The 144,179-nt window shown below is 49.6% G+C and overlaps 1 protein-coding gene across 1 annotated transcript; it reads left to right on the forward strand.

The window, feature by feature from the left end:
• The first annotated feature begins 21,167 nt into the window (after nt 1–21,167).
• On the forward strand, nt 21,168–99,143 carry LOC142292241 (stromelysin-1-like). Its single transcript, XM_075337459.1, has 10 exons — nt 21,168–21,376; nt 32,664–32,893; nt 44,267–44,415; nt 44,495–44,620; nt 45,273–45,443; nt 47,245–47,725; nt 48,804–48,934; nt 62,334–62,493; nt 74,223–74,326; nt 98,949–99,143. The coding sequence occupies exons 1-10, from the start codon at nt 21,254–21,256 to the stop codon at nt 99,050–99,052; spliced, it is 1,779 nt and encodes a 592-aa protein (XP_075193574.1). The 5' UTR covers nt 21,168–21,253; the 3' UTR covers nt 99,053–99,143.
• Nucleotides 99,144–144,179: the final 45,036 nt, after the last annotated feature.

Below are 144,179 nucleotides of genomic sequence, written 5' to 3' on the forward strand. Positions count from 1 at the left end.
GGGGAACTCTGGCCACGGTTTCCCGGGACCATCTAAAGAGGTGCCCACCAGCATTGAGGGTGGCAGCTGAAGCTCCGGTTCCCAGACCGGCGGAGAAGGCAAAAGAGGTAATCCACACCATGATTGGTGATTTTCCAGCAGACTGGCCTACACAGAACGGCGCGGTGATTCTTCCAGTGATACTGTTCCCACAACTCGTGGATGAGGAAGTGATGGAAGTAGTCAACCATGAGCCAGTGCCCAGGGATGAACCTGTACACGGCTCCCCTATGCCTCCGCCTGCCCCACACGATAGCAGGGAGGAGGAACTGATGGTTTCCTCTGCCACACTGCCTGTCACCACTGACACCTGGCCCCGGAGGTCCACTCGTCCCAACCTAGGTAGACCCCCACTTAGGTATAGGGAAACTACTCTTTAGGGGGGGGGGAATTTGTGTGTGTTGAAAGTACCGTTTGAAAGTGTTAACCAATGATAAGTAAATAATTACCGAGAAGTTACCTGATTGAAACCTGATTGGAACCGGTCGTTGCCGGCAGCTATTGTCCCCGTGGGGACTGTTTGCAAGTTTATGCGTAGAAACTACTACGGACAAGCCCGAGAACTGGCAGGGCAACCACGAACTTGTGGTCTGTAAATAAATGTAAAATGTTGGCTTGATACCGTTACCGCCTCCGGAGAGGCTGATTTGGAGGATGGGCCTGGAGGGAAGAGATGGCCCAGGCCCGCCACTACTGCAACCGGTGGCAATCCTCTGGGGGTTTCAGGGGTTCCCCATGGACGTGGGTCCCCTGAAAAAGGACAGAACCCGCTCGGGTAACTTGTGCTGGACTGGGGTCAAGGGGTGCTGCCCATTTGCTTAGGGGCAGCATCAGGGCCAGGTTTCTTGGGTGGGAGAGAGCCGAAGCCGAAACTGTTTAGTAACGTTGAAGTACACATGCCTCCCGATGTGGGAAGAAGTTAATATACTTGTAATATGTTTACCGTTTATCTTTTTCAGTTTGTGAAAATAAAACCGGTGATGGACGGGCAGCCCACGGATGGTCTGCATTTTACTAAGGGGGAATGTGGCGCCCTGGGCAAGCCAGGACGTCACAAGCACTACACCAACACACCCCACACTCCCGGTCAGGCACACCGAAGTAAGACAAAAACCCTTGTTGCCTTCCTCCAGGGGCTGATGTCCACACCAGGGGGTGGGCCAGGCGGTTGGTCCCGCCCACCGAGGAGTTCACAGTCCTGGAGGCGGGAAAAGCAGGCAGGTAGAGTTTTGGAAGTGAAAGTGAGAGGAAGGAAAGTGGTAGAGGAGCAGAGAGAAGTGGTCCGGGTGTGTGGCCCGGACGGATCAGCAAGGTTGGCAGACGGTGGTGACCGTCTGCAGGAGAGGCCTATTGGAGCTAGCTGTAAGGACTGTGGATGGGCGGTGGCCTGGCGGTACCGGACCGGTATGCAAAGAGAAGCTAGCACCATCCGGCAGGGGCTTACGGACCCCGACAAGGCTAGGAGTCGCCATGAATTTGTCAAATCCGTTAGCGAAGGGAACCTCCTGGGTTTCCCAGCAGTCAAGTCCCGACAGAAGGCAACCGTCCAACCGAGAGAGGGAAACACAGTCACCGCCAAGGCTAAAGTTCCCAGGGCCAGAGCCTGCGGGCAAAAGGGGCTCCTTCAGCATCCTTCAAGCTGGGGAGCGGGTTACCGGTGGGAACCCATTGGAACTGTACACACTACACAGGTGCAGGGAAAGGCAGTCACCATCAACCTGCTGGGAGGAGAAACACCGCAGCCGTCTGCGGGACCCGTCCATCCAGCTGTTTGTTTTACCGGAGACTCTGTGTACATCATTGGCTGAGTGAGTACCACCGTGCCGTGCGGCACAGCGCTGCCCCCGCGACCCTGCACCTCACCAGGCCCCGTAGTGCGCCTGCAATCCATCCCTACCCCATCACCGGGGCCCCGGGACAACCAACCCCCTACCCACGGAGGGGAGAACAAACATCCAGGCTGCTCCCTGTTATCGCTCCCGGGATCCCCGTCTAGAGCAGCGGTGGTGTCACCAATCTCACCACAACCGTGAGTGGCGTCACGGACAATATCAAATCCCCACAATCAATCCCCACCCTTTTCACTCACGGGCGAGGAACACTGCTCGAGTCCCCGGGATCCAGCCCACTGCTCGAGCCACCACCGAGCAGCAGCCGCAGCAGCCGGACCCGAGCAGTGGGAGAGCGCAGCGTCCCCTCCTCCGCCCGCGACACAGGAGCGAGGAACTTCACCTTACCTGCCGCCGGCGGCTCTACGGAAGGAAGGAGGTGGGCGGGATGTTTACATCCTGCTCATCTCCGCCCCTCCGCCGCTATTGGCCGCCTGCCATGTGACGTCGCTATGATGCCGCACGACCCGCCACCTTAGGAAGGAGGCGGGTCGCCGGCCAGAGCGACATCTACTTTCACACATCCGGCTGTAGCAGTGCGGCACAATCCGGCGCTCTGCTGAAAAAACGAAACCGTTTTATTTGCCGCCGGTTTCGTTTTTTCCAGCATTGGCGCCGCATTGTGCCACATGGGCTTGCGTTCCGTCCGTTTTTTGACGCATGCGGCAGATTTAGCCGAAGCGGCGGCCGGATGGAACGTTCCCTTGCAAGTTTTTTGCTCTGGCAAAAAAAACCGCATCGCGCCGCATCCGGCCGCTGCGGCGCATTTTTCAATGCATGTCTATGGACGCCGGATTCGGCGCGATGCGGCAAAAATCGCATCCGGACGCTGCATGCGGTTTCTTCCACTGCGCATGCTCAGTAGCGTGCCGCAACCGAAAAAAAACGGACGGGCCGCATGTAAAAACTTATGCAAAGGATGCGGTGTTTTCGCCGCATCCGTTGCATAAGTTTCACAGCCGGATTGAGCGGCAGTGCTCAAACCGGATGTGTAAAAGTAGCCTTACCGCTCTGACCGCTCATTCATTGTATCCTTTGCCGGCTCCTCTTCCTCTCCTCTTCCCCTTACGGTCGGGATTCCTCAGGGTTCAGTCCTAGGCCCCCTCCTGTTCTCTCTATACACAGCCCCTATTGGACAAACTATCAGCAGATTTTGTTTCCAGTACCATCTCTATGCTGATGACACCCAACTGTACACATCTTGTCCGGACATCACCCCTGCACTATTACAAAATACTACCGATTATCTGTCCGTTGTCTCCAACATCATGTCCTCCCTCTGTCTAAAACTGAACCTATCAAAAACTGAACTTCTTCTGTTTCCTCCCTCTCCCAACCTTCCCAAACCCAATATTACCATTTCTGTGTGTGGCTCAATCATTACGCCCCAGCAGCACGCCCGCTGTCTTGGGGTTATATTTGACTCCGATCTCTCCTTCACTCACCACATTCGTTCACTTGCTTGTTCTTCTCAATTCCACCTCAAAAACATCTCTAGAATTTGACCTTTTCTTACCGTTGACTCTGCAAAAACTCTTACTGTCGCTCTCATTCATTCTCGCCTGGATTATTGTAATTCTTTACTAATTGGTCTCCTTGTTACTAAACTCTCCCCTCTCCAATGCATCCTGAATGCCGCAGCTAGGATCATTTTCCTCTTCAACCGCTTCACTGATGCCTCTGCTCTGTGCCAGTCATTGCACTGGTTGCCTATCCGCTACAGAATCCAACATAAACTTATCACTCTCACTCACAAAGCTCTCCACGGTTCCGCACCACCCTACATCTCCTCCCTCATCTCTGTCTATCACCCCACCCATGCCCTCTGCTCTGCTAATGACCTAAGACTGACATCCTCAACAATTCGAACCTCTCACTCCCGTCTTCAAGATTTCTCACGAGCTGCGCCTATGCTCTGGAACACACTACCAAGAGCAATCCGAATTATTCCCAACATGAACACCTTTAAAAGGAACCTGTCATCAGAAATTTTGCACTAAACCTAAAAGATTCCCCCTCTGCAGCTCCTGGGCTGCATTCTAGCAATATTCCTGTTGTTTATGTGCCCCCTTTCTGACCAAAATAAAGACTTTGTAAAGTGGTACCTTTTTGTATTCAGATCTTGATAATGGTACACGGGAGCGGGCTCTCTGGTGTCCATTAGTCGGCCTCCCTGTCGCTCTAGGCCATCCCCCATCGCGCAATTTCAAAGAGGTGACGTGAGGTAAGCAGGCCAGCGCTTGCGCAGAACGGTGGAGGCGGCGGTGAAAGCGCGACCACGAGATTATGGGCGGGTACTTGCTGATGAAAGTCACAGCGCCGCCCATAATCTCGCGCATGCGCAACACATCACCAGCGGTCACACTGTGCACAATGCACAGTCCCGTGAGAGTGGCACGGCGCATGCGCGAGATTATGGCCGCCCATAATCTCGCGCATGACCCGTGCCACTCTCGCGGGACTGTGCAATGTGCACAGTGTGACCGCTGGTGACGTGTTGCGCATGCGCGAGATTATGGGCGGCGCTGTGACTTTAATCAGCAAGTACCCGCCCATAATCTCGTAGTCACGCTTTCACCGCCGCCGCCTCCACCGTTCTGCGCAAGCGCTGGTCAGCTTACGTCACGTCACCTCTTTGAAATTGCGCGATGGGCAACGGCCTAAAGCGACAGGGAGGCCGACTAACGGACACCAGAGAGCCCGCCCCCGTGTACCATTATCAAGATCTGAATACAAAAAGGTACCACTTTACAAAGTCTTTATTTTGGTCAGAAAGGGGGCACATAAACAACAGGAACATTGCTAGAATGCAGCCCAGGAGCTGCAGAAGGGGAATCTTTTAGGTTTAGTGCAAAATTTCTGATGACAGGTTCCGTTTAAGCGGGCCCTAAAAATGCATTTCTTTAGACTAGCCTATCACCTTACTGCCCTGATCTAATCTAGACCCTTTCTGCCCTTCATAACAAATAATGTACTTCTAAATTCTTGTGCCCTGTACCTGTATAAATTCTGGACAATGACGGGTTCATGCAGCTGGTTTTGAAAACCCGATTAAATCGATGGCTGGACTATATATGACAAGCTTTTTTCCCCCCATTCACCTTTTGTGTCTCCCCTATTTCCTCATAGAATGTAAGCTTACGAGCAGAGCCCTCACTCCTCCTGGTATCTTAATTTTGATATTTTGTATTGTCTCAAATTGTCTGTACATGTCCCCTCTGAATTGTAAAGCGCTGCAGAATATGTTGGCGCTATAGAAATATAACTTTATTATTATTATACTCAATAAAAACTATGTTTTATTTTACTTTATTGGTTATTTGAGCACATATTTTCATCTTTTGAATCCTTGTATATGTAGTGCATAACCGCTTTTGTAGTCCAGTGACTAAGCGCAAATTTATTATTCTTAATTTGACGATATTCATGTCTGTTGTAGTTAAAAAGTAAAGCGGGCTTTACACGCTACGACATCACTAGCATTTGCTGGCAATGTCGAGCGCGAAAGCACCCGCCCCCGTCGTGCATGCGATATCGTGTGATCACTGCCGTAGTGAACATTATCGCTACGGCAGCGTCACACACACTTACCTGGTCGGCGGTGTCGCTGTGACTGCCGAACAATCCCTCTTTCAAGGGGGAGGTGCATTCGGCGTCACCGCGATGTCACCGCGACGTGACTAAGCGGCCAGCCAATCATAGCGGAGGGGCGGAGATGAGCGGGACGTAACATCCCGCCCACCTCCTTCCTTCCACATTGCGGCCGGCGGCAGGTAAGGAGACGTTCATCGCTTCTGCGGTGTCACACACAGCGATGTGTGCTGCCGCAGGAACGAGGAACAACATCGATAATAAACAATTAACGATTTTTTGTTTTAGGACGACCTCTCCATGGTGAACGATTTTCACCACTTTTGCGGTTGCTTAAGGTCGCACATAAGTGTCTCACGCTGCAATATTGTTAATGACGCCGGATGTGCATCACAAACAACGTGACCCCGACGATAATTCATTAACGATATCGTAGCGTGTAAAGCCCGCTTTATTCTCAGATATAAAGTTATCCCCTGAAGACAAAATCGACAGCATCTTCTGGGTGAAAAACTTTTTGTTGTCTTTATTCCGTCAGTGCATAGAAAAAGAAGCAACATTTCGACCAAAGTCTTTATCAACCAAGCAAATTTCTGATAGCTGGAGACCCCCAGAAATCCCAACATCAGTGTAACGCTCACAGACGATGTAGTGCCAGCGAGTGGGATTAGTGGACCCACTGGACCAGAGGGGGACCCGGGCTTACCCTTTAGTGGGAGGAAGATGGCAGGGACAGGTAAGTATGGGAGGGCAGGCTCAGGTATAGGTAACGGACACAGGGATAACGGGACCTGCCACCTAGCTAGACAGACAAGCCACTGACTAACACAAGGTGTTGTGCAGGCACCTCCTCTAAAGGGAGGGTGCCTTAAATACACAGTGCCTCTCAGCCATAGGCTAAGAGGCATTTCTGGGAAATGGCGCACTGGTGTGGCGCCCCTGACGCTCAGTCGCCACAGGGAATTGCATCTGGTTTAAGTTGTAATTCTTTCCCGGGTTAGAAGAGGTTAATCACTGGTTTCTGCCTCTCACACAAAACATCTAGCATGAGTCACCACATACAGGAAGCTAGACTACAGGTGGGCACCATAGCAAGGGTAATTCCCCAGCACTGCTGAGTCATTCCACAGCATGGGGGCTGCTGTCAGTGAGTGAGTAGAAAGAGGCAAACAATTTCACTTTAGTTGAGAACAGTCTGAGACAGCGAAGAGAGAGCAGGTCCCCTGGGCGGAGTGTTACACCCAGCTCCCCTCAGGGGGACCACCCGGGATGCATGCCTGGGAGCTATCTCGGGAAAGAGGAAAGAGTGCCAAAACATCATGGGACTTGTAGTACTATACATACTTATAGCTACTATAGAAAGTGCTTCACAGAACTTCTATAGCTATGACCGGCCAGACTGGAAGCGAGCGAGAGACAGAGGCGACCGGTGGAGATGGTGAGACACAGGAGACATGGCAGCTGGGGGGCGGAGCTTAACCGCTTCCACAGTGCCAGCGCAGTCGGGAAGCAGAACCCTCGGTTGGGGAAACCTTCATGGGCTCTAATAAATCTGCAGGGTTTGGGGATTTCATGTCCTATCGCCCACCACCCACTTTCCTGGAGCACAGTGACATATAGGATCCAGGGTCGGGTTTACAGACAGGCCCCACGGCGAGGACCCGTTTCACCTGCATACGGGACGGGACACTTATGGCTGCTTTCACACATCCGGCTTGAGCTCTGCGGCTCAATCCGCCTGTGCAAGCTATGCAACGGATGCGGTGAACACACCGCATCCTTTGCATAAGTTTTTCCTTTGCGGCCAGTCCGGTTTTTGCCGCTTGCGGCATGCTACTGAGCATGTGCAGTGGCAAAAACCGCATGCGGCGGCCGGATGCGGTTATTGCCGCATCGCGCCGCATCCGGCCACCATAGGCATGCATTAAAAAATGCGCCGCATCGGCCGAATGCGGCGCGATGCGGTTTTTTTTGCCGCACGAAAAAACGTGCCAGGCAACGTTCCATCCGGCCGCCGCATCGGCTAAATCTGCCACATGCGGCAAAAACCGGATGGAACGCAAGGCCATGTGGCACAATGCGGCACTAATTAAAGTCTATGCAGGAAAATCGCAACCGGCAGCAAAAAAAAACCGGTTGCGATTTTCCTGCAAAGTGCCGGATTGTACCGCATTGCAGAAACCGGAGGTGTGAAAGCAGCCTAACACAGACAGTGGAGTCCCCGAGTTGCTTCAGGCCATGGAGAGCCGCGAGTCAGTGCAAGGAGGAAGGTCTCACACATTTCTGAAGACACCGGTGATTTTCTCCGAACCACCTGGGACCGGCTGGAGTCCATCCATGGTGGTGGAAAGCGGCACCTCCGGGGAGCTTTAAGAACTGTGAGTAAACGGAATTTTGAACTGCAGCCCCCTGTGTCATCCTTGTCATTGCTGGAGCTGCCGCCCCGCGCTTCGGCGCCTTCAGCTGTCCCCATCGTCCTCATCCTCCCTGGGGCTCGCTGCACCTGTTTGGAGCTGGATTTTCTGTGCTGTGTTAACATCAGCCCCGGATGAGAGCAACATCTTAAAGCGGCGGCTAAATTCCCCCATTTTCATCCAACACCGCCCCCGGGAAAGGAAAAGTTGTAGGAGGGGTCGGCGGCCGAGACCCCAGTCACCGCTGCAACTAGTGACACCTTCCAGGGACCCTTCGCCCTCCTTCCACCCCCTTTACACCGGACACCCTTGCACCTGTCTTTATATGTAGCCGACGGGGTCATGTAGCCGGGTCAGGCCAGTCACATCAACCCCACGAAACCACTGACCCGGTGATGAGTAACCCCTGAGGCCCTGTGAGGCACTACACTGGCCCTTCAAGGGGAAGGCCATTGTGCATGCGCGCATCTTAGGTGCAGTACCCTGTGTTTCATGTACAGAACCCGAGAGAGAATGTAGGCAGCAGCACACGTGGATGGCCGGGGGAATGTACCGCCCTGAGAGGGGCCCGGCTGCTTCCTCCGCTTGCTCGGGCCGAGCCGCTCGAGGTCCGGGCTCGGGTTTGTCGGTGGCAAGAGCGCCTCCGGACTGGGGGCCACGTCACTCTTGTTAAAGGGGAAGTAGGCAGTGGGAGGTTGGTGGTCGTGTAACGGGTCGTGACGCCACCCACGGGTCGTGGTGACGGGGGAAGCACCACCGCTGCGGCTGAAGTAATGGCGGGCTCGTCCGGGATCGGTGTTGCGGCTGCAGCCAAAATGTTAGCCCCTCCGTGGGTAGGGGCGGTGTGTCCCGTGGCCCGGTGAGGGACTGTAGGAGTTGGTGGTTGTTGAAGTCGGGGTGCAGGGCGCCGTGCCGCGGTGTAGTGTGTCGTGCCCGGATGGCACTGGTGTACTCACGATTAATGCACACTGAGTCACTCGTAAACCAAAGTTTGGTAGTGGTCGGTCCCCGCGGCCGGCTGCTTTTGTCCCCTGTGAGGTTGATGGTGGCCCCTTTTCCCGTGCACCTCTGAATGTTTTTGTTTCGGCCCCCTGCCTGAGCAGTGGGAGCCCGCTCCCCGGCGTTGAGCTGCCGGAGGAGCGCTTGGTTGCCCGCAGGCGCTGGCCCGTCGGGTGTTTGGCCCTTGGCGGTGGCGCTCACCCGGTCTCGGTGGGCTTTTGCCTTCTTTTGGGACTTGGGTTGTGGATGAACCCCTGAGGTCCGGCCAGCAATCAGTCAATTTGCCTATACTCAGTGGCTTCTAAGCTAGGACGGGGTGTGAGTACCCTTCTTCTGTTTGGTGCTCCGGTACACGTTTGGCTCCCCGGTTCGGGACCGGCGGGCTCCAACCCAAGCCCGGTCCATACGGTTCCGCCGATTGCTGTACCGGTACTCCTGCAGATGGCCACCACCGCCTGCCTGCCTGACGTTTTCCAAGGGGCCCAGGCTCCAACCTGGGCCCCTGACAGTCTCTCTCCACTTTCACCTCCTGTCACTGTCAACTCTAAACTTTTTCTGTTTGAACTTCCTGCCCCAGGACAGTAGTCTCCTCAGTGGGCGTGTCTTTCCGCCTGGCTCCGCCCACCTGGTGTGCTCTACTTGCCCTGGGGGAGGCATCAGGTCTCCCTATCGGGTGACATGTATGTGGCCTCACAGGGGATGGGGGGTGTGTGTGTTTGTGGCTGGTGTTATTACCTGTGACCCCTGGGTTCCAGGGTGTCACATACCCCCTTGGTTTAATGCAGACCGTCCGTGGGCTGCCCGACCAACTACGGTTTATTTTTATTTTTCAAACTGCAAAACGGGAAAGAAAAATGGGAAAACACTTACAATTATAATAACATTTGTACAAACTATGGTTACTGCAGGTCTTCCCTTAACGGGAGGCATTTTACTTTAACATTGTTGTGTCCCATGAATGGGAACAACCTGTTGTATGTAATTCTTGCATTGCATATTTTTCCTCCTATCAAGAAATTCCTTTATTGTTACTAGGTAGATTAGACTGTATGAAGTTTGTCCCTATGTACCTCCCTTAGTTGGCTTCTGTATAGAATGCTCCTCCCTTCTCCTTCAGTTTAGTCTAGAGGAACCATTGCTGAAGAGACATGTCTAAAACCCTGTACAGATTATTCCTTTTCACCTGCCTTTACTTTGTACTTAATACAAGATTCTAGAAGAAAACTACAGCGTTTCTCTTTGTCTTCCTACAAGTCATCGTTGGGCTGAGTTGAACTATCTGTGGAAGCCGGTAGAGTGAGTAAACCATACAGTTATCTAAGGGACTGATAATTAGAGCGGTTGGATTCATTGCTACCAGGAAGAGACAGAATAGTGAAAAGGATTAGCTGTGACCGGGATTAATATACATATATCAGTAAAGAACCTGTTTCCAGGAGTGCTATACTGCATACAATCCAGAGAAAGGATTACCCCAAGGGGCTGATAACAAGCCACAGCATAAAACTTTATAGCAGCTTCAGAAAAAGTGCCCTGTAAAGTATTAACCTGTTATCAGAACTGTGCAGCTATAAACCAAGAATCCCCCATAAGCTAATTGTAAATTGCAGCCAGAGACTCTGCAAATACTTCCTGCAAAACAGACTGCTGGCTGCAGAGATTGCAACATTGTATCGATCTCCATGACAACCAGTGCAGAGCAGTATTCACCCTTCCTGATGGAGTCAAAGAGAACAATTTCCCTACCTGCTTTAAAGCAACAAGAGGAAGACATGGACTCACACTCAAATTACAGTGAAAGATATAAGCGGTTGACAAAACCAACATGGAAGGTTAAAGAGAACCTAGAAACAGCCAGAAGTGAACTGCACACCCAGGCAGCATTATTGTGGCAAAGTGTGCAAAAACAAGTGACTGTTTTATCTGCACCCGGTGCTCATGAGCTACCACCAGAGGGAGCCCTGGAACAACTGTACTCAGCATACCGGTCTTACAAAGAGATTTGTAAAAAATATTCCTCTACCCTGCTGAGAGCAAATACGTCTGAGTCTCATAAAGAACTACAGGACTTCCAACAGCTTAATGCTGAACGAGACCGCACCGTGCACGACATTGTGAGCAAGACTGAAGCAAAAATTGCGCAAATGTCAGGAGCGGCATCTTACAAATCCAGGTCCATTAAGAGCTCAAGGCACTCACTCAAATCAGGCTCATCAAGGTACTCAACCCTCAGCGAACAGCTCATAAAGGCGCGCGCTGAAGCAGAAACAACAAAAGTACACGCCATCTTCGCCCAGAGAGAAGCAGAGATGAAAGCAGAATCTGCACGCAAGGAAGCAGAAATTGAAGCCCTTCAGAAAAAAAAAATGTGAACATGTGGCGGCCATGGCAAGGCTAAAGGTCTTTGAGCAAGCTCTGGGTGGGAGCCAAGAAGGCAGCGCCAGTTTGTGTGATCTCGATACAGAAGACTCACTTAAGCGTACAAGAGATTACGTGCTGAGCCAAGCCGACGAACTTCCAACTACCATCAACATTCCCGTTAGCACTAACACTTCTCCAGAGCTTCAAGACACTGATCCACCTACAGCTTCCAGCCTTCCATGTCAGTCCAATGCACCTCAGACTTTCAAGACTGAACCTGCTTCATATTCCAATGCACAGCCACACCCTGCGCATCAGCAACCTCCGTAATATGCAACCTACATGCAACCTAACATGCCGGCAAGGCGCTACACTCCCAACAACTATGTAGTTCCAGCCCCGTATACAACAGAGATTGTACACACCAAACCGATCACTGGTCTAAATGCCTACACCACTCCATACTTTCCCATGTTCCCGAACCACGAAGCTACGAATCACGCAACCAGCACCACGCAGTCAACAAATGTGCCCCCAACGTCGGAAAGATCAGACATGTCCAACTTTGCGAGGTACATGCTCCGCCGAGAACTCACCAACACCGGTCTCACAAAGTTTGACGACCAGCCCGAAAACTACAGAGGGTGGAAGTGTGCCTTCAAAACCGCAACGCGTGACCTCGGCATTACGGCTTCTGAAGAGCTGGACTTGCTAATCAGGTGGCTAGGGCCACGGTCTACTGAAAGAATCAAGAGACTCAGATCCGTCTACATCAGCGACCCAACAACTGGTCTCGCCACCCCATGGTACAGACTAGAGAAAGGCTTCGGCAGTCCTGAAGCAATTGAAGATGCATTGCTGAAACAACTATACGACCTTCCCAAAATATCTGGCAAGGATGCTTCAAAGTACCAGGAACTCAGCGACCTGCTGTCCGAGCTCCAGCTGGCCAAAACAGACACACACCTACGTGGCCTCAGCTACCTGGACACCGGTCATGGGGTGAAACCCATAGTCGCCAAGTTACCTTACAACGTGCAGGAAAGGTGGACCACGGTAGGAACAAACTATAAAAAGGAGCACCAAGTGTCCTTCCCTCCATTCTCCTACTTCTGCGAGTTCATCAATGGCATCGTGGAACGTAAGGCAGACCCCAGCTTCACCTGTGGAGAACCCACCGACTCCACTTCACCAGCTCCTAGGTATGAGAGCCCTCATCAAAATGACATAAAACGTAGGGGCCCAGTATCAGTCAAGAAGACCGACGTTCTACCACCTACACCGTCAGCACCAGACAATGGCACTGAAGGCGGGAAGGCGGAAAATCCGAACCGCCAATGTCCTATTCACAAACTGCCACACCCCCTGAAGAAGTGCATTGGCTTCAGGAAGAAACCCCTTCAAGAACGAAAGGAACTCTTGAAAAGGTTTGGGGTATGTTTCAGGTGTTGTGCCTCTACAGAACACCTCGCCAAGGACTGTAATGTTACAATTAAGTGCATGGAGTGTGACAGCACAGATCACGTACAAGCGCTGCACCCATCTCAGCCTGATCCTGCACCTACAACTTCTACCACAAGTCATGGCGGGGAGAGTACAGGCCAAGCTGCAAACCACCTCACAGTATCCTCCTCGTGCACCGCAGTCTGCGGAGAAGATCTCTGGGACAAGTCTTGCGCAAAAATATGCCTAGTAAGGGTATATCCCAAAGGTCACCCAGAAAGGGCCATGAAGGTGTAAAGCATCCTGGACGACCAGAGTAACAGGTCACTTGCCAGGTCTGAACTCTTCGACTTGTTCGGCTTAAAAGGAAATGCCTACCCTTATACACTAGGTACTTGCAGCGGCATCTCAGAAGCTTGCGGAAGAAGAGCCAGTGGTCTCGTGGTAACATCTCTTGAAAATACCGTAGAGATACCTCTACCGACACTCGTCGAGTGCAACCAGATACCGGCTAACCGGGAAGAGATCCCAACACCAGAGGCAGCTCTTCACCACCCTCACCTGAGAACTATCGCCAGCAAGATCCCACCTCTTGATCATAGTGCAAAAATCCTGATTCTGATTGGAAGGGACATCCTCCGGCTACACAAAGTACGCCAACACATCAATGGGCCACACGATGCGCCATTCGCTCAGCGCTACGACTTAGGCTGGGTGATCATAGGAAACGTCTGTGTAGGCAAAATGAAGAGTCCCAACGCGATCTCCTCCTACAAGACGCACATCCTCCCAAACGGTTGTGGCACTCACTTTCAACCATGTCCGCATCACTACGGGGTGAAAGAGAGGCTGAGTGACACCAGGTGGCGACAGCAGCCTCCCGACTGCGCGGACGCATATCATCTCTGGGATGATGACTTCGGGTCAACAACGTTCGAGTCTACAAACGAAGACAACAAATTGGCTCCGATGAGAGAAGACAAAGAATTCATAAAGATTATGGATAAAGAGTTCTCTCAAAACGACTCTAACAGTTGGGTAGCCCCATTACCCTTTCGGTCTCCAAGTCCAAGGTTGCCAAACAACTCCCAGCAAGCAACCGCAAGGTCCTCCTCTCTAAAACGCACTTTGGAAAGACAACCAGAGATGGAGAAATGCTTTGTCGAGATTACGCAAAATATCCTCGGCAGAGATCATGCGGAACAGTGGCACCACATTCCCACCGAACAAAACCCAGCCGACAGAGGAACGAGACTCACTGCTGCATCCAAACTCGGCGACAACATGTGGCTGACACCTCCAAGTATCTTATACAAGGAGACCTGCGATAACTACGCCGACAACATGTACGTGCTGGTGGAACCAGAATCCGACAAGGAAATTAGACCGGTCGTCTCCGCTCGCTACACTTCAGTGACATCAAAACAGAAGTTGAGACCTCATCGCTTCGAGCGCTTCTCAAGTTGGTCATCTGAGGTACGAGTCGTAACTTGTCTTATTCACATTGCTCACTGTTTCACCGACTACAAGTTTTCAACGTGCCACGGCTGGCACATGTGTGTGATTCGTCCAGTCACCGAACTCGTGCTACCTTTACCAAAGGAGGACGTTACATGAACTAACTTTGTTGTTGGACACTGCCACGGCGGGGAGCGTACCTTCTCTTACCCCTGCTGTACTGAGACACAACTGTCCGTGTCCAATTGAATCTTGAACTTTTCCTTTGGATTAAAACCTTACCGTTGGATTATTGGGTTGGAGGAAGAGTTGGCATGTTTGCGGCTTCCCCAATCTGAAGATGGGTTGTTGAACTTGGATTCATTTTTTACATTTTTCTACTTTTACATTTTTTACGCAAGTACAATGCGTCATCAACAAAGCATGGACTTGAATTCAGTGCATTACGGTTGCATTTTTTGTGTTTGTCTCTTTTCTCGTTACAGGTTTCGTGACATCGAGGGACAGGATCGACTCCTTACGTCGTAGAAGGACTTATGAAATCATATGATTTCAGACGGGGAGTGTTGCGTCCCATGAATGGGAACAACCTGTTGTATGTAATTCTTGCATTGCATATTTTTCCTCCTATTAAGAAATTCCTTTATTGTTACTAGGTAGATTAGACTGTATGAAGTTTGTCCCTATGTACCTCCCTTAGTTGGCTTCTGTATAGAATGCTCCTCCCTTCTCCTTCAGTTTAGTCTAGAGGAACCATTGCTGAAGAGACATGTCTAAAACCCTGTACAGATTATTCCTTTTCACCTGCCTTTACTTTGTACTTAATACAAGATTCTAGAAGAAAACTACAGCGTTTCTCTTTGTCTTCCTACAAGTCATCGTTGGGCTGAGTTGAACTATCTGTGGAAGCCGGTAGAGTGAGTAAACCATACAGTTATCTAAGGGACTGATAATTAGAGCGGTTGGATTCATTGCTACCAGGAAGAGACAGAATAAACATTTCAAACTTTATTAAACGGGAACGGGTCCATGTCCTTCCGCCTTTCCCACCCAATCAACCTAGCCTTGATGCTGCCCCTAAGAAATGGTCAGCACCCCTTTTCCCCAGTCCGGAAACAGGAACATGGTAGGTCTCCCAGGCGGGAACGGGTACAGTGCAGCGCACCCGGCAGTTGTTAAAGGGCTCCCCGGAGGATGGTCATCGGTCCCGGTGGTGACCGGACCCCAGCCTGCTGCGGGTCCTACCTCCAATCTGCCTCTCCAGGGGCCAACGGAACAGGAAGGCATGATAAAGGGGCAGGATAGGGCAATATTTACAAGCCCAAAAGTTTTTGGGTGGCCGGCAAGTCCACGGCCTTGTCCATGAGCAGTCACTCACGCAACAGGGGTTTTAACATCACACAAGTCCCAACGGGGACGGGTCCTTTTTAGCTGCAACGGGAAATCCGCTGCTTACTTCTCTTCGTGGGCCGGTGGTGTGGAAGCTGGGACGTGCAACGGAGCACCCACACGGGGTTCACGGGCCTCACCACAGCCGGGCCTGGCACCTTGTCTGGCCGGTGGGTCGGGGGAGGCTGGATCCTGCCGGGGTGCATTCTGCAAGACAGGCTCCTCATTCGCTCGCACCACGGCTGCCATCTCTTGTATTCCCTGCATCCAACCCATAGCCTGTTGCATTGACTCGACCCACACCTGAATGTAGAACTGTGCCAACCGGTTCGCCAGCCACACCACCGTCCCGGGCGGCCACAGGTCCTGGGCAGTCCCCGCCTCTACGTCTTGGGCAGGCGCCGTTCCGGGGTCCCCCGCGGGAACTGTAACTGCCTCTTGTCTGCGGGCGGTCTTCTCTGCGGGCAGATCTCCTTGTGCCGGGACCACGGCCCCCGTTGCTGGTGTAGACGCCAGCGGGCCAGGTGGAGGGAGGCCAGCAGCCGGCGCACGCAGCAGGGGAGAGTCGATAGGAGCCGGGGGCAGACCGGGTCTCTCAGCCGCAGCGGACGGTCCCTCAGGGACATAGGGGCGTGGGTCACCTACCCGCTCCTCCAAGATAGCCTCCACCTCATACAACCACGCGGCTGTAACCAGATCCTCCACCTCGGCCGTCCATCAGGCCATCAGGCGGCGTAATTACACTTGGCTGCGGCGACATGTCAGCATCGTCTGGGCCTCCAGCCACGCCGATGTTCCAGGCGCGGGCCCCAAACCCTCGGGCTGCGCGGATGGGGCGGACATGTTGCCTCTTCACCGCTGGGGTCCAGGAACAGAGCGGATGCAGGGTCGTGGAGTCCCTGCCTTTTTATCTGCTCGGTTACATCAGGCAGCCTTCTCGCCTGCCTCCCCCTTGATATTCTCTTAACACTCCTCCTTCGGGGGCGGGGCCTCGCTGTTTGCACCTTCACTGCTCGGGGAAGACGACTTGAGCGGGAAATTTTCACGCCAAGATGGCGGGGCTTCAACTTTTTCGGCAGGACGCCGCTGACGGAAACTTCTAAGGCGCACTTTCCACAGGTAAGTGGACTGTCCGAATCCTGTTCATGACGCCAGAAAGAGTATACGTGTACCGCCCTGAGAGGGGCCCGGTCGCTTCCTCCGCTTGCTTGGGCCGAGCCGCTCGAGGTCCGGGCTCGGGTTTGTCGGTGGCACGAGCGCCTCCGGACTGGGGGCCACGTCACTCTTGTTAAAGGGGAAGTAGGTGGTGGGAGGATGGTGGTCGGGTAACGGCACGTGACGCCACCCACGGGTCGTAGTGACGGGGGAAGCACCACCACTGCGGCTGAAGTAATGGCGGGCTCGTCCGGGATCGGTGTTGCGGCCGCAGCAAAATGTTAGCCCCTCCGTGGGTAGGGGCGGTGTGTCCCGGGGCCCGGTGGGGGACTGTAGGAGTTGGTGGTTGTTGTAGTCGGGGTGCAGGGCGCCGTGCCACGGTGTAATGTGTCGTGCCCGGATGGCACTGGTGTACTCACGATTAATGCACACTGAGTCACTGGTAAACCAAATTTCCGAAGTGGTCGGTCCCCGCAGCTGGCTGCTATTGTCCCCTGTGGGGTTGATGGTGGCCCCTTTTCCCGTGCACCTCTGAATGTTTTTGTTTCGGCCCCCCCTGCCTGAGCAGTGGGAGCCCGCTCCCCGGCTTTGAGCTGCCGGAGGAGCCCTCGGTTGCCCGCAGGCGCTGGCCTGTCGGGTGTTTGGCCCTTGGCGGTGGCGCTCACCCGGTCTCGGTGGGCTTTTGCCTTCTTTCAGGACTTGGGTTGTGAATGAACCCCTGAGGTCCGGCCAGCAATCAGTCAATTTGCCTATACTCAGTGGCTTCTAAGCTAGGACGGGGTGTGAGTACCCTTCTTCTGTTTGGTGCTCCGGTACACGTTTGGCTCCCCGGTTCGGGACCGGCGGGCTCCAACCCAAGCCCAGTCTGTACGGTTCCGCCAGTTGCTGTACCGGTACTCCTGCAGACGGCCACCACCGCCTGCCTGCCTGACGTTTTCCAAGGGACTTAGGCTCCAACCTGGGTCCCTGACAGTCTCTCTCCACTTTCACCTCCTGTCACTGTCAACTCTAAACTTTTTCTGTTTGAACTTCCTGCCCCAGGACAGTAGTCTCCTCGGTGGGCGTGTCTTTCTGCCTGACTCCGCCCACCTGGTGTGCTCTATTTGCCCTGGGGGAGGCATCAGGTCTCCCTATCGGGTGACATGTATGTGACCTCACAGGGGATGGGGGGGTGCGTGTTTGTGGCTGGTGTTATTACCTGTGACCCCTGGGTTCCAGGGCGTCACAGGAATGTCGGGGAGGACGCGACCTGGCCGGGGCAGTAAGTAAAGGCTCTGTCACACACACAGATAAATCTTTGGCAGATCTGTGGTTGCAGTGAAATCATGGACATATTGTTCCATTTGTACACAGCCACAAACCTGGCACTGATTGTCCACAATTTCACTGCAGCCACAGATTTATCTCTGTGTGTGACAGGGCCTTAAGTCGGTATCTCTGCAAAGACGCCGGTACTACAATCAGGACTTTGAAACCCTGAGAACAAAGCCCTGGACCATCCTTCTGAATGTAGCAGAGGTGTGCCCAGTAGTTGGACCTCCAGCAAGTCTCCATTACAAAACAAAAGCTGTGTGTGCTGTGCTATTTATTTCCCTAGTGCTCGTAAAAAAAATTCTTAACAATTTGGAGTTCAAAAGCTATCAAAGGAGTGTATTTTGCTCAAATCCTTATCTTGATTTTTTAGAATAACCCTTTAATAGGAGATATCAAAACAGCTAAAAACATTACAACTCAATATGATGGAGAAGACTGGCTGGATCCATACCTACCTCTCCTCCTTGTCTCTGTAGCACTAAATCTATCAAGCATTTATGGTACATGATGGTGTCTAAATAAAGAAGCACGCTGAATAAAACTAATATACTGTGTTATGCTAAGGTACGGACCAGGGAAAAAAGTGTAAATCATGGTCTGCATTAGGCATCACAAAGCAAGAATTCTGCCAACAGGGCTCTTGTAGTAGGCCACTCTGGGTGGGTGTTCTGCGGCTTCCCACTGGTCTCTCACTAGCTATTCAGTGGTCTCACAATATAACAGTACCAATACTCCTACTCTACTGCCCTCTTGCAAATTCACCAAGTTTAACAGTTTTTTTCTTTTGTGAGGGGTGGGATGTTCAAGAGTTATGTCTGGTATCACAGATGATCCTATTTTAAGGAAATAGGGATGAGCTACAATACCAGAAACCACTCACATTATCCCAGTCATTAAGATATGGTCAAAATCAATCAGTGCGGAACCCAACATTCACTTTCTCTCTACCATCATTCTCTGTGGCACTCTGATAACTCAGCACAGCGGAGCGCGATGACATCACTACTGCGCACCGCTGTGCTGAGATGTCCAGAGCAGCAAAACAGTGGACGCATTGAGGAGACCGGAGCAGTGGAGGAAAGAGGAGAAGCGAATATGTATGGAATCACAGTGGGCAGAGGAGTATGGGGCTGCATTGAACGATATGGGGGCCACATAATACCATATGTGGGCTACATAGTACTATATGAGGCTGCATAATGCTATGTAGGAGCTGCATAGTGCTATATAGGGGCTGCATAATACTATATGGGGACTGCATAATACTATATGGAGGAATAAGGGGCTCCATAACACTATATGGAGGAATATGAGGCTGCATTATATTATGTAGAGCAATATAAAGTGTATTATATTATATGGAGGAATATTGGGTGCATTATACTATATGGGGAATTATGGGGGCTTCATAACACTATATGGAGGAATATGGGGGCTGCATACTACTATGTGGAGTAATATGAGGCTGCATTATATTATGTGGAGCAATATGGGGTGCATTATACTATTATATGGAGGAATATTGAGTGCATTATACTATATGGAGGAATATGTGGGCTGCATAACACTATATGGAGGAATATGTGGGCTGCATACTACTAGCCCCCCAGACCTGTATGTCCACTTTATCCCAGGGCTGTATACCCCCCAGAATTGTATGTCCCTTCCACCCCAGTGCTGTATACCCCCCAGAGCTGTATATCCCATCCACCACAGTGTTGAATTTCCGCCCACTCCGGTGCTGTATATCCCCTACCCTAGTGCTGTATACCCCCAGAGCTTTATGGTCCTCCCACCCAAGAGCCTAATGCCCCCCTTTAGAGCCATATGCCTCCTTTTGGAGCTGTATCCCCCTATGCTCAGCAATATGTATGCCCCCCAGTAATGAGTATGTCCTCAGCCTCTCCTGTGATGTATATACAGCACTGTCAGTGTGCTCTGTGTGCGGCCATGTCTATTAGTGATGGGCATCAATCAACGCAGCACAGACACATGCCTGGGAGCAGCTGGATGGGAGATAAGCAGGGGAGGTGAGTGAGGCTTTTGCTGGCTTCCCCATCTTAAAAATACCTCTGATGTGTCTATGTGTGCATGTAGGATGTGTGTATCTATGTATATCCTAGAGGTGGGGAAACAAAAGGCGCAATAGGGTCTTACCTGGTATAACGTGGGATAATAAGAAGTAGGTATACTCACTTGATGGGGTTGTGCCAGTCACAACTCCTTAAAATGCATGTGAGTGTCCGTGTGGTTCAAGCAGCAGCCCCGTGAAATCGTGGTAAATATATAATCAAAGGGAAAACGGGTATATGCCGCGCTTAAAAACCACTGATGCAGAACTGATGTAAAAATTTCTTTAGGAATGCTGTAATAAAAAAGAAATTTTTACATCAGTTCTGCATCAGTGTTTTTTAAGCGCGGCATATACCTGTATCTATGTATGTCAGTGTATATGACTGTGTATAGATTTATGTATATTAATATCCGTTTTTCTGAATTTCTCTTTAAATATATATTTGTATGTATGCCTGCATGTGTATGTATCTGTGCATGTCTATGTGTGGATGGGGCCCACTAAGACTCTTTCGCCCGGGGCCCACAAAAACCTGGGGTCGGCCCTGATTTTCAGGATAGGACATCACTAAAGGATCAACATGGATAATAGGGGGGAAGAAAGGGATCAGTGAATGGTCATCTACTGTAGACACAACAAGGTGTCCACATGGGCCCTTGTGCTTGGTATGGATATGGCTCAGTTATATGACCATGATCCAAACTATTTGAGAATTTTGCCAAATGTATTTTTTTTTGGTCTTTTAAATTTGAAGAAAACATTTCCTGGAAAACGTTCATTATTTACATTAAAACCACCATACACAAGTCAGCTCATGCCCTGAGTAATACCGTAACCTGTCATGTCTTACAATTAACCTGCATGGTCCTCTGGTTTAATAAGGTCCATGTACAAGAATGTTTGCCTTTGGGGCCTCTACAGTTCGGAGACAAAAGAGCACAAAAATGTAGCCTGCAGGCTTGTGTCGTTGCAACATGTCATTCCGACAGGAAGAGAATTGTGTAAGCCATTTCTTAATGTTTACATTGGACCTGAAGGATGACACATTCACAGTATGCTAGGAATTAAAAAAAAAAAAGCAAAAAAGAAAAGTTAATACAAAAATAGGACATTAGTGAGAAGGCAGCATGGTTCTTCCGTGGTTCTTCATATGTTTTCTAGTCAAGTTCTGCATTGTTGAGGTGATACCTGTTAATGGAGGTGTCCAAGAAGCTGCAGGTATCACTAAGGAGGACTTGATAAAGGCTCAGGTAAGTGTTTTTGTTGAATTATTCATATTTATTAATAGTTATCATAGCCTATTACATAGGATTGTTATGGTTTTCTCCTGAATACAACCCATAACTTTGGTCCTCACCTAAGAAAGTTCTCTACAGTGCTGCACTGCCTTATACCCTCATGGTATAACTGTCTCCATTAGTTCCTTTTTGCTCTCCATCGTTCACCCCCTAGGCTAAGAATACACGTAACATAACTGTGAGCATCACATTTGCCTGAAGAGTTGGAAGTATTTTGAGAGGGACACGTGCTCCTCTTGTAAATAGAGGAATGGTCAGAACTTGCGAGTAAATGTTGAGAAACCTCAAGGTGAATTGATTCGGTGGAGGTAGTAATAGGAATGACACTGTATGTGCTAGTGAACGAGAGTATGTCAAACAATAGGAATAATTTATAAACTTACCTTCCAGAGGCATACAGAAGTGCCGTTACTTCAATTATCACTGGCTTTGGTGGAGTCCAGGAAGGGATGAGACCGAGAAAAGGTTCAACCTAAAAGTGAAGGGAGACAATGCTGCAGCTATAGGTAGCTGGAAATGGCATGTAATAAATTAATGATATTATGACCAAGTGTGTATAGGACTTGCCAGAAAGAGGTGTGAACAGTGACTTTGTAGATGTTTCCTCCAGTTGAAGTTTTGTGATAAGGACTGCTTGTGTGACATGTGGCTGTCAACTAGAGCAGGGGTCGAGAACCTTTTTGGCTGAGAGAGCCATGAATGCCACATATTTTAAAATGTAATTCTGTGAGAGCCAAACTCACCAGGGGGAACAGCGATGGTGGAGCGGCTCATAAGGTCCCAGGAGGCAGTGTAAGCGATGCTGCGGGCACATAGGAGGGTGTGTCACGGCCCAAGAGGGTCAGTATGCAGAGAGTCGGCGATACTGATGTGGGGTGTCACGGAGGTGGGCGCCATTGATCTGAAGGCAGGCTGACACGACACCCCACGAGTTCGCAGTATCGCCGACCCTGCGCCACCACTGCTTCCCCAGTAAGCCATATGTGGTTCTTAAGACGCACCTCCATTTTTCCCCCAGTTTTGCGGGAAAAAAAGTGTTTCTCACAAACTGGAAAATACGGTATTTTTTTTTAAAGATTTGTCTGCGAGATGCAGCCATTAAAAGAGACACATCTGGCTTGCGTGCCATAGGTTCCCGACCCCTGGACTAGAGTCACTGTGTAACAAGGTAGAGGTATTTCAAATATGACTGCAAGGTAGAGTGCAGAAAGAATAATGTAATTGGTATTGGCCTATGTATTATTAAAGTAGGCAGGATGCTGGTAGCACAGCTGGATGCTGTTCTGGTCAGGAGCCCTGTGATAGGTGATATTTACTAGAAATTGGGCATAATTTCATACAAACCCCTGAAAATGACAAAATTGTTGGCCTCATTCCAAAATTGAGAGTAAACAACTTTGTTTCAAGTATCAGTGGCAAGTAACACGTGTGGGCAATATGAAAATCACAGTTGAACCGGATAAAAAGGGGAGAAGTTGACTGAATCTTTGCATTGTGTCTGTGTGTGTCACACCAAATATGGAGAATAAAAAGAGAAGAGAACTGTACAAGCACTTGAGAACAAAAAATGTTTAAAAAATATCAACAATCTCAAGGTGACAGAGATATTGATGTTCCTTTGTCTATGATGTGCAAGATAATCAAGAAACTTACAACCCATGGCACTGTAGCTAATCTTCCTGGACATGGACGGCAGAGAAAAATTGATCAAAGGTTGCTATGCAGGATATACTGGACGGTGGATAAGCAATCCAATCAAATTCCAAAGAAATTCAAGCTGTCATGCAGTCTCAGAGTGCATCAGTGTCAGTGCAAACTATCTGTTCACATTTTAATTAAATTAAACGCTATGAAGGAGACCCAGGAGGACCCCACTGCTGACACAGAGACATAAAAAAGCTAGACTGCAGGTTGCCAAAATGTACGTGAGTAACCAAAATCCTTCTGGTAAAGAGTCTAGTGGGCTGATGAGCCCAAGATACAGCTTTTTGGTAAAGCACATCATTCAACTGTTTATCGAAAACGGAATGAAGCCTACAAAGAACACAGCACCTACAGTCACATATGGTGGAGGTGCAAATTTGATTTGGGGTTGTTTTGCTGCCTCTGGCACTGGGGACCTTGGTTGTGTACAAGGCATCATGAAATCTGAAGGTTACCAAACAATTTTGGGTGGCAATGTAGTGTCCAGTGTCAGAAAGCTGGGTGGGCATCTGTCAGGGCCAGGTGGACGGGCAGACCCAGGAGGTGGATCCACTGGGCCGAACTCCTAGATGGTGGTAAGGGGTCCGGTAGCTGGAGCACTATAGGCAGCAGAACAGTCCGTGCACAGGAGTATAACGGAGAAGTCCCTGGGACTACGGAGTCACTGGTGGTAGTCCGGGTGACGCAGCTCAGGTTCGGAAGCCGAGAAGATGTCAGGCGGGGTCCGGAACCTTTGGAGCGAGATGACAGGTCACCGCAGGGATCCGAGATGGTACGGACTGTCAGGATGGCAGATGGACTGCGTTCGGGGTTCGGGATTCGGTCTGGACCAGATGGCAAGGCAGGCACGGCTCTACAAGAGAGATAGGTGAGTATATCATATAGACACCAGGAGACCTGACTCCTAGCTTGGGAAACACGAAAATCAGGCCCCGCCCCCTTGGACATAAACCCCCTTTATACCCTGTACCTGTTTAGCATCATTTCCTGTTAATGGACGCTGGCCCTTTAAGAAAGGGTCAATGACCGCGCGCGCGCCCTAATGCGCATGCGCGCTGCCCGAGTGCCAGAAGCCAGAGCAGGAAGCTGCGAGGAGGAAGCAGCAGGGCCAGGATGGGGCTGAGAAGCCGACGGACGCCGGGTGCGGGGACCAGGACGCTGGGGACGCGCTGGCAAGGGGTGCTGGAGAGCGGGGAGCGTGACAAGTGAGCCGGGGGGCAGCACAGGGGACCCGGGGAGCGTGACAGTACCCCCCCCCACGCCCCCCTCCCCGCAACCGGGACAGGAAGGCACGGATCAGCGGAGTACCCACATTCTCCCGGGGCTCCCAGGATCTATCCTCAGGACCATACCCTGCCCAGTCCACCAGGAAGAACTATCGACCCCGTACGGTCTTCATGGCCACGATATCCCTTACCGCATAAATGTCGTCATCGGCAATAGGTGGAGGAGCCGAACTGGCAGCAGCGGAGAAGGGACCCAGGACAACCGGCTTGAGCAGGGAGACGTGGAATGAGTTGGGTATCCTCATCGTGGCCGGGAGCTGTAGCTTGTAGGAGACCTCATTGATCTTGTTGAGGACTTTAAACGGCCCGATGTAGCGAGGACCCAGCTTGTAGGATGGTATCTTCAATCGGACGTACTTGGATGCAAGCCAGACTAGATCACCAGGAGAGAAACACGGAGGGTCCAGACGTCTCTTGTCTGCGTGTCTTTTCATCCGCAGGGAAGCACGCCCAAGGGACGCCGTGACAGAGTCCCAAATGGTTGCAAAGTCACGGGCTACAGTATCAGCAGCAGGGACATCCGAAGAAGGGGATACAGGCAATGGGACGGAGGGCTGAAGTCCGTAAACGACATGGAAGGGAGAGCTGGAGGACGACTCACTGATGTGGTGGTTATGGGAGAATTCAGCCCAAGGAAGAAGCGTGGACCAGTCGTCGTGATGGGCGTTGACATAGTGACGTAAGAAAGAGGTCAATATTTGGTTGACCCTCTCCACTTGGCCATTAGACTGAGGATGGTATGCAGATGAAAAGTCCAGAGTTACTCCCAGATGGTTGCAGAGAGCCCTCCAGAAGCGGGAGGTGAACTGAGTTCCTCTATCGGATACGATGTGAGATGGAAAGCCATGCAAGCGGAAGATGTGATGTATGTAGGCGTCCGCGAGTTCCTGAGCAGAGGGCAATCCAGCCATAGGGACGAAATGGGCCATTTTAGAGAATCGATCCACCACGACCCATATGACTGTGTGTCCGGAGGACAATGGCAAGTCTGTAATAAAGTCCATCGCTATGTGTTGCCACGGAACTGAAGGTATCGGCAGAGGCAGAAGACGGCCATATGGCAGGTGTTTGGGCGTCTTGTTCCTGGCACAAGAGGAGCAGGCAGAGACAAAAGCAGCGACGTCCGTGCGAAGGGATGGCCACCAGTAATGGCGTACAATCGCACCCCATGTTCTCTTCTGACCAGCATGACCGGCTGTTTTCGAGGCATGACCCCAGTGTAACACTTTTTGCCTGTCTGTCTCAGAGACATAGGTCTTCCCGGGCGGTATCTGGGCCAGGGTGACAGGGGCCACCGGAATGATTTTGCTAGGACAGATGATGGGTTGGGTAGTCTCCTCCTCCTGCTCTATGGGCATGAAAGACCTGGACAAGGCATCAGCGCGTACATTCTTGTCCACGGGTCGGAAATGGAGCTGGAAATCAAACCTGGCAAAGAATAAGGACCACCTGGCTTGCCGTGGGTTCAGTCGCTGAGCAGACCGCAGGTATTCCAGGTTCTTGTGGTCCGTGTAAATAATAACGGGGTACACTGCTCCTTCCAGAAGGTAGCGCCATTCCTCCAGAGCCAGTTTGACTGCCAAGAGCTCTCGGTCACCGATGGTGTAGTTGCGTTCAGGCGCTGAGAAGCTCTTGGAGAAGAATCCGCAAGTCACCATCTTCCCGGAGGAGGATTTCTGCATGAGCACTGCTCCGGCTCCTGAGGAGGAGGCATCCACCTCCAAGGTGAACTGGCGGTTTAACTCCGGACGGTGAAGTACAGGAGAGGAGGCAAATGCCCGCTTCAGCGAGCCAAACGCGGCGTTGGCCGCAGGTGACCAGTCCTTTGGATTAGCCTCTTTCTTGGTCAAAGCGGAGAGAGGAGCAGTCAGAGCCGAGAAGTGAGGGATGAACTGGCGGTAGTAGTTGGCGAATCCCAGGAAACGTTGGATTGCCTTCAGTCCAGAAGGAGGAGGCCAGTTGAGAATGGAGGAGACCTTCTTTGGATCCATCTGCAGTCCGGTATCAGAGATGATGTACCCCAGGAAGGGGAGAGAAGACTGCTCAAAGACACACTTCTCATACTTCGCGTACAGACGATTCTCTCTCAGTCTTTGTAGAACCAGCTGCACGTTCTCTCTGTGGGTCTGGAGGTCCGGAGAGAAGACAAGGATGTCATCCAAATATACTACCACACAGACGTAAAGAAGGTCCCGGAAGACGTCGTTCACCAGTTCTTGAAAGACGGCTGGGGCGTTACACAGGCCGAAGGGCATCACGCAGTATTCATAGTGCCCATCGCGAGTGTTGAACGCGGTCTTCCATTCGTCCCCAGAGCGGATGCGGACCAGATTGTAAGCACCCCGAAGATCCAGCTTGGTGAACACACGAGCTCCTCTAAGCCGGTCAAACAATTCAGGGATGAGCGGCAGAGGGTACTTGTTTTTTACGGTGATTTGATTCAAACCCCGGTAGTCTATGCATGGGCGTAAGTCGCCCTCTTTCTTCTTGACAAAGAAGAAACCTGCTCCAGCAGGAGAGGAGGATCTCCGGATGAATCCCCTTGCCAGGCTCTCTGTGATGTAAGTAGACATGGCCCTTGTTTCGGCTGGAGACAATGGATATATCCGTCCTCGAGGTGGTGTAGTTCGAGGGAGCAGGTCGATGGCACAATCGTAGGGACGATGTGGCGGAAGTACCTCGGATTCCTTTTTATCAAAGACGTCTGCAAAGGACCAATAGGCCGAGGGCAGCCCCGGTAGGTTCTCTGGAACCGGAGGTCGTCGGATGGGTTGTATGGTCTTCAGGCACTTCTCATGGCACGAAGAGCCCCATCGGGTGATTTCGCCAGTGCCCCAGCTGACTGATGGTTCGTGTGTCCGCAACCAGGGAAGTCCCAGCAGGATTTGATGGGACATGTGTGGGAGGACATAGAGAGCGATGTTCTCGGTGTGCAGGGCACCGATACGCAGTTCCACCGGCTTGGTGATCCAGGAGATGGTGTCAGAGAGGGGTCTCCCATCCACAGAGGCAATCACGAGGGGCTTGTCAAGTGGAGTAACAGGCACCTGGTACTTGTCCACCGTGGCCTGCTGGATGAAATTGCCTGCTGCCCCGGAATCGAGGTATGCCTCAGCCGTGAACCGCGTCTCTCCCGTTGTCACTTGCACAGTCCATGTAACCGGGTCTGAGAGAGTCCCAGCACCTAGGGTGGCCTCTCCTACCAACCCTAGGCTTTGGAGTTTCCCGGCCTCTCAGGACAGGAGCGTAGCAGGTGTGTGTCCTCTCCGCAGTAAAAGCAGAGGCCCTTGGCGAGCCGCTCAGCTCTACGTTGTTCAGACTGCCGCACTCTGTCAATCTGCATGGGCTCGTGGACGGGGACCCCAGCTGTTGATGACTGAAGTACGGAGGACTTCTGCGGAGGAGAGGAATGCCGTACCGGACGTCTCTCACGGGACACTTCCTTGGATCGCTCCTGAAAGCGGATGTCCACTCGAGTCGCTAGGGTAATCAGGGCATCCAGGGTGGTCGGTACGTCACGACCCGCCAGCTCATCTTTAATTCGCCCCGAGAGTCCTTCCCAGAAGGCGGCGGTTAAGGCCTCGTTGTTCCACCCGAGTTCCGAAGCCAAGGTGCGGAACCGGATTGCGTATTGGCCCACCGTCAGAGTCCCCTGACGCAACCGGAGAAGAGACGAAGCAGACGCGGAGGCGCGTCCGGGCTCATCAAAGGTGCCACGGAATGCCTGCAGGAAGTCCTGGATGTTCGTGGTCACAGGATCCCCCTTCTCCCACAAGGGGTTCATCCACGCCAGTGCCTCACCCTCTAGATGGGACATGATGAAGGCGACCTTGGCTTGATCAGAGGCAAACAAATGCGGCAGCTGCGTGAAATGGAGGGAGCATTGGTTTATGAATCCCCTGCAGGTCTTGGGGTCTCCGGCGTACCGGGGTGGTGAGGCCAAACGAAGTCCGGAAGTATCTGACGAAGTCGCCACGGGAGCTGGAACCATGGCTTGACTAGTGGAGGCCCGGGATGCTGAAATCGTGACTGCCGCTTGTAGCGTGTTCAGGCGGGCGTCCACAGAAGACATAAATTGCAGCATGCGGGTCTGAGTCTCTCGCTGGCGTTGGAGTTCCTCCTGTACGGCTGCTAGTGCTGCAGCGGGATCCATGGCCTGATCTTACTGTCAGGGCCAGGTGGACGGGCAGACCCAGGAGGTGGATCCACTGGGCCGAACTCCTAGATGGTGGTAAGGGGTCCGGTAGCTGGAGCACTATAGGCAGCAGAACAGTCCGTGCACAGGAGTATAACGGAGAAGTCCCTGGGACTACGGAGTCACTGGTGGTAGTCCGGGTGACGCAGCTCAGGTTCGGAAGCCGAGAAGATGTCAGGCGGGGTCCGGAACCTTTGGAGCGAGATGACAGGTCACCGCAGGGATCCGAGATGGTACGGACTGTCAGGATGGCAGATGGACTGCGTTCGGGGTTCGGGATTCGGTCTGGACCGGATGGCAAGGCAGGCACGGCTCTACAAGAGAGATAGGTGAGTATATCATATAGACACCAGGAGACCTGACTCCTAGCTTGGGAAACACGAAGATAAGGCCCCGCCCCCTTGGACATAAACCCCCTTTATACCCTGTACCTGTTTAGCATCATTTCCTGTTAATGGACGCTGGCCCTTTAAGAAAGGGTCAATGACCGCGCGCGCGCCCTAATGCGCATGCGCGCTGCCCGAGTGCCAGAAGCCAGAGCAGGAAGCTGCGAGGAGGAAGCAGCAGGGCCAGGATGGGGCTGAGAAGCCGACGGACGCCGGGTGCGGGGACCAGGATGCTGGGGACGCGCTGGCAAGGGGTGCTGGAGAGCGGGGAGCGTGACAGGTGAGCCGGGGGGCAGCACAGGGGACCCGGGGAGCGTGACAGCATCCTAGGTCATGAGTCTTCCAGCAGGACAATGACCACAAACATACTTCAAGAAGCCCCCAGAAATGGATGGAAACCAAAGCTCTGGAGAGTTCTGAAATGGCAGCAACGAGTCCGGATCTAAATCCCATTGACACCTGGGAAGAGAACTTAATATTGCGGTTGGGAGAAGACGCCTTCACATATTAGAGACCTGGAGCAGATTATAAAGAAGGGTCCAAAATTCCAGGTGAGAGGAGTAAGAAACTTGTGGACGGTTATAGGAAACGACTGATAGTAGTGATTTATTCCAAAGAGTGTGCAACCAAATATTAAGTTGAGGGGGCCAACAATTTTGTCCGGACAATTTTTGAGGGTTTTGGGAAATTACGTCTGGATTATTATTATGGATTATGGATTATTTCTGGAACAATTTCAAGGGTGAAAACACTTTCGGCCATGGCTGTATAATGTAATTTTCATTTCATAATTTTCATTATTCATTACTTATTGGAGATGGAGGAATTAAAAAGCAACCGTACTTTGTTTTTTTTTCTGCATTTATTTTTCCAGCTTTCATCATGTGGTATAAATAATGTTTCCTTTATTTAATGAACCATTATGATTAGAGTGATATACAGGGGTTTTTTTACATATATTTTCTATAATTCCAGAATAATAACACATTTATTTTTGTGTTGCTGCATTCTTTAGACTTATCAGGTCTTTTTCGTTACTTTTGTTTCATTCCTTTTTTTTGGAAGGCGACCTAAACAAAAGCAACTGTTCTGAAACTATTTGCAGCACTTTTACTTTCTTTCTGTCGTTATTCTTCAAAAATGAAACATTAAAAAAAGGGAATATGTCATTTTTGAGATTTTTTTTCAATTTTCCATATTAATATTTCTGTTAAAAAAACTCAAAGAACTTCCATTCTTCACAATGGCCCCTAGGCTTTACACTACAGTATATTCACATTGCCTGTTCAGTAAAGAATACTTTATAGCAGTCTCATTATCATTACATACAGGATTATAATGACAGATAACACAATAGATAACCCAGGATCCACCATTCATAATAGGTGATATCACAGCTCACCTCCTCCTCCTCCTGTACAATGACTGATAACACCGCTATATACAGTAGTTAACACAGGATCCACCATTCACAATAGATGTCAAAGCTCCCCTCCTCCAAAAGTTTGGACACACCTTCTCATTCAAAGAGTTTTCTTTATTTTCATGACTCTAAAAATTGTAGATTCACATTGAAAACATCAAAACTATGAATGAAAACATGTGGAATGAAATACTTAAAAAAGTGTGAAACAACTGAAAATATGTGTTATATTCTAGGTTCTTCAAAGTAGCCACCTTTTGCTTTGATTACTGCTTTGCACACTCTTGCCATTCTCTTGATGAGCTTCAAGAGGTAGTCACCGGAAATGGTTTTCCAACAGTCTTGAAGGAGTTCCCAGAGATGCTTAGCACTTGTTGGCCCTTTTGCCTTCACTCTGCGGTCCAGCTCACCCCAAACCATCTCGATTGGGTTCAGGTCTGGTGACTGTGAAGGCCAGGTCATCTGGCGTAGCACCCCATCACTCTCCTTCTTAGTCAAATAGCCCTTACACAACCTGGAGGTGTGTTTGGGGTCATTGTCCTGTTGAAAAATAAATGATGGTCCAACTAAACGCAAACCGGATGGAATAGCATGCCGCTGCAAGATGCTGTGGTAGCCATGCTGGTTCTGTATGCCTTCAATTTTGAAAAAATCCCCAATAGTGTCACCAGCAAATCACCCCCACACCATCACACCTCCTCCTCCATGCTTCACGGTGGGAATCAGGCATGTAGAGTCCATCCATTCACCTTTTCTACAAAGAAACGGTGGTTGGATCCAAAGATCTCAAATTTGGACTCATCAGACCAAAGCACAGATTTCCACTAGTCTAATGTCCATTCCTTGTGTTCTTTAGCCCAAACAAGTCTCTTCTGCTTGTTGCCTGTCCTTATCAGTGGTTTTGTGCCGCCTCCGTGCCAGCAGCCGACGCTGTTCGGATCCGGGCCTTCAGGGGTGGGGAACGAGGGTCTCCAGACCCGCCGAATAAAATGGGGGGATGTAGATGTATGGGCTAGGCCGTAGTAAGCTTGTAACGCCACCCACGGTATGTGGTGAGGTGGAACACCACGGGGCACCCGCGGGAGATGTTGTGCAGCAAGTTGTTAACCCCTCCGTGGGCAGGGATGGTGGCCCGGGGACCCAGTGGCTCTGGTGCAGGGGAGATGACGACCACAGGGGGTACTGGTGTACTCACTGTTAGTAAAACACACAAGTCTCTGGTAAACCAAGGTAGTGGTGACCAGTGCCGCGGCCGGTTGCATTCGGGATCCCCCACCCGGCTGGTGGTCTCTGTCCTTTTCTTGCACCATTTTGTAAGGTGGACTTTCCCAGTATAAAACTTAGGAGTCCGCTCCCGGCTGGATGTGGCCTAAGGAGCCGTGCCCGCAGACGCTGGCCCGTGGGATCTATGGGCCTTGGCGGTGACCTCTTATCCCTAATCGGTGGGCTGTTGTCTTCTATGAGGGACTTTGGGTGGGACAGGACCTCTAGTCCTGGCCTCAATCGGTTAATTAACCAGTTTCACTTGTTTCTGGTTCCTGGCTTCAGGGTCCGAGTACCCCCCTTTGTGCTATGGTTTCCGGGTCGGTTCCCAGTGTCGGTACCGGTGGGCTACGACCCTGTCCCAGTCCAGCTCGGTTCCACCAAGCCATCTTCCCGTCTCCTGCTGACGGAGACCACCGTCTGCCTCCTAGCCAGTGGCACCAAGGCTCCTACCCTGGTACCGTTCAACTTGGACTTCACTGCTGGAGCTACCCTTAGCTCCAGCCCACACTCCTCTCCAAACTGAACTATAAGCTTAGACTGCTCTTTTTTCCACCCCAGGCTGTCTAGACCCCTGGGTGGACGTGTTCCAACCGCCTGGTCACGCCCACTGGTCTATCTGTCTGTCCCTAAGGAGGGTGGCTAGGGTTTATGGTCGGCTGTGTGTTTCCTGGTGAGGGAACGGTGTTATGCAGGGGCCTACCTGTGACTACCTGGTTTTGCCAGGGCGTCACAGTTTCCTAGCAGCTATTTTACCATGAAGGCCTGCTGCACAAAGTCTCCTCTTCATAGTTGTTCTAGAGATGAGAAGGTGTGTCCAAACTTTTGGTCTGTACTGTATATATATATATATTTATTTGACATAAAACCATACTCACTTTTTTCTTTTTAGTTTTATCAGAGAACGTGACCCTACAATGCACTAATGGCTTAGATCACTGTAATATTGTTGTATAACGGCATTTATCTATTACTCTATCAGGAATACATAGATCGATTCTACAATGCAGTTTCTGTGTCAAGAAGACTGACCGATCCAAAGGAAGAGAAAATTAAAGCCATGCAAACTTTTTTTGGTCTTAATATCACTGGGAAAATAAACAAGGAAACTCTACAAGTTATGAATAAACCCAGATGTGGAGTCCCTGACGTCCAGAGATTCAGCCATTTTCCTGGGAAACCTAAATGGGAAAAAACATCTTTGACCTACAGGTAGATGACATGTATTTCAGTGCAGAAAAAGACACTTTATATTTTTATATATACAGTATATATATATTTAAATCTTAATAATGTATAGCATTTCTGTTTTTCATGCTCAGCTTTCATTTAGTGCAGTTTTCATGATTTACTCGGTTTTATAAACTCAACATGTACCGGCATAAAAAGAGATTTTAGAAAATTATACTAGCTGTCAAATGTTACCCGGTGTCTGGTTCAAAACTCACCGAGTGTCAGAACTACTTCTGTCTCTGTTCACACAGCAGAGTCAGACAGTCCACATACTGCTGCTTCTGAGTTGCACACACGTGCTCGGGCATCGACCAGCTGTGCTCTTGTAATTGAGATTGCAGGGGTTAATTTCTGCTAGCCTGTGGATTACTGGTTGAGTCACATGTTGCAAGAGACCTAGCACAGTTGTCTCCACCCTTTTTAGGATGGTGGAGCCTGTTCTCCCTTGCCGATGATAGCTTTATGCAATCCCAGTCCTTGTGGTTTGATATCCTGTTGCTGGTTAACGTCTGTGTGCTGTTATATAAATACTCTTGTTGTCTAATTATTTCCTTCCTTCCTTTAGTTTCCTCCTGATCACGTAATGTCTATACCTCTCTGTGTTTGAATTTTGTTTTTTCTCTCATCTGTCTATTTGTGTGAGATTAACCACTCTTTTTCCGGCCCTCTCCTGGGTGGAAGGAGGGGGCCACTAGACCAGAGATGTTCAGGAACTAGGATAAGGAAGGTGACCAAAACATTGCCAACATCAGGCATATCTATGGGATTAGGGTCCGTGAGGGTTCCCTAACCATAGGGCCAGTTTAGGCTCCCCTGTTCCTAGTTATCCGTCACACCCTGTGACATCGAAACCACTTTTTGGTCCCACCGTTGGTCCTCTGAACTCCGGTGTGATGAACATGTTACCACATAAAAAGTGAACAGTTTACTCTCATTTTAGTCCTGCTGCTCCCCTGAGTATTCTATTTTCTTTTATTTTTTATAAATCCACTATATGGTTGCATAGAACCAAGAAAAAAGAGTCTTTCAGTTTGCCAAGTAGCAAATATACCCACACAAGCCATATTATGAAAATATATATAAATATTTATTATAGAGGCTGTAGGGGAAAAACAGTACATAGGCATACATATATGAACATAGGACCAAGGGAATTAGTGCTGGAGGGGAAAACCCCACGTGTCCCAAGCATTCATTCAGGAGAACAAGTCTCTACTGAGTAACGGCAGACATACCATAGTAGAGTCACACCAGGCAGGCACAGCTCAAAGAGAGTAGAAATGGCCAAAATGGCACAACCAGTTGTTAGCAAAAGCCGAGCAAACCTACCAGGAGGATATGACGCCGAGGGCCCGGGTAACACGTGGGGACCAAACGTCCCAACACGTGTTTCGCTCCGTGTGCTTCGTCGGGGGACGATGGTTGCATAGGTATGGTATATAGTGCTAATTTTTATGGTCTTTACAAAGGGCCTGTGGCTGATTGGTTCCTCTGTGGCGTGTCTTTAGGCTGCTGCTACCATGTGAGCTAAGCCCTCTTGCTTAAGACCATAGACATTAGCTCTGAATAAAAAGGACCACATCTGTTGGACCATATGTCAGATTTTGAAAATTCAAAAAAGTGACTATTCAAGGGAGCAGTAGGAATTAAATGCAAAAAATGCCAGTTTTAACCTGGTGACAGATCCCCTTTAAATTCAAGTTTTATTTATTTATATATATATATATATATATATATATATATATATATATACTAGAAGGTTGCCCGATTCTAAAGCATCGGGTATTCTAGAATTTATTGTGTAGTTAATGTATAATTTTTGTTATATATATTAGATGTTGTTGTGTGTAGTTGCCAAGTGTTTGTGTAGGGGCTGTACATTTTCTGGGTGTTGTCTGGGTGTGGCGGGAGGTGAGAGCGGTGTTGTATGTGTGTTGCGTTGTTTGTGGAGCGTTGTGTGTGTGTTGCGCGGTTTGTGTGTGTGTGGTGTGTTTTGGGGTGAGGTATGTTTTGTGCAATGTGTGTGTTGCGTGGTATGTGCGTATATTTATGTATGCCGCGGTGTTTGTGTGTTGAGTGTTGTGTGTGTGCGGCGTTGTCTGTGTGTGTGGGTGTCTGTGTAGGGCGGTGTTTGTGGTTCCCAGTGTGTGTGTGTGGTGTGTTGTGCAGTGCGCGTGTGTGTGTGTGTGTTGGGGGGAGGTGTGCACCTCCCATCGTGCTCCATCCCCCATGCTGCGCACCCCCCATCGTGCTCCATCCCCCATGCTGCGCACTCCCCATCGTGCTCCATCCCCTATGCTGCGCACCCCCATCGTGCTCCATCCGCCATGCTGCGCACTCCCAAACGTGCTCCATCCGCCATACTGCGCACTCCCCATCGTGCTGCATCCCCCATGCTGCGCACTCCCAAACGTGCTCCATCCGCCATGCTGCGCACTCCCAAACGTGCTCCATCCGCCATGCTGCGCACTCCCAAACGTGCTCCATCCGCCATGCTGCGCACTCCCAAACGTGCTCCATCCGCCATGCTGCGCACTCCCAAACGTGCTCCATCCGCCATGCTGCGCACTCCCAAACGTGCTCCGTCCGCCATGCTGCGCACTCCCAAACGTGCTCCATCCGCCATGCTGCGCACTCCCAAACATAGAGAGAGGGGAGCCAGCACGATCTGAAATTGGCATGCATCATATAAAAAGTGAAAATTCACAGATTTATTCCAACTGTACTACAATAAAAAAATGAGATTTTTAGCAAATAATTGATCAATTTTTTGAGCCACCCCTGCCAACGTCACGGCAAATCTCAATAGGGGGGTCCTACTCTACATTCTGTATTTCATGTGCCATGCGGCCTCCTAGATAAAGTTAAAAGCAGAACCATAATAGAGCACACATACCTGTAACCTGTATATAACCGCTTCTATGTTGCAAAAAAGGCACTTGTGGATAGAGACCAGCCCAGGTCCCAGCATGTGGAGCAAGCCCTACACATCCCAGGACTATATCAGAACTGATCCTCCCAGTGCCAAACAGCAACCATTGATAAAGGCGAACCAGATCCAAGATGGTGCTTAATTAGCATTGCCTGTGGAAAGGGGTGAGGTAACTGAATCTGAACAGCTACCAACAGGAGGAATACATAGCAAACCAAAATCAGGCATGCATGGCATGGTGGTGACCGGCCACCAGAATTTGTAGCATAACTACGACCAAACAGAGAGAGAGGGGAGCCAGCACGATCTGAAATTGGCATGCATCATATAAAAAGTGAAAATTCACAGATTTATTCCAACTGTACTACAATAAAAAAATGAGATTTTTAGCAAATAATTGATCAATTTTTTGAGCCACCCCTGCCAACGTCACAGCAAATCTCAATAGGGGGGTCCTACTCTACATTCTGTATTTCATGTGCCATGCGGCCTCCTAGATAAAGTTAAAAGCAGAACCATAATAGAGCACACATACCTGTAACCTGTATATAACCGCTTCTATGTTGCAAAAAAGGCACTTGTGGATAGAGACCAGCCCAGGTCCCAGCATGTGGAGCAAGCTCTGCACCATACCAGGACTATATCAGAACTGATCCTCCCAGTGCCAAACAGCAACCATTGATAAAGGCGGACCAGATCCAAGATGGTGCTTAATTAGCATTGCCTGTGGAAAGGGGTCCCAAACATGCTCCATCCGCAATGCTGCGCACTCCCAAGCGTGGTCCATCCGCCATGCTGCACACTCCCAAACGTGGTCCATCCGCCATGCTGCGCACTCCCAAACGTGGTCCATCCGCCATGCTGCGCACTCCCACACGTGGTCCATCCGCCATGCTGCGCACTCCCAAACATGCTCCATCCGCCATGCTGCGCACTCCCAAACGTGGTCCATCCGCCATGCTGCGCACTCCCAAACGTGCTCCATCCGCCATGCTGCGCACTCCCAAATGTGGTCCATCCGCCATGCTGCGCACTCCCAAACGTACTCCATCCGCCATGCTGCGCACTCCCAAACGTACTCCATCCGCCATGCTGCGCACTCCCAAACGTACTCCATCCGCCATGCTGCGCACTCCCCATCGTGCTACATCCCCTATGCTGCGCACCCCCATCGTGCTCCATCCGCCATGCTGCGCACTCCCAAACGTGCTCCATCCGCCATACTGCGCACTCGCCATCGTGCTGCATCCCCCATGCTGCGCACTCCCCATCGTGCTCCATCCCCTATGCTGCGCACCCCCATCATGCTCCATCCGCCATGCTGCGCACTCCCAAACGTGCTCCATCCGCCATACTGCGCACTCCCCATCGTGCTGCATCCCCCATGCTGCGCACTCCCAAACGTGCTCCATCCGCCATGCTGCGCACTCCCAAACGTGCTCCATCTGCCATGCTGCGCACTCCCAAACGTGGTCCATCCGCCATGCTGCGCACTCCCAAACGTGCTCCATCCGTCATGCTGCGCACTCCCAAACGTGGTCCATCCTCCATGCTGCGCACTCCCAAACGTACTCCATCCGCCATGCTGCGCACGCCCAAACGTACTCCATCCGCCATGCTGCACACTCCCAAACGTGGTTCATCCGCCATGCTGCGCACTCCCAAGTGTGCTCCATCCCCCATGCTGCGCACTCCCAAACGTGGTCCATCCGCCATGCTGCGCACTCCCAAATGTGCTCCATGCCCCATGCTGCGCACTCCCAAACGTGGTCCATCCCCCATGCTGCGCACTCCCCATCGTGCTCCATCCCCCATGCTGCGCACCCCCCATCATGCTCCATCCCCCATGCTGCGCACCCCCCATCGTGCTCCATCCCCCATGCTGTGCACCCATCGTGCTCCATCCCCCATGCTGCGCACCCCCCATCGTGCTCCATCCCCCATGCTGCACCAGCATCAGCCTCTCTGCCCGCAGCATCAGCCTCTCTGCCTGCAGCATCAGCCTCTCTCCTCCCAGCATCAGCCTCTCTCCTCCCAGCATCAGCCTCTCTCCTCCCAGCATCAGCCTCTCTCCTCCCAGCATCAGCCTCTCTCCTCCCAGCATCAGCCTTTTCTGTCCCCAGCATCAGCCTCTCTCCTTCCAGCCTCCCCCAGCCTCAGCCTCCCCCAGCCTCTCTTCTCTCAGCCTCCCCCTCCCAGCCTTCCCCAGGATCAGCCTAGCCTACCCCAGCATCAGCCTCTCTTCTCTCAGCCTCCCCCCTCCCACTCCCCGCCTTTCCCAGGATCAGCCTAGCCTACCCCAGCATCAGCCTCTCTTCTCTCAGCCTCCCCCCTCCCCCTCCCAGCCTTCCCTAGGATCAGCCTCCCTCCTCCCAGCATCAGCCTTTTCTGTCCCCAGCATCAGCCTCTCTCTTTCCAGCCTACCCCAGCCTCAGCCTCCCCCAGCCTCTTTTCTCTCATCCTCCCCCCTCCCAGCCTTCCCCAGGATCAGCCTAGCCTACCCCAGCCTCAGCCTCCCCCAGCATCAGCCTCTCTTCTCTCAGCCTCCCCCCTCCCCCTCCCACTCCCAGCCTTCCCCAGGATCAGCCTCTCTCCTCCCAGTCTCCTCCAGCACGCCGTGCTCCTCTGCCGACACTCACAGATCCGATCGCATACACTCACACACACACCCGATCGCATACACACCCGATCGCATACACTCACACACACCCGATCGCATACACGCACACACACGATCGCATACACTCACGCACACACACATTGACGATATTGCACATACGCGCTCACACTCACAACATCCGGAGATACCACATGCTTCTGGCCATGTGATCCTCCGGCAGGTCCTAGAAGCTCACAGCACAGTATCGCCGCCGAGAAGCAAGCGATATCCCAGGATGTTGTGAGTATGTGGATGCGATGTGATGTGTGTGTGATGTGTGTGTGAGAGTGAGTGTGATCTGATGTGTGTGTGCTGTTATGTGCGTGCGTGTGTGTATGTTACGCCGCTGCAGGACCTTGATGCGCTGGTAACTATGCTACCATGGTTACCAGCGCATCACGTCCCCCACTCGCACGGGAGCCCACACCAGCATACGCCGTCCAGCCCCAGCAATGCGAGGGTATGTGTCGGCTGTGTTTGCGGCGTATGCTGATGTGGGCTCCCGGGGGTACAGTACTCACCTGTGAGTCATGGCTCCGTGACCGTGTCGCTTCGGGGAATGCGTGGGGGGCGGGGCCAGAGCTAGCGTGCATTGCGTGAGGGGGGCGTGGCGTGGCCGAGTTGCCAATGTCTGCAGGGTGCCGGGGCTAGAGGCCAATCTGTGGGGGGGCGGAGCCTGGGCGAGCGGCCGGCCAATCTGTGTGGGGGCGTAGCCTGGGCGAGCGGCCAATCCGTGTGGGGGGGCGGGGCCATGGCGAGCCCAGCGGCCAATCAGCTTTGTGTCACCGTAAGGACACAATTTTGGAGCATGACAGACAGACAGACAGACAGACAGAATAAGGCAATTATATATATAGATAATGTGCAAGAATCAGTGACGAAGTTGAAGTTACGCAGGGGATGGATATTTCTGCAAGACAAAACACCGCTCCAAATTTACTCAGGCATTCATGCAGTGGAACAATTACAATGTTCTGGAATGGCCATCTCAGTCCCCAGACCTGAATATCATTGAACATCTGTGGGATGATTTGAAGCGTGCTGTCCATGCTCGGCGACCATCAAACTTAACTGAACTGGAATTGTTTTGTGAACAGGAATGGTCAAATATACCTTCATCCAGGATCCAGGAACTCATTAAAAGCTACAGGAAGCAACTAGAGGCTGTTATTGTTGCAAAAGGAGGATCTACAAAATATTAATGTCACTTTTATGTTGAGGTGCCCATACTTTTGCACCGGTCAAATTTTGTTTAAATGCAGATTGCACATTTTCTGTTAGTACAATAAACTTCATTTCAATCCAGAAATATTACTGAGTCCATCAGTTATTAGATATATGAAACTGAAATAGCTGTTGCAAAAACCTTACATTCTTATAAAGAAAAAAAGTTAACATTAATAGGGGTGCCCAAAAGTTTTTCATATGACACATATATATATATATATATATATATATATATATATATATACAAACATAGAGGGACATATCTCTTACTGTTATGGTAATTCTGTGATAGCAGGGAACCGGGCCTCTAAGCTGTCCCTTAAGCTAGGGGGCCCTATTCTATCTCTATTCTCAGGAATACTCCTAATAGTGGAGATGCCTGAGTTTCATTCCTAGGCCTGCTCCTGACCACTACTGATCTGTTCCCCCTCCCCCCAGGGAGGGATGCAGCAGGTGTGTAATGAAAGTCACAGATATAGACAGAGAAGGGAAAACCATAACTCTGTTACTTAGCATGCGCACACATAGGAAAAGACAATAAGAGATTCAGTAGGAAACACAAGAGTTGGAAGGAAGCTACAAAACAAAAGGAGTAAATTTCCACAACTACTCCAAGCAAAAAGCACAATTTTCACCAGAGAATCTGGGATACCACATCACACAGACCAAGATAAAATAAACTATAGCTGGCATGGGTAGAAGATTTCATCCAGCTTAAACAGACGGGGAGCAGATGTGAGTGGCCTCCCCAACACATGTGATCAAAGGAAACCAACAAGTAGACTAGCAATGATTAACTCCCTCTAGCCTGACTATGAAACAGCACACAGCAGGTCAATGCCAGAGTCTGCCTGTGTTGATCCTAGACACCAGAGAAACCACTGGGTGGAGTATCAGCATCTGCAATGTGAACAGAGCCCGAAGCCAACACTGGGGTTAAAAAGACTGCTGTGAGAATAGGGTAATGTTTTTGGCTTTCTTTGTCAGTACCATAGTCATTGAATGGAGCGATAGGGTGTAGACTCAAAATGTGGAAAACCCTCCCGAGCCCAGGACCAGGCTCCTTATCATTTGATCCCTACTTACTCCTGTGACGGGGTGTACAGCAGAGCAAGGAGAGACAACAGGCCGAGGATGATCCAACAGGTTTATTCACAAGAACACTGGAACAGCACACGATAAGTCCACATAAAACAGATTCGGGGGCCCTTCCCGACAATCCTCGGACCGGATTACAAAGCAATCGTCCTTACAGTAGTCCAAAGAGTTCCACACAATCCCACGGGCCGCCACACAGGCCTAGCTCCGTCCGTGTCCACAGCCACACAGGCTGGAGCTCCTGCTCCCTTCAAGTTTCAGCTCACTCTGAAGTTACAAAAAAAGGAAATGCATTGTCTGTGCTCCCTGACCAGCCCACCATGTTTGTTCAGGGGGTGGGGGTCACACATCCTATCATCAATGGTTTGGTCCATCACAGGGCTCTGATATGTCTGCCAGCCACAGTAGATGAAGGGATCCCCTGCTGTGCAGAACAATGACTATTCCTTCACTGGCCAATTCAATTACAGATTAGATACACAACTCTGGAAAGAAGAGGACAGGCTATTTACATAATCACATTAGATGCCCAGACTACAATTGTATGAGAGAGACACATTGAGACCAGTAGCTCCCCCAAGGAAATACATGAATTACAACTAATACAACCAGGGAAATATGCATATCATGACATAGTATCACATCATATACAGTGAGAGGGTAAATTACATCTTCACAATCCCTCCCCCTCCCAACTTGTGTACGTACTAGGGACCTCTACAGGTCACTGGTTAAGTACACACAGGCAGAGCGTTACTTACATGTGGCTTCATGCAGCCACGAATTGGCATCGTAGCTCTCCCACATCATTGCCCAGGAGAACAGCTGCAGGCAGACCACCCATCACCCCAACCACACATCGCTTGACCCCAAAACCAAAGTTTAGATCCACAGTGGCTGTGGGAATAGTCCTCCATTGTCCACCAGCCAGTTCAATAACAATCCCAGGTCCTCTATGGATTGCCTCAGGCCGAACCACTCGGGGATCAGCCAGTGTGAGGAAAGCACCCGAGTCACAAAATCCAACAAGTCTCTGTCCATCCAGCACAACCTCCTGCAAGTGCTTACCTCGATGAGCAGAAGTCGTCATAACTGCGGGTCGCACCCCGTAAACTCCTGGTGGTGCAACATGGGGGGCTGAGTCACTAGGCCAGTCCTCACATAACGGTGCCACATCTTCCTCCATGGCACTGGGCTGTAAGTAATTAATCCGATTGGGTGCAGGATCAGTCCTCATTTGAACAGCTGGGCAGGAGACTTGCCGATGCCCTGGCTGTCCACATTGATAGCATCTGAGCTGGGTCTCCCTACATCCAAGGCGTCCTCTTGGGTAAGGGGTAGGGGAACTTGGAGGCCGGCTCCCACCTGAAGGTGCTGTAGGGGTTTGAGGATGATTCCTCCATGGCCTGGCTGGGCATGAGGCCTGCAAATGCCCGGGATGCCTACAAACATAACACCTGCGCTCTGTTACTTCCTCTCCCCGGCGTATTCCAGAAAGTGCAGTAGAAGCAACTGGAGGCACATTAACACGGGTATCAACATGTGGTGGCTTAGAGAAACGGGGAACAATGGGGACAGAATAACTGGGGGCATCCGGTGTTGTGGAGCTGTTAGGCGTCTCTCCATCCTCCAACAGAACCCTCCACTGAGGCTTGATGGTGAGCACCTCATCAGCTAGAGCAGCAGCTTCCTCCACTGTCGCTGGTTTTCTCTCACGCACCCATTCCCGGATCTCAGCGGGGCACTGGGCAAAGAATTGTTCTTTTAGGATGACCTGCAGGAAGGTCTCCCAAGATAAGGCCTCCTCTGCCTCCAGCCAGCGATTACATATTTGTTTGAGTCTATGAGCATATATCTTAAAAGACACTTCCCCATCACAGGCTAAAGCACGGAACTGAGTCCTGTAAGTGTCTGGGGTCACGGCATAATGTTCTAGAATAGTCTGTTTAATATCCGCATACTCACAGTTCCACCGAGGGTCCATAGCTCTATAGGCTTCAGCAGCTCCCCCCTCTAGGAGCCCAACCAGATGCCGGACGCGCTCCCTTTCTGGGACTTCCATTAATCGACACTGATGCTCAAAGTCCTGGAAGAAGCCCTCAATGTCGCCTGCAGCCTCATTAAACTGCTTGAAGTCTTTGCGGGACACCCTGGGAAGTTCCCTCATGATGGGTGCTGGGGTTACAGTCTGTCTGGAACCTCTCGCGGCTTCCACAGCGAGCTGCTTATCCAGCAATGCCATCTCCTCCATCCTGCGCTCCTTCTCTTCAGCTCCACGCATGGCCTCCCTCTTATCTTCTATGGTGGCCTCATCTCCAAGCAAGGCCATCTTTTCCTTGTACCACACAATCCATTGACTTTTTTGGGTATTTACCTCCAGCTCCCGTCTTTCCTCCCTTTGCTGTGAGGATCCTTCCTCCACGTCATTTTTCGAGCAGACTCCTTCTAGCGCCTCAATCAGCTGCTCCTTGGAGAGTCCTTTGAAACGAACTCCTACTTCACGGGCCTTTGATTGCAGGCTCCCCAAAGTCCAGGTCTTGTACTCTGCAGTGCTGGTTCCTGATGTTGAGCCATTGTCCTCCATTCCTTCTGCTCTGATCCCAGCGCTGCCACCAGTTTGTGACGGGGTGTACAGCAGAGCAAGGAGAGACAACAGGCCGAGGATGATCCAACAGGTTTATTCACAAGAACACTGGAACAGCACACGATAAGTCCACATAAAACAGATTCGGGGGCCCTTCCCGACAATCCTCGGACCGGATTACAAAGCAATCGTCCTTACAGTAGTCCAAAGAGTTCCACACAATCCCACGGGCCGCCACACAGGCCTAGCTCCGTCCGTGTCCACAGCCACACAGGCTGGAGCTCCTGCTCCCTTCAAGTTTCAGCTCACTCTGAAGTTACAAAAAAAGGAAATGCATTGTCTGTGCTCCCTGACCAGCCCACCATGTTTGTTCAGGGGGTGGGGGTCACACATCCTATCATCAATGGTTTGGTCCATCACAGGGCTCTGATATGTCTGCCAGCCACAGTAGATGAAGGGATCCCCTGCTGTGCAGAACAATGACTATTCCTTCACTGGCCAATTCAATTACAGATTAGATACACAACTCTGGAAAGAAGAGGACAGGCTATTTACATAATCACATTAGATGCCCAGACTACAATTGTATGAGAGAGACACATTGAGACCAGTAGCTCCCCCAAGGAAATACATGAATTACAACTAATACAACCAGGGAAATATGCATATCATGACATAGTATCACATCATATACAGTGAGAGGGTAAATTACATCTTCACAACTCCCTCATATCTAACATAGAAAATGGAGTAGATGCGTAATTTACAACCATGGTAAAATAAAGGTCTGTATAGGAGCTGCATACAGAAAACAGGGCAACATTTTTAATCAGGTTGTACCCCTTTTTACAGGGTTGTCAACTACACTCCGGATATCACTGACTCAGAAGTGGATTACGCCATTGCACAAGCTCTCAGGCTCTGGAGTGAGGTTACACCTTTGAAATTTCGTCAAATTTATAGCGGTGAAGCCGATATCATGATTTCTTTTGGATATAGAGGTAAGTATATATGCAAATTGCAATCATTGTGTGGAAATTGGAACTAAGTTTTTAAACAGGGATTGTATTTCTTCTGCAGACCATGGCGATTTCTCTCCATTTGATGGACCACTTGGAATTTTGGCACATGCCTTCTCACCAAGTAATGGAATAGGTGGAGATGCTCACTTTGATGAAGATGAAACATGGACATTGGGACGTCAAGGTAAGATCAGCACTGCAATAATCCTAAAAAAAAGTACCATTTTTCCGAATTATAAGACTCACTTTATTCCCCCAAAACTGGTGGGAAAATGGGGGTGCGGCTCCTTATCTGAATGTGGCTTACCAGGAAGGCAGGGTTGGCGATACTGAGGGTTCAGAGGAGGGGTATCACTGCAGTGAAGCAATATATTTTTATACAGGATGCAGCCAGGTCCTTTAATGTAGGCCTTGTAAACTGGGGTCTCCATTCCTGTGTGGTGCACATACTGTATATAGTGCTGGGCAGCCCGTCTAGTTTAATAGTATGGGCGCCATCAATAGGCTGTAAGCCAGACACTGTGCACCTACATGTGTGAACGGTGCCCTATAAGGCCATTTGAGTACAATTTTAATGCTAAACAGTCACCCCCTCCATAGACTGGTAGTATGTGAGTGGTTGTTCCATCAGTGTTTTGCCCCTGTTGCCTCCATCTTTATTGGGGGGCTTTGCTGCATCCTGTCAGTGCATTAGTTACTTTGGCCTGGGCAGTAAGACTGATGCCCTCTTGTTGCTGTAATTGTTGAATTTGGGGGGGAAATTATATTACTCTTTTTGTTTATTTTTTTTATTTGTCACGAGAGCTCCAAGCATTTTTTCTTTGTCTTCTTTTCAGGTACAAACATTTTCTTAGTTGCTCTTCATGAACTCGGCCATTCCCTGGGGCTGGAGCACTCGAAATATGAGCAAGCAATAATGTACCCAACTCTATTAGACCATTCATTTGTGGACCCAACCAAGTTTAAACTATTTAAAGATGATGTTGACGGCATCCAAGCTCTGTACGGTAAAACTATATTTATTTACTGGTTCCGTAATGAAAAAGAATCCATAGGGACTCCCAAGGTGATGGACCTTCTCCAGTTATGAACATTTTTCAAGTGCCCTAAGAAGCTTGAATGCGTCCTCAAGACCACAGTTAACTCTCTTCATGGGTCAATCCACTTGAGATATTGCACATGGACTACACCGGCAGCCTCTTACAACCTAGACTACTAGGACTATTACTACCCTATATCACCTGTGATATTAGTATAAACCACTAGCCATAAGGAAATTAGGAATTAAGTCCTAGAGCACCAGGGATGTTTACCCACAGAGTAATAAACTGCTCTAGATACCATATTATACTCTCTGGCGTATTAAAGGGGCCATCCTGACTTGTGAGAATATCAGATTGGTGGGGATTCAACACCCCCACTGAGCAGCTTTTTCTTTTTTTCAGCTTCAGTGAATGGAGCAGGAACAATGTGACTCACTTGCCTTTGTGGTGGCCATTGCTAAAAACGACTAAATGGTGGAGGTGATGGACGTCCACCAATCTGATATTGATGACCCATCCTAAGGATAGATCGTCAATATCACAAAGCTAGACAACACTTGTAAAACCAAAGGAATGTGTTTTTTGTTTAGAGGAGGTAAAAAGACAATATATAAAATGTTTGTCCTTGGTAACAAAAACAGCTTTTCTTTTGGACAAATACTGTAGGCACTATAATAATGTAAATGTGATAGAGATTAATATAAATCAATAGCAAATTAGTAACTATTGGATTTTAGACAGCAGCAACCTATAGTGTCACACTCGAAGTGGGAGAAGTCCAAATACACGGGATGACAGTTGCGCTCAGATCTACGGTTGTCTGGCGCACTACAAAAAACACCACAACCAAAGGGGGAACACCGGGGACACTTTAACAATGGTGGGCCCCGGCGCTAGGGAGAGGGAAAATGGGACACCTCCTGCACTCATCTGCAGCTGTACCCTGCACGCCTAGCCAGCATTATACAGGTTCTGCACTTGTCGCCGAACAGAATACCTTAATCCCTAAGCAAACCCTGCAATAACCCTGGCTAGTGAGCTGGCAGGTGAGGATCACTAATCTGACTGCTCCACTAATACAACACAAGAGAAAGGTAGACTTACAGGGGGAAAGGGATACAACACAAACTGCACGGCTGCAGCCAGACTCCGATGCAGCAGACGGATTGTCTAAGGTCAGAACCCCAGCAGCTCCTTCCACCTGGGTGGTCCGGACAGAATGGATTCTATCAACAGCAATGGTTTCTGGGAATTGCCACTACTTAAAGGTAAGCAAGCAGCTACACCTAACAAGGACTGCTAGAAAGCTGCTGACAACAAAACTGACATTAACCCCTAATACACCAAATGAAAGGAAAATACATTTAATCACCAGAGTCTCACAATGCTAAGTGAGACTCAGGGCCCAAACCTGTCAAAAATCTTCTAATATTGGAAGATGTCCGTGACATATAGGCTAAAAAGATCATGTCCACATATTAAAAAAAATAGTTAAATGCTTAATGATGAAAGACTATATATACTGCTTTGAAGTCATTAATCATCCTGTAATTGTGAGATGGATGTGAGTGAATGTGTCTCTCATGGGGATGCCACTGTAAATATGCACAATGCACTGTTTTTCCACATAGGTCCTATGGTGTCTATATCTTTGTTGTAAATTATTTATTCTTTATTAGTGATGTATTGCTCAGTTCACTTCCATACATTCATATAACTTTAAAGCAGAACAGAAAATCTTGTAACACATCTATTTCATAAACAGGACCAAGAATTCCTAACGGGCCAAAACCAACAATAAAACCTCAACCTAAACCACCAAAGGAGCCTCAGCCTAAACCACCAATAGGACCTCAGCCTAAACCACCAAAGGAGCCTCAGCCTAAACCACCTAAAGAACCTCAACCTAAACCACCTAAGGAACCTCAGCCAAAACCACCTAATGAACCTCAGCCTAAACCACCTAAAGAACCTCCACATAAACCACCAAAAGAACCTCCACATAAACCACCAAAGGAACCTCAGCCAAAACCAACAAAGAAACCTCAACCAATACCACCAAAGAAACCTGAACCTAAACCAACAAAGAAACCTGAATCTAAACCAACATGGAGGCCAGAGACAAAGCCAAAACCAAATCCAGCAGATGATCCAAAAAACCCAACAGTTCCAAGAAAATGTGACCGAGAGTTAAAGTTTGATGCAATAACTAGCATGAGAGGAGATTTACTATTCTTTAAAGAAGGGTACTTCTAAACTAATACATTACTTTTTATTTTAATATAGATTTGTAGTAAGACAGCATTAGCTCAACGGTAGATTTTCCATTTTTTAACTGAGACTCTAGTGCAGGGGTCCCCAACTTGTGGCTCGGGAGGCACATGTGACTTGTAGGTCCATGATGTGTGGCTCGCGGCTGTCTTCCAGCTTGGTACATTAACATTTGGTCTAGCAAAAATCTTTGAAAAGCAGGTCTCCAGACAGTGACTTTTGTGAGTAGCCCCACATAGAGCAGATCTGAATGGGGGTAACATAGGAACCCCTGGATCTTGGTATATTGCTTTGGTGCGATGTCTGTGGAGAAGCTTTGGCTGTCATTATACCTGTAACGGGGGATCTGGGTGTCACTACTGTGAGGGAAGTGGGAGCTGGATGTGGCTTACGACCCTCTCTGAGAGCTGACTGTGGCTCTCGAGGTTGGAAAGGTTGGAGACCATTGCTCTAGTGGTTAGCTGATCACTATGAATCTGGCATAAAAAAAGTTAACAAGTTGAGCCCAGAATGGAATACAAATATCTGTGACCAGGTGAGGTTGGGTATGGGTTTTAGTTGGGTGAAATAGGTAGGCCTCCTTTGAGAAATATATTGGCAAATCACACGACTTAAAAATGGATGTGCTGGTGTGATAATCCGAGCTGTGATTTCCACAAATGTGTATTGCACGGGAGAAGTTCTAAAAGCCAGAGGGTATGTGTTATCTAGCTGTAGATGCGCCTATAGGTGTACAAGAGTGTAGCCTGTAAGTGTATACCAGTGTTAAATTTACAAAAGTCTTAGTAATGAGCGAAATAGAGCAGGGGTATTAGTATAAGTCCTATGTAGACATATGAGCCTGGTTACTGTATTCATGATGGCCCGAAAGTGTAGTGGAAAATAATTAGGAGTAAATTCCAGAATTGAGCATGTCCTGGATTAGTATTTTGAGAGTGTCAGTGTTTGGACAGGAACATTTATAATGGATGTATTTTAAGTGAAAGCGTCAATGTAAATGAGCAAATTATTAAGACTATTTACTAAAATTATTCTACATCTTGTCTTCCTAAGGATATTCTGGAGGAAAAGTGGAACAAAAAACAATGTTGATACCATCTTAATTAATGCTACTTGGCCCAGACTTCAAAGCATTGATGCAGCCTATGAAGTTCCACAGAGAGACATTGTCTACCTGTTCAAAGGTTAGTAATAAAATAAAATATGCTCATCAATTATAGGATTAAAGAGTAATTAAACTTTTTTTATTTAATTATTGATCAGCTCCCTGACGGGCACAGATACAAAAGAGCCCTTGTGCAATAACAATATATGCAGCCCAAGAGCTCATCGAAATGCACAATTCCACCTTCTTCGGAAGTAGAAATGGGACTCCTAAACTCTTGGGCTCCAATATGTGTATCCCCACCAGCAGCTGATCAATAATTATATAAAGGCAGGACTGAAGAGTTAACACCGGCACTCAGCAAAAACATTTCCACCATGCACTTGAGTGTTGGTCATCAAATATCCATAGAGTCCAATTGTAGGTACAAGTAAAAAAGAAGGAAAAGCAGCACTCACTCATGTGTAAAAGTACAGCAGACTTTATTCCAAAATTCTAAAATCCATCATGGTATCAGTGAATGAACAAGAGCCGTTTCATGCCAAGCGAGAGCTTCTTTCTAGTCTCCAAGGACCCTTTTGTTGCCTCAAAAAAACACACAATGAATGCTATGAGTTTTAGAAATTATCCGAAGTCCATTCCTCTGCACCACAACCCCTTTAGTTTGGGAAGGAGTCCTAAGACTGAGTAGAAGGAGATCCAGAGTCCCACCAGAAGAAGCAGGTGTCTACGGAGCCAATGTATTGAGTGTTTTTTGTGAAATGTATTTCACATTTTATACAAAAAATAGAAATCTCATAATTTTCCACTTGATCTAATATTATCCAAAAGAAACCAGAATGGTGGTGTGGTTGCCTCTGCGCTGCTGGAAATGATGAAATAGCCAATGCGTAGATTTAAAGGTGGATTATTCAAAGCATTTCAAAGTGCTCCTCACTTCTTCATCAGGAAAGTCACCAAGTCTTCTTGACTTTCCTGATGAAGAAGTGAGGAACACATCGAAACTTGTTGAATAAACCCCCCTTTATACAGTATCTACCTATTGGCTATTTCATCATTTCCAGCAGCATAGAAGCAACCACATCACCTTTCTGGTTCCTTTTGGATTTCTCTCAGCCTTACGGCTTGTGGAATCTGCAGCAGCTAGTTTTAGACTTTATTTAGGGTTATAAACGCAGAAAGAAGAAATGGCACTTCCTTGTAGGGATATCAAGAGAAATAGGGGTGCTCTTCCACTTCCAAAGCCGTACAATGTAATTAAACAAGGCACTCCCGAACTTGAAAGTGATGCAAGTTTATTTAATGTGCATGAAATAACGTTTTTGGTTCACTATAGACCTTCCTCAGTTGCACATTAGTGGAGTGGACTAGAGGCATAGGATGGCATGAGGCGCGGTATCCACCGCTGCATGGGGGCTGTCATGGCGGGAGTGCCTTGTTTAATTACTTTATTCAGGGTTATGTGATGCACAATCACCCAAGGGGAGCGACCATTCTACTGTAATATCCCCCCAAACAAAACCGGGTATAACCCTATTTACGCTCATTTATCCACAGTTTTTTCCACTTGGTCTAATATTAGACTCATATTTCTTGTTCTGTACAAATGACTTTTCCGCAGTCTTGTTATCATAACAGACAGGATTGAAATTACTTGTAGTACCTCTATATACAGTGCCTACAAGTAGCATTCAACTCCCTGCAGATTTAGCAGGTTTACACATTCGGAATTAACTTGGCATTGTGACATTTGGACTGTAGATCAGCCTGGAAGTGTGAAATGCACTGCAGCAAAAAAGAATGTTATTTCTTTTTTTTTTTTTTTTTTTTTAAATTGTGAAAAGTTTATTCAGAGTGTCATTTATTATTCAACCCCTCAATCCACCAGAATTCTGTTTGGTTCCCCTAAAGTATTAAGAAGTATTTCAGGCACAAAGAACAATGAGCTTCACATGTTTGGATTAATTATCTCTTTTTCCAGCCTTTTCTGACTAATTAAGACCCTCCCCAAACTTGTGAACAGCACTCATACTTGGTCAACATGGGAAAGACAAAGGAGCATTCCAAGGCCATCAGAGACAAGATCGTGGAGGGTCACAAGTCTGCAAAGGGGTACAAAACCCTTTCCAAGGAGTTGGGCCTACCTGACTCCACTGTTGGGAGCATCATCCGGAAGTGGAAGGCTTATGGAACTACTGTTAGCCTTCCACGGCCTGGATAGCCTTTGAAAGTTTCCACCCGTGCCGAGGCCAGGCTTGTCCGAAGAGTCAAGGCTAACCCAAGAACAACAAGGAAGGAGCTCCGGGAAGATCTCATGGCAGTGGGGACATTGGTTTCAGTCAATACCATAAGTAACGTACTCCACCGCAATGGTCTCCGTTCCAGACGAGCCCGTAAGGTACCTTTACTTTCAAAGCGTCATGTCAAGGCTCGTCTACAGTTTGCTCATGATCACTTGGAGGACTCTGAGACAGACTGGTTCAAGGTTCTCTGGTCTGATGAGACCAAGATCGAGATCTTTGGTGCCAACCACACACGTGACGTTTGGAGACTGGATGGCACTGCATACGACCCCAAGAATACCATCCCTACAGTCAAGCATGGTGGTGGCAGCATCATGCTGTGGGGCTGTTTCTCAGCCAAGGGGCCTGGCCATCTTGTCCGCATCCATGGGAAGATGGATAGCACGGCCTACCTGGAGATTTTGGCCAAGAACCTCCGCTCCTCCATCAAGGATCTTAAGATGGGTCGTCATTTCATCTTCCAACAAGACAATGACCCAAAGCACACAGCCAAGAAAACCAAGGCCTGGTTCAAGAGGGAAAAAATCAAGGTGTTGCAGTGGCCTAGTCAGTCTCCTGACCTTAACCCAATTGAAAACTTGTGGAAGGAGCTCAAGATTAAAGTCCACATGAGACACCCAAAGAACCTAGATAACTTGGAGAAGATCTGCATGGAGGAGTGGGCCAAGATAACTCCAGAGACCTGTGCCGGCCTGATCAGGTCTTATAAAAAATGATTATTAGCTGTAATTGCAAACAAGGGTTATTCCACAAAATATTAAACCTAGGGGTTGAATAATAATTGACCCACACTTTTATGTTGAAAATTTATTAAAATTTAACTGAGCAACATAACTTGATTTATGCATCTGTTATGCACTTTGATTTATGCATCTGTTAATAAATCCTGCTCTTGTTTGAAGTTTGCAGGCTCTAACTTATTTGCATCTTATCAAACCTGCTAAATCTGCAGGGGGTTGAATACTACTTGTAGGCACTGTATACTGGATGACATAGTATCCACTATTTAAAATAGGTGGAATCAAAGCTCACCTTCTTATCCTTCTTTCACAATTAAGCCAAAATAGGAAATAGAACTCCATATCAAACCACCATAAATTATGGCAACCTCACCATATCAAAACCTAAGAACCAAAAATTTGAGTTTGCACAACCATCATATAAATCATCAACAGAAATTCTGCATATATTAGATATCTTTATTACATCATAAGTACAAAAATAAAGTGCTGGTACCCACAGACATTAAAATTCCCTACCCCATAAAAACATCCTAAAACAAAAACTGGTGCAGTGTGGAACAATATTTGTAATTATTCAATGAAAGGGTTAAATATTGCACATTTGAGAGCTCTGGGTATAACCATAATCAAACATATAGCGTATCTGCTGGTCCAAATCACTCCATAAATAGTATAAAGTGCATAATGCAAGGGAGGTATAGGATGGCTGACTCGGTATAGTTAAGGGCACAAGGGGAACAGTATCATCACCTGTCCTAAACACACATAATATGCATATATACCTCTTCAATGAAATTTATGAAGGGAACACCGAGGTCAGTTTTTACAATCAGCCACCTATGATCCAGCAGGTGAAATTGGAACCAAAACCCAGAGATCAGACCACACTGCCCAGCACCTCGACGCGTTTCGCTTCCGCTTCGTCAGGAGGTGCTGGGGCAGTCTAATGGTCATTCTTATATAGTGCAAAGCCCATCTGATGTTCTCCATGGCGCGCGCCGCAGGCCGGAAGCCGCGTCATCCACCGCAGCCGGCGTCCCGGAAGACGCTGTGCGCATGCACAGTAAGCGTCTCTCAATTGGGCGCCGGCCAGGGAGGGGAGGCGGCCACCACCATGCAACGCGCGCACTGACGTCAGTCCGGCCAGCAGCCATGTTAGAAGAGGGCACAAGTAATGGCAGAATACATAGTATGATTTCAAACAGCCTGGTATACAAATTAATAAGGCGGACATATGTTATATATAAATGGATCCTGAATACATCATGGTAAAGATATATTAAATATAAATCCATGCATAACGCAGTATGCCATCCCATATATGGGCGGACAATTACTCAATGCTGACCTCTAGAGGATAATTCCTCATAAATACCATTAGTGAATACAAGATCCAGCACTGATTTCATTAGAATATATAACATATTTAATATCATCATGTCAGACAATAAGATGGTTATTTAGATGTTATCTTCATCCCAAGTGAGGAACTCCCAAATTATTGTTCATGATCCGTACGACAATTCATACAGTAAAAGATCCATTTCATCCGCCAGAATTCATTTAATGTATTATGCAGCCAGGAACTCTATGTTGAAGTGAATGATTAAAAGAATGACCTAAAATCACAAAAAGGTGAGTAAGTCGGTTGGCAGCTAAATCATATGTCCAAGCAAAAGCTAACACAGTCCTCAATACATCTCAACAAACCCTGAGTTACAAATCTTGATCAATCAAAAGGCTCATCCATAGAAACGGAGAGAAGGTGGCGGAACAATCCCCCCAGAGAACAACACAGGAAAATCAAGAGGATCATCAACAGGATTCACAGAAAGGGTTTGAAGGAAATAAGGTCATTCAAACCCTTTGGTTTCTCTGTCTCTAACGTGGTGATCCACCTGACCTCCTTTTGGGCCAAAATCTTTTAAGGGTCACCACCCCTAGGACTCAGGTATACCCTATCTATACCTCGAAATTTGAGCAGGCGCCAATTACAATTGTGTCTATCTCGAAAGTGCCTTGGAATGTTCTTCATTAAATCCAATTCCTCAGTCTTCACAGTCCTAGCCGCCTTCTTGATATCTCTGATGTGTTCGAGAATTCTTACTCTGAACTCACGGGAGGTCAGGCCTACGTAAATGAGCCCACATGGGCATATAGCCCAATAAACCACATGAGTTGTTCTACAATTGATATTGTGAACGATTTTAAATTCTTTGTCATGACCTGAATTATGAAAAGTGAATACTCTTTCCATCTGTGAGCAGGCCCCACAATCCCCACAATAGGAGGAACCCCACCTTGGTCCTCGTGATTTCTCCAAGAAATTAGAGGGAGGTGGTGTGTAGTGGCTTCTCACCATCATTTCTTTTAAAGTTTTCGACCTCCGTGGTGTTATGGAGGGCCTATCTGTAAGAGCAGATCTAAGATCACTATCCGATAATAATATAGGCCAATAACGGCCAATCACCTCCCTCATTTCACGCCATTGAGAATGATAAGGCGTGATGAGCCTCACTTGGTCATCAGATGTCTTAACAGCCGACCTCAGAAGATTTTCTCTAGGTGTGGCCCTGGCCCTATCGTAACCACGCTGAATTACATCATCTGCATAGTGTCTATTCTTAAATCTCCTTTTTAGTTCTAAAGCCTGTTCCTCAAAAAGATTAATGTCTGAACATATCCGTCGGGCCCTGAGGAACTGACCTGTTGGGACTGATTTTATGACCTGTGGTGGATGGGATGATTTGGCACACAACAGAGAATTGACGGCAGTGTTTTTTCTATAGATGTCTGTCTTGATGGAACCGCACTCGCTCCTCACGACCTTGATGTCCAAAAACTCAATAATGTCCGTGCTGCAATGATAGGTCAGATGGATATTAGAGGCATTATTATTCAAAGATGACAAAAACAGATCAAGTCTCTCCCGCTCACCCTGCCAGATCGCAAAGATGACATCTTTGCGATCTGGCAGGGTGAGCGGGAGAGACTTGATCTGTTTTTGTCATCTTTGAATAATAATGCCTCTAATATCCATCTGACCTATCATTGCAGCACGGACATTATTGAGTTTTTGGACATCAAGGTCGTGAGGAGCGAGTGCGGTTCCATCAAGACAGACATCTATAGAAAAAACACTGCCGTCAATTCTCTGTTGTGTGCCAAATCATCCCATCCACCACAGGTCATAAAATCAGTCCCAACAGGTCAGTTCCTCAGGGCCCGACGGATATGTTCAGACATTAATCTTTTTGAGGAACAGGCTTTAGAACTAAAAAGGAGATTTAAGAATAGACACTATGCAGATGATGTAATTCAGCGTGGTTACGATAGGGCCAGGGCCACACCTAGAGAAAATCTTCTGAGGTCGGCTGTTAAGACATCTGATGACCAAGTGAGGCTCATCACGCCTTATCATTCTCAATGGCGTGAAATGAGGGAGGTGATTGGCCGTTATTGGCCTATATTATTATCGGATAGTGATCTTAGATCAGCTCTTACAGATAGGCCCTCCATAACACCACGGAGGTCGAAAACTTTAAAAGAAATGATGGTGAGAAGCCACTACACACCACCTCCCTCTAATTTCTTGGAGAAATCACGAGGACCAAGGTGGGGTTCCTCCTATTGTGGGGATTGTGGGGCCTGCTCACAGATGGAAAGAGTATTCACTTTTCATAATTCAGGTCATGACAAAGAATTTAAAATCGTTCACAATATCAATTGTAGAACAACTCATGTGGTTTATTGGGCTATATGCCCATGTGGGCTCATTTACGTAGGCCTGACCTCCCGTGAGTTCAGAGTAAGAATTCTCGAACACATCAGAGATATCAAGAAGGCGGCTAGGACTGTGAAGACTGAGGAATTGGATTTAATGAAGAACATTCCAAGGCACTTTCGAGATAGACACAATTGTAATTGGCGCCTGCTCAAATTTCGAGGTATAGATAGGGTATACCTGAGTCCCAGGGGTGGTGACCCTAAAAAGATTTTGGCCCAAAAGGAGGTCAGGTGGATCACCACGTTAGAGACAGAGAAACCAAAGGGTTTGAATGACCTTATTTCCTTCAAACCCTTTCTGTGAATCCTGTTGATGATCCTCTTGATTTTCCTGTGTTGTTCTCTGGGGGGATTGTTCCGCCACCTTCTCTCCGTTTCTATGGATGAGCCTTTTGATTGATCAAGATTTGTAACTCAGGGTTTGTTGAGATGTATTGAGGACTGTGTTAGCTTTTGCTTGGACATATGATTTAGCTGCCAACCGACTTACTCACCTTTTTGTGATTTTAGGTCATTCTTTTAATCATTCACTTCAACATAGAGTTCCTGGCTGCATAATACATTAAATGAATTCTGGCGGATGAAATGGATCTTTTACTGTATGAATTGTCGTACGGATCATGAACAATAATTTGGGAGTTCCTCACTTGGGATGAAGATAACATCTAAATAACCATCTTATTGTCTGACATGATGATATTAAATATGTTATATATTCTAATGAAATCAGTGCTGGATCTTGTATTCACTAATGGTATTTATGAGGAATTATCCTCTAGAGGTCAGCATTGAGTAATTGTCCGCCCATATATGGGATGGCATACTGCGTTATGCATGGATTTATATTTAATATATCTTTACCATGATGTATTCAGGATCCATTTATATATAACATATGTCCGCCTTATTAATTTGTATACCAGGCTGTTTGAAATCATACTATGTATTCTGCCATTACTTGTGCCCTCTTCTAACATGGCTGCTGGCCGGACTGACGTCAGTGCGCGCGTTGCATGGTGGTGGCCGCCTCCCCTCCCTGGCCGGCGCCCAATTGAGAGACGCTTACTGTGCATTCGCACAGCGTCTTCCGGGACGCCGGCTGCGGTGGATGACGCGGCTTCCGGCCTGCGGCGCGCGTCATGGAGAACATCAGGTGGGCTTTGCACTATATAAGAATGACCATTAGACTGCCCCAGCACCTCCTGACGAAGCGGAAGCGAAACGCGTCGAGGTGCTGGGCAGTGTGGTCTGATCTCTGGGTTTTGGTTCCAATTTCACCTGCTGGATCATAGGTGGCTGATTGTAAAAACTGACCTCGGTGTTCCCTTCATAAATTTCATTGAAGAGGTATATATGCATATTATGTGTGCTTAGGACAGGTGATGATACTGTTCCCCTTGTGCCCTTAACTATACCGAGTCAGCCATCCTATACCTCCCTTGCATTATGCACTTTATACTATTTATGGAGTGATTTGGACCAGCAGATACGCTATATGTTTGATTATGGTTATACCCAGAGCTCTCAAATGTGCAATATTTAACCCTTTCATTGAATAATTACAAATATTGTTCCACACTGCACCAGTTTTTGTTTTAGGATGTTTTTATGGGGTAGGGAATTTTAATGTCTGTGGGTACCAGCACTTTATTTTTGTACTTATGATGTAATAAAGATATCTAATATATGCAGAATTTCTGTTGATGATTTATATGATGGTTGTGCAAACTCAAATTTTTGGTTCTTTTTTTTTTTTCTTCTTTCACAATTGTCTATTGCCTGGATTAGCACATACGCATATAATGCTTATATACAATCAAATAGGGTCTGGGTTCAGTCTATTGCTGATAATGTCCATATGAAGAAATGGAAGTGAAGTTTAATATTAGGTCTAGTGGCCAATATTTAGGTTACGGGATTTTAGATACTTATTATAAACTAGAAGGTGGCCCGATTCTACGTATCGGGTATTCTAGAATTTACGTATTGTGTAGTTCATGTATGATTTTTGTTATATATATATATATATATATATATATATATATATATATATATATATATAGAGAGATGTTGTTGTCTGTAGTTACCAAGTGTTTGTGTAGGGCGCTGTACATGTTCTGGGTGTTGTCTGGGTGTGACGGGGGGTGAGAGCGGTGTTGTATGTGTGTTGCGTGTGTTGCGTTGTTTGTGGAGCGCTGTGTGTCTGTAGCGTTGTGTGTGTGTTGCGCGGTTTGTGTGTGTGTGGTGTGTTTTGGGGGGAGGTATGTTTTGTGCAATGTGTGTGTTGTGCGGTATGTGCGTATATTTGTGTGTGCCGCAGTGTTTGTGTGTTGGGTGTTGTGTGTGTGCAGCGTTGTCTGTGTGTGTGGGTGTCTGTGTAGGGCAGTTGTTTGTGGTTCCTAGTGTGTGTGTGTGTGTGTGTGTGTGTGGTGTGTTGTGCAGTGCGCGTGTGTGTGTGTGTGTGTGTGTGCATCAGCCTCTCTTCTCTCAGCCTACCTCTCCCAGCCTTCCTCCTCCCAGCCTCCCTCAGCATCAGCCTCCCTCTCCCAGCCTCCCCAGCATCAGCCTCCGCCAGCATCAGCCTCTCTCCTTCCAGCCTCCTCCAGCATCAGCCTCCCTCTCCCAGCCTTCCCCAGGATCAGCCTCTCTCCTCCCAGCCTCCGTCCTCCCAGCCTTCCCCAGCATCAGCTTTCCCCTCCCAGCCTCCCTCAGCATCAGCCTTCCCCAGCATCAGCCTCCCGTTCCCAGCCTTCCCCAGGATCAGCCTCTCTCCTCCCAGCCTCCTTCCTCCCAGCCTTCCCCAGCATCAGCTTTCCCCTCCCAGCCTCCCTCAGCATCAGCCTCCCTCAGCATCAGCCTCCCGTTCCCAGCCTTCCCCAGGATCAGCCTCTCTCCTCCCAGCCTCCTTCCTCCCAGCCTCCCTCAGCATCAGCCTTCCCCTCCCAGTCTCCCCCAGCATCAGCCTCCCCAAGCATCAGCCTCCACCAGCATTAGCCTCTCTCCTTCCAGCCTCCCCCAGCATCAGCCTCCCCAAGCATCAGCCTCCACCAGCATCAGCCTCCCTCGTCCCAGCCTCCCCCTCCCAGCCTCCCCCAGCATCAGCCTCTCTCCTCCCAGCCTTCCCCATGATCAGCCTCTCTGCTCCCAGCCTCCTCCAGCACGCCGTGCTCCTCTGCCGACACTCACACACCCGATCGCATCCACTCACACACACCCGATCGCATCCACTCACACACACCCGATCGCATCCACTCACACACACCCGATCGCATCCACTCACACACACCCGATCGCATCCACTCACACACACCCGATCGCATACACTCACACACACAGACACTGATGATATCGCACATACGCGCTTATACTCACAACATCCGGGGATATCACATGCTTCTGGCCATGTGATCCTCCGGCAGGTCCTGGAAGATCACAACAGCACAGTATCGAGGCCGAGAAGCAAGCGATATCCCAGGATGTTGTGAGTATGTGGATGCGATGTGATGTGTGTGTGAGAGTGAGTGTGATCTGATTTGTGTGTGTATGTGTGTGTGTGTGTGCTGTTATGTGTCTGTATTTTCCGCAGCTGCAGGACCTTGATGTGTGGATGCGATGTGATGTGTGTGTGAGGTGTGTGTGAGAGTGAGTGTGAGCCGGTGTACACTGGTAACTATGATACACATCGGGTAACTAAGGGACCTTAGTTACCCGATGTGTATAATGGTTACCAGCTTTCACGGCCTCCGTGAAGATCCCAGCATCGCAAGGTTATGTGTGGCGCTGCTGGGATCCTGACGGAGCCGGTGTAGAAGCAAGCGATATCCCAGCATGTTGTGATGTGTGAGGTGTGTGTGAGAGTGTGTGTGAGAGTGAGTGTGAGAGTGAGTGTGATCTGATGTGTGTGTGTACTCACCTGGGAATCGGGGCTCCGTGTCAGTTGGGCCAGAGCGAGCGTGGATTGCGTGAGGGGGGCGGGGCCTGCAGAGAGCCGGGGCGAGAGGCCAATCCGTGTGGGGGGGCGGGGCCATGGCGAGCCCAGCGGCCAATCAGCTTTGTGTCCCCGTAAGGACACAATTTCGGAGCATGACAGACAGACAGACAGACAGACAGACAGAATAAGGCAATTATATATATAGATAGTGATATGAAATGAAAAATATATAGAGATTTTTTAATACATTTAAAGGGGTATTCCCATCTCCAAGATCCTATCCCAATATGTAGTAGGTGTAATAATAAGAATATTTATACCAAAATTATGTCACACAACGGGTTATAGAACGTAACATCCAATGGTGACAATCCACTACTACATTCCCCATGTAATCATATAGAAAAAAGGCTATTAGAACCAAACATATATGTGGCACCCCTGAGGCTTCAGTCGCCACGGGGTACTGCACCTCCATTAAGGTGCGGTACTCATCCCTGGTAAGGAGAGGTTAATCGCTGGTGTTTCTCACATTCACAAACCACACAGTTAGGGGCTTTCCCACCAGGGAATTGGCTTAGGATAGGCAGGAGGTGGCCATCACAAAGCATGGGACTTTCCTGGCCACTAAGACAACCACCTGGGGGGCGGGCACCACTTGACAAAAAGGGAAGGAATATCTTCACACTCAGGCAGTCAACCCCAGGCACAGCTTGGGGTGAGGGACAACCAGGACCTCTGTCCAATCTTCTGCTACCTCCCACTTCTGGGAGGGAGTGCCAAGGTCCAGCGGCTTGGAGCAGATTGCTCAGCCTGGGTTCTCTACAGATACATGGGATTCCAGGGTCTGCGGAGAGTGCAGGAAACACCTGCAGCCCGTTCCACATACACCAGGATTGGAGAAACTGCAGAGACTGTGTACACCTGTCCTTGCCGGTGCCATCTCCCAGCTCCTCGGCGCCAATGGCCATTACTCTCCTCATCACATCATCTTCCCCAGGGCACTGCTCCACCTGTGGGGAGCAGAATTATCTTTGCTGCTACTACCATCCGCCCCAGAGGACAGTGACAGCAGTGGCGGCTAATTCATGGCTGCGTACCGCAGGTGGCGTCACGAGATAAATACAACCCCCATCATCCAAACCATGCCTGTCATCAACTTCCCCTTTTATTGTACGCCTCGGTGCCACGGAACCGGGCAGGGCCACTCGTGACATCCCTGACCCGTCATCATCGGCCCGGCGACAAGTAAGGTTAATTCCTTGCCCCGTGGGTGTTACATATATACACCTATAACAAAAAAATAGGCAGTACACAATATAAAGTTTATTAATGTATAGAATAGGGGTATAATAAGAATATTAGCAGATACCTCTGTCAAGCTTCCACTAGGGGGCGCAGGGACTTAGTGGAGATTGAACTCCAAACTGCAGTAATACAAAAGCCCACCAGAGGTCGCTAGCACAAGAGTAAGAGTAGTTAGACAGCCCAAGTCAAACCGGGATGTCACATCAATACAGGGGAATGAGCAAGCCGAAATCAAATGGAAAGCAAGGGGGTCAAAAGCCGAGAATCACGTAAAGAGCCGAGGAGGAGCAGAGCCGTAGTCAGGGGACATTACTGACTTCAGAGGCCGGGAGAGCACATAAGTACAAAGGTGGGGGTGGAAGCAGAGACACGGGACGGGAGCAGGGTCGGGTGGACAAGGCGGACAGACAGTATGGGGGGAATGGAGGTCAGGGAGAGGAAAGCAAGCTGGATAGCGGGGAAGATCAGAGCAACTCATAGGAACCAGTGCGCACGCTGCAGAGCAGGAACTACTGACGACTTCTCGGGGGAGTCTACGCCATAATAAAGCGGTGAGAGTCCCAAAATTAGGCATGACCGAACAGACCCCTCCCTCCTGACTTAACCTCATCAGAGCCAAGCAATAGTCATGACAACCTCCAATTAGAAATGTAGTATAGTTCTCCTGATTAGCCATGTCACTTATCTCATGTGCAGGACATTACAGTAGCTTAGGTATCCGTGGTTACGTCTATGCTAATAGGAACAGTTAGTTGCTAGAGGTCGTAACCATGGATACCTAAGCTACTGTACTACTAAATACTATTACGACTATGCTTATAGGAACAGTTAGTTGCTAGTGGTCATAACCATGGATACCTAAGCTACTGCAATGCCCTACATATGAGGGAAGAGGCATGGCTATATAAGGAGAAGTATACTACATTTTTAATTGGAGGTATTTGCTAATATTATTATTACACCTACTACATATTAGGATATGAACTTGGGGATGGGAATACCCCTTTAATATAAGATCTCAACCTTAAACAATGGATCTTTTTCTGACTACACATTCCATTTACTTTTAAATTAAAACCAACATTGTTCCTGAGTAATTGCTAATAGTATGTGGTACAACTGTACATACATGTATGAAGGTGCACTGATGTATCATGCCTCCTGCATATGTGACTGGATGTATGAGGGTTGGAAACTGTGGGATCATCAATGGTCCATTATGAAAGGGGGGCAGTCACATTCTGAAATGCCACCTCATGCACCAAGAAAGTTTGCTTCAATTCTAACAGTTGTCATCCAATTGCCCAACCCCCAAAGATCCATGTAAAGTAGCATTCACTTGAAAGGGGTTGTTTATACTGCAAATTAAATAAATGAATTCAGCACTGAATTGTTTGTGTCACACAGGCAGACATTTTTGGATTACAAAAGGTTTCAGCTTGGTCCGGGACTATCCCCAAGATATCTCCCAATTTGGATTCCCTGTTTCTGTTAAGAAAATAGATGCAGCGCTGTTCTTGAAAGAAGAAAGGAAAGCAATTTTCTTTGTGCGAGATAAGTACTGGAGGTCAGTGATTGCATGTGATGGGCATTGCTTTTACGTTAACAATTGTAACAAAATAATGATAATAATATTAATCTTTAGTTCTATAGCGCCAACATATTCCGTAGTGCTTTACAATTCAGGGGTTCGTCTACACACAATCAAAAGAAATAGTTATAGAAGATACAAAAATTAAACCAAAAATAAAGACGACCCTGCTCATAAGAGATTACAATCTATATTGGGGTGGAGGTGACAAGGTACAGGTGCCTATTTAAAAGGATGGTCCAGCCATCTCAAAGAAATGGGGATAGATAAGGCTGCATGAGCCAGTCACCAGCCAATCATTGTGATGCTTTTGGGTGCGGTGGAGTCTGACGGAGAATTATGTTCTGAGAAATAGTGGAGGGGATGTATATGAATTGACTGCGATTAGAGAGAGTGATAGGACACTGTAAAAAGATGTGTTTTTAGGGAGCATCTGAAGTTGTCTAAGTTGTGATTCGTCCTAGTTTCTTGAGGTAGAGCATTCCAGAGGATTAGTGCAGCTTGAAAGAAGTCTTCGAGCCGGGAGTGGGGGGTTCGGATTAGTGTGGATGTTAGTCGAAAGTCGTTTGCAGAGCATAGAGAATGGGTAGGGTGATAGACAGAGATGAGGGTGGAGATGCAGGGGGTGCCACACTGTGGAGAGCTTTGTGGGTGAGAACAAGCAATTTAATTTGGAGCAATGACTGGCACAGAGCGGAAGCATCCTCTGAATAACGATTAGCCAGATAGGTGACCCTGGCTGCAGCATTAAGGATGGACTGTAGAGGAAATAGTATAGTGAGGAGGAGGCAAATTGATAGAGAGTTACAGTATTCAAGGAGGGAATGCATCAGGGCCACAGTGAGGATTTTTGTTGTTTCCATGGTGAGAAATGGACTGATTCTAGAGATGTTCTTCAGGTGCAAGTGACAACAGTGGATTATACTCATAGGAGTAAACACAAATATTATACAGAACCTATTATACAGAAACTCAGTAAATGTATATGTTGGTTAATCCCCTTTAAATAGTAACACAATTTTTTAAATTTAATTATTGGTCAGCCTTTGTAAAGTTATGAATCTTTGTAATAGATACCATTACCTTAATTTGCTTCCATCTTTTACACCATGCTGAAAATAATGGCTCGGCTACCTAGTTCATTCTGTCTAAGTTAGCTGATTTGCACTGCAAGTCTCATAAAATTTATACTCCTATCTGAGCTTTTCTGCTCTCTTCTCCCATGCTCAGAGAGGACAAGCCATCCCTTTAGAAACCACTAAAGCCAATACATAAAATAAAGCATCAAAGATGACAGAGATGAGCGTTCTTCCACCACGTTAGTGTTATGCAAGTACTGCACACAATCACGGCTATTGGGAGAAATAAAGCCTACTGTTAAGGGTGCTTTACACGAGACGATCTATCGTGCGATAGATCGTCGGGGTCACGGTTTTTGTGATGCACATCCGGCATCGCTTGCGACGTCGGGCTGTGTGACACCTCCGAGCGACGCAGTATCGCTCACAAATCGTGAGTCGTGTACTCGTCGCTCGGTTTCATAATTTCGTTTAATTAAAATGGCGCCGGTTGTTCATTGTTCCCGAGGTAGCACACGCCGCTCTGTGTGACACCCCGGGAACAATGAACAGCAGCTTACCTCCGTCCCGTGGCACCCGCCGGCTATGCGGAGGGAAGGAGGTGGGCGGGATGTTTACGTCCCGCTCATCTCCGCCCTCCGCTTCTATTGGCCGGCCGCTGTGTGACATCGCTGTGACGCCGAACGTCCCTCCCCCTTCAGGAAGAAGATGTTCGCCGCCCACAGCGACGTCGCACGGCAGGTAAGTGCGTGTGATGGGGGGTTAACGACTTTGTGCGGCACGGGCAACTAATTGCCCGTGACGCACAAATGACAGGGGCAGGTACGATTGATCGTGAAATTGCACGATAGATCGTACTGTGTAAAGCAGGCTTTAGGCACGTGCTAATGCACTCACACAGGTAACAGCAGAGAGAAAGAACTAACTAGGTAAAATTCAGTACCTGTACACAACTAGTTATTGTACAGATTAGAAAAGACTCTAAAGACATAACTAACAAGATCTCATTGGACTAGGCTCCCTGAATGGCCGTCAAGGGGTTTCTCGTACCTCCAGAGTGGAGGCTGCAAACAATCCTAAGAAAGAAAAAGATAAGCATGCTGGGAGGCACGAGTATCCAGGGTGAGAAACAAACACATATGTACAAGGATAGACAGAGGGAAAATAAACAGAAACAAGCTGAATACGTGAAATCTCCCAGACACCCAAATGGAGAGAAAAAGAAGAAGTGTCAGGACGGGATAAACTCACTGATTCTCTAGAAAAAGAACCTTGGGTTTACCATGCAGGATAAACCCATAGCTGAAGAGCCCTCCTAGGTCAAATTTTCATTCCCTTTAAATAGTCACATGTTCTATAACATCATGCCAGTTATAGAGAAATCACTCTGAACTGACCACCGTAGAGAGAGGATGTATTTGGAAATTGCTGGAGTCTTTGCTTTCTGTTGATAAATCAAGGGTTGATATCATCCTTGCTGGTAGTTGCTAGCTAGTCCTATCTCAGGTACAGCCAGTTTGTGACCACTCCCATTCCCTTTAAATAGTCACATGTATCATCACATGATGCTGGTTATAGAGAAATCACTCTGAACTGACCATCGTAGATAGAGAACATATTTGGAAATTGCTGGAGTCCAAATGTCTGCAGCTCTGGTGTTTGGTTGCTACGTTGCTCTTTACTGATATCCTTTTGTTTATATTCCACTATCTGTCTCCCTTCCCCTTTGTTGGATTATTTTAGTGGGGATGTCTAGTGCACGCACCGGCCTTGGCACTATTCATGGTAAGTTTAGGGACAGTAAGGCACTAGGCACGTGATGGCGGCGAAGGGAATGACCTGATTAGGAACGTTAGAGAGCTTAGGGTGCAGACACAGGTTAGTGTCAGAGGTTACCTGTTTCATCCCTCCCTACCATAAGGGCCTTCCTACCCCTTTTCGATCCTGTTGTAACCTCTGTTGTGCGCCTTGCTCTGAATAGCCACAAAAGAGAAAAGACATTGCACATGTCCGCACAACCTATTTGTAATATCAAAACACCTTTATTAGTGCACTTATACACAATAAAACCATTTAAAAACATGAAAAGTGCAGAAGCAACAACCTAGCACCCACAGACATCATCAATGGATAAATAACCATACAATTTAAATGTGTATTGCCAGAGACAGATAGGTCTGCATGCCCCTATTTGAACAGTGACCTATATGGGCTGCAATGGGCCGTAAAGAGTCACCTAGATAACAATGAAAGGCAATTGTGCCCTAACAGCAGGTTTACAATCCACATAAGGAAAGCTATATCAGGTTTTGCATGTAAGGTATATAGCCATGCATATAATGCCACACCGAAGGATACCTATGAGGGCATGTGACCATAGGGTGAAAAAGAAAGCCGATAACAGCCAAAAATAGACACATATAATACAATATTGTCGGCTCGGCCCCACACCCAAGAGCGGCCAATTACCCACCCAGCTGGTGATCCCCAAGGAGGGGGAAGGTGGGGGTATGCCTGCGGAGGGACTTGTAAAGGGGGGGGAGAGAAAAATACCGTCCGTGGCAATAGGTCTGTGGGTACAAGGATTCCCACGCGTATCGCCGCTGCTGCGGCTTCGTCAGGGAAAGAAAAAGTGATAGAGCGCTGAAGGTGAGAGGTATTTAAAGTAAAAAGTATAGTCACCTGTGCTGTGACGCTGGCGCGGTCCGGACCGTGTGTGTCGTGCTAGGCAGTGGCGCATGCGCAGTAGAGCATGGACGGCAAGTCAGGAGGCTCATGAATAGCAAGAAGCAAAAAGCACTATGTCTATAGGCACATACGTAAGGATCAACCACGCAACAAACCAGGGAGGAACACTGTCATGCCACTCAACAAGTGGCTGGTGACCACTCCATATATCACACATCCGTGCAACCAACATAGATCCTGCAGGATCACACGAATCGCCCAACCATGCAGTGCAGGCATACCATAATGTCACAGAGTGGAAAAGTCCATTCCCCCATAGCATATATATGTAGTAAGCACTGCATCTACCGGCATATAAGTAGGGATCTGCACATGCAGGTGCACGAGAGGCACATCATAGTGCCGAATTACCTTGGGGGGGGGGGGGGGGACACTGACATTACAGTGCGCCAAGCCGGATTGCAGTTTGAAAGGGGTGGGAAGAGAGGGGGGGGGGGGGGAAAGGGGGGGGGGAAGGGGAGGTTTTGAGTTTACGGGAGGGGAGGGGGGGGGGGGGGAAGAGGCCAGAGGAGGAGAATAAGCAGACCCAAGGGAACCAGAAATCAAGGAACCCCTGACTACCAAGCTTAGCTTGGACAGGATAACCCGTAAAAAATAGTTGCAATGTCTTTCTCAACTCTAGTAGAATTTAATTTCCCACCCTGCCCTGATGTAATAAACTTACTGTGGAACATGACTATTTCTAATCAATGTACCACAGAGAAACCACAAGACCCCTGATCCATTATGTCATGAGGACATAAGGAACCATTCTATACCCATATACACTCTTTTTGTTGTTTTTGTTTTTCGAATTATGCATGCGATACACCTCAACAGGGCACACCGCAGGCACCAAGGTCCTTAAACAAAAGTCCATGGAATGCTTCCATATAGTCATACATGACAATCCAGAAAGTCCACCTTTATTTCTCCCCAATCCTGCAGTCTTGCCATTAGGCGCCGGCCTCTTGATATTCCTTGGGGGGAAAATTCTTCATGAGACTGAAGTCATGATCCTCTGTTCCAAGTCGCCATGTTAATCGGATGCCAGATAAATAAATAAATAAATGGACCAACAGTAACGACCACCCAGAAGGCCTCCAGGCCAAAGAAATCCAGTGGCAATAGATATCACGGATATCTCCAGGAAAGTCCATGCACTGAAAAAGGCTCTAAAAGGCATTGGAATCCCGGTGCTCCAGATGACACCTTCAAGGAACCGGGACATCCAAGGTGTTCCAAGAGACACTCTATAACAGGCATATAAAGAGAGTCACCATTATTTACATACATATGGCCGTCAAAAGTGTGTGTGGACACATAGTATCCCCACTGAGAGATCATCTCACTAAGATTGCAAAAAGAACTAAATCCTAGGAACTGGAAAGCCCTCCATGTGGATTGTTACAGAATTTGTAAACAGCTATTACAGTCATCTTTGATGTTATACTGTTATCCCCAAATTAGATGGCAACCGTACCTGTATACAGTGCATCAACCGAGGAATCCCGTGAACAACAACTCCTCGTTTAGACCTGCTGGAGAGACGGAGTGCAAGTTGAAAATCCATTTGGACTCTTGTTGTAACAACCATTTATGACATGTGCCACCTCTACCATTTCCGAAGTACTTCTGTAATCCAAAAATACGTGTGCCTGATGTACTACTCCGATGATGTGTCATGAAGTGAGAGGCTACTGGGGTAATAGATTTACCCTTCCTTATGTCTGATGGTGCAAGGTTAATCGTAGAGAAATGTTTTTGGATCCTCTTACGGAGTTCCTGCGTGGTCTGTCCTACATATACTAGGTCACACGGACATATCAGGCAATAGATTACATTCCGTGTTTTGCAGTTTATGTAACCAGTGAAAGCATAACCCTTGTTGTCCTGTGGGTTATTGAAAACATTAGACGTGGGTGGCATATGGTTGCAGATGTTGCATTCACCACATGGAAAAGACCCTTTTAGAACCACACCACGATTAAGCCTTGCCAGGGGTCTCACCAAATGGCTCCTTGTAATGAGGTCCCTCAAATTCGGAGCCCGTCGGGCAGTAATCTGAGGGTGCTGATGCACCATATCAGATGTCTGTGTATCTAAAGTAAGCACTGACCACCGATTTTGCAGTATGCTTCTAATTGTTCCCCACTGATCATTAAAGGTGGTGATAAACCTCACCTTTCCATCAATGCGCTTCTGGGTGGTCTTAATCAAGGAAGCTTGTGTCTCCGATGAAGCCCGTTGGTATGCCTTAGACAGCACTCTCCTGGGATATCCTCGGGCACGGAACCTATTGGTGAGTAATGCTGCCTGTTGATAAAAATCTTGATCGTCCGAACAGTTACGTCTCACTCGAAGGTACTGACCCGTTGGTACTCCATTTTTCACATGATGTGGGTGGAAGCTGTGAAATTCCAAAAGGCTGTTGGTGGCTGTTTGCTTCCTATATAAGGTAGTCGTCAATTGGTCCCCTTTAGTTGAGACCAGCAGATCCAAAAACGGCACTGTAGAGGATGAAACCTGATGAGTCAAGAAGATGTTATATGAGTTCACATTCAAAGTTGTGATGAACTCATCACATTCCTCCTTAGACCCTGACCATATGAAGAAAATGTCATCGATATATCTATACCAATGACTGACCTTGCTACGAAAGACGTCCAATACAAAAACCTGTGTGGTCTCCCACCAACCTAAAAATAGGTTGGCGAAGGCCGGCGCACAGCGAACCCCCATGGCTACGCCCGAGACTTGTCTATAGAAGTTCCTATCAAATAGGAAATAGTTGTGCTTTAGCAAAAAATCCAATAAATCTATGAGGAAGGAATCATGCATACGGTCTGAACGTGCCTGATTGTCCAAGAAATAAGAGACCGCATGCATACCATCCTCATGCCCTATGTTGGAATATAGGGACTCCACATCGCAGGTAACAAGCAGTGCCTGCGATGGGAGTGTGATTTTCCTGCAAATGTCTATAAAGCTGGAGGTGTCCTGCACAAAAGAAGGCAGCCGGGTGGTCATAGGCTGTAAGAAAAAGTCTACATAAATGCTAGCCTTCTCACAAAGGCTGCCTATACTAGCAACGATAGGTCTTCCCGGTGGCGAGGTGATAGATTTATGCACCTTGGGCAGCATATAGAAAGTCGGAATAATGGGGTGCTCGACCCGCATGAATTTTTTCTCATCTGTAGAGATGATGCCAACTTGATGCGCCCTATCCAGCAAGCGATGGAGTCTTGCCATAAAGGGGGCAGTGGGATCCGACGGCAGTCTGCTATAATAAGCTGAGTTGTTAAGCTGCCTATAGGCCTCCTCTAAATACATATTTATAGGCCAAATCACCACATTGCCCCCTTTTATCTGCTTCCTTAATAACCAAATGGTTATTGGTTTTCAGGCTAGTAATTGCCTTCTTCTCCAACAAGGTGAGATTGGGGGCCCTGGGGTTGCTAGCCGGCAATTGCAAAAAATCATTTTTGACAAGCTCAAAAAACAGCTTAATTGATGGTGCAATTGAAAATGAGGGGGTAACAGTAGACTTGTTTTTATGAGGGAACTTACCCCTACTGATATTACTATCACTCTCCTGCAGGAGATCCAGCAAGTCCCGGAAAACCTGCTGCTCATCTGGTTCCAATGCATCAATGGCTTCTGGTTTCTTAAAAAGAACCTGGAATGTTAATCTCCTACAAAAGAGGTACAGATCTTTGATCAGTGTAAACTTATCCAGCCTATGTGTTGGTGAGAAAGTGAGCCCTTTTCTCAAAACCGAAACCTCGTGGGGGGACAAAACATAGTCAGATAAATTAATTACCTGCAAGATGTCCTGATTCTCCTGGGTGGTTGTAGGCGGCCTCAAATCCGTTGTTTCGGTCTCGCTCCGAATCTGTAGTGGTTCGTTTGTTTGCGAGTCCTGGTTGTTCTTCTTGTGAAAACCCCTCCTACGGCCCCCTCGTCTGGTCCGGTATCCGGATCGCTGCCGGTGTTGGACAAATGATCCTTGGGGATCACCAGCTGGGTGGGTAATTGGCCGCTCTTGGGTGTGGGGCCGAGCCGACAATATTGTATTATATGTGTCTATTTTTGGCTGTTATCGGCTTTCTTTTTCACCCTATGGTCACATGCCCTCATAGGTATCCTTCGGTGTGGCATTATATGCATGGCTATATACCTTACATGCAAAACCTGATATAGCTTTCCTTATGTGGATTGTAAACCTGCTGTTAGGGCACAATTGCCTTTCATTGTTATCTAGGTGACTCTTTACGGCCCATTGCAGCCCATATAGGTCACTGTTCAAATAGGGGCATGCAGACCTATCTGTCTCTGGCAATACACATTTAAATTGTATGGTTATTTATCCATTGATGATGTCTGTGGGTGCTAGGTTGTTGCTTCTGCACTTTTCATGTTTTTAAATGGTTTTATTGTGTATAAGTGCACTAATAAAGGTGTTTTGATATTACAAATAGGTTGTGCGGACATGTGCAATGTCTTTTCTCTTTTGTGGCTATTCTTAAATTCCATTGCATTTCCAGCACTCCTTTTTTCTATATATATGTATATGCTGCTGTGGTGCACTCCTTCCTCCGCTTTTTGTGCGCCTTGCTCTGGACATTCCCTAGCCCTTGCGTAACAGAAGCTTTGCAAAGGAATCTAAAATTAATTTTATTAAATGTATATAAAAATACAACAATTAAAAAGTGAAAATAAATGAGGAGAAAGATACTACAAAGAAAATAAGAGGACTCAGCAATGTGCCAAAGAATAGACTGTGGTAAGTATTTTGTAAGCTGACAGTCAGTGAGGTAGAAAAATAAAAATCAAAATAAAATACAAATTGTATCAAGGTAAGTGCTTTTAGGACTGGACAATAGTCAATGTGATAGAATAATGTAAATAGATATAAAGTGCATAAAAGAATTGTTATGAATCATACTACAGTGAGCACAAGGGAATACATAAGCAGGTCGTAAACATACAGTACAGACCAAAAGTTTGGACACACCTTGTCATTCAAAGAGTTTTCTTTATTTTCATGACTCTGAAAATGTTAGGTTCACATTGAAGACATCAGAACTATGAATTAACACATGTGGAATGAAATACTTAACAAAAAAGTGTTAAACAACTGACAATATGTCTTATATTCTAGGTTCTTCAAAGTAGCCACCTTTTGCTTTGATCACTACTTTGCACACTCTTGGCATCTCTTGTTTAGCTTCAAGAGGTAGTCACCGGAAAGGGTTTTCACTTCACAGGTGTGCCCTGTCAGGTTTAATAAGTGGGATTTCTTGCCTTATGAATGGGGTTGGGACCATCAGTTGTGTTGTGCAGAAGTCTGGTGGATACACAGCTGATAGTCCTACTGAATAGACTGTTAGAATTTGTATTATGGCAAGAAAAAAGCAGCTAAGTAAAGAAAAACAAGTGGCCATCATTACTTTAAGAAATGCAGGTCAGTCAGTCCGAAAAATTGGCAAAACTTTGAAAGTGTCCCCAAGTGCAGTGGCAAAAACCATCAAATGCTACAAAGAAACTGGCTCACATGAGGACCGCCCCACGAAAGGAAGACCAATAGTCACCTCTGCTACGGAGGATAAGTTTATCCGAGTCACCAGCCTCAGAAATCGCAGTTTAACAGCAGCTCAGATTAAAGACCAGGTCAATGCCACACAGAGTTCTAGCAGCAGACACATCTCTAGAACAACTGTTAAGAGGAGACTTTGTGCAGCAGGCCTTCATGTAAAAATAGCTGCTAGGAAACCACTGCTAAGGACCGGCGACAAGCAGAACAGACTTGTTTGGGGTTAAGAACACAAGGAATGGACATTAGACTAGTGGAAATTTGTGCTTTGGTCTGATGAATCCAAATTTGAGATCTTTGGATCCAACCACCATGTCTTTGTGCGACGCACAAAAGGTGAATGGATGGACTCTACATGCCTGGTTCCCACTGTGAAGCATGGAGGAGGAGGTGTGATGGTGTGGGGGTGTTTTTCTGGTGACACTGTTGGGCATTTATTCAAAACTGAAGGCATACTGAACCAGCATGGCTACCACAGCATCTTGCAGCAGCATGCTATTCCATCCGGTTTGTGTTTAGTTGGACCATCATTTATTTTTCAACAGGACAATGACCCTAAACACACCTCCAGGCTATGTAAGAGCTATTTGACTAAGAAGGAGAGTGATGGGGTGCTATGCCAGATGACCTGGCCTCCACAGTAACCAGACCTGAACCCAATCGAGATGGGTTGGGGTGAGCTGGACCGCAGAGTGAAGGCAAAAGGGCCAACAAGTGCTAAGCATCTCTGAGAACTCCTTCAAGACTGTTGGAAGACCATTTCCAGTGACTACCTCTTGAAGCTCATCAAGAGAATGCAAAGAGTGTGCAAAGCAGTTATCAAAGCAAAAGGTGGCTACTTTGAATAACCTAGAATATATGATTTTTTTCATTTGTTTCACATTTTTTTGTTAAGTATTTCATTCCACATGTGTTAATTTATAGTTTTGATGCCTTCAATGTGAATCTACAATTTTCAGAGTCATGAAAATAAAGAAAAATCTTTTTTAATGAGGTGTGTCCAAACTTTGGGTCTGTACTGTACGTGTGACAAATAAAAGATAATAAAGAAAAGTGTACGTCCCAATGCTCATTGCGATATGTGTAAGGGGTGCTTCACACATAGCGAGATCGCTACCGAAATCGCTGCTACGGCACGGTTTTGGTGACGCAACAGTGACCTCATTAGCGATCTCGCTGTGTGTGACACTGAGCAGCGATCTGGCCCCTGCTGCGAGATCGCTGCTCGTTACACACAGCCCTGGTTCGTTTTCTTCAAAGGCGCTCTCCCGCTGTGACACACAGATCGCTGGGTGTGACAGCGAGAGAGCGACGAAATGAAGCGAGCAGAGAGCAGGAGCCGGCATCTGGCAGCTGCGGTAAGCTGTAACCAGGGTAAACATCGGGTAACCAAGGTGGTTACCCAATATTTACCTTAGTTACCAGCCTCCGCCGCTCTCACGCTGCCAGTGCCGGCTCCGGCTCTCTGCACATGTAGCTGCAGTACACATCGGGTTAATTAACCCGATGTGTACTGTAGCTAGGAGAGCAAGGAGCCAGCGCTAAGCAGTGTGCGCGGCTCCCTGCTCTCTGCACATGTAGCTGCAGTACACATCGGGTTAATTAACTCGATGTGTACTGTAGCTAGGAGAGCAAGGATCCAGCGCTAAGCAGTGTGCGCTGCTCCCTGCTCTCGCGGTTATGATCGCTGCTTCGGCTGCTGTGTTTGACAGCTAAGCAGCGATCATAACAGCGACTTACAAGGTCGCTGTTACGTCACAGAAAATGGTGACGTAACAGCGACCTTGTTGTCGCTGTCGCTTAGTGTGAACCAGCCCTAACACTAGCTGTACTGTACTTAAACACAAGATATTCCAAATATGAGGTAGATAAGGTAGTCAAGTATCAAACATACACACTAAACAGCACAGTAAGGTATTAATAGACTGATGAATTGTAAATACCTCAATGGTATAGACTGATTGTAGCTGGCACCAAGGTCCCTCCACCCCGACGAACGTTTCACCCTGTTTCTTTTTGTATTTTTGTACATTGATTTGTTTGGTTATTATTCTCACTTTAACATATAAACAACTGAGATTAAAACTTTACATGTTTTATTTAGTTGCATATAATTCTGCACACAGAGATGTTCTCCTAAGAAAGACAAAACCTCACGTTTAGGTTTCAAGGATATTAAACCTTTTCAATTGACCCACCTCACTGCAGCTGTTCAATAATAAAATTAATTATCAAAAATTTAAATTGTCTAATTGTGCACACAGTGCATAGTGGATGCATATAATATCAATATTTATTTTCAGCTATGATCATGTAAGTCTCAAAATGGACCCAAAATCTCCTAGGAAAATAAAGAAAGACTTTCTTGGAATTGGGAAAAGAGTGGAGGCAGCTTTTCAAGACAACGGTATGTTCAATTTTTTGTTTGAGCAACAGCATGACGTTTTTCACTAAGGTTTATAGTTATTAATGTAACTCTATCTTATGCTCCTCGCCTATCAATATTTGTCAAGTTTGGAATGTATTTTTACATGCCCGTGTTAGGCCCTTTGTAAACAGTGCAGTTTTTGATGTGTTTTTGTGCAGCTTTGTGAGCAATTTGTTGCCCTAAACTGCATGCATTTCCTTCCCCAGCAAAGTCTGTGATAATTCTAAAAGTCTGTGCACACCTTGCTTCTTTTTTGCCTGCAGTTTTGGGTGCAGAAAAAAAGAAGCAGCATGTCAATTCTTTTTGTGTTTTTCTATTAAATATTGTGAAAAAAATGCAGGGGCAACAAGGCACCGAACACGTGTCAAAAACGCATGCCTTTTTTTGATGATTTTTTTTGGCCAGAGGTGCGTTTTTTGCTGGAAAAACAAAACTGCAGCATGCGCACATAGCCTTATGGTGCTTTTGTTTCTTGCAGGGAACCCAATAAAATGTGTAAAAATTAAAAGTATTTCACATATTGCACATTTATGACCTATCCACAGAATGGAGACCTGCCTCTATCTCGGGAGTAAAAAGAAGGTCATAATAGTCAGTGGAGAGGTGGTCGTAATTCTCATTCATTTGCGTAGGAATTCTGACCACCTCTCCACATTTATTTACACAAATGATTGACAAAATCTAAATGTGCCCCTCTTTGCTGAGTTTTTCCAGCTTACCTTCAAAGAGCTCTACCTTTATTTTATTCTTATACAAATGGAAGTTAAATTGTAGATAGTTTCTCCATAGGATCACACTGCTTTAATTGCATAGGATAAATATCATAACATTATATTAGTTCAGATCGTTACACACATGGCAATAGTAAAATGTTAAAGGAGTTGGCCACTACTGAGACAACTTTTTCTCAATCCCTATGTTTGCCCACAGTGAAATAATGAAGCGACCGGTGGTAGGGCCGCGGGTGTGTGTGTATGCTCTATTCCAACAAAATCCCCATACTCAGATTTTACCGGTAGTAACATTTCTTTACTAGGAAACATATTTATAATACAATCAACCGAACTATCTGCGCACATGTGTATAGTGGAGTCCCCCGGATCTACACTCTTCCGGGTACGCAGCAAAAAGAAAGAAGAAAACAACAAAGAAATGGCAGCAACTTTCCCTAACTTTCCCTACAATCACGTACCAGTCTATCCCAGAAGAAGATGCCGCTCCCACGTCGCAGGCCTGGGGTCTCACGATGATGGGTCCCGGTGCAGCGCTGAAGGGATGCAGCTCCTCGGTCTTTTCCTTTGATCTTCTCCCGCTGGTAACGGATTCTAGTCAGTCTTTTAGTCCCGGGGCACACCGAGCAGAAGAAGGGAGGTCACAGCCCCTGCACTTGCACTCAGGGTGCGATGCTCTGCAGTCAAGTTGTCACAGCCCCTGGATTTGCACTCCGGGCGCGATGATCTGCAGTCCGGGAAGATCCTCAGCGAAAACAAAGTCCTGCAGCCCGAGGATGGCAGGAACCACTTCCACAGGGTGATTCCTCCACGAATACGGTGGCAAAAGAGCCCTGTGTTCAGAGAGACCACAAGCAGCTCTCTCCTGGCTAAGCTCCGGGCTGAATAACTTTCCCGCACTTTCTCTTCCTGGTTAGAACACACAAGCTCCTGAAGGGGATTTCCCACCTCTGTGTTTGTGATTGCACAGTCTGACACTGCCCCCTTGTGGGCAAGGGCTGAAGCAATATTCAAATCAATTTCTACATTAATGATGCAGTCTGAATTGTTGATCCCATTACATACCCCCCCACTTAAAGGTTGGCAGTCCCTGTCAACTACCGTCGGTTCCCAGGCAGCGATGACTACAGATGTCACAGGGGTTGGTTGAGAAGTGGGCCATACATACTGGTCCCTGTAAGACCGCCCGGGCGGGATCCCAGCAGTGGTGCGGTCAGTGCGTCTCAAGGGTCGGTTGTTCCCCTCCCTGTCCCTGTCTTTACGCCCCACTTCAGTCAGCACTCCGGGGGAAGAACTGGGTTGTGTAGGTGAGTCACCGGCCTCAGAGTCGACGTGATCACTACGCTGGGAAACGTCCGTGACGTCAGTCGTGTTAGCAGCGTCACCCCCTCTGGGTACTGTGGTAGGGGAGTCAGGCTGGGATCGGCAGGGACGCAACATATTTCGGTGCACAGTGCGAATGCTGCGACTGTCTTCACCCTGCACTCGGTATACATGCCCGTTGGGGTAGGGGCGTTCGATTACCCGGTAGACTTCAGTCTCCCACTTGGCTCGAAGTTTCCCTTGTGGCTTCTTGATACAGAGCAGGACTAGCTGTCCCAACTTCAAGGGTTGCTCTTGCACGGGGAGTGGGTCAGCATGTATCTGGCCCCGGATTTGTTGGCTCACCAGCCGGTGTACAGTCTCCATCTTCTGTCGGTGAACATTTAGCCAGGAGGGGTAGTTATGGCAGACATCATCTCCAGGGCGGAATAGGTTCAGGTCATGGACCCCTTTTCCGGGGCGGCCAAAGAGAAGGGTGTGTGGGGTGTAACCAGTCACGGAGTGGACCTGGTTGTTGTAGGCCCATACTAGATTGGGAAGGAATTGGGGCCATTGGTCTTTCTTATCATCGGCCAGGGTGCGGATCAGCTGGAGTAGAGTCCGGTTGAAGCGTTCACATGCACCGTTCCCTTGTGGGTGGTAAGGAGTGGTCCTCGACTTCTGAATCCCATACATCCGATGCAGCTCTTCGATGACTCGGCCTTCGAAACAAGCCCCCTGGTCGGAGGTGCAACCTCTCCGGACACCCATACACGTGGATGAACTGTCGACAGATGGCCCGTGCAGCCGATTCAGCCGTCTGGTCTTTGGTAGCAACAGCGACAGCGAATTTTGTGAAGTGATCCACCATGACTAGGCAGTACTGATAGCCACTGCTCGCCGTCCCAATCAGCAGATAGTCCACCATCAACAGCTCAAGGGGCCTGGATGTTTTAATTGTCTGGACAGGTGCCCGCTGCTCAGGGGACTTGTGTAGTTCACAGGTGCGACAGGTCTGGCAGACGTCTTCAACCAGCTTGCGGAGCCCCGGACAATAGATGGACTGTTGAATCCACCGAAAGGTCTTGTCTATTCCGAAGTGTCCATTCCTTTTGTGGGCTTGGGCCACCATCTCACGGGCCAATTGATCAGGCACCACAACTTGTGTGCATTCCTCCAGCATGTGCGACAAGAGAACCTTCCGGTATAGCACTCCTCTCAGAATCAGCCGGTCCCACTGACTGAGCAGGGTCAAGGTCCCGGTAGACAGTCGTGCCCGTATATCGGCGGGAGGCTTCTGCTGCCGCTTCACCCATTGTTTGAGTAGGGCCCATTCAGGGTTCTGATCCTGGAGCCTGCACCACTCCTGGGGTGGCAAGGCGACCCCCACTGGAGTTCCAGCTTCGCCCACAACGAGCTGGCGGTAATCCATCATCTGTTGGGCGAGCTTTGCAAAGTCAGGCGTCTCGTCCCCTTCTAATTCTTCATCCCGGTCTCGGTTGAGTAAGGGGTATGACACTCTAGACAGGCTGTCCGCATTTTGATTCTCAGCTCCAGCCCTATATTTGATCTTGTAATTGAACTTGGAGAGCCGAGCCATCCAACGCTGCTCCATGACTCCGAGCTTCGCATTTTCTAAGTGGGCCAACGGGTTGTTATCTGTCAGGACTAGTACTTCAGCCCCCGTGAGGTATCCTGCAAATTTCTCCGCCATAGCCCACGTTAGGGCCAACAGCTCCAGCCGGAACGAGCTATAATTGGTGGGGTTCTTCTCGCCCTCATGTAGGGACCGACTGGCATAGGCTATGACCCATTCCTTGCCTTCTTGGACCTGTGAAAGTACTGCCCCTAGACCCTGTAGGCTGGCATCGGTGTGTAGTTGGAAGGGCAGGTTGTAGTCCGCATATGCCAGGATGGGGGGAGACATTAAGACACCCTTTAGGGCTTGGAAGGACTCTTCCTGGCTGGGTCCCCAGCTGATGGGTCGTCCTCTGGGGCTGTTGGCGGTCCCTCGAAGCAGGTCATGCAAGGATGCTGCAAGCCGGGCGAAGTTTTTGACGAACCGGCGGTAGTAGCCGGCCAACCCCAGGATAGCCCTGACCTCCTTGACGTTTGTGGGCTGCGGCCAATCCCGTACGGCGGCTATCTTCTCTGAAGACGGCTGGACACCTTCGGCTGAGATCCGGTGGCCCAGATAATTGATCTTGGGCTGCAGAAGACGGCACTTGTTGGGTTTCAACTTCAGGCCATGTTCTCTCAACCTACTGAACACACGGCCCAGCTGCTGCAGGTGTTCTTCAAATGTGGCCGAATAGACTACAATGTCGTCCAGGTAGATGAGGGTGAAGTCGAAGTTGAAGTCTCCCAAGCAGCGCTCCATCAGCCGCTGGAAAGTCCCCGGCGCGTTGTTCAGACCAAAGGGCATCCGGTCGAACTCGTACAGGCCCATGGGTAGGATGAAAGCAGTCTTCTCTCTATCTTTCTCGTGCATAGGTACCTGCCAATATCCACTGGCCAGATCCAACGAAGAGAAGTATTTGGCTTTCTTCAGGGCTGTCAGGGATTCTTCGATCCTTGGCAAAGGGTATGAGTCCCGGATGGTGCAAGCATTCAAACGGCGGTAGTCCACACAGAATCTCAGGGACCCGTCCTTCTTCTTGACTAACACCACCGGTGCAGCCCAGGGGCTCTGGCTTTCTCGTACCACTCCAGCGTGTAGCATGGAATTCAGGAGATTTTTCACTTCTTGGTATTGCTGGGGAGGTATTTGGCGGTACCTTTCACGGATAGGAGCAGTGTCACCTGTGGGGATTTCGTGCTTGATACTGGTGGTGCACCCAAAGTCGGTGTCATGCTGGGCAAAGGACGCCTGATGCTCTTGAAGTAGCTCTTCCACCTGGGACACCTCCCGTTTGGAGTATTGGGATACGTCCAGCTGACACTTCTCTCGTAGTTCTCGCCCCGCGTTGGTGTCACCCGCGACAGCGGCCATGGCAGAGACCGTCACTGTCCAATCTCCCTCTGTAGACGGTACAAACTGGAGGGAGCTCATAGGGTTCACCTCTTCGGTTAGAGCGTAGACTCGGGCGAGCTGTGTCCCGGCTTCTAGGTCAACGCTCATGTTAGCCGTGTTACCCAGTCTGACAGGAATTCTTCCCTTTTTCACTACTGCTAGAGTTCGAGCGACTAGTGGATTCAGCTTCCCTTCCTTCGGGGTGCGCGGCTCAATCAGCACCTCCACGCCTTCAAGCTGTCTCGTGGTGCTAAGGGGTAGTGAGATAACTGTCTCTTTCCCAGCCGGTAAGGTGATCCTAGTATGGCGGGGTACAGTGATCATGGCCACCGGCAGTTGTCCTTCCGTCATTCGCTGGAGGTTGCAGGTCCGGACCACTTGCTGAAAGGCACGGCGGGTGACCCTATGTGCGGTCACTTTTTGCCAGTACTTGGGCCCCTTCTTGGTAAACAACACCAGATTCAGGTCTTTCAAGATGTTCATCCCAATAATCATGGGCGTTTCTGAACCAAAGCCTTCCTTGACCACGATTATCCCTCTCTTCCCGAGATCTTGGCCACAGATTTTGGTGTTCATCCAGGCAACTCCCGTCACCGGAATGGGTAGATTATTGGCTGCTTTGATCTTGATGGCGGTATCAGAGTCGTAGGCAACCCGCGGCTTTAGACATTCTTCGTAGAACTGCTCGGAGATGGTGGATACCTGAGACCCAGTATCCATTAACCCTTGTACGGTGATCCCTTCCAGTAATACCTCCAAGGTGGGGCTATTTGATGCAAGTTTGTTCCGTGGCTGGCTCTGTTTTCCTACACCCCTCTCTTTGGCCTCCCCTGCCGAGTGAGCCTCTTTGGCAGGGGTGTCTAGTTTAAAGGCGGCCGCTGTTGTGAGACATGACTTGCTGGTTCTGGTAGATCGGACCGTGGATGAACTTGAAAGTTCTGGGGGCAACGGGTTGCTCTATGGTGGGGGTCGCCGCATGTCCAGCATCTTCCCATCGGCCGGCTGGGTTGTTGTCTCGCTTGTCGGCCCGCCTGTTGGTCTAGGGTGAGCTGTAACACCTGTTTCTGCAACTCTGCCACCATCTGCTTCAGTTCTTCCGTGTCGCTGTTCGGAGTCTCGATACCAGATATGGACCTGCAAGCCGCGGTATATGTCTGTGTGTCCACGACAGGTCCCCTTGAACGTTCTATAGCTTCTTGTTTGACCTCAGCGAACGTAAAGGCCGGATTTATCCGGAGTAGATCTTGCAATGAGCGGTTAAGGTACGGGTCTCTCAATCCGGTCACGAACTGATCTCTCAACACCAGGTCACGGGCACCCGTACTAGCTATCTGTTCTTCTTTTCTACAGGCTTGTTCTAGCAGCACTTGAAGGGCATTGGCATATTGAGCAATGTCTTCCGACTCGAGCTGAGTACGCCGGAAGAACATATAACGCAATGTTCCCGCATATGTGGTCGGCCCATAGGTGTTCTCCAGCACCCGCACCAAGTCATCCAACGTACGCTGGCCCCTAACCGTCTCCAGCCTGACTGTCGTCCACGCTTCCCCCTCTAATGTTAGCATGGCCATTTCTGCTAAGGTCTTAGGATCAGTGTTATACATTTCCCCCACTATCTTAAGTTGCTCAGTCCATTCAGTTACAGGATAGTTCCGTCCGTCAAACTTTCTCACCTGATTGACAATAGACGGCGGGGGAGCTGTCCGGTTAAAAGTTACTACCGGGGGATGATTTTGTTGGTCACACATCCTGCCGACTACGCCACATGAAGCGACCGGTGGTAGGGCCGCAGGTGTGTGTGTATGCTCTATTCCAACAAAATCCCCATACTCAGATTTTACCGGTAGTAACATTTCTTTACTAGGAAACATATTTATAATACAATCAACCGAACTATCTGCGCACATGTGTATAGTGGAGTCCCCCGGATCTACACTCCTTCCGGGTACGCAGCAAAAAGAAAGGAAGAAAACAACAAAGAAATGGCAGCAACTTTCCCTAACTTTCCCTACAATCACGTACCAGTCTATCCCAGAAGAAGATGCCGCTCCCACGTCGCAGGCCTGGGGTCTCACGATGATGGGTCCCGGTGCAGCGCTGAAGGGATGCAGCTCCTCGGTCTTTTTCTTTGATCTTCTCCCGCTGGTAACGGATTCTAGTCAGTCTTTTAGTCCCGGGGCACACTGAGCAGAAGAAGGGAGGTTACAGCCCCTGCACTTGCACTCAGGGTGCGATGCTCTGCAGTCAAGTTGTCACAGCCCCTGGATTTGCACTCCGGGTGCGATGATCTGCAGTCCGGGAAGATCCTCAGCGAAAACAAAGTCCTGCAGCCCGAGGATGGCAGGAACCACTTCCACAGGGTGATTCCTCCACGAATACGGTGGCAAAAGAGCCCTGTGTTCAGAGAGACCACACGCAGCTCTCTCCTGGCTAAGCTCCGGGGCTGAATAACTTTCCCGCACTTTCTCTTCCTGGTTAGAACACACAAGCTCCTGAAGGGGATTTCCCACCTCTGTGTTTGTGATTGCACAGTCTGACACTGCCCCCTTGTGGGCAAGGGCTGAAGCAATATTCAAATCCATTTCTACATTAATGATGCAGTCTGAATTGTTGATCCCATTACAATAACAACACTGATTTTAACCCCTGGTGCCAGCACAGTTTCAGCAGTGTTGGTATACCGCCCCGCGCTTGGCTGTCGCCGAGCCACTCGGATCCTGGATCGTTGGTGGGTGGCTCGAGCACCTCCGGACCCAGGGTCACTTCGCTCTGAAAGGGGATGCTGGCGCTTTTGGTGGGGGTTAGGTAGGTGTACGGCCGGAGCCGCACTTTAGTTCATGACGCCACACACGGGATGTGGTGAAGGTAGACACCACCGCTGCAGTTACAGGGCACCCGGGGGAGATGTTATGCAGCAAGTTGTTAACCCCTAAGTGGGCAGGGATGGTGGCCACGGGGCCCGTTGGGGGTAGCTGGGCGGTGCGCGGCCGGATGGCACTGTTATACTCACTGTTATTCACACACACAAGTCTCTGGTAAACCAAGTTGATGGTGGTCGGTGCCCGCAGCCGGCTGAGTCTGGTTCCCCAACCGATTCGGTAGTCTTGGCCTTTCTCCTGCACAGTGTTGTGTACTTGGGCTGCCTGCGCTTCAGCGACGGGAGTCCGCTCCCCGGCTTTGTGGATGCCGGGAGAGCCCTTTTGCCCGCAGACGCTGGCCCGGTGGCTTTCTATCCCCCTCGTTGGGCTGCTGTTTTCAGTCGGGACTTGGGTGGGAAAGGACCTATAGTCCAGACCGCAATCAGTTAATTAACTCAGTCCAGTGGATTCTGGACCTCGTTTCAGGGTCTGTGTACGCCCCTGTGTGCTCCGGTTTCCGAGTTGATTCACCGGGTCGGTACCGGAGGGCCACTACCCTGTCCCGGTCCACCACGGTTCCACTGAGCCATCTTCCCGGCTCCTGCAGGCTAAGGCCATCGTTTGCCTCCTAGCCAAAGGTGCCCGGGCTCCAACCCCGGCACATGTCAGACTCCTCTCTCTACTCACTGACTGACTGACTGATTGACTTGTTTCCTGCCTCAGGCCCTCTGAACTTCTCGGTGGGCATGGCCAACTGCCTGGCTCCGCCCCCTGGTGTGTCCATCAAGCACTGAGAGCGGTGACTAGGGTTTAATGGTTGGCTGATGACACCTTTTTGGGGGACAGGTGTAGTGCGGGGGTCTATCTGTGACTACCTGGCTAGTCCAGGGCATCACACTGGCACTGCCTCTCCTGGGGATTGCATGACATTTTTGCCAACCAAATTTGGCTTCACTCTCCCTTTCCATAGACGTAATTGAAATGCAGAGGAAGTGAGAATGCAGCTGCAGCCCCCGCCTCCTATCTTTATCTGATTTTCCTGAAGGAGGGGAGAGTGAAACCAGCATTGATTAGCAACAATGTCATGCCATCCCCAGGAGAGACAGTGCCAACACTGCTGAAACTGTACTGGCACCAGAGGTCAGAAAAAAAATGGTGAGTGTGAGGAATTAGGGCTATATTCTGATCTATTAAGCCATATTCGTATAGCCGCCATCTTGTCAAGGTAAGACCATGGTATCTCGTGTGTGACTGGGCCTTGAGACCTAAGGAGGCTTCAATCAGTATGCTAATTAACTTGACGAAATTGTCTGTTAGGGTACCGTCACACTTTAGCGACACAGCAGCGATCCCACCAGCGATCTTACCTGGTCAGGATCGCTGCTGCATCGCTACATGGTCGCTGGTGAGCTGTCAAACAGGCAGATCTCACCAGCGACCAGTGACCAGCCCCCAGCCAGCAGCGACTTGCAAGCGACACTGCGCTTGCACGGAGCCGGCGTCTGGAAGCTGCAAACACTGGTAACTAAGGTAAACATCGGGTATGGTTACCCGATGTTTACCTTAGTTACCAGCGCACACCGCTTAGCTTAGCGTGTGCAGGGAGCAGGAGCCGGCACTGGCAGCGTGAGAGCTGCGGAGGCTGGTAACGAAGGTAAATATCGGGTAACCACCTTGGTTACCCGATGTTTACCTTGGTTACAGCTTACTGCAGCTGTCAGACGCCGGCTCCTACTCCCTGCACATTCAGGATTGTTGCTCTCTAGCTGTCACATACAGCGATGTGTGCTTATCAGCGGGAGAGCAACAATAAAAAAACGAACCAGCACTGTGTGTAACGAGCAGCGATCTCACAGCAGGGGCCAGATCGCTGCTCAGTGTCACACACAGCGAGATTGCTAATGAGGTCACAAAAACCGTGACTCAGCAGCAATCTCAGCAGCGATCTCGCTGTGTGTGAAGTACCCCTAAGGGGTGCTTCACACACAGCGAGCTCGCTGCCGAGATCGCTGCTGAGTCACGCTTTTTGTGACGCAGCAGTGACCTCATTAGCGATCTCGCTGTGTGTGACACTGAGCAGCGATCTGGCCCCTGCTGCGAGATTGCTGCTCGTTACACACAGCCCTGGTTCGTTTTCTTCAAAGGCGCTCTCCCGCTGTGACACACAGATCGCTGTGTGTGACAGCGAGAGAGCGACAAATGAAGCGAGCAGGGAGCAGGAGCCGGCGTCTGGCAGCTGCGGAGGCTGGTAACTAAGATAAACATCGGGTAACCAAGGTGGTTACCCGATATTTACCTTAGTTACCAGCCTCCGCTGCTCTCACGCTGCCTGTGCTGCCGGCTCCGGCTCTCTGCACATGTAGCTGCTGTACACATCGGGTTAATTAACCCGATGTGTACTGTAGCTAGGAGAGCAAGGAGCCAGCGCTAAGCAGTGTGCGCGGCTCCCTGCTCTCTGCACATGTAGCTGCATAAAGGTACCGTCACACTAAGCAACTTACCAGCGATCCCAACAACGATAGGGATCGCTGGTAAGTTGCTAGGAGGTTGCTGGTGAGCTGTCACACTGCAACGCTCCAGCGATCCCACCAGCAACCTGACCTGGCAGGGATCGCTGGAGCGTGGCTACACGAGTTGCTGGTGAGCTCACCAGCAACCAGTGACCAGCCCCCAGCGCCGCGTGGAAGATGCTGCGCTTGGTAACTAAGGTAGATATCGGTAACCAACCCGATATTTACCTTGGTTACCACCGCACGGAGCTACACGTGCAGAGAGCAGGGAGCAGCGCACACTGAGCGCTGGCTCCCTGCTCTCCTAGTTACAGCACACATCAGGTTAATTACCTGATGTATGCTGCAGCTAAATGTGCACAGAGCAGGGAGCAGCGCACACTGCTTAGCGCTGGCTCCCTGCTCTCCTACTTACAGCACACATCGGGTTAATTAACCCGATGTGTCCTGCAGCTACATGTGCACAGAGCAGGGAGCAGCGCACACTGAGCGCTGGCTCCCTGCTCTCCTACTTACAGCACACATGGGGTTAATTACCTGATATGTGCTGCAGCTAAATGTGCACAGAGCAGGGAGCCGCGCACAATGCTTAGCGCTGGCTCCCTGCTCTCCTACTTACAGCACATATCAGGTTAATTAACCTGATGTGTCCTGCAGCTAGCTATATGTGCACAGAGCAGGAGCCGGCAGCACAGGCAGTGAGAGCGGCTGGTATCGAAGGTAAATATCGGGTAACCAAGGACAGGGCTTCTTGGTTACCCGATGTTTACATTGGTTACCAGCCTCTGCAGAAGCCGGCTCCTGCTGCCTGCACATTTAGTTGTTGCTGTCTCGCTGTCACACACAGCGATCTGTGCTTCACAGCAGGACAGCAACAACTAAAAAATGGCCCAGGACATTCAGCAACAACCAACGACCTCACAGCAGGGGCCAGGTTGTTGCTGGATGTCACACACAGCAACATCGCTAGCAACGTCACAAAAGTTGTTCGTTAGCAGCGATGTTGCTAGCGATGTTGCTTAGTGTGACAGGGCCTTTACACATCGGGTTAATTAACCCGATGTGTACTGTAGCTAGGAGAGCAAGGAGCCAGCGCTCAGTGTGCGCGGCTCCCTGCTCTCTGCACGTGTAGCTCCGTGCGGTGGTAACCAAGGTAAATATCGGGTTGGTTACCGATATTTACCTTAGTTACCAAGCGCAGCATCTTCCACGCGGCGCTGGGGGCTGGTCACTGGTTGCTGGTGAGCTCACCAGCAACTCGTGTAGCCACGCTCCAGCGATCCCTGCCAGGTCAGGTTGCTGGTGGGATCGCTGGAGCGTTGCAGTGTGACAGCTCACCAGCAACCTCCTAGCAACTTACCAGCGATCCCTATCGTTGTTGGGATCGCTGGTAAGTTGCTTAGTGTGACGGTACCTTTATGCAGCTACATGTGCAGAGAGCAGGGAGCCGCGCACACTGCTTAGCGCTGGCTCCTTGCTCTCCTAGCTACAGTACACATCGGGTTAATTAACCCGATGTGTACAGCAGCTACATGTGCAGAGAGCCGGAGCCGGCAGCACAGGCAGCGTGAGAGCAGCGGAGGCTGGTAACTAAGGTAAATATCGGGTAACCACCTTGGTTACCCGATGTTTATCTTAGTTACCAGCCTCCGCAGCTGCCAGACGCCGGCTCCTGCTCCCTGCTCGCTTCATTTGTCGCTCTCTCGCTGTCACACACAGCGATCTGTGTGTCACAGCGGGAGAGCGCCTTTGAAGAAAACGAACCAGGGCTGTGTGTAACGAGCAGCAATCTCGCAGCAGGGGCCAGATCGCTGCTCAGTGTCACACACAGCGAGATCGCTAATGAGGTCACTGCTGCGTCACAAAAAGCGTGACTCAGCAGCGATCTCGGCAGCGAGCTCGCTGTGTGTGAAGCACCCCTTAGGGGTACTTCACACACAGCGAGATCGCTGCTGAGATTGCTGCTGAGTCACGGTTTTTGTGACCTCATTAGCAATCTCGCTGTGTGTGACACTGAGCAGCGATCTGGCCCCTGCTGTGAGATCGCTGCTCGTTACACACAGTGCTGGTTCGTTTTTTTATTGTTGCTCTCCCGCTGATAAGCACACATCGCTGTATGTGACAGCTAGAGAGCAACAATCCTGAATGTGCAGGGAGTAGGAGCCGGCGTCTGACAGCTGCAGTAAGCTGTAACCAAGGTAAACATCGGGTAACCAAGGTGGTTACCCGATATTTACCTTCGTTACCAGCCTCCGCAGCTCTCACGCTGCCAGTGCCGGCTCCTGCTCCCTGCACACGCTAAGCTAAGCGGTGTGCGCTGGTAACTAAGGTAAACATCGGGTAACCATACCCGATGTTTACCTTAGTTTCCAGTGTCCGCAGCTTCCAGACGCCGGCTCCGTGCAAGCGCAGTTACCAAGCACAGCATCGCTTCCACGCGTCGCTGGTCACTGGTCGCTTGTGAGATCTGCCTGTTTGACAGCTCACCAGCGACCATGTAGCGATGCAGCAGCGATCCTGACCAGGTCAGATCACTGGTCGGATCGCTGCTGCATTGCTAAAGTGTGAAGGTACCCTTAAGGCCCCGTCACACTAAGCAACATCGCTAGCAACATCGCTGCTAACGAACAACTTTTGTGACGTTGCTAGCGATGTTGCTGTGTGTGACATCCAGCAACAACCTGGCCCCTGCTGTGAGGTCGTTGGTTGTTGCTGAATGTCCTGGGCCATTTTTTAGTTGTTGCTGTCCCGCTGTGAAGCACAGATCGCTGTGTGTGACAGCGAGACAGCAACAACTAAATGTGCAGGCAGCAGGAGCCGGCTTCTGCGGAGGCTGGTAACCACAGTAAACATCGGGTAACCAAGAAGCCCTGTCCTTGGTTACCCGATATTTACCTTTGATACCAGCCTCAGCCGCTCTCACTGTCAGTGCCGGCTCCTGCTCTGTAAACATGTAGCTGCAGGACACATCGGGTTAATTAACCCGATGTGTGCTGTAGCTAGGAGAGCAAGGAGCCAGCGCTAAGCAGTGTGCGCTGCTCCCTGCTCTGTGCACATTAGCTGCAGCACACATCAGGTAATTAACCCGATGTGTGCTGTAACTAGGAGAGCAAGGAGCCAGCGCTCAGTGTGCGCTGCTCCCTGCTCTCTGCACGTGTGGCTGGACACTGGTTGCTGGTGAGCTCACCAGCAACTCGTGTAGCCACGCTCCAGCGATCCCTGCCAGGTCAGGTTGCTGGTGGGATCGCTGGAGCGTCGCAGTGTGACATCTCACCAGCAACCTCCTAGCAACTTACCAGCAATCCCTATCGTTGTTGGGATCGCTGGTAAGTTGCTTAAGGTACCTTCACACTTAGCGATGCAGCAGCGATCCGACCAGCGATCTGACCTGGTCAGGATCGCTGCTGCATCGCTACATGGTCGCTGGTGAGCTGTCAAACAGGCAGATCTCACCAGCGACCAGTGAACAGCCCCCAGCCAGCAGCGACGTGCAAGCGACGCTGCGCTTGCACGGAGCCGCCGTCTGGAAGCTGCGGAGACTGGTAACTAAGGTAAACATCGGGTATGGTTACCCGATGTTTACATTAGTTACCAGCGCACACCGCTTAGCTGTGTGAGCAGGGAGCAGGGAGCCGCGCACACTGAGCGCTGGCTCCTTGCTCTCCTAGCTGCTGTACACATCGGGTTAATTAACCCGATGTGTACAGCAGCTACATGTGCAGAGAGCCGGAGCCGGCAGCACAGGCAGCGTGAGAGCTGCGGAGGCTGGTAACTAAGGTAAATATCGGGTAACCACCTTGGTTACCCGATGTTTATCTTGGATACAAGCTTACCTCATCTGTCAGACGCCGGCTCCTGCTCCCTGCTCGCTTCATTTGTCGCTCTCTCGCTGTCACACACAGCGATCTGTGTGTCACAGCGGGAGAGCGCCTTTGAAGAAAACAAACCAGGGCTATGTGTAACGAGCAGCGATCTCGCAGCAGGGGCCAGATCGCTGCTCATTGTCACACACAGCGAGATCGCTAATGAGGTCACTGCTGCGTCACAAAAAGCGTGACTCAGCAGCGATCTCGGCAGTGAGCTCGCTGTGTGTGAAGCACCCCTTAAGCTGGTGTCACACTAAACGACAGCGACAACGACGTCGCTGTTACGTCACCATTTTCGGTGATGTAACAGCGACCTTGTAAGTCGCTGTTATGATCGCTGCTTAGCTGTCAAACACAGCAGAAGCAGCGATCATAAGGTCGCTGTGCTACATGTTCAGAGAGCAGGGAGCCGCGCTTAGCGCTGGCTCCTTGCTCTCCTGCAGCACACATCGGGTTAATTAACCCGATGTGTGCTGCAGCTACATGTCACAGTTCAGAGAGCAGGGAGCCGCGCTTAGCGCTGGCTCCTTGCTCTCCTGCAGCACACATCGGGTTAATTAACCCGATGTGTGCTGCAGCTACATGTCACAGTGCAGAGAGCAGGGAGCCGCGCGCACTGCTTAGCGCTGGCTCCTTGCTCTCCTTGCTACAGTATACATCGGGTTAATTACCCGATGCGTACTGCAGCCACATGTCACAGTGCAGGAGCCGGCACTGGCAGCAAGAGCGGAGGCTGGTAACCAGCGTAAACATCGGGTAACCAGGGAAAGGTCTTCCCTTGGTTACCCGATGTTTACGCTGGTTACAGCTTACCGCAGCTGCCAGTGCCGGCTCCTGATCGCTTCATTTCGTCGCTCTCTCGCTGTCACACACAGCGATGTGTGTGTCACAGCGGGAGAGTGACGACCAAAAAATGAAGCTGGACATTCAGCAACGACCGGCGACCTCACAGCAGGGGCCAGGTCGTTGCTGGATGTCACACACAGCGACAGCGACGGGACGTCGCTGCAACGTCACAGAAAATGGTGACGTAGCAGCGACGTCGTTGTCGTCGTCGTTATGTGTGACACCAGCTTTAGTGTGACTGGACCTTTAGCCAGCAAATGTAAAACTCAAGGTGTCAAAATCCAATTAGGATAGCTCTTGAACCAGCACACCCCCTGCGGAGTGAATTGTCCTACACAGGAGGTGGGAGGGAAGCTCCAGGTTTATAACCTAACTTCAAAGGTCTCCTCCAGACAATTCGGAACCATCAGTAGAGTTTCGATATTGGAGGGTACATCGCCCCCACAGATAAGACAGGCACATTTTCATATTCCTGAGGGCCAGACATATGTAACACATATTTCGGCAAACTTGTATGATGTGCGTAGCCCTCAATAATTAATAACTGGCCACAGGAAGCCCGCAGAACCCTCATATTTCCTATCAAAATGGAGATCAATTCACGACCATCAAAACGAGGGTCATATTTTCCGGGTGAGAAGTTCAGGGGCAGAGTTATGCTGGGAAATATAACGTTAGGTTATTCTCAGCTAACAGCAGGGGGAGGGAATTTCCAGCCAGGATGATGTCACGAGGGGGGGGCCGTGTGAGCCCAGGACAGAACAGATAAAAGCTAAGGGCAGAGGTCCGTGCTTTGTATTTCTTCTGGGGGTCACGTGCTTCATTCATGTAGTGGAGGATACCTGAAACGTCCCTGGCCCCACACAGTACCCCCCTGCATGGGCCAAACCCTCAACCCTAAGGCAATTGATACATCTGTATGCCTGTTTGTGACCACGTCTTATTTGTAAATGTATTCTGACATATATATATATGTATATTCTGTAAGTTCCATATTGTATATATTGTAGTCTCTAGTGTGCCCTTACGGCTATTAAAACATATATAATTTAATCTTGGGCTGTTCTGTTATCTCGATCCTGAATTCCACGTCTGTGTGCTCAGCAGAATAGTTATCATAATCAATTGGTGGCAGCGAGTTTATGCCAAGGATCATTGTGGGGCGACCCGTGAGATCAGGGGCTGATTAGATATATTCCGCCGCAGGAGTCGGGGGAATATATACCTTACTCTCACCGGGAACCCTTCAATCATCGGCATAGTAGAATAGCGGCCTCCTTGCTTATTGTCGGGCAATTCCATAATTGGCCTGACTATAAGAGGGGCGCTAGAGAGCGAGTCACGTGCTCTGTCTGGTGGAAAGGAGGGGTGTAACTTCCACTCCTTCCCCCTGTTCATGACAGTGAGTATAGGTGTTATTATTTTACCAGAGGGCAAACAGAGATTGAGAAGGGGTTTATCGAGTAGTGGAAAACCACTTTAAATTGTTCATTTTTCAAATTTTAACAAACTAGGATGATTAGAACTTTTTTTTTGTTTATTTATATTTTTTGTTACATTTTTCTTAGCCTTACTAGGGGACCTAAATCTGAAATCCCTTCTATAATACATTGCCATATTGTAATGATAATGACATGGTCACCCAATTTCCAACCTCTTAATTACTGTTGTCCCAATTGTTCCTAAATTCACTTCCTACATGCAGTACACACAAGGCTGAGTGGCATCCCCACCCCTGCGGGCAGTCGGGTTCGCGTTCGATGGGTGCCCTCATGACAGGCCCCTGGGGTTCCATTGGTGGGACCCATATCTACTATACATTTATGGCACATCCAGGGGAGATAAGAATTCCCCTTATATATTCATCATCTGATCTTCTATATAAGAGCTGCCCGCAGTATGAGGGCAATGTGGAGGCAATATGGAGGCAAGATCTCTTGTTACCTTGCCTGCTGAAATCCGCTGTGGGCACCCGTGCCACACGTGACCTGGCACTGAAGCTTTCTACGTGGGAGGACCTGGCAGAGGAGGAAGTAATCGGACTGTGCACGCATTGTCTTATTTCTCTAAATTATAGGAACTTGTTATTTTGAGTAAATATTATAATTGCCTCTGGCGTCTCACTATGCAAATAAAATGTTCCAGTCTGGTGGCAATTCTTTAGAATATAGCACTGTAAGTCTTTTTTCTAGGTTTTAACATTGAATACCTAACTTTATAGAAGAACATTAGAGCACTTGTAGAAATCCTAATAACTGGGATCAGCCAGTGTCCCCCAAATCTGCAGACCTCCCCAGTGCTGTATTATTGCCCTTCAGAGCTGTATGCCCCCCAGCACTGTATAGCCAACCAGTGCTGTATACCCAGCTATAAAAATGTCCCGCATGCTGACTAACAGTCGCTCTACATTAGAGTAAGCGGTCAGTAGGTGCGGAGGGCAGTTATTGCAAAGAGCGGTGACTGAACCCGCACCGGCGCCGCCCCCATGACTGAAACTGAATTGCTGCCGGAAGGAATAAAGTAAAGTTAATTTCCTCCCAACTGCGAGGTTTAATGTGCGGACACCAGGCATGTTCAGAACACTATTAACCTGCAGATTAACCCCATATTTGCTAGTTAATAGCATTTTTCCACATGACAGGTTCCCTTTAACATTTGGCTTATAAGGTCCTGCGTTTTTGCTGCGATTTTGTTTATTTTGCTCTGGGTTTTGCTGAAGAATTGGTGCAGTTTTTGTTTAGAAGCTTCATGCAGTCCTTCCCCAGAAAAGTCTATGAGAAATCCAAAATGCTGTGTGCACGTTGCGGTTTTTTTTCCACTATACATTTTAAGCAGCATGTGACTTCTTTGTCGCGTTTTTCTGTGTTTTTCCCTGTGTTTTGCCCTTGATAATGTTAAAAAAACCGCAGGAACAAAACCACATGCAAAAACGTGGTAAATCTGCACCAACAATGCATACGTTTTTTTCCGCAGGTAGGTGCATTTTTCTGCCAGAAGATGTGTTTTTCACTGGAGAAACAAATCCGTGGTGTGCACACATAGCCAAAATGGGTTTTTGGATTAGAAAAACACATGTTCACACACTCAGGATTTGACGAGTATATAGGCAAAAATTCTGTGCTCAAATCATCTTAAAATTCAATGACATTCAGTCTCAAGTATGTATTTAGCACTGAAAAGTAATATATTGGATGACAATTAGGGATGATCTCCAGCAGATATCTGAGTGTCAACTTTAAGGGGCACTTTGCACACTACGACATCGCAGGTGCGATGTCGGAGGGGTCATGTCGAAAGTGTCGCACTTCCGGCGTCGCACTCGACATCGTAGTCTGTAAATCCTAGATGATACGATTAACGAGCGCAAAATCGTCATAATCGTATCATCGGTGTAGTGTCTGGGAATTCCATAATTACGCGACTGCGACAGGTACGATGTTGTTCCTCGTTCCTGCGGCAGCACACATCGCTGTGTATGAAGCCGCAAGAGCGAGGAACATCTCCTACCTGCGTCCTGCAGCTCACGCCGGCTATGCGGAAAGACAGAGGTGGGCGGGATGTTTACGTCCCGCTCATCTCCGCCCCTCCACTTCTATTGGCCGCCTGCTGTGTGGCGTCGCGATGACGCTGCACGACCCACCCCCTTAATAAGGAGGCGGGTCGCCGGCCAGATCGACTTCGCAAGGCAGGTGAGTCCATGTGAAGCTGCCGTAGCGATAATGTTCGCTACGGCTGCTATCACAAGATATCGCTGCTGCGACGGGGGGACTATCGCGCTCGGCATCGCAAGCATCGGCTTGCATTGTCGTTGTGTGCAAAGTGCCCCTAAGATTTCTGCCATGGTTTATATGTAAAACCAGTATTTGACATAGTCATGTGTGAACATAGCCTTATAAATTCCTCATTTGGGCTTTATGAGAGTAGAGAAGGTAATCCCTCTATTTAGCTGCATAATAGAGCTATTCTAGGTCTGGATTACCCGTCACTTATGTGAATAAAAGGGAAAGACGACCAATATTAGTGGGCACAATAAAATGTTAAATTTAACCTATGGCAGTGTTGTAGAGAAATTAAATTTTTTGTTGGGGTCGTTATTGACACTCAACAATATCCAGTTATATATGTGTGTGTATATGTGTATAAATAAATATATACTGTATGCTGTGTATATATATGTGTATATATATATATATATATATATATATATATATATATATATATAGATAAAAAAAATGTGGTGGTATCTGTGAAATTTTTGCACATTCATCCATCCATTCATCCAAAAGATTATTTGTGAGTTCAGACTGAGACCACCCATTAGCCTCAAGGCTAATCCATGAGGCTAATGGGTCTTAGTTTTTGTTATCAACTTGCCAATGACATGTTATACAGTATGAGCTCTTTTCGGGAATCTGTACCTACTTTGGCCTCCCTGGTTTCTGGAACTTTGGTGATATTGGATTCTATTTCATGATATACTTGTAACTTACTGGTGAAATCTGGAGCGTGTCATGGCTCGGATAGGCCAGAACTCAGCCAAAATCTTCCCACTTCTATTTCCAATTACATCATAATGCATACCTCCCAACCGTCCCGGATACAGCGGGACAGTCCCTCTTCTGAGCCTTTGATCCCGAGTCCCGCCCGTGAGGCTGTTTGTCCCGTGCTCCGCCCACCCACTGTAGCCCCGCCTCGCTGTTTCTCCCTTCTATTCATTACAGAGTCGAGCGCGTACCTTGAAACTCCTGTGACTGCTGCTGAGGTATGAATCACCCCCTGCAGCAGAGCGACCCCCCTGCAGCAGAGCCGCCCCCCCCTACCCCAGAGCGGACATCCCCAGCCCGGAGTGGATCCCCTGCAGCAGAGCCGCCCCCCCCCTCCCCCAGAGCGGACATCCCCAGCCCGGAGTGGATCCCCTGCACCAGAGCCGACCCCCCCTCCCCCAGAGCCGACATCCCCAGCCCGGAGTGGATCCCCTGCACCAGAGCCAACACCCCCTCCCCCAGAGCCGACATCCCCAGCCCGGAGTGGATCCCCTGCACCAGAGCCGACCCCCCCTCCCCCAGAGCCGACATCCCCAGCTCCGGAGCTTCCCTGCAGCTGTTCTCTGACTCCCCGTGTGCGGCTTCTCACTGCTGCAGACACACGGGAATCAGGAAGCTGAGGAGACCCTGCAATCAGCACTTCTCTCTCCTGCAGATAGCACTGACAATAACCTATGCAGAGTGGCATCTGCAGGCTTCTATTAGCTTACCGATCAGTGGTCTCCTGCCTGTGGAGCTGCTGGGTCCTAGCTTCCCAACAGCTTCAGCTCTGCTTTATCCTGGCTCCCCTACCAGTTAAAGGGAACATGTCAGCAGAAATTTCACAATAAAAATAAAAGATTCCCTTCTGCAGCTCCTGGGCTGCTTCTAGAAAGGTTCCTGTTATTGTGCCCCCTTTGAGACCTACAAAAATACTTTATGAAGTCTTACCTTTTTGTATGCAAATGTGTTTTTATGGTCACGGGGGCGGGCTGTCTGGCGTCCGTTATTCCCCCTCCTGCCGCTTTACGCAGTCCCCATTGCTCATTTACATACACAAGGACGCGTTCCTCATGTAACTGTCCTCCCGAAGTTTTGCGCATGTGAACGCTTTTTCAGGTGATTGCGCAGGCGCGAGATTATGGGCGGCGCTGTGATTGTCATCAGCAGCGTTAACCAAGTACCCGCCCATAATCTCGTGCCCGCACTTTTCCCTCTGACTCCACCGTTATGCGCAAGTGCTGGCCATATGAACCATGTTACCTATTACTGCTTGCACGAGATTATGGGCGGGTACTTGGATGACTTTGCTGATGACAATCACAGCGCCGCCCATAATCTCGCGCCCACGGTAATAGGTAACATGGTTCATATGGACAGTGCTTGCGCATAACGGTGGAGGCAGAGTGAGAAGCATGGGCACGAGATTATGGGTGGGTACTTGGATGACGCTGCTGATGACAATCACAGCGCCACCCATAATCTCGCGCCTGCGCAATCACCTCAAAAGCGTTCACACTTTGCACAGTGCTCACTCCCGCGAGAGTGGCACTGGGCATGCACAAAACTTCAGGAGGACAGTTACATGAGGAAGGCGTCCTCATGTATGGAAATGAGCAATGGGGGACGGCGTACAGTGGCAGGAGGGGGAATAACGGACGCCAGAAAGCTCGCCCCCGTGACCATAAAAACAGATTTGCATACAAAAAGGTAAGACTTCATAAAGTATTTTTTTAGGTCTCAAAGGGGGCACAATAACAACAGGAACCTTTCCAGAATGCAGCCCAGGAGCTGCAGAGGGGAATCTTTTATTTTTTTTGCTAAATTTCTGGTGACAGGTTCCCTTTAAAGTGAACCTGTCAGGTGCAATCTGCACTCAGAGCCAGGAGCAGGTCTGGGTGTATATTGCTATTCCCTGCCTAACTGTCCCTGTATACACTAGCATAGATAAAGGCATCTATAGAAAAAGTATTTTTAAAGAGCTTATATCTTATGCTAATTAGCGCGGGGACTAGTCCCAAGGGCGTTACTTCACTTGGCTAGTCGGCTCACATAGCGTGTTAGTACTCACACAGGGGCGTAATAACATGCTAACATGCTATGCGAGCCGACTAGCCAAGTGAAGTAACGCCCTTGTGACTAGTCCCCGCGCTCATTAGCATAAGATATAAGATCTTTAAAAATATTTGTTCTTGATCTCTTTATCTATGCTAGTGTATACAGGGACGGTTAGGCAGGGATTAGCAATATGCACCCAGAACTGCTCCTGGCTCTGAGTGCATATTGCACCTGACAGGTTCACTTTAAAGGGAACCTGTCACCAGATTTGGGGCCTATAAGCTGCGGCCACCACCAGTGGGATCTTATATACACATTCTAACATGCTGCATACCTCCCAACCGTCCCGGATACAGCGGGACTTTCACGCTTTACGTTGTTTGTCCCGTTGCCACGGGCGGAACGGCCGGCTCCCGGGCTCCGCCCACCCACTCTCTCACCGCCTCCCTGCTTTTCCCTCCTACCATCCTAGTAGACGTGGCATAGAGAGGAGCGCTGCCTGTGCTGCTGCTGGTACAGTAAACTAATCTCCCCAGCGCTGATTTCCCTCCCTCCCCCCTCACCCCCGGCCGGAGCCTGTCTGTGCGGTCGGCCCGCCACCTGTCTGTGCGGGCGCCCCCCTGCCGCCTGTCTGTGCGGGCGCCCCCCTGCCGCCTGTCTGTGCGGGCGCCCCCCGCCGTCTGTGTGTGCGGGCGCCCCCCGCCGCCTGTGTGTGCGGGCGCCCCCCGCCGCCTGTCTGCGGGGGCCCCCCGCCGCCTGTCTGTGCGGGCGCCCCCCTGCCGCCTGTCTGTGCGGGCGCCGCCCGCCGCCTGTCTGTGCGGGCGGCCGGCCGCCTGTCTGTGAAGGCGACCGGCTGCCTCTCTGTTCGGGCCGCCTCTTTGTGCGGTCGGCCCGCGCCTCTCTGTGCGGCGGCCCACCACCTGTCTGTGCGGGCGCCCCCCGCTGCCTGTCTGTGCGGGCGGCCCGCCGCCTCATTGTGCGGGCGGCCGGCCGCCTCTCTGTGCGGGCGGCTGGCCGCCTCTCTGTGCGGGCGGCCCGCCGCCTGTCTGTGAAGGCGGGCGGCCGGCCGCCTGTCTGTGAAGGCGACCGGCCGCCTCACTTTGCGGGCGACCGGCCGCCTCACTGTTGCTGCCTGCGTGTCCGTGCTGGAGGCCCGCCGGCTGCCTGCGTGTCCGTGCTGGAGGCCCGCCGGCTGCCTGCGCGTCCGTGCTGGAGGCCCGCCGGCTGCCTGCGCGTCCGTGCTGGAGGCCCGCCGGCTGCCTGCGCGTCCGTGCTGGAGGCCCGCCGGCTGCCTGCGCGTCCGTGCTGGAGGCCCGCCGGCTGCCTGTGCGTCCGTGCTGGAGGCCCGCCGGCTGCCTACGCGTCCGTGCTGGAGGCCCGCCGGCTGCCTGCGCGTCCGTGCTGGAGGCCCGCCGCCTCCCTGCTTTTCCCTCCTACCATCCTAGTAGACGTGGCATAGAGAGGAGCGCTGCCTGTGCTGCTGCTGGTACAGTAAACTAATCTCCCCAGCGCTGATTTCCCTCCCTCCCCCCTCACCCCCGGCCGGAGCCTGTCTGTGCGGTCGGCCCGCCACCTGTCTGTGCGGGCGCCCCCCTGCCGCCTGTCTGTGCGGGCGCCCCCCTGCCGCCTGTCTGTGCGGGCGCCCCCCGCCGTCTGTGTGTGCGGGCGCCCCCCGCCGCCTGTGTGTGCGGGCGCCCCCCGCCGCCTGTCTGCGGGGGGCCCCCCGCCGCCTGTCTGTGCGGGCGCCCCCCTGCCGCCTGTCTGTGCGGGCGCCGCCCGCCGCCTGTCTGTGCGGGCGGCCGGCCGCCTGTCTGTGAAGGCGACCGGCTGCCTCTCTGTTCGGGCCGCCTCTTTGTGCGGTCGGCCCGCGCCTCTCTGTGCGGCAGCCCGCCACCTGTCTGTGCGGGCGCCCCCCGCTGCCTGTCTGTGCGGGCGGCCCGCCGCCTCATTGTGCGGGCGGCCGGCCGCCTCTCTGTGCGGGCGGCCGGCCGCCTGTCTGTGAAGGCGGGCGGCCGGCCGCCTGTCTGTGAAGGCGACCGGCCGCCTCACTTTGCGGGCGACCGGCCGCCTCACTGTTGCTGCCTGCGTGTCCGTGCTGGAGGCCCGCCGGCTGCCTGCGTGTCCGTGCTGGAGGCCCGCCGGCTGCCTGCGTGTCCGTGCTGGAGGCCCGCCGGCTGCCTGCGTGTCCGTGCTGGAGGCCCGCCGGCTGCCTGCGCGTCCGTGCTGGAGGCCCGCCGGCTGCCTGCGCGTCCGTGCTGGAGGCCCGCCGGCTGCCTGCGCGTCCGTGCTGGAGGCCCGCCGGCTGCCTGCGCGTCCGTGCTGGAGGCCCGCCGGCTGCCTGCGCGTCCGTGCTGGAGGCCCGCCGGCTGCCTGCGCGTCCGTGCTGGAGGCCCGCCGGCTGCCTGCGCGTCCGTGCTGGAGGCCCGCCGGCTGCCTGCGCGTCCGTGCTGGAGGCCCGCCGGCTGCCTGCGCGTCCGTGCTGGAGGCCCGCCGGCTGCCTGCGCGTCCGTGCTGGAGGCCCGCCGGCTGCCTGCGCGTCCGTGCTGGAGGCCCGCCGGCTGCCTGCGCGTCCGTGCTGGAGGCCCGCCGGCTGCCTGCGCGTCCATGCTGAATGGGTGTGGATGGGGAGTGGATATGGGCGTGACTGTGAAATGGGTGTGGTTAGGGGGTGTGGCCTAAAAATTTGCCGCGGCGCGCTGTGCGCACCGCAAACTTTGTCCCTCTTTTCCTTCTTTAAAAGTTGGGAGGTATGCATAATGGTCGACGTGGAATACCATCATCAGAATTTTCGATGTGGAGGTGCAGGAAGAACTGTAATAATGGTGATGCTATAATAATACGGAAATATATTTCCTGTATGAATGATGTTAATTGATTCTCTCTCTGTGGATCAGATCGCTTGTATTTCTCTAACGGAGCCAACCAGATGGAATATAACCCGAGGAGAAACCATGTCGTCCGCAAGATCCCTAATTATCAAAGGCTGAACTGCAAGTGAAGATAAACTATGTAATGTGCATCACACCTAATGCGTGATATTAATGCAGGTATACATGTTAAAATGTTAAATAAAACTACATACAGCTTTACCAGAGACTTTCCATAAATGTATGTGTCGCGGGCGGGGAGGAGGGTGTCAGCACACTACGCTCACCCCTTCTGCTCGGGTCCGGCGGTTGCTGCTCAGTGGTGGCTCGAGCTGTGGGCCGGATCCCGGGGGTTCTCGAGCAGCACTCCTCGCCCGTGAGTGAAAGGGGGGTTGTGTGTGGGGATTGTTGATTGTCCGTGACGCCACCCACGGTTGTGGTGATTTCACCACCGCTGCTCAATATGGGGATCCCGGGGATGGTGATGCGGAGCAGCCAGGTGTTGTGTTGCCCCTCCGTGGGTAGGGGTTGGTAATCCCGGGGCCCGGTGATGAGATGGGAGATGCAGGGCCTGGTGGGCGCAGGGACGCGGGGGCAGCGCTGTGCCTTGCGGCACTGTGGTACTCACTCAGCCTGAGACGTTGACACAGTTTTACGGTAAACCATACGGCTGGAAAGACGGTTCCCACGGACGGCTGCACTTGCTCTCCCAGTAGGTGACGGTGATGTCCCTTTTCCTTGCACCTTTGTTTCTGTGTTGGTAGCGATGGGTTCCCACCGGTAACCCGCTCCCCGGCTTCAAGCTGGGCCGGAGGAGCTCTACTCTTTGCCCGCAGGCGCTGGCCCTGAGAAACTGGTGCCCTGGCGGTGGCGGTGTTTCTGCTACAATGGTTGGGCTGTTGCCTTCAATCGGGACTTGGTTGTTGGGGGATCGACGTCCCCTTCACTGACGGATTTGGCAAATTCTGGCGACTCCAAGCCTTGCCGGGGTCCGAGAGGCCCCTGCCCTGGTGCTGACTGTCCTTTGGTACACTGCTCCAGACCGCCGGGCCACTACTCGTCCGCGGTCCTTCCAGGAACTTCCAAACAGTCCCCCTCCAGACAGTCACCGCTGTTGCTGACCTTGCTGACCTGTCCTGCACACAGCTGGACTCACTTCAGGCTTTCTTTCTGTCACCTTTCACCTTCCTTAACTCATCTTAGCTGTTTACTCAAGCTCTCCCTGAGCTAATCTGCCACTGCTTCCGCTTCCTCCTCCAAACTCTATCTGCCTAGTACTTCCTGCCTCCAGGGCTGTGAACTCCTCGGTGGGCGGAGCCAACCGCCTGGCCCACCCCCTGGTGTGAACATCAGCCCCTGGAGGAAGGCAACAAGGATTTTAGTTTAGCTTTGGTGTTCCTAACTGGGGTGTAGGGTGTGGTGGTGCAATGACCTGTGACCCCTGGCTTGCCCAGGGCATCACATATGGGTATTGGATTCCAATGGACTCACAGCGAACAGGTCAACAGCACAAACAAGTGGTGCTCTATGTTTTATAGTAGAGAGGAACATAACACACATAATTGGCCGGCAGCTGGCACTGATATAGCTGTGCAGAGATCTTGTCTCTGCGTGGCGTCGGCAATACATTTCAATGGAATATGCATCAAAGAAGCCACATTCAACTGAAGTAAAGCGCTGACGGCGGAGGCCCCCTGGACCGAGCCACAATCGATCGTTATGGTCTATGGTGCCTACAGGTCGCATGTGCAAAAAAGAGGACCCCAACGGAACGGAGGACAGGTGACAAGAATCTTTTTTTATGTGTATGTGAGGAATGGCACAATAGGGGACATTAATACAGGATGGGGCATTGCTACAAGAAGGGGACCAGGATGGGGATACTACTACAACATGGGGACCAGGATGGCACATTTATTCAAGATGGGATCCATGAAGGGGCATTACTACAGGATAGGGACATTAAATCAAGATGGGGACTAGTGTAGGGGGGTTAAGGCTACACCAACCCCTGCAGAAGTAGCCATCACACCTAATGGGTTTATCTGCTGTAGCAAACTGTATGTGTATTTTGTAAATGGCCGCCAGGTGGGCGTTTGGGTTTGTAACGGCTGCCCTGGCACCTGGTTAGGTAAACAATGGGATAAGAGAAAGGAGGAGGATAGGATAGTGTGTATATAGGACAGGGTATAGAAGGAGGGGAGGAGATAGAATGAAGAAGCTATTTATTGACCAAATTAACGATCCTAAGGGTCATCCCATTCATCCTGAACATGTGGGGTCCTGCTGTTTAGAAGACTGTTTAACTGCGTCCCCAGTAGCCAGGTATAGTCTGGTCGGTTGGGGAGGCGTCAGTTCTTTCCTGGATATGAAACCCCTAGGAAATCCCCTGTGAGACCGAAAGTCAGTGGGCCCTTGTCTGAGAAGGGCAGGTCGTGGCCTATAGCATGAGCGGAGGAGTGCCGTCGCACATAGCCTTTCCAAAGTGCAAGCTAATCCCTGTGGGTGGGACGGATAGGCTTAAGGACTATTTGAATCAGTTCGTGCAGTGTGACATCAGACGGGAGAATGAGGGGTCTAGTGGTGTCCAATAGAGCCCAGGTGCCAGGAAAGCAGGTGGGCTCCAGGATGGGGACATTACACCAAGAAGGGGACAAGTATGGGGCATTACTATAAGAAGGAAGAAGGGGAAGGGGACCATGATGGGCACAATGCTACAAGAAGGGAACCATGATGAGGCACATTACCAGAAGAAGGGGACCATGATGGGGCACATTGCTACAAGAAGGGGATAAGGATTGGGCATTACTACAAGATGGGGATCAGGATGGGGCATGTTGCTACAAAAAGGGGACCAGTATGGGAACATTACTACAAGGGGACCAGGATTATGCATTACTACAAGAAGGGGACAAGGATGGGCACATTACTACAAGAAGGGGACCCGAAGGAGACTTTTCTACAAGATGAGGACAAGTATGGGGTACTTTACTACAAGTAGAGGACAAGGATAGAGCATTACTACAAGAAGGGGACCAGGATGAGCATATTACTTCATCAAGGGGATCAGGATTAGCAATTAATACAAGCTGAGGACCAGGATACGATACATTACTACAAGAAAGGGACCAGGATGGGACACATTATTACAAGAAGGCGAGCAGGATGATTGACATTACTACAAGAAGGGGACCAGAATGGGGGTGATTACTACAAGATGAGGACTAGGATAGACACATTACTAAAAGATGAGGACCAGGATGGGGGCATAACTATAATATAGGGACCAAGATGTGGTCATTACTAGTAGATGAGGACCAAGAAAGGCACATTACTACAAGATGGAGACGAAGATCGGGCACATTACTACAAGATGTTGGCCAAAATTACTATATTATGCTAATTGTAAGACAATATAACTTACAAGAAGGGGATAAAATGTAAAAAAAAATAAAAACCATGTTAAAAAAATTTAAAAGAAGGCATGAAAAAATGTTTTACCACTAAAAATGCTGTTTTAAATATACACTAAAATAAACAAAAAACATGCACATTTGTTATTGCCACATCCGTTATGACCCAAGCTATAAAACTGTACTATAAACCATTCGATTAATGCGATTTAAAAAAATAAATACTGTAAGTGAAAAATGTTCAAAAAAAGTGGTCAAAAGGTGTATAGAAAAAAAATATCACTAAAAATGTCACTTGTCCTTCAAAGAATGCGGACACCCAAATTCAGATTTCTTTCTATGTGCGGCCCATATACCCAGCTGAGTTTGAGATTCCTAATTTAGCCCAAAAAGTTTTACTTTGGTCTCATCTGACCAGAGCACCTTCTCCCACATGCTAGCTGTGTCCCCTAACAGGACTCCTTGTAGCTTGCTTTCAAAAATGTCTTTCTTCTTGCCACCTTTCCATAAAGGCCAGATTTGTGGAGTATATGACCAATAGTTGTCCTATAGACGGATTCTTCCACCTGAGTTGTGAATCTCTGCATCTCCACCAGTGACCATGGGCCTCTGGCTGCTTCTCTAATTAGTGCTCTCCTTGCTTGGGATGTCAGTTTAGGTAGACGGCCATGTCTTGGTAGGTTTGCAGTTGTGTCATAATCCTTCCATTTTTGGATGATGGATTGAACAGTGCTCCGTGATATATTCAAAGCTTGGGTTATTTTTTTTTTTTATAACCTAACCATGCTTTACTCTTCGCCACAACTTTATCCCTGACCTGTCTGGTGTGTTCCTTGTTTTTCATGATGCTGTTTGATCCCTAATGTTCACAAACAAACCTCTGAGGCCTTCACAGAACAGCTGTAGTTATACAAAGGATAAATTACACATAGGCGGACTCAATTTACTAATTAGGTGACTTCTGAAGACAACTGGTCACTCACGATTTATTTAGGGGTGTCACATTACGGGGGCTGAATACAAATACAAAACACAATTTTCAGGTTTACATTTTTTAAATATTTAGAAAACCATGTATGTCCTTTACACTTCACAAAAGCTTGCTACTTTGTGTTGGTATGTCACATAAATCCCAATAACATACATTTAAGTTTATGGGTTTAATGTGAAAAAATGTGAAAAAGTTCATGGGGTATGAATATGTAGCGCCCCTGAGACTGGGTGCTACAGGGTATTGTATTGTATGTATTTTTATGTATTTTATAAAGTCCGTCCACCCTGGCAGGAAGAGGTTAAGTCTGTCTCTGCAGCACGCAGCCACACACACACAGACAGAAAGAACACTCCTTAGGTGGGGGCACGTGCAGGAGGAAGCTACAAAAGGGACAGTTTGGTTTCACTTTACTTCAGAATGCCTTGGGAAAGCACTGAGAGCGGGCACGCAGTGTCCAGCTCCCTGGGAGCATCCCTCTCAGGGAAGCAGAGCAGAGGAGCCATCAGGTCCAGACTGGTTATACACCCTTTCCTTACCTGAGAACGGGTGAGTGGATGATTGAGGACCCCTAAGCTGAAGGAGCGGACAGCGTCAGTTAGGAGTCTCCAGATCCATTAGCAGGCAAAGACCTGGAATGGTGGAATGGGAGAGGTGGCTAGCCGGGAAGGAGTTGAGAGCCTGGGACCGGTAGTAGTGTGGCATGGGGGAGAAGAGGGTTAAAGAGCAACACAGCTTCGGGTAGCAGAGTAGAGGGTCCCAATAGCTCCAGAAACAAGGAGGGGACCACCACACAAGAGCACAGAAGGAGAAAGTATCGCGGGCGGAGGGGCCGCGCTCGCTACGCTCGGGTCCGGGGCTGCTGCTGCTCGGTGAGTCGAGCGGTGGGCCGGACCCGGGGGACTCGAGCAGCACTCCTCGCCCACGAGTGAAAAGGGATGGTTTGTTTGGGGAGATAGTTTGTGACGCCTCCCACGGGTCATGGTGATAATGGGCACCACCGCTGCTGGTGACGGGGATCCCGGGAGCGATGGCAGGGAGCAGCTAGGATGTTGGTTCCCCCTCCGTGGGTAGGGGTTGGTGATCCCGGGGCCCGGTGGTGGTACGGAGAGGCAGGGTAGCTGGGGTGCAGGGTTGCAAAGGCAGCGCGGCGCAGTACCGGATGAAACTGTTGTGCTCACTCAGACACAGATTCACAGAGTCTCTGGTAAACCAAACTGCTGGATGGACGGGTCCCGCAGCCGGCTGCAGTGTCTTTCCCTGCACCGCTGTAGAATGTATTGACTCCGATGGTTTCCCAACGGTAGTCCGCTCCCCGGCGTGTATTTACCGAAGGAGCCCGTTTTGCCCGCAGGTGCTGGCCCTTGGATCTCAAGCCTATGGCGGTGGCTTTTTATCCTCACTGTGTGGACTGTTGCCTTCTATCGGGTCTTGGGTGTTAGGGAACCCCTGGGGTTCCAGTCACTCTCGGATTTCACCATTGTCGGCGGCTCCTTGCCTGGTCGGGGTCTGATGGCCCTGCCTTTGTGCTTGGTTCAGATCTGCTCCCCGGCTCGTTACCGGCGGGCCACCGCCCGTCCCCGGTCCTACGGTTCCGCTGACCTGCGCCAACTCCTGCAGATGGCCACCACTGTCTGCCGACCTTGCTGACAGTGCCTGGGCTCCTACCCAGACACTAACAGTTTTTCTCCTGTCACTTTCAACTCCAAAACTGAACGAACTGCTTTTTCCCGCCTCCAGGCCTGTGAACTCCTCAGTGGGTGGGGCCAACAGTCTGGCTCCGCCCCACCTGGTGTGGACATCAGACCCTGGAGGAGGCAACAAGGATTTTGTTTGACTGATGTTGACTATCCAGGGGAGGGGGTGTGTGTGATGTTATGTTTGTGACTTCCTGGCTAGTCCAGGGTGTCACAAAAGCCCACAGGCTGCTCTACCAGACTTTAACCTCTGCCCTGCCTGGGAATGACCGGAGTCATTGCAGTAAAGAAAGAACTGTGAGTAAACAAAATCTGAAACCCGCAACCCAGTGACTCTGACTCTGTTTGTCGTCGCCTTGTGATTGGGCGATTCCCAGTTCCCCGTTCTCCCTCCCGGGGCCCGCTCTGCCTGTGGGGGGCGATATCATCCCAGCTGTACCCCAACATCTTCCCCGGCGAGGTACCCTGCAGCGGCAGCCTTATCCCTGGCCGCAAGTGGCGTAGTCAACATCATCCGTTCCACTCCTGGAGGAGGACAGGTCGGGGGAAGGGTCCGCAGCGGAGGAGGCCGGGATCCCAGTCACCACCGTAACCGGTGACTACCTCTCCAGGAACAATCCTTGCAAGCCTCCCTTTTACTGTGCATCACGGAACCGGGTCAAGCCATGACTTCTACAAACCACTGGCCCGGCGATGGGTATACAAGGTATAGACCAAAGCTTCTATCTTGAGCTTCATGGGGTGTCACAAATGCTTTTTCAAGGCACTGTATATGACTATGGGTAAATAGATGGTAACTATTCTCCACAGCTGATCTATCACACAGACGATCTGTACAGCTTCTTCATTGTTTTATGACTTTCTTTCCCTATTTCTAATGCTGAGATGTGATGTCTTCTCACTATCCAGATTTAGCGTTTCCTGCTTCTGCTATTATACAGGCTCTGATTGTGATACCTGAAAGGCATTATGGGGAAGCACAGCGACACCTGAGGTTATGTACGCCTTCTCTAGCTGATGAAGTCTTGCAATTTAGGAAATTTGAATGAATCGAATTCCAAATTGTTCAAATTTGCTGGGTTCCTCAGCAATCAACATGAGTTTGATTTACATAATCAATTCGCTCATCTCTACCTGCTACTTCACTATTGTTACATAGCAATAGATTTCAAGGATATGCCATGTATTCTGTCAGGGGTTGATACTGTATTTTCCAGATTATAAGACGCGCTTTTTTCCCCCAAAACTGGGGGTAAAATGGAGGTGCATCTGTGTCGCCCCTGCAGCGGTTGAACCGCTTGGATCCGGGAGTGACAATCCGTGGCTCGAGGGTCTCCGGACCTGGGGGCTCAGGGCCACACTCGAAAGAAGGGGGTATTTACAGGGGAGGTATAGTTCGTGACGCCACCCGTGGTGTACGGTGATTGGGAGTACCGCCGCTGCCGTTGGAAGTGCCCGGGCTGATGGAGTGGGGCAGCTAAGGTGTCACGGGTAGAGGAAGACCCCGGGACTCGGTGGGATGCCGTGGGATGCAGGGTTCACTCAGCTACTCACTCAGTCAATAAGAAGATGCTGACAACCAGGTAAACCAAATCTCGGGGTATCACTGCCGCTTGAGGGGAGCACGTCCGGGTCCCATCCCCTATAGTGTTGCCTGGTGATCCGTGACCTGCCTCCTGGCACTAAATTTAACTTCAATGTGGTGGCCCAGTAGTCTGAAACTTGCTGGGCCCCGCTCCCCACTATGGCTAAGTGTGGGAGCCTGCTCTCAGGGCTCACAATTGGGATTTTTTTCGACCGTTTGGTTGGAAGGCCCTGTCCCCCTCGTTGCGCTAATGCCCGGATTCTGGAGCGGGTGGGAACAGATCATAAAGCCTCCGTTCTCCTTGAGTGATTGCCGGGTTGCCTGAAGCTTCACCCCAACCTAGGGTCCGCGTACCCCGTCGTGCCTTCGGTCCCGGACCGGTGACAGTGTCAGGCTGCTGACTGTCCTCCTTGACAGGTCCAGGCACCTAGCCGCAATCCCCTGCGACAGGGGGCCTGAATCCTCTTGGTCCAGACCACCGTCTGCAACTTAGACAGCTTCTCTTGGGAGCCACCACTCCCAAGCTCCTCTCAACTCACTCTCCTACTCCTTCACTGACTACACTCCTCACCTCCCCTCCCTGACCCCCAGGTGGGCGACTCTATTCCACTCAAGCCGTACACTGGTGTGCCTGGTGGGTGTGGTGCAGTGTGTATCTAGGATTTGATTTCCTGTTGGAGGCAACACTACAAGATAGGCACCCAGAACCACGAGGGATGTGGATACTGCATGGGAGGGCAGTTTGTGCAGCACCCTGTGACGACCTGATAGTCCAGGGGCGTCACGCATCTGACAATCCGGATATAGATTACCGGGACGGAGGTGGTAGAGCGGAGTCATAGGAGGCAGGGGCTCGGAGGAGCAGTGGAGCGGCTCTGCAGGGTCACAGGATGGGGTGTCTCAGCGGCTGGTGCATTGATCTGAATGCAGGCTCCATTGAATTGCCCAGGGATGATGCAATGGACTTCAAGGAAATGGCTGCGGAGACGGCGCATGTGCAGATTGACGCAATGGACTTCAAGAAAATGGCCACAGAGTCCTATCTGTGCACGTGCCGCCTCCACACCCATTTTCTTGAAGTCCATTGTGTCAACTACAGGCGATTCAAAGACACCCTATCTTGTGACCCTCCTAGTCGCTCCACTGCAGTGCCCCCCTCGCAGTCCACTGGCAGATCAATGGCGCCCGCCGCAACACCGCCGAGCCCACAGTATCGCTGACCCTCCATCCACTGTCCCTGCTGAACCACAACACCACCTCCTCTGAGCCTGCAACATCGCTGACCCTGCCTCCTGTGACCTTCCAGAGCCGCTCCACCACCGCCGCTGCCCCCTGGTGAACATTAGGATTAAGATGCACTAGTATTATGAAATATACCCTCATTTTAACATTAAAAATTATTTTTTTCTAATTTTCTCCTCTAAATTTGCGGTGCCTCTTATAAAATGAAAAATACGGTACTTCATAAATTCCCTTAAAAAGGTTTCTCTGTCTCACTAATGGCAAAACTGAAAATCATATATGCACCACCTGGAAGTACAATAGCACTGCGGTCATATACTTCCCCCACCTGTCAGTATCAAAGGCACATCTGCCTATTTATGGCTAACTATAATGGAAACTATGTAAGCCATTAAGTTTTACGCCAGGAAAATCAGTTCTGTAAAGATTAGATAAAAAAAAACAGATTAGAAAGTAGTAAATATAAACAATATATAGAAGTAGAATGGCCATAGAGAAGAGCTCTTATGGCAACAGCCTGTCCTATAGATCTTCATGGTAGGGTTTCCCTATGAGTAGAAGATCTGTAGGTGACAGGTATTTAAATAATAGAAGTTAAAGGAAAATGATTGGGTTTAGCTATAGTTTTTTTAAATAAAATAAAAAAAACATTAGTTCGTAAAGGCACAATTGTGTATATACAAATGATAAATCCAAAATCAGCCACTAGAGGGCCATACTGGGATAAAAACATTCACATCAGACCCTTCCCTATGGTGTAACATCGGAAGCTGTTGAGCTATATATACTGTATATCCTACATACAGTATAAGGACAATGCGGGGGGGGGCGTATTAAGGTTTCTGCACCAGTTTTTCAGCTCAAAAAAGTTGCATATTTCTGCATATGTCTTTTCTGCACAAAGATGAGCAACTTTTTGAAATTGTATGCTGTTCTTGCCACATTTTAGAAGTAATCATGTTTAGCTCTTAAAATAAGATTTTAGCCAGATTTATTCATTGTAATTCATTATAAAAAAGAGGCAAAGTCACTCCAGGAAGGAGTGGCATAACAGCTGTAGGCCGTTGGACGCAGATTGAGGCTGAATGATTCAGACTTCATCTACAGGGAAAGATGCGGGCTCAGCATGTGAGCCCGCGTCAAAGGCAGAGAGACGACTCATGACGTACGAAGGAGTTAAAGAGAACCTGCCAGCAAGACTTTTCTAACTAAAGTACAGACAGGGTGTTACGGGGGGCTGTCTGATAATAAAACCCAAAGGAATATCAGACAGTCAGGGTCCACCGTGCAAAGACTCTGCTGCAGACTATGGCAGAGAATAAGGGGTATATAAGTGTGCCACTGTAAATAGTAATAGCGCAAGTGCAGAGTGCAATACCTCTGTTAAACTCACAGAGGAATATAATTAGAAAATAAAGCAATTCCTCCCTTACTTGGAGGGCGTGTGGTATGGTCTCTGTTAATGGTCACAGAGACAAAAGCAGTGAGTGTGAAATGGCACCTACCTAGGTCCGTTCCTCTAGCGGTGCCAGGAGACGGACAGCAGCGTAAGCCGCACAAAGCTCCTACCTGCGTTCGCTCCACTAGTGTGCGAGGACACGAACCACTAGATATGGCACCTGCCTAGGTCCGCTCCACTAGTGGTGCAAAAGAGACGGACAGCAGCATAAGCCGCACAAAGCTCCTATCTATGTTCGCTCCCCTAGTGTGCGAGGATACGAACAACTGCCAGACGCAGTATAAGGAACATTACCCTAGCGGCAACGTCCACCTACGAGTAGAATCACAAGGCCCAGCCGGACCATGTGCCTCAGGCACCTGCCTATGTCCGCTCCAATAAGAGGTAAGGATACGGACCGCAGCCGAAACTGTAAGGTATAAGAACGCTACCCTGCCGGTAGCGCTCACCTAGCATAGACAGAGAGATGCCTAGAGGGACGTGCACAGAGTGTCTACTCTCATGCATGAACCAAGAGGACTGAGCGCCGGGCGGCATGCATCAGGGTCTTATATAGACTCTGTGCCTCATCCAAGATGGAGGACACCAGAGCCAATCCGCTGCCAGAATGACAGCAATGACGTCACGCTGGCCTATCACCGAGCAAAGCGTCACAAGCACATGACCAGCGACCAATCGGCATAGAAGGTGTCAGAGACATGTGACCACGTGTCACAAGCACATGACCAGCGGCCAATCAGCTTAGAAGGTGTCAGAGACATGTGACCTCGTGTCAGCGATGATGTCACCCGCACATGTTCAATGGCTCCAAGATAGGACTTAGTCTCCAGTGCTTGCACATGTGCAGTAGCAAGAAATCCAAACATAGTCTCCAGTGCTCGCACATGTGCAGTAGCAAGAAATCTGAACATAGTCTCCAGTGCCACAGCAACCGTAACACAGGGCCATATTGATGCTGTTACACTGATTAAAATGATACCTGTGGTGAATAAATCTATTTTGTAGATTTTATGTAATGAGTGTTTGAAGTTTTCTTGTAATCATAGCTTTGTCCATCGGAGCAGGTCTGTTGGGTGGGACTGCGAGTAGGGTCTTCGGCTCCGAAACAGCCCCTCCACTGCCTCTGGTGTCTTTACCGTCTTCCTGTTTCAATTTCGACTTCTTGGCAGTCTTCAGAAGAATGACGCTGGTGGTGGTGCATGCACAGATTGACATCTCAGCTCAGTGAACTGAGATCTAAATCTGCGCATGCGCCGTCAGCAGCGCCATTTTTCTGAAGACTGCCAGGAGATCTATGTGAATTGGTGTGGGAGATGAGCATAGTCTTATTTTCATTTTGCATAGAACCGGGTTCCATTTAGTAAGGTGTTTTCCAAGTAATGGACAAACCCCTTTATTGGAAGCTTTACTGTATAAACCCCTATGAAGTTATTTCAATGTATTCTTGGGGACAAACAGCTGTAATGTAGATATATTAAAAATTATTTGTTTGCACAGTAGCATTTTCTGGTAATTTTAAAAAAAAAATTTGCTACAGAAATCGTAAAGAGAAAACAAGAACATTCTTCTAGCCTCACTGCAAGATCCTCTGGTCGGCCATTGTCACCGTGGATGGAGTTTCAGGCCATCATATGGCTCCAATGTAGGACAGGTGTGCGTCTGTCTACGAAAACAGAAGAGGAAGAGATACTGAGAACTACAGCTGAATCTGTGCAGAATTATCATGGGACCAGGGGAGTAGCTGTATGGGGTGCAGACGTAGCAGTCACTAAAGTCCTCTCTACCACATAGGAAGACAGCAGTGTTATAAAGTGGTAGGTAGGAGTCCTACCTCCTAGGTCAGGAGTTTCAAGATATGCATCAGCATGAAACTAGAGATAAAATATAGTTATTATTACTCACTAATGCAAAGAGAGGCAGATACTACTGAAGAATTGTGGTTTTTAGGGTGCTCTTGTTCCGAGGCACTGCGCATGAGCAGACTCTAGGGACTATGAAATATGAATAGATTACATCAGAGAATAATGCCAACTCATCATATGTTTATGTCACGCTAGCGGGTGTGGACCCACAGTGCAAAAAACTGGGCTTACCCTGAAGGGGCATGACTAAGTGCCTATCTGGTTTTCACCAGAGCCTCTGATAGCTGAGCTGCCGGTAAACATCAGATGTGAAGCCCCGCAGGTGTAGTGTCGGTGTCGGTGCATTACCTTCAGGGACTCCACGTTGCTGGATCTCCGTCACTGGTAGGAAATCTTCTGTTTTGATCGTGACGCCACTCTCAGTATTGCGGCCAGTAGGGACCGCCACTGCAGGTTGAGGGTCGCCTGGGGCTGATGGTGTGTGCAGTTAGATGTAGGAGCCTCCTGAGAGTGAGGCAAGCCCCAGGGCCCTGTGTAGGTTTGTAGTACCACAAGTCGCAGAATGACCACACAGGCAGGATGTCTTTCAGGGTTTTTACTCACATTAGATGGCAGGGTGAGTAACCCGGGCGTAGCTGAGATGAACCAGGTAGGAACCAGGTATCCTTCAGGCTGACTTTATGAGGGTGACTACTGACTCGCCTTCCTTAGCCCTTGGTGGTTTGGGGTGACCCCGACTTTGAGTCCCTATGGGGGTCACCCAGGGAAGATGCTTCCAGCCTCTCTCCCCTTCTTGTTTGCCGTGTGCTTGTTCCCCGGACCAGGCCACTCCAGCCTCTTGCCTCCTATGACCTATGGGCCCTCACTGCGGTTACGTGGCTGCGGCTTTTGTAGTGTTGTGGTGTGGGCTTTAGGAGCCCCACACCGGCAGGTTTAGCAGGGAAAGGTGAATCTATCCTCGCTTCGGGATCTGCCGCCCGGTTGGGCCTGGTGCTCTCTAGCAGTCTCCTTACTTCCCACTCCGTGCACTCTCTAGCTGAAGCTGGCTTTCAGGCAGCACTCCTAGTTGACCGTTCTCCCCCGTCTGTAGCCACTGCGCGGGCGCTGTTAGACAGCAACAGCCCCACAGGTCTGCTCCTCACTGAGCCCTATGGAGTTCTGCTCTAACTGACTCACTGCTCCTCCTCTCCTGTTCTTGCCTACGCCACCTAGCAACCAGATTCTCTTACCACACCCCTTGAGAGGAGATGGAGACTCTACCCCCTCCACTATTCCAGTGAAGGTGAAGGCTTGCCCCCTCCTGGGATCCCCAGGGGTCCTCTCATGGGTACATGTGTGAGACCTGATCACTATGCGCCTGTGTTCCACACCCCAGTCAGCCTTCTGGATTACCTGTATTGTACTGTCCCCAGCATGGGTGCAGTACTCAGTGGTGCCTGACCAGGTCAGGGGCGCCACATTCCCCCTTAGTTATCACCAGCACGTCCTCGGGCTGCAAGACAACATTTTAAAATGCATAAAACATTAAAACATGTAAAACATTTTTAAAACCACCAGATATCAGACATCACCACCCTCCACCCACAAGTCCGTTAACCCACCCAAAACCCTCTCAGGAGGCAGGTCACCGGTCCTTTTGGTAACCAGGTCTGGGCCATCCGTTTCCCCAGACCTTTCCTCCAATCTTCCTCTCCCGTTGGCCGCGACTTCAGCCACTTCTGGCAGGATGTAGAGGCGGCTTTCATGGGCTGGTGGTTTCAGGGTATACCTGGCCTGGTGGATCCGCGCTGTCAGCCTCCTCTGGCAGGATGTAGAGGCGGCCTCCACAGTTGGTGCGGACCAGGTACCCTCTTTGTGGTGGTGAGCCAAGGCCCCATAAACAGGCGTGCTCTCTGGTCGCAGGTGAGCCAAGGCCCTTTTCTACGGACGGGCCCCCCTGGTTGCAGACGAGCCAAGCCCCTAAACAGGCTGGCCCTGGTGGTGGTGCCACTGGTGTAACTATTTACACTGCGAGAGTTTGTGGCTATAGCAAGTTCATAGCCTTAAAGTTTATTTCTCACAATAGTTTTTGTGGGCGCATTTCTTAAACGTTGCAAACAAAACTTGTCAAAACTGGTCAAAACTTCTTACTTTCCTTTACTTTACTCCTCCGTTTCACTAGGGCGTGGGCATGTTGGGCACTGGCACCTGTGACTTTCTTGCTCTCCGTCGTCGTCCGTGGTTGTTTCATCTGTAGGATCTTTGTCTGTGGTTGTTGCATCTGTAGGATCTTTATCTTTCCTTTCTTGGTCTTCATCTGTTTCCTTTTCTGCATCTGTTTCTTTATCTCTGTCTTGTCTTTCTTGTCTTTCTTGTCTTTCTTGTCTTTCTTGTCTTGGACATGGTGCTACGTCTAAGGCATAGTAGCCCCTTTCTCCTTGATGTAAGGTGAACTGTACTAAGTCCCCAACTTTCAGATTTCTGCCTGAATGTCCTCTGGGCAGGTGGGCTTGAACATCTCTTCGATTTACAAATATGCCCTCTTTTATTCCTTTCACGACAATGAAGCCGTATCCGCTTTTCAGGTTGAAGTCCTCTACTATTCCTCTGTAAAGGGGTCCTCTAGCCTGGGCTTCGGACCTTCTTAGGCACCTTTTCTCCTGCAGGTCTCGGGCTGTGACCTCTCTCTGCTCTGGAGACTGTGGTGTTGGAGGACGTTTTGATCTGCTGCGCCGTGTCTTGCGGGTTGGGTTCTGCGAGGTGCAGCTTACAAGCTCCCAGGTGAGGCTTTGGGGCAGATCTTCATCTGCTGACGGTGTCAAGTCTTCCTCCTCCCAGCGGGAATAGGGCAGCATCTCCGGCTCCGGGTAGGGGTCTGCTGCGGTTGGCGTCGGAGTCAGCTCCTCAGCTTCCTGGCCTCCTCTCCCCCTTAGTTCTTCTTGGCACTCCTTTGGTGGCAGTGCTGGGGATGGGCTTCCTTCAGCTGGTCTGGGCGGTGGACTCTCCGGCGCGGCTGCAGGGGTTGCCTGAATCTCCTTGGGGGTATGCGGAGGGAGCAGATACCGATCCACCATCTCTTGCGGGAACTGGGCCTCTAGGTCAGCCTTCAGCTTCCAGTATTCGGGGTCCTCTCCTATCAGGGTCTTCCTAGCAGGGACCTCTTTGGACTGGGGAGCGGTGTCTGCTCTGGCCTTGCAGGCCGGGGAAAATAGTGATGCAATCTCTTGGCGGGCCGCGCCCTGTATGGCGGCGGCCTGGTCTTGGCGGGCCGCGCCTGGCATGGCGGCGGCCTGGTCTTGGCGGGCCGCGCCTGGCATGGCGGCGGCCTGGTCTTGGCGGGCCGCGCCCTGTTTGGCGGCGGCCTGGTCTTGGCGGGCCGCATCTAGCGTGGCTGCGGCCTGGTGCGGTGGCGCCGCGCCGGGCGCCTCTTCTGGGACCGCGGGCGTGGCAGCAGGGGTCGGGGCACTTGCGCTGGCTAGGGCATCACTCGACTCACCCATCTGTGGCAGCATCAGGGTCTGCGTCGTCGCCGCTCGGTCTGACATGCGTCGCGCGGCTCCCTCCTCGTAGGTCCGCACCGCCGCAGCCATCTCCAGGAGCTCCGTGCGTTCTTCCCTAAGCTGTCGCACAATCCCGGCCTCCAGCCGATCGCAGAAGATGGCAAGCTCCCGGCACCACCAGGCAGCAGTGCCTGGTTCTGGGTATCCGCGTCTGGACTCCATTTTCTCTAACAAGCTGCTGGCTTCTCTTCTGCTCCGCCGTCTCTGGACGCTTCCGCTTTCTTCATCAGCGAGGTCAGGACTCTGCAGGGGATCTCTGGGTAGCCACACCTCTTCGTGGGCGGTAACTTCTTCCAGCGCGGGCTGCTGTTGTTTTTCAGCGCGCTTTTCATGGTGGCAATATGGCGGCGCTTCCAATTTTCCAAGCGGACCGCCTAGGCACATGGTCACCTGTCTGAACAGGTCTAGTCCTTATCCTGTTCGTGACGCCAGATGTGAAGCCCCGCAGGTGTAGTGTCGGTGTCGGTGCATTACCTTCAGGGACTCCACGTTGCTGGATCTCCGTCACTGGTAGGAAATCTTCTGTTTTGATCGTGACGCCACTCTCAGTATTGCGGCCAGTAGGGACCGCCACTGCAGGTTGAGGGTCGCCTGGGGATGATGGTGTGTGCAGTTAGATGTAGGAGCCTCCTGAGAGTGAGGCAAGCCCCAGGGCCCTGTGTAAGTTTGTAGTACCACAAGTCGCAGAATGACCACACAGGCAGGATGTCTTTCAGGGTTTTTACTCACATTAGATGGCAGGGTGAGTAACCCGGGCGTAGCTGAGATGAACCAGGTAGGAACCAGGTATCCTTCAGGCTGACTTTATGAGGGTGACTACTGACTCGCCTTCCTTAGCCCTTGGTGGTTTGGGGTGACCCCGACTTTGAGTCCCTATGGGGGTCACCCAGGGAAGATGCTTCCAGCCTCTCTCCCCTTCTTGTTTGCCGTGTGCTTGTTCCCCGGACCAGGCCACTCCAGCCTCTTGCCTCCTATGACCTATGGGCCCTCACTGCGGTTACGTGGCTGCGGCTTTTGTAGTGTTGTGGTGTGGGCTTTAGGAGCCCCACACCGGCAGGTTTAGCAGGGAAAGGTGAATCTATCCTCGCTTCGGGATCTGCCGCCCGGTTGGGCCTGGTGCTCTCTAGCAGTCTCCTTACTTCCCACTCCGTGCACTCTCTAGCTGAAGCTGGCTTTCAGGCAGCACTCCTAGTTGACCGTTCTCCCCCGTCTGTAGCCACTGCGCGGGCGCTGTTAGACAGCAACAGCCCCACAGGTCTGCTCCTCACTGAGCCCTATGGAGTTCTGCTCTAACTGACTCACTGCTCCTCCTCTCCTGTTCTTGCCTACGCCACCTAGCAACCAGATTCTCTTACCACACCCCTTGAGAGGAGATGGAGACTCTACCCCCTCCACTATTCCAGTGAAGGTGAAGGCTTGCCCCCTCCTGGGATCCCCAGGGGTCCTCTCATGGGTACATGTGTGAGACCTGATCACTATGCGCCTGTGTTCCACACCCCAGTCAGCCTTCTGGATTACCTGTATTGTACTGTCCCCAGCATGGGTGCAGTACTCAGTGGTGCCTGACCAGGTCAGGGGCGCCACACAAGCACCACTCGAGGGCAGTCACCAGTACTGCACAAGCTGACCTAAAGGTCAGGGATGTAGGTACGGAGGGCAGGCAGGATGGACTGGACATGCAGGAACAGGAGACAGGCAGGTCAGGTTCGGGTATGGGAGACAGGTGGGTCAGGTTTAGGTACGGGAGACAAGTGAGACTGGCAGGACGTGACTGGAGCAATCAGATAAGAGACCGTAACCGGTGACAGACAGGACAGGATACAGACTAGAATACTGACAAGAACAGGAACCTTAGAAACTTAATTACTCATGCATGCCCCTAGAGTGGAAGGTGCCTTAAATACTCTGTCCCTCCAGCCATAGGCTGGGAAGCATTACAGAGAGCGCACCCTGTCCATTTAAGAAGCAGGGAATGTGCGCATTTGCACACTAAGGACGTTATCAGGAGACCTGGAGCATGGGGGCCGCAGACAAGTGAGAAGGCTGGCTGCGGCAGTGAGTACATCAGTATCCCTGTGGAGAATGTGAGGCGGGACAATGTAGGTATGTCGGCGTTACAGTTTAACTGTTTCATCGTGCATGATGACCCCATCTCTCATCTCTGGTAAAGTGCAAAAACTATAACCAATGATATTCGTGGCTTCGGAGAACTTGGCTCAGATTCCTCCCAGGAAGACTTTTGTCCTGTACTCTGACCGAAAGATGGTGCTGATGAGGGGTGATTCATCTAAACTAGCTGGTCATGCCGGTCAGAAGAAGACTTCCCTCCTTATCTCATGAAACTATTGGAGGCCAAAAATGCAGAAAAATATTGTAGAATTCATTTCAGCCTGCCCTTCATGTGCACAAAACAAGAATCCTAAACAACTTCCACCCGGACATCATCTTTTACCTCTCCCGTACTATCAGTTCCCTTTCAGCTCATTACTATGGACTTTATGATGGGTCTTCCAATGTCCTCTAACCATAACAGGCAACCTTAAGGTCTGAAACCTTGGTCAAAGTTATCTGAGCACATAAATCTCCAAGGGTACCCAAACTTTTACATTGGCCCATTTTCCTTTTTGTAATTTTTAAAATGTAAGATATGAAAATATTTTTTATTTTTTTGCCTAAAATACAAAGAAAATGTGACATCTTTAACTTTATGCCTTTTAAGCCTGCTTTACACGTTGCAATTTCGCATACGATATCGTATGCGATTTGCAACGCCCCCATCGTATGTGCAGCACGTTCAATTTGTTGAACATGCCGAACAAACGATTAACCCCCGTCACACGTTCTTACCTTCCATACGACCTCGATGTGGGCGGCGAACGTCCACTTCCTGGAGTGGGAGGGACGTTCGGCGTCACATCGACGTCACGCGGCAGCCGGCCAATAGAAGCGGAGGGGCGGAGCTAAGCGGGACGTAAACATCCCGCCCACCTCCTTCCTTCCGCATTGCTCTCCGGGAGCCGCAGGATGCAGGTAAGCTGCAGTTCATCGTTCCCAGGGTGTCACACAATGCGATGTGTGCTGCCCCGGGTACGATGAACAACCTGACGTTCAATTCGTCAGGAATGAACGACGTGCATGCGATGAACGGTTTTTCGTTCAATCGCAATTGCACGTCGCTGTCACATGCTACAACATACCTTACGATGCCGGATGTGCGTCACTTACGACGTGACCCCACCGACACATCGTAATATATATTGTAGCGTGTGAAGCGGGCTTTAGGGGTACTTTGCACATTGTGACACCGCTACTGCGATATCGTCGGGGTCAAATCGAAAGTGACGCACATCCGACGCCAGTAACGATGTCGCAACATGTAAAGCCTAGATGCGCCGATTTACAATCGCAAAAGCGTCGTAAATCGACGATCTGTGTAGTGTTGGTCATTTCCATAATTTCGGGACGACCGATGTTACGATGTTGTTCCTCGTTCCTGCGGCAGCACACATCGCTGTGTGTGAAGCCGCAGGAGCAAGGAATATCTCCTTACCTGCATCCCGCCGGCAATGCGGAAGGAGGGAGGTGGTAGGGATGTTTACGTCCCACTCATCTCCGCCCCTCCGCTTCTATTGGCCGCCTGCCGTGTGACGTCACTATGACGCCGCACGACCCGCCCCCTTAGGAAGGAGGCGGGTTGCCGGCCAGAGCGACGTCGCAGGGCAGATAAGTGCATGTGAAGCTGCCGTAGTGATAATGTTCGCTACGACAGCTATCACAAGATATCGCATGTGCGACGGGGGCAGGTGCTATCACGCTCGGCATCGTTAGCATCGGCTAGCGATGTCGCAGCGTGCAAAGAACCCCTTAGAGATCATTTAATCTTCAACTTGCTTAACTGTTCACAATAACACTGATTTTGACCATGGTTGCCCAAACTTTCACATACCACTGTAAAGTTTATTACACAATTGGGGGTAGGGCACATTATGTAAGCATCAATACTATAGATCCCAGGAGGAACAGGTTACACATAAACGATACAGAAACACGTATTTACTGAACAGCTCTTAAGGAAGATAACCAAACTGTGTCTACTTTTCACTATGCAAACGCAAACTACAGGTTAAACTATCGTCAGCTACTTATATCTGTCAGCGTCACTATCCAACACAGTCAATAACTGTTAGTATTAATAAACCAGTAAACTCTGTGTTATGATACATGCAGCAGTTTCACAAATTGACCCGCTAGAAACTGAGGACGATATCTCACTTCAACTAAGCGCCAGGAGAGAAATGCTCAGGTCACTCAGATTGCCCATGGGAGTTGAACTTCTCCCTTTGACATTTGACCACGCAGTTGGAATACCGGGATCTTGATTAGCATAGTCTGTGGCTTGACCACAATGTTGGTGCTGTGGATCTTGACTTGCACGGTCTGTGGCTTGACCACAAAGTCAGGGCTCTGGATTTTTACTGGCATAGTCTGTGACTTAACCATGCAGTCGGTGCGCTGGTTCTTGACGTGCATAGTATGCGGCTTGACTACAAAGTCAGGGCTCTGGATCTTGACTGGCATAGTCTGAGGCTTGACCATGAAGTCAAGCTTTGGATCTTGACTAGCATAGTCTGTGGCTTAACCATGAAGTTGGTGCTCTGGATCTTGACTTGCAAAGTTTGCAGCTTGACCATGAAGTCAGGTCTCTGGATCTTGACTTGGCATAGTCTGCAGCTTGACCACAAAGTCAGTGCTCTGGATCTTGACTAGCATAGTCTGCTGCTAAACCATGAAGTCGGTGCTCTGGATCTTGACTGGCATAGTCTGGAGCTTTACTACGAAGTCGGGGCTCTGATTCTTGACTTGCATAGTTTGTGGCTTGACTATGAAGTTGGGCTTTGGATCTTGACTGGCATAGTCTACAGATTAACCATGAACTTGGTGCTCTGGATCTTGACTGGCGTAGTCTGCACCTAGACTACGAATTCAGGGCTCTGAATCTTGACTGACCTAGTCTACGGCTTGACCATGAAGTCGGGGCTTTGGATCTTGACTGGCATAGTCTACTGCTTGACCACAAAGATGGGGCTCTGGATCTACAGCTTGCAGGTGACACAACTCGGGCTTATCCAGGATATGAATAGTTCTGGTCGCTTACTAAGCAGAGTGGTGAGCACTCCACTCACCTGTTACACATCAACTTCCTTCTTCCATTTGGCACCAATCCCGCATTTCTTCTGACAAAATGAGCATTTATATTTTGCGGCTGCGCCACTGCTACCACCTGACAGCTTCTTCATTCATTGGTTCTGTCATAGTGGTGTCAATGTCCTACCAACCCTGTTAAATCTGTTTGGATGTGCAGACTGTCAAGTCCTCTTCCTTAGGCCTCCTTCACACGTCCGTGTCTCCGGTACGTGTTTGGTCTGTTTCCTCACATGCCGGAGACACGGGCACATGTACACCCATTAAAATCAATGGGTCTGCGCTCACTTGCGTGTTTTGCCATGGACCGTGTGTCCATATGCAGCATACGTGTGCCCGTGTGCTCCACACGTAGACATGTCCGTTTTTCTCCGGCATCACGGGTGTCACACGGACCGCACACGCACTGCACGGATGTGATCCGTGTGACACGCACCGGAGAAAACACACGTGTCTGTGACATAAAAAGAATTTCTATACTCACCTTCTCCAGCACTGCCGTCTCTGCCGCTGCTGTCACTTGCTTCCAACCAATATGCTCATCGCATATTCAATCCACTGCGGGCCGGAAGCAGCAGCACCGGGGAGTCGGCAGGACCGGAGACCGAAGATCAGAACCAGGGACAGCAAAGCCAGGGACAGGTGAGCAGAAAGTTCCCATGATAATGTGACGCCCTGGCCTATCAGGTCGGCACAGTGTATTGTGCAATCTGCCCGTCTGCACAGTATCCACATCCAGCTTGGTTACGGGTCCCTGACCTTTAGTGTTGCTAAGAACAAGCTAATCGAAATCCTAGAAACACTCTGCACCACACCCACCAGACACACCAATGGGTAGCCTGAAGAGAATAGGGCCTCCCACTTGGGGGGTTGGTTAGGGAGGGTCAGGAGTGTCAGGAGTAGTAAGTTGAGTGGTGACTCTTGTGAGGAGAGGACACAAGTCAGTTGGAGGAGGTCAGGAGCTGGGCTCCTTGCTAACACTACGTGGCAGATGTTGGTCTGCGCCTGGTAGGAGCTGGAATCCTGGTTGCAGGGGATCGTGTCAAGGGGCACGGAACTGCCAAGGAGGGTAACCGGCGGCCTTGAGCCATCTCCGGGCAGGGACCAGGGCACGATGGGGTACGTGGACCCCAGGCCGGGAAGTAGCTTCAAGCATCCTGGTAATTCACCCAACGAGGACGGAGCCTTCAAGATTCGTTCTCCACCCTCACCAAAATCGGGGTACTAGCGTAACGAGGGGGATATACAGTCCAGAAAATCCCAAGCATGAACCCTGAGAGTAAGCTCACTTCGTTAGCCATACGGGTGAGTGGGACCTGACTAGTTCTATACTACATGGGCTAACCAGTAAAGAAGGTGCCAAAGGAAAGGTCACAGGCTAACAAGCAACACCATCGGGCACGGGATCCAGGCGTGCTCCCTTCCTGCTGCAGCGGTGCTCAGAATTTCGGTTTACAAGTTGTCGGTGTCAGCGTTATTGGACTGAGTGAGTACGCAGTTACCCTTTCCTCCCCAATGGTATCCCCTCACTACCATCACCGAGCCCCGGGGCATTCTCCCTACCCTTAGAGGGGTTAACACCTGGCTGCCATCCCATTGCCACCGAGCACTCCAAACAGCAGCGGTGGTACTCTGCCTTACCACACACCGTGGGTGGCGTCACAAACTGTAAACATACAACCCCCTGTAAATACCCCCTTTAATTTCGAGTGGCCGCATGACCCCTCCCGGGTCCGGAGACCCCTCGAGCCACCGCGGATCTGGATCCGAGCAGTCTTGGCTGCTGATGCTGGGGCGGTACAATAACACACGGAGAACACACGTGTGTCATAAACACGGCACACGGAGGGCAATACGCACCTTTGACACGTCCGTGAAAAATGTGCGTGATTTTCACGCAAGTGTGAAAGAGGCCTTAGACATATCACAAACATTTTTTTTGCACAGCAATTTATTTATATTACTCTCCTATATAGTGCCATTAATGTGATCTGATTCTCCTCATCAGTACAATTATGGCAATATCAAACTTGTAAACTTTTTTTTATTTTAGTGCTAAAAAAAATCAGAAATTTGAAAAAAAAATTAATTTGATTGTGTTGCTATGTTCTGTAACATTTTAATTTTTCCATCGATGTAGCCTTGTGATGGGCTTACATTTTGCGGGGCAAGACATCTTAGGATAGATATCACATTTTGATCACTTCTTACAACATTTTTTGCAGTAATGCTGCAACCAAAATAACACAATTTTGTCATTCTTATTTTTTTTCTGTGTACAGTGTTTATATGCCGCCCCTGCAGCAGTCAAACCGCTCGGATCCGGGGTCTGCTGTGGCTCGAGGGTCTCCAGACCCAGGGCTCGCGGCCACTTCTAATGCAAAGGGGGCTATTTACAGGGGATAAGAGTTTGTGACGCCACCCATGGTTCGCGGTAAGGGAAGTACCGCCACTGCCGATGGGAGTACCCGGGGGAGATGGAGTGGGGCAGCCAGATGGAGTTCCCTCCACGGCTAGGGATGACCCCGGGACTCTGGATGCTGAGACGCTGGTGTAGGGGAGCGCAGGGCTGGTTGTAAGCAGGGGAGGACCATGTACTCACTCAGGCAGTGTCGGGGATGCTGCGGTCGCAAAGCAGACTCTGACAACAAGGAAAACCAAGTCTCTGGGTGCCGCTGCCCTCTTGGGGGAGCCCGTCTGGGTATCCGTCCCCTATAGTACTGCCGGGTGGTCCGGAGCATGCCTACGTACACAAATTAGAAGTGTTCTGGTGGCCCGTTGGCGTAAAGCTGTCCGGGCCCCGCTCCCTACTTGTTGGTAGAGGAGCTATGCTCTCAAGGGCTCACTCTTGGGATTTCTGTGGGCTGCGTGGGTTGGAAAGCCCTATCCCCCTCATTGCGCTAATGCCCCTGATCTCTGAGCTTCTTGGGTACAGTCCATAAAGTCACTATCCTCCGCAGGTTAATTGCCGTGTTGCCTGAAGCTACTCGCCGACCTAGGGTCCAGTACCCCACCGTGCTTTCGGACCCGGACCGGTTATTAGACTCGAGCTGCTGACCGTCCTCCAAGACCAGGTCTAGGCACCCAGCCTCATTACCCTGTGACCGGGTCTCCGACTCCTCCGGGCCCAGACCACCATCTGCGACCCAACCTCTAACACCCAGGGAGACACACACTTCCCTAGCTCCTCACTACTCGAGGGCTACCACTGTTCTTTTCTACTTCCCTCCCTCCAGTCTGCCTGACCCCTAGGTGGGCGGCCCTATTCCAGCTCAGCAGCCCACTGGTGTGTCTGACAGGGTGTGGTGTGAGGTGTGGTTGGGATTTGGATGCGGATGGAGGCAGTACCATAGGTTTGGAACCCAGAACCATGGGGGGTTGAGCCCTGCACTAAAGAATAGAAAGTGCAGTACCCTGTGATTCCCTGACTAGTCTAGAGGCGTCACATTTACCCATTCAGTTAATTAAGTTTATACTTTGACAGATCAGACTTTCTGATGTCTATTTTTTATTATTTTTATTTTTATTTTTAACACTAGAACTACTGAGGTAGTCATTTTGACTACTTTGCCCCATGTACAGTATCTCTATATAGGTGTCACGAGTCCAGTAGTTCTAGTGTTAATGGAGAAAAAGGGAAAACGATTTGACGTTTTATAGATATATATATATATATATATATATATATATATACTGTATATATACAATATTTTTTTACTTTATTCTGTATTTTATAGTGTCCTTAGGAGACCTGAACCTGCAATTATCTACTCACTTGTATTATATTGAGCAATACAAGAGAACTTCTGTGTATATAAAAAAAATCACACTCTACTATGAACGCCAGCCAGACGCTGACATTTACAGGAGCACAGTCTTCACAATCATGGGAATCTTCAGCAGGCCCCTGCCTGTTATGACAGCCCTTTGTTGACCTGCGACCACATAATGGTTTGCACACACGTCTGTCTTTTCACACGATCTGTGTGTCAGTGTGGAGAACACGCGTGTCTATGTGCTCCACATGTTGACATGTTGACTTATTCTCCTTATTTCCCTGATGAAGCTTGTCTTTACAAGCGACACGCGTTGGGTGGGGATTCATGAACATTCACATCATGTCAGCATTTATCCTTGAGTTATGATGGCATTTTCTGTCCGTTTGGTTGTGGCAGTATGGGTACCTAATACAGGTTGTATATTGAATAATCTTTGGTGTTATTTGCTATGAATTATTGTTACTTATTGGATCCCAGTGACTTAGATTATTTCCAGCCTTATTGTCTTTATTGAGGGCTTCTATATGTGGATATTTTCCTTGACTGTTTATGCCTTTTGTTGATATTGATTTCCACTGTCTATTTATTGATCCATAGGACTCTGCTCATGACAACCTTATTCTATTTATGCTGTTATGCTGTATATATGATGGATGGCACCTTGTTTTTAATATGTTTTTATCTTTCTGTCTAAATAAACATGTTTGAAATTTTTGTATACCAGTGAGTGGAGTGCATTTTTTAGCCCAAGCTTTTTCTTCGTTTTCCTATGTGACATCAGTGTGACACATACTGGAGAAATCACCTGTCCCTTAAAAAAAAGGATTTTTATACTTACCTGTCTCCGGCGCTGCTGTTGCTTCTGAGTCCCGTTCATTAAGCACATGTATATTCACTCCACTGACCGCGGACACCGGAAGCAACAGCAGTGTGGGAGACAGGATCACCGGAGACAGGTAAGTATACAAAGCTCATGCTGTTCGTGTGCTATCCGGATGTCACACTGATAGCACAGGGACAGCACAGGAAAAACACACATGGACACATGCACACATATACGTACCATCACCATGGACCGTGGTGAATGTTAGTGTTTTGCATGGATGTGTGAAGGAGGCCTTATCAACAGCACACGGAGAACATGCAGACGGACAAACATACTGACCTGCCCCAAGGACCATCACACTCCTGCGCTAAATGCACAGATGTGTGAAAGAGACCTTAGCTTTATTCAGAATATCAGCCATAGTCTCAAGCATAGCCCATACATTGCCCGTCCCTTTAACACCTCCAGATAAAAGTATCATCCAATCAGGTCACTGTCCTTGAGTCCTCCAGGAACATAAACATCACTTATAATGTTGACACCATCCTGAAGATGGCACTCTTCAGGTGGATTTGGAGTGGGTCCAACGCAAATACTGTCTGGAAAACCAGAAAGAAAATGCTCAAAAGAACAAGCATATTCTTTTATATATATAATTATATATATATATATATTATTATATTTTCTATGTAAAAAAAAAAAATATTTCAGGCTTTTGAGCGTCTATTAACTACTTCAGGTTGCAAATATGCCAAGTGATTAAATGAAGGAAGCAGATCTTTCTTCAAGTGGTTTCCACTCTAAAGACAAAACTTTATAACAGAGGTGAATTGGAGGCTCAAAATATCCATAGATGTCTTTTTGAGCATTTTACCAGTGTTTTTTGTCATTGCTTGGAGTTATAAAGAAGTTCAGAAAACATCGGTATAAAAGACAGCCTAAAAACAGAGGAAAAAATGCTAAAACAAAAAACCCTGGAGGTAAAACTAAACTGCTCAAGAAACATCCAAAAAATGCTGAAAAAAGATACAACAGGGAAACAAGAAAAAAAAAACAAGACAACGGCATCTACTGAAACGGTATCTCGGGTTTTTTCCAACCAGCGAAAATGTGCATCGTCAAGAACAATAATCTTTTATGCTGCATAATAGATCATTTCACTTGACGAACCAGCATTTTACTCGTTCAACGGGTGAAAGACAACCTGTTTGACTAGATGTGTTTTAACACTCGGTCACGATTATCTTACAATGTAAAGGCCCAGTCACACACAACGACTTACCAGCGATCCCGAAAACGATGCGACCTGATAGGGATCGCAGGTAAGTCGCTGGGAGGTCACTGGTGAGATGTCACACAGTCAGATCTTACCAGCGATGCAGAACAATACAGATCGCAGTAGCGACCTGTATAACGATCTCAGCAGTCACTGGGACCCTGTCACACAGTGTCAAACACAGAGATGTGTCCTGCCCAGAAGGACATCGCCTTTGAAGAAAATGGCCTGGACAATTCTGCAACGACTAGTGATCTCACAGCAGGGGCCTGATCGCTGGTAGGTGTCACACATAACGAGATTGCTGGCGAGATCGCTACTGCGTCACGGAAACCGTGACTCAGCTGCGATCTCGTTATGTGTGACGGTACCTTAAATGTCCCTTTAGGTCCAAAATGAATTTGCGATTCAAGGGTCATTTGCATTTGGAAACGTCATCAGTGGTCAACATCTGAGGTCATCAACTTTTTGTGAATTGTGTAATTGTATGAAGGAAAGGTATTTACTACAAAGGCCTGAGGCCGGCCTCCATTCAAAGCACAGGTGTGTCTAGTACTAAAACCATTAATCTTGAGATAGACTGGCGGTAAAACAAAGGATGCATATGGGAAACTCCATAGGAGTTGTTTTTCTGGCTTTAGCTAATTATTTAACAATAACCAAGAAGTTATCTCTGAGCATTCCTCATCTTAAGCCTCTCATTGTTCATTTATGATCCACAACAGCATCTTGTCAGTCTCTTTTATGTTCTAGTCCCTTTGATGACATTTGGAGTAATCCAGAGTGTCCAAATTCTTTTTCCAGTGATTGAAAGTACTGATATTGGTCATGTTGGCTTCCAAAACACATTGGCCTGTTGCATACCTTGCATTTCTTTTTGGGAAGGGTGAGAATTGAGTTGAAAAAAAAATAGCAAAGAAAATATAGACATACTGTATAACCGTGCACTACAACTGTGCCTGTGTTTTTTGCACATCTGGTTTACTAGTCAAATTTGTTTAATGTACACGGCACACTAATACAGCAGCCTGTTAGAGTTTCTGTTTTTTGGACACGTACCTACCTATCTAGCAGTTCTTGTTACTTCCTTTTTCGCGAAGGGTGCAATTATTATTATTTATTATTATAGCACCATTTATTCCATGGCGCTTTGCAAGTAAAAGAGGGTATACAGACAACAATCATTAACAATACAAAACAGACTGGTATAGGAGGAGAGAGGACCCTGCCCGCGAGGGCTCACAGTCTACAGGGAATGGGTGATGGTACAATAGGTGAGGGCAGAGCTGGCTGCGCAGTGGTGTACTGGACTGAGGGTTATTGTAGGTTGTAGGCTTGTTGGAAGAGATGGATCTTCAGGTTCCTCTTGAAGCTTTCCACGGTAGGGGAGAGTCTGATATGCTGGGGTAGAGTTTTCCAGAGTATGTGGGAGGCACGGGAGAAATCTTGTACGCGATTGTGGGAAGAGGAGATAAGAGAGGAGTAGAGAAGGAGATCTTGTGAGGATCTGAGGTTGCGTTTTGTTGTAAATTTGGCCTCAAGCCGGAACCCCCATAGTCCATACCGTGACACTAGAAAATTTGAATTTCAAAAGATTTGTTTGTCTCTGATATCAACACTTCTTTTTTTTTATCTGCGTCACCCGCACATGGAAACAACATGTTTTCGAGGTTATCTAGAAGCAGATAAGCTGATGGCGGTATTATCTTTGTATTTATCACATGACGCTTAGTAAATATTAGTGAGACTGGCTACAGCTTAGTTCTCACATGGATATTTGATCACCTTGTTTTAGACATAATTATTAACAAAGGCTGTAACAAGGAGAATAATCCGGTGAGTACAGATTTAGAATTAATTTACGACCAAGTTATTTTGCAAGATTTAACACATGCAGGTGATTTATAGCAGGACGACCACCTCCGTGTGACCAGTCTCACCATTCCAGGTTCAGTACTAATTTAAAAGGTAAGTTGAAAGGGAACACATCACAAAAAACTTGGGACATGCCATTTCTATCATTGTATAGAATCCCCTCTTCCTTTTAAAGCAGTCTGTAAACATTTTGTAAGTAAGGAGAACCTATTTATGGAGTTTTGGGAAATTAATCTTGTCCCTTTCTTCTAGTCTGATGTGGGATTCTCAATCCTCCAAAGTCAGGGTCTTTGACAAATTTTATTTTCATAATGCTCTAAATGTTTTCCATTGGTGAAAGATCTGGACTGCAGGAGGACGGTTCATCACCCAAACTCTTCTGTTGAGAAGCCATGTTGTTGTGATTGATGCAGTAGGAGGTTTAGCATTGTCTTGCTGAAATATGCAAGGCCTTACATGAAATAGACATTGTATGAGAAAATATGTTGTTCTAACACATCTATGTAATGCTCAGCAATGATAGTGGTTAGCAAGATGTGTAAGCTATGCATTCAATGGGCACTAATTCAACCCCATACAATCATGGAACTGTGCTCTGACAACAAGCTGAAAGGTCCCTCTCCTCTTGAGGATGCAGAACAAGACACCCATGGTTTATAGAGAATTTCACATTTTTATTAATCTGACTACAAAACACTTTTTCATTTATTTTAACTGAGCTTTGGCCTAGAGAAGATGGCCGCATTTCTGTACTATGTCAACTACAGCTTCTTCTATGCATGAAGATACTGCCGAAACGTGTAGTACAGCAAGCAATGTTTTTTTAAAAAAATGGTTTTTTTTACATTTTTAATAAAGACAAGATCAGTATAAGTAGATCTGGTCATTTCATACCTATACGTCTAAGCCACCGGATTAGGCGCGAACCGCCTTACTGCTTTTCTCGGTTTCTTTTTTGCTCGTAGCCCAAGGAAGGACTCCAATTCAGTAGGCCGACCAGCCGCCACCGGATAGACAGGTTCCCCAAATCACATGAACGATCCATTTTACTCCAAGGTGAGTGGCATTACCATTCAAGCACTCCTTGTGATCACAAAATATTGCACCCAGAAAAGTGCCACCTGTCTCTCTTCCTTTCTAGGAATTTTTTCCCACTTTGCTTCTTCTATGCATGATAGAGCTTTAACTTAAGCCAGCTTTACACGTTGCAATTTCGCATATGATATCGTATGCGATTTGCAACGCCCCCATCGTATGTGCGGCACGTTCAATTTGTTGAACGTGCCGCACAAACGATTAACCCCTGTCACACATACTTACCGTCCATACGACCTTGATGTGGGCGGCGAACGTCCACTTACTGGAGTGAGAGGGACGTTCGGCGTCACATCGCCGTCACGCGGCAGCCGGCCAATAGATGCGGAGGGGCGGAGCTGAGCGGGATGTAAACATCCCGCCCACCTCCTTCCTTCTGCATAGCCGGCGAGAGCCGCAGGATGCAGGTAAGATCTGTTCATCGTTCCCGGGGTGTCACACACTGCGATGTGTGCTACCCCAGGTACGATGAACAATCTGACGTTTCAAATCCATGAGGAATTAACGACGTGCGTGCGATGAACGTTTTACCGTTCAATCGCAATCGCACGTACCTGTCGTACCTGTACCTGTATAGCGAACATTATCGCTACGGCAGCTTGACATGGACTCACCTGTCCTGCGACCGTCGCTCTGGCCGGCGACCCGCCTCCTTATTAAGGGGGCGGGTCGTGCGGCGTCACTGCGATGTCACACGGCAGGCGGCCAATAGGAGCGGAGGGGCGGAGATGAGCGGGATGTAAACATCCCGCCCACCTCCTTCCTTCCGCATATCCTACGGAAGCCGCAGTGACGCCGGTAGGAGATGTTCCTCGCTCCTGCGGCTTCACACACAGCGATGTGTGCTGCCGCAGGAGCGAGGGAACAACATCGGACCGTAGCGTCAGCGTAATCATGGATTACGCCGACGCTGCACCTATGATACGATTACGACGCTTTTGTGCTCGTTAATCGTATCATCGAGCCTTTACACACTACGATGTCGCATGCGATGCCGGAAGTACGTCATTTTCAATTTGACCCCACCGACATCGCACCCCCCCCCCCCCCCCCCCCCCCCCTGCGATGTCGTAGTGTGCAAAGCCCGCCTTAGACTGTTGTATACACATCACATTGGAGACAGTGAGGCTGAAGCACATACATCACATAGGAGACAATAGAGTATATACTGTACATTGTATAGGAGGTGCTGAAACATATACCGTACAGACCAAAAGTTTGGACACACCTTCTCATCTCTAGAACTACTATTAAGAGGAGGCTTTGTGCAGCAGGCCTTCATGGTAAAATAGCTGCTAGGAAACCACTGCTAAGGACAGGCAATAAGCAGAAGAGCTTTAGTTTTAGCTTGGGCTAAAGAACACAAGGAATGGACATTAGACCAGTGGAAATCTGTGCTTTGCTCTGATGAGTCCAAATTTGAGATCTGTGGATCCAACCACCGTGTCTTTGTAGAAAAGGTGAACAGATGGACTCTACATGGCTGGTTCCCAACATGAAGCATGGAGGAGCAGGTGTGATAGTGTGGGGGTGCTTTGCTGGTGACACTGTTGGGGACTTATTCAAAATTGAAGGCATACAGAACCAGCATGGCTACCACATCATCTTGCAGCGGCATCATATTCCATCCGGTTTGCGTTTAGTTGGACCATAATTTATTTTTCAACATGACAATGACCCCAAACACACCTCCAGGCTGTGCAAGGGCTATTTGACTAAGAAGGAGAGTGATGGAGTGCTACGCCAGATGATCTGGTCTCCACAGTCACCAGACCTGAACCCAATCGAGATGGTTTGGGGTGAGCTGGTCCGCAGAGTGAAGGCAAAAGGGCCAACAATTGCTAAGCATTTCTGGGAACTCTTTTAGGACTGTTGGAAGACCATTTCCGGTGATTACCTTTTGAAGCTCATCAAGAGAATGCCAAGAGTGTGCAAAGTAGTAATCAAAGCGAAAGGTGGCTACTTTTGAAGAAACTAGAATATAAGACATATTTTCAGTTGTTTCACACTTTTTTAAGTATTTTATTCCACGTTTAATTCATAGTTTTGATGCCTTCAATGTGAATCTACAATTTTTAGAGTCATGAAACTAAAGAAAACTCTTTGAATGAGAAGGTGTGTCCAAACGTTTGGTCTGTACTGTACATCACATAAGAGATGCTGGGGCTGGAGCATATACATCACATAGGAGACAGTGGCGCTGAAACATTTACAGCATATAGGAGACATTGGCCTAGAACATATACATCCCATAGCAGACACTTCTTCCAGTCTCTCCTCAGTTCTTTGACTGTTGTGGGTTTCTTGGCCATAACATTGTCACCAAGGATTTTCCAGAGGTTTTCTATTGGGTTTAGATCAGGACTTTGGGCTGTGGCCATTTAATTGTTTCAATGTTGTATGTTTCAAGGAACTGCTGCATATATATATATATATATATATATATATATATATATATATATATATAGCACAAGGAAGACACTAGGGCTGAAGCATATACTGTAGGGATCAAAATTAGAGAACAATACATGATCAGTTGCTTTTTTCAGAAATAATGTAATCTACATTGATGAACATTTGAAGGTTTTTTTTCTAAGGGGTGCACCATGCCACTAGAACGGTGTTTTACAAAAGATCCAAAGTTTATCAACATAAAACCTTTATTTTGCCCAAAATGTGATGACATGGTTAGAGAAAAACATTGATTGTAGCAAAGAGAATGATTGATTATAAGTAAATTATCTGAAAGTAACAACAGTCACCAATCAGTAGAAAGTGTACAGGCCTTTGCTTTGAATGACTTCAGCACATCTGCGGCCACAGGACATCAATAGTTTCTCACACTGCTCTGGTGGGATTTTGGTCCACTCTTCTTCCAGTCTCTCTCTCAGTTCTTTGACTGTTGTGGGTTTCTTGGCCATAACATTGTCACCAAGGATTTTCCAGAGGCTTTCTATTGGGTTTAGATCAGCACTTTGGTGCTGTGGCCATTTAATTGTTTCAATGTTGTATGTTTCAAGGAACTGTTCTACCTGTTTTGCTGTGTGACAGGAGGCATTGTCCTGCATGAAAATTGCTGGTTGATTTAGTGATGAGCGAAAGTAAGGAACCACATGTTGCTGAAGAAGGTTGTGATACACACTTGCATTCACTCTGCCATGTAGCTGTATGAAAGATCCAACTCTTGCTGCAGAAAACATTCTCCAAACCATGACACTTCCTCCACCACCTGTCACTGACTTCTTAACTCACTTTGAATTTGGTCTTTTCCCAGTCTATCTACCTACACAATGTTTCCCATCAGACCCAAATAAATTAAACTTGCTTTCATCACTAAAATGTACTGTTGAGCACTTCTTCTTTGTCCACAAAACATGCTCCTCACCAAAAGAGAGTCTAGCCTCTTGACTATTTCTGCTAATGAGAGGTTTGGTCACTGCAGAGTGGGATTTCAGTCCAAATGCTCTTAAACATTGTGATACTGCCTGATAGGATAGATCCTTACCCTGTTCAGTGCTGAACTGGCGAGCAATTCCAGCTGCAGTGCTGAAATGATTTCCCATGGAGATTCTCTGCATTATCCTATCCTCTCTTGCATTTGTCTTTCGAGGGTGACCAGCCTTCTTGGGGGACTTGAAAGAGTTTGTGATGTTGTAAAGAAGCAATATTCTTGAAATCACAGACTTGGAACCACCAACTACTCTGGCTATGGCTGATAAGGTCACCCCCTTGGCCTTCATCTGGACAACCTGCTGCCGGAGGGTTTCAGTCACTTTGGAATAGCACACCATTTCTGAAAAGTCAATGCAAACTAGAAAGTTAGGCTGCCAGTTACATAGGGCTTGTCATATAAAGTGCCAGATTAACACCAATAACTTGCAGGTATCTGAAAGTGTTCTCTAATTTTGTTCAGTGTACTTTTACATTTATCTCATTTACATTTTTATTATGTGCTGTTGAAAAAAATTCAATTTATGAAATAAGTTTAAAATACTGCAAGTTTACTTATGTTAGGATATAATCACATAGGACGACACAATGACCGCACGCAACATTTAGGAAATTGTTTGTTTTTCTCTAATTTTGATCTCCAGTGTACACATCAGTTGGTCAAAGTATAATAAGTTTATTTTGTCTATTTAACCCCAAGGACTACGTCAGTGCTCTACTTACTGCCCTGACTGTGGATATGTCGCGGGCGGAGGGGCCGCGCTCACTACGCTCGGGTCCGGGGACTTCTGCTACTCGGTGGCTCGAGCGGTGGGCCGGACCCGGGGACTCGAGCAGCGCTCCTCGTCCACGAGTGAAAAGGGGGGTGGTTTGTTTTGGGAGATAGTTCGTGACGCCACCCACGGGTCGTGGTGATTATGGGCACCACCGCTGCTGGTGACGGGGATCCCGGGAGAGATGGTAGGGAGCAGCTAGGATGTTGTCCCCTCCGTGGGTAGGGGTTGGTGATCCCGGGGCCCGGATGGCGATACGGGGAGGCTGGGGTGCAGGGGCAGCGCGGCGCGGTGCCTGATGGCACTGTTGTACTCACTCAGGCACAAATTCACAGAGTCTCTGGTAAACCAAACGGCTGGATGGACGGGTCCGGCAGCCGGCTGCAGTGTTTTTCCCCTGACCCCGGGTTGGTATTGTGAGTCCTTTCCTGCACCTTCTTGTACACTCCTCCTGTGCTCCGGTTTTCAGCTGGCTCCCCGGTTCGGTACCGGACGGGCCATTACCCTGTCCGGCTACCTACGGTTCCACCAAGACTGTCTTCCCGACTCCTGCAGATGGCCACTACCGTCTGCCTGACTGGCTACACAGGGTCCTAGGCTCCAACCTAGGTCCCAGTCTGCGTCTGCCTCTCTGCACACCTCCTCTCTCTTCCTCTGCCTGGACTTGTCTGAACTTGTTTTCTGCCTCAGGCCAGCTAGACTCCTCGGTGGGCGTGCCCATCTGCCTGACTCCGCCCACCTGGTGTGTCTGTCTGAACCCGAGGGAAGAAATCAGGTCTCACTGGGGATGACTGCTGTGAACTGCTGGGGGTGGGGGTGTGTGTGTGTGTTGTTACCAGTGACCCCTGGCTAGTCCAGGGCGTCACATTCCCCCTTGGCGAAATGCAGACCGTCCGCGGGCTGCCCGTCCATCACCGGTTTTATTTTTCAAACTGCAAAAAGATAAAACAAGCATATTTAGGAATCTTCCCTTAATGGGAGGCACATTACTTCAACTTTAAACTGTGCTGCCACCCCCCCCCCACCTGCTGTGCAGATGGCCTCCTCCGGGAACTTGAGGACGTTCAACAGGGGTGACAGTCCATAAAACAGTCAACTTTTAACTTGCATGTAGCCGTCCATGTTCCGCTACCACTGCTGCTGCCGCCACTCCCAGTACGGGGCACGGGTCCCGTGCTCTGCCTCCTGCTCAGGAGCCAGGCCCATTCGGATGCCCTCGGCGTCGGCTACAACCGGCCTCGCTAACTGCCGAGGGCCCCATTGCTCAGTGGCCTGCTCCTTCTCCCTGCAGGTGTACTCCGGCCGCTCCACAGCCGGGACGGGGGTACCTGGGAGCGGCTGGCGCCGCATCTGGGGCAGACTTCCGGTCGGTTGTCGCCTCTGCTCTGGCCGGGCGGACTGCCGGGGCTGACGTCATCACCGTTGCGGCCAGGCGGACTGCCGGAGCCGGCGCCATCACCGCTGCGGCCAGGCAGACTGCCGGAGCCGACGTCATCACCGCTGCGGCCGGGCGGACTGCCGGAGCCGACGTCATCAGCGTTGCAGCCGGGCGGACTGCTGGAGCCGACGTCATCACTGTTGCGGCTACTGCTTCCAGAAACCAGACGGGTGCAGAGTCCTGGCGTCCCTGCTCTTTATACCTTCGGTTACATGAGGCAGGCCTTCACCCGCCCCCCCCTTGGTTCTTTCTAGCACTTTCCTCTTCAGGGGGCGGGGCCTCGCTTTCGTGCCTTCTTTGCTCGGGGAAGACACTCGAGCGGGAAATCCTCGCGCCAAAGATGGCGGAATCTCAAATTTTTCGGCCGGACGCCGCCGGCGGGGACTGCAAGGCACACTTCTACTGGTAGGAAGATCGGTTCTATCCTGTTCGTGACGCCAAGTTGTCGCGGGCGGAGGGGCCGCGCTCGCTACGCTCGGGTCCGGGGACTTCTGCTACTAGGTGGCTCGAGCGATGGGCCGGACACGGGGACTCGAGCAGCGCTCCTCGTCCACGAGTGAAAAGGGGGGTGGTTTGTTTTGGGAGATAGTTCGTGACGCCACCCCCGGGTCGTGGTGATTATGGGCACCACCGCTGCTGGTGACGGGGATCCCGGGAGAGATGGTAGGGAGCAGCTAGGATGTTGTCCCCTCCGTGGGTAGGGGTTGGTGATCCTGGGGCCCGGATGGCGATACGGGGAGGCTGGATGGCTGGGGTGCAGGGGGCAGCGCGGCGCGGTGCCTGATGGCACTGTTGTACTCACTCAGGCACAAATTCACAGAGTCTCTGGTAAACCAAACGGCTGGATGGACGGGTCCGGCAGCCGGCTGCAGTGTTTTTCCCTGACCCCGGGTTGGTATTGTGAGTCCTTTCCTGCACCTTCTTGTACGCTCCTCCTGTGCTCCGGTTTCCAGCTGGCTCCCCGGTTCGGTACCGGACGGGCCACCACCCTGCCCCGGCTACCTACGGTTCCACCAAGACTGTCTTCCCGACTCCTGCAGACGGCCACTACCGTCTGCCTGACTGGCTACACAGGGTCCTAGGCTCCAACCTAGGTCCCAGTCTGTGTCTGCTTCTCTGCACACCTCCTCTCTCTTCCTCTGCCTGGACTTGTCTGAACTTGTTTTCTGCCTCAGGCCAGCTAGACTCCTCGGTGGGCGTGCCTATCTGCTTAACTCCGCCCACCTGGTGTGTCTGTCTGAACCTGAGGGAAGAAATCAGGTCTCACTGGGGATGACTGCTGTGAACTGCTGGGGGTGGAGGGGTGGGGGGTGTTGTTACCTGTGACCCCTGGCTAGTCCAGGGCATCACAGATATGTCTTATATTGAAGGATCAAGTACACTGAATGAGAGGATGAGACATAAGCCGAATAAATGATTTAAACGATTAAAAATGTAAATAATTCAGAAGGACTGAGAACACCACGGCAATTACCCCTCCTCAGGTTGGCAAGATTAGTCTGGCGACAAGCCAAGAGGGTGGTACACTTCGAAGGGGTGGTGGTGGAACTCCCATTATGGGGGAATAGCTACTTCCATACTCTGAGAGATCACCCCTCGGCGCAATTCTGGGCCACTCACAGCGTCAGTGCATTAGGTGATCTTTTTGTCCCGGGAACCACAACCTTCAAGTCCTTTGAACAAGTCCAGATTGAATATAATGTTCCAAGATCACAGTTTTTTAGATACCTGCAGATTCGCACAGCGATTCAATCCCACATACAGAAAATTGGAGTGAGGAAATTGATATCATCACTTCCTATGATAGGTATTCTAAAATCACAAGGACCTCGAGGCCTCATCTCAGCTATATACACTTACCTGTTGTCGGTGGGGGTGGAGTCAGACCCCTTGCCAGCCCAGGATAGATGGAAATCTCTTATTCCCTCTCTACAGGGAGAGGAATGGGAAGAGATATTGGAATCTCCGACTGCGGTATCCCCTTCGGTTAATAATAAGTTGATTCAATGCTACATTGTCCACCAGGCATACCTTACTCCAACTCGATTATTTACTATAGGCCGTTCTCGTACATCGGAGTGCCCGAGGTGTCATCTCTCAGGGGCAAATTTCATACATATGATTTGGAGCTGTCCCAATATATCTTCGTACTGGCGGGGAGTGACATCTCTGCTGACATCGATTGTGTCGATTCCTGTTTTGTGTGACCCTTTGATATGCCTGTTTGGGGTGGTGGAGGAAGAGTCCTGGGATCATTACATGACAATATTCCTCAGAGAGGCATTGTTTCTGGCTAGGAAATTAATAGCTCTGAGGTGGATGGGAGATTCAAATCCAACTGTGCGGTCCTGGGTTAAACTAGTCAATGCAACCATAGTCTATGAGCGGGTGGTATATTATAATAGGGGGTGCCCGGGAAAATTTAACAAAATCTGGGGTTTGTGGAATTCTTCTCCAGACACACTTGCGGAGGTTTGAGGGAGATTATGCGGATAATGGTGGTTCCCGTTAGATGTTGGGATATGAAACACTGTCCAATGGTATATTGAGATATAATAATGCAATGTGGCTGTTGTTGTTCTTTCTTTCTTCCTTTTTCTATTCCTCTTTCTATCTTGTTTTCAAAATATGGTCATGCTGATAGTTAGAGCTGTTCTTATGCTCAATATAAAATTAGATATATATGCAAATGATAAGTAGTATGGATAATAACATTGTTCTATCTTAACTGCTAAAGATATTATGGACTTTATATGACTGTTTATTGTTATATTTAAATATTACTATCTATATGTCGCGGGCGGAGGAGGGGACGCCGCGCTCTCCCACTGCTCGGGTCCGGCTGCCGCTGCTGCCGCGGCCTGCTGCTGCTCGGTGGCTCGAGCGATGGGCCGGATCCCGGGGACTCTAGCGGCGCTCCTCGCCCGTGAGTGAAAGGGGTTTGGGTGTGGGGATTGTTTATTGTCCGTGACGCCACCCACGGTTGTGGTGATTGAGTGTACACCACTGCTGCTCTGGCTGGGGATCCCGGGAGTGATGGTGTGGAGCAGCCAGTTGTTGTGTTGCCCCTCCGTGGGTAGGGGTTGGTGATCCCGGGGCCCAGTGATGGGGTTGGGATGGTGGACAGGCGGTCTATGGGGCCTGTGGAGGTGCAGGGGCGCAGGGGCAGCGCTGTGCTGCACGGCACGGAGGTACTCACTCAGCCAGTCAACACGACACAGTTCTTGGTAAACAAACGGCTGGTTGGACGGGTCCCTCAGATGGATGCACTGTTGATATCCCCTGCAGGCGACGGTGACGGTCTCTTTCCTGCACCTATGTGTTGTTGTTTGGTTGCGATGGGTTCCCACCGGTAACCCGCTCCCCAGCTTGGATATGAGCTGGAGGAGCTCCACTCTTGCCCGCAGGCGCTGGCCCTGGGAAACTGGTGCCTTGGCGGTGGCGGTGTCTCCCCTCTACGGTCGGACTGTTGCCTTCAATTGGGACTTAGTTGTTGAGAGACAGTCGTCCCCTTCACTGACGGATTTGGCAAATTATGGCGACTCCTAGCCTTGCCGGGATCCGAAAGGCCCCTGCCCTGGTGCTGACTAATCTTCATATACCGCTCCGGTACTGCCGGGTCACCACCCGTCCACGGTCCTTTCGGCAACCTCCAATCAGTCTCACCTGCAGATGGTCACCGCCGTCTGCCAACCTTGCTGTCTCAGTCCGGGGAACACACCCGGACTAACTTCAGGCTGCTTGCTGTCACTTTCTTCACTTTCTCTACTTTTCCACTTCACTTCACTTCCTTTCGCTTTCAACTCTAACACTCATCTTAGCTGTTTACTCCTTTACTTCCCTAGCTTAACTGCCTGGTTTTCCCGCCTCCAGAGCTGTGAACTCCTCGGTGGGTGGAGCCAACCGCCTGGCCCACCCCCTGGTGTGGACACCAACTCCTGGAGGAAGGCAACAAGGATTTTTGTTTGACTTAGGTGTACCTGCAGGGAATGTGGGGTGCGTGTGGTGTTGTGACCTGTGACCCCTGGCTTGCCCAGGGCGTCACATTCCCCCTTAGCAAAATGCAGACCGTCCTCGGGCTGCCCGTCCAACACCGGTTTTATTTTCCTTTTGTTTGCTGTAAAAATATGAAAAACGGTAACATATTTACAACTTATGGCATCATCCCACATCGGGAGGTTCAATTCTTAAACGTTGCAAACGGTTTACGGTTACGGTCTCCGCTCTCTCCCACCCAAGTAACCTGGTCCTGATGCTGCCCCTAAAGCCCAGGCAGCACCCCTTGACCCCAGTCCAGCACAAGTTACCCGAGCGGGATCTGTCCTTCCCCTCCAGAGGGTAGACACCGGTTCCTGTGGTGGCTGGGCCCCAGCCGGCTCTACTGCGGGCCCTCCCTCCAACCTGCCTCTCCGGAGGCGGCAACTGCGGAAACGGTAACGGTAAAACAACTTATTTACATGCCACTTAACGTTTGTGGTTGTCCTGTAAGTTCACGGGCTTGTCCATGGAAAGTTCTCCATGCAAAACAATTTGTCAAGCGGTCCCCACGGGGACAACACTGCCGGCAACGGCCGGTTCCCAATCACAGTTGAATCAGGTGAACTTCACGGTTTCATTTTACTTATCATTTGCAACTTTTTTCAAACTTTTTAAACATAAACACAGTGGTGGTCCCAACAGGGATGGTGCAACGGTACTCCGCTGCCCTGGAAGCGGCTCAACAGTCCATTCTCACTTGTGGGGCTCTAGTGCCACCTTCACATGGTGCACCACTCTGGACCCCAATGGTAGCTCGCTGCAGGCGATCTTCTTCCATATACATGCGGGCATGCACATCCGCTCTACACCTCTCTCGGGCATCGATCTCTCTTCGCAGCTGTCGTTGCCGCCGCTCCCAGTCTGGAGCACTTTCTGCTTGCTCCGGTTCAGCATGTGCAGGGGACGGACCCAGCCAGAGTCCCTCCGTGTCGGCTACGACCGGCACCTTCAGTAATGAGGGACCCCGCTGTGACATGGCCTGCTCTGCCTCCTGGCAGCTGCATCCCCGCCGTGCATCCGGTGTATCTTTGCTGACGGCCTCAGCCTTCAGCTTCTTCCATCGAAGCGGATCACGGTGGTCACGAGCTTCTGCTGCAGATCGGTCCGCCAGGGCGGATTGGCAGGGTACCGCTACCGGTGGTGGTGGTAGCGGGCCTAGTGTCGGGGAAGCAGCAGCCAACACGGGTAGCGGGGGAGGTAACAGGGTGAGCGGGTATGGACCGGGTCCCTCAGCCGCGATGACCGACCCACTAGGGGCACAGGGGCGTGGGTCACTTACCCTCCCTTCCAAGACTCCCTCCACCTCGCGTCTCCGTATGGCCGCCACCACTTCCGCCATGTCGGCCTCCCACTCCTCCAGGAGGAGCTGCATGCGGACCTGCAGACCGCTGCTTAGCTGGACGGTCCGGACTTCCACCCACGCTGCGGGGCCAGGCGCGGGGACCACGGTGTTGTCGGTCGGACTCAGCATCTTTAGCAGCGGCCCCTTCCAGGAACCAGTCAATGGCCGCAGGGTCCTGGCGTCCCTGCTTCTATAGCTGCGTTCACATGCAGCCAGCCGCCATCGCGTCCCCCTTAGCTTCTCTCCGGCCCCTCCTCTATCGGGGCGGGGTTTTGGCCTTCGCGCCTCTGCTACTCGAGAAGACGCTCGAGCGGGAACTCTTCGCGCCAAAGATGGCGGCTTCTGAAATTTTCTGGCCGGACACCTCCGGCAGTAACAAGGCGCACCTCTACCAGACGGCAGAGCGGTAAGATCCTGTTCGTGACGCCAAGTTGTCGCGGGCGGAGGAGGGGACGCCGCGCTCTCCCACTGCTCGGGTCCGGCTGCCGCTGCTGCCACGGCCTGCTGCTGCTCGGTGGCTGGAGCGATGGGCCGGATCCCGGGGACTCTAGCGGCGCTCCTCGCCCGTGAGTGAAAGGGGTTTGGGTGTGGGGATTGTTTATTGTCCGTGACGCCACCCACGGTTGTGGTGATTGAGTGTACACCACCGCTGCTCTGGCTGGGGATCCCGGGAGTGATGGTGTGGAGCAGCCAGTTGTTGTGTTGCCCCTCCGTGGGTAGGGGTTGGTGATCCCGGGGCCCAGTGATGGGGTTGGGATGGTGGACAGGCGGTCTATGGGGCCTGTGGAGGTGCAGGGGCGCAGGGGCAGCGCTGTGCCGCACGGCACGGAGGTACTCACTCAGCCAGTGAACACGACACAGTTCTTGGTAAACAAACGGCTGGTTGGACAGGTCCCTCAGACGGATGCACTGTTGATATCCCCTGCAGGCGACGGTGACGGTCTCTTTCCTGCACCTATGTGTTGTTGTTTGGTTGCGATGGGTTCCCACCGGTAACCCGCTCCCCAGCTTGGATATGAGACGGAGGAGCTCCACTCTTGCCCGCAGGCGCTGGCCCTGGGAAACTGGTGCCTTGGCGGTGGCGGTGTCTCCCCTCTACGGTCGGACTGTTGCCTTCAATCGGGACTTAGTTGTTGAGAGACAGTCGTCCCCTTCACTGACGGATTTGGCAAATTATGGCGACTCCTAGCCTTGCCGGGATCCGAAAGGCCCCTGCCTTGGTGCTGACAAATCTTCGTATACCGCTCCGGTACCGCCGGGTCACTACCCGTCCACGGTCCTTTCGGCAACCTCCAATCAGTCTCGCCTGCAGACGGTCACCGCCGTCTGCCAACCTTGCTGTCTCAGTCCGGGGCACACACCCGGACTAACTTCAGGCTGCTTGCTGTCACTTTCTTCACTTTATCTTCTTTTCCACTTCACTTCACTTCCAACTCTAACACTCATCTTAGCTGTTTACTCCTTTACTTCCCTAGCTTAACTGCCTGGTTTTCCCGCCTCCAGAGCTGTGAACTCCTCGTTGGGTGGAGCCAACCGCCTGGCCCACCCCCTGGTGTGGACACCAACTCCTGGAGGAAGGCAACAAGGATTTTTATTTGACTTAGGTGTACCTGCAGGGAATGTGGGGTGCGTGTGGTGTTGTGACCTGTGACCCCTGGCTTGCCCAGGGCGTCACATATATACTGAGCTATCTTTATATGGCAAATGTCAGTTGTACCATGTTTGAAATTGTTAATAAAACGAAGTTAAAAAAATGTAAATAATGAAGGGTCCATACACATGATCATATAATAGATTGTATATATAAACCTATAATCTGATGCCCATACACTGCTATGGGCCTACGCTGTACTGTACCTTCTTATGCCTATGATTGCTTATGGGGGAACTTGGAGATGTTTTGTTACATTCTTATATCCGTCCCTCTCTTTTACCTAAACATTATGTGACCAGTGTTTATATCTTTTCTTTTTCTTCCAATAGGGTTGAAAACATCAGTTCTCTGCCTCATCATCCATCCACATGAGATCATCAATGTTAGAAGTCCAGCGAGATATCTCCTAAACGAATCTTCCACAGCTCAATTAAAAATCACAGAAAAATCAAGTTTATTAGATATGACAAAGAAACCGCAGAGCTCTGTCATACAATGCAATGTGAGACTTGTTGAATGCTCATCAGGGTGGAGGCCCCTGTACAAAAGCCTCTTTTACCTTCCCTTAAATCTTAAAGAGGTAGGCCACTACTTTTACATTGATGGCCTATCCTTAGAACATGCGGCACTCTTACCGATCAGCTGTTCCCGGACCCATGGCGGTGCAGCAGGTAGCTGGAAATGCTCAGTTGCCCCATCTTCTGATAGTGGCCGGGTACTGCCACTACATCTATTGATTTGATTGGGATGTGCAGTACCTGGCTGCTATCAGTTGATGGGGTGGCTCCAGAACTGAACATTTCTGGCTGCCTGCTACTGCTCTCAGAGAACTGCTGATCGGCAGGGGGTGCTGGGGATTGGACCCCGGCCAATGAGACATTGATTTCCTATACTAAGCAGAGGCCATCAATGTAAAAGTAGTGGACAACCTCTTTAAATATTGGGAGCCGCTTCCTAGCTTTAATGATTAGCGAGCACTACCATGTTCAGGTGCTCGGTACTCGTAAAGAGCAGTCGGACGCTTGGACGGGCTCGACTCGTGTACTGAGTATAATGAAAGTCAAGTCAGTGGGGAACGTGAGCACTTTTCTGGAAGATTTCCGAGAAAAATGCTTGAGTTCCCGATTGGTTTCCATAATACTCGGTACACAATTGAGCCCGTCTGAGCGTCAGATTGCTCATTATGAATACCGAGCACGAGAACATGGTAGTGCTCACTCATCCCTACTCATCTTACTTCTGGCTGTTTTGTTTTGTTTGTCATTTTGGAAAGGCTAAAAGGGGTTGTCCTCTTACAGGACAACCCTTTCTGATTTCACATGTTTCCCCCAGCCAATACTCACCTTCCGTATCTGCACCTGTCCAAATTTGTCGTGGCTTGCGTATCCGGAGCTCATGTGATGTTATGCAAGGCCCATGTCCAATCAACGCCGGCTTCTATCTCTCTGCCTTCGGACACAGGAGCAATCAACAGGAAGTGAGCAGCAGCCGCAGTGTTCACTTCCTGTTGATTAACTCGTTTGGTCCGAAGGTGGGGTATTGAAGTCGGTGCTGATTGGATGCGGGGCTTGCGTGACATCACAATGTCACGTGAGCCCCAGGAATGCGAGCCGCGACAATACTGGATGGGTTCTGGTATAGGTGAATATAGGATTTTTTATTTCACCTGGGGGAAACATGTGGCATCAGAATGGATTGTCCTAGTAGTGGATAAACCCTTTAATTATTAATTTTACCACATGGAGGGAGCGCTACAGAAAACATCAGGAAAAACTGGTAATGTGGCTTCATAAGTTCAAGGCAATCACCAAATTTTCTATTTACAGTACAGACCAAAAGTTTGGACACATCTTCTCATTCAAAGAGTTTTCTTTATTTTCAGGACTCTGAAAATTGTAGATTCACATTGAAGGCATCAAAACTATGAATTAAAACATGGGGAATTAAATACTTAAAAAAGTGTGAAACAACTGAAAATATATGTCTTATATTCTAGGTTCTTCAAAGTAGCCACCTATTGCTTTCATTACTACTTTGCACACTCTTGGCATTCTCTTGATGAGCTTCAAGAGGTAGTCACCAGAAATGGTTTTCCAACAGTCTTGAAGGAGTTCCCAGAGATGCTTAGTACTTCTTGGCCCTTTTGCCTTCACTCTGCGGTCCAGCTCACCCCAAACCATCTCGATTGGGTTCAGGTCTGGTGACTGTAGAGACCAGGTCATCTGGCATAGCACCCCATCACTCTACTTCTTAGTCAAATAGCCATTACACAGCCTGGAGGTGTGTTTGGGGTCATTGTCCTGTTGAAGAATAAATGATGGTCCAACTAAACGCAAACCGGATGGAATAGCACACCGCTGCAAGGTGCTGTGGTAGCCATGCTGGTTCTGTATGCCTTCAATTTTGAATAAATCTCCAACAGTGTCACCAGCAAAGCATCCCCACACCATCACACCTCCTCCTCCATGCTTCACGGTGGGAACCAGCCATGTAGAGTCCATCCGTTCACCTTTTCTACAAAGACACAGTGGTTGGATCCAAAGATCTCAAATTTGGAGTCATCAGACCAAAGCACAGATTTCCACTGGTCTAATGTCCATTTCTTGTGATCTTTAGCCCAAACAAGTCTCTTCTGCTTGTTGCCTGTCCTTAGCAGTGGTATCCTAGCAGCTATTTTACCATGAAGACCTGCTGCACAAAGTCTCCTCTTAACAGTTGTTCT

Source organism: Anomaloglossus baeobatrachus, chromosome 2 (genome assembly GCF_048569485.1).
Source record: "Anomaloglossus baeobatrachus isolate aAnoBae1 chromosome 2, aAnoBae1.hap1, whole genome shotgun sequence".
Taxonomy (NCBI): domain Eukaryota; kingdom Metazoa; phylum Chordata; class Amphibia; order Anura; family Aromobatidae; genus Anomaloglossus; species Anomaloglossus baeobatrachus.

Coding starts and splice junctions, on each gene's coding strand:
- LOC142292241 (XM_075337459.1), top strand. CDS start 21,254: ATGGTTCTTCCGTGGTTCTTCATATGTTTTCTAGTCAAGTTCTGCATT. Junction 32,894..44,266: donor AAAACATCTTTGACCTACAG/GTAGATGACATG, acceptor CCCTTTTTACAG/GGTTGTCAACTACACTCCGG. Junction 44,621..45,272: donor ATGGACATTGGGACGTCAAG/GTAAGATCAGCA, acceptor TCTTCTTTTCAG/GTACAAACATTTTCTTAGTT.